Source organism: Neolamprologus multifasciatus, chromosome 7 (genome assembly GCF_963576455.1).
Source record: "Neolamprologus multifasciatus chromosome 7, fNeoMul1.2, whole genome shotgun sequence".
Taxonomy (NCBI): Eukaryota; Metazoa; Chordata; class Actinopteri; order Cichliformes; family Cichlidae; genus Neolamprologus; species Neolamprologus multifasciatus.
The window spans coordinates 50,911,658-51,051,179 of record NC_140445.1 but is presented as its reverse complement, the minus strand read 5'-3'; the positions used below and the strand labels follow the sequence as shown (position 1 = coordinate 51,051,179).

At 42.4% G+C, this 139,522-nt stretch overlaps 9 protein-coding genes and 1 non-coding gene across 28 annotated transcripts; 2 read left to right on the top strand and 8 right to left on the bottom strand.

The window, feature by feature from the left end:
- Positions 1-157: 157 nt before the first annotated feature.
- On the bottom strand, positions 158-24,303 carry LOC146515290 (filamin-C-like). 2 transcript variants are annotated; one of them, XM_085165215.1, is made up of 47 exons: positions 23,522-24,303; positions 21,004-21,252; positions 19,390-19,487; positions 18,062-18,212; positions 17,508-17,626; positions 15,837-15,914; positions 15,565-15,727; positions 15,273-15,473; positions 14,992-15,108; positions 14,216-14,353; positions 13,924-14,050; positions 13,686-13,822; positions 13,385-13,578; positions 13,182-13,295; positions 12,939-13,082; positions 12,639-12,762; positions 12,201-12,361; positions 12,017-12,107; positions 11,734-11,903; positions 11,492-11,609; positions 11,143-11,405; positions 10,449-11,046; positions 10,103-10,276; positions 9,187-9,349; positions 8,701-9,029; positions 8,484-8,607; positions 8,159-8,315; positions 7,890-8,079; positions 7,770-7,793; positions 7,416-7,657; positions 7,214-7,313; positions 6,980-7,120; positions 6,727-6,855; positions 6,461-6,634; positions 6,176-6,340; positions 5,831-6,034; positions 5,599-5,751; positions 5,353-5,475; positions 4,984-5,232; positions 4,604-4,873; positions 4,362-4,499; positions 4,065-4,180; positions 3,121-3,253; positions 2,822-2,998; positions 2,495-2,713; positions 1,780-2,001; positions 158-843 (listed from the first exon to the last, which is right to left on the bottom strand). In XM_085165215.1, the coding sequence occupies exons 1-47, from the start codon at positions 23,895-23,897 to the stop codon at positions 656-658; spliced, it is 8,235 nt and encodes a 2,744-aa protein (XP_085021341.1). In that variant the 5' UTR covers positions 23,898-24,303; the 3' UTR covers positions 158-655. The 2 variants fall into 2 exon arrangements, with proteins under 2 accessions (XP_085021341.1, XP_085021342.1); XM_085165216.1 differs by lacking the exon at positions 14,992-15,108.
- A 2,316-nt stretch (positions 24,304-26,619) lies between these two features.
- On the bottom strand, positions 26,620-47,651 carry LOC146515289 (uncharacterized). 11 transcript variants are annotated; one of them, XM_085165232.1, is made up of 10 exons: positions 46,863-47,019; positions 46,565-46,712; positions 39,753-40,070; positions 35,533-35,607; positions 34,670-34,972; positions 33,549-33,666; positions 32,814-33,090; positions 32,599-32,730; positions 30,805-30,917; positions 26,620-28,788 (listed from the first exon to the last, which is right to left on the bottom strand). In XM_085165232.1, exons 2-10 carry the CDS (start codon positions 46,614-46,616, stop codon positions 28,776-28,778), a joined length of 1,401 nt encoding a protein of 466 aa, XP_085021358.1. In that variant the 5' UTR covers positions 46,617-46,712; positions 46,863-47,019; the 3' UTR covers positions 26,620-28,775. The 11 variants fall into 11 exon arrangements, 10 of the variants coding, with proteins under 10 accessions (XP_085021358.1, XP_085021359.1, XP_085021356.1 ...); XR_014874908.1 differs by having other exon boundaries at positions 28,737-28,788; positions 30,805-30,868; positions 46,863-47,014; XM_085165233.1 differs by lacking the exon at positions 30,805-30,917 and having other exon boundaries at positions 46,863-47,017.
- Positions 47,652-54,910: 7,259 nt separating this feature from the next.
- Positions 54,911-68,007, bottom strand: LOC146515288 (transmembrane and coiled-coil domain protein 3-like). Its single transcript, XM_085165240.1, has 4 exons — positions 67,740-68,007; positions 57,491-58,464; positions 57,171-57,306; positions 54,911-56,905 (listed from the first exon to the last, which is right to left on the bottom strand). Exons 1-4 carry the CDS (start codon positions 67,818-67,820, stop codon positions 56,600-56,602), a joined length of 1,497 nt encoding a protein of 498 aa, XP_085021366.1. The 5' UTR covers positions 67,821-68,007; the 3' UTR covers positions 54,911-56,599.
- Positions 68,008-71,484: 3,477 nt separating this feature from the next.
- On the bottom strand, positions 71,485-78,618 carry nr2c1 (nuclear receptor subfamily 2, group C, member 1). Of its 4 annotated transcripts, none has more exons than XM_085165226.1 (14): positions 78,494-78,618; positions 76,096-76,230; positions 75,705-75,938; positions 75,483-75,561; positions 75,179-75,358; positions 74,947-75,097; positions 74,541-74,637; positions 74,130-74,317; positions 73,652-73,805; positions 73,419-73,540; positions 73,147-73,289; positions 72,649-72,786; positions 72,453-72,558; positions 71,485-72,381 (listed from the first exon to the last, which is right to left on the bottom strand). In XM_085165226.1, exons 2-14 carry the CDS (start codon positions 76,165-76,167, stop codon positions 72,210-72,212), a joined length of 1,836 nt encoding a protein of 611 aa, XP_085021352.1. In that variant the 5' UTR covers positions 76,168-76,230; positions 78,494-78,618; the 3' UTR covers positions 71,485-72,209. The 4 variants fall into 4 exon arrangements, with proteins under 4 accessions (XP_085021352.1, XP_085021353.1, XP_085021351.1 ...); XM_085165227.1 differs by having other exon boundaries at positions 77,498-78,612; XM_085165225.1 differs by having other exon boundaries at positions 78,301-78,612.
- A 2,237-nt stretch (positions 78,619-80,855) lies between these two features.
- On the bottom strand, positions 80,856-97,654 carry LOC146515286 (FYVE, RhoGEF and PH domain-containing protein 6-like). 2 transcript variants are annotated; one of them, XM_085165218.1, is made up of 20 exons: positions 97,434-97,654; positions 94,941-96,792; positions 91,813-91,948; positions 91,498-91,565; positions 89,098-89,128; positions 87,367-87,518; positions 86,750-86,906; positions 86,553-86,640; positions 85,973-86,023; positions 85,786-85,844; positions 85,623-85,694; positions 84,834-84,902; positions 84,449-84,532; positions 84,268-84,347; positions 84,004-84,106; positions 83,736-83,882; positions 83,452-83,640; positions 82,014-82,142; positions 81,782-81,921; positions 80,856-81,678 (listed from the first exon to the last, which is right to left on the bottom strand). In XM_085165218.1, exons 1-20 carry the CDS (start codon positions 97,444-97,446, stop codon positions 81,642-81,644), a joined length of 3,657 nt encoding a protein of 1,218 aa, XP_085021344.1. In that variant the 5' UTR covers positions 97,447-97,654; the 3' UTR covers positions 80,856-81,641. The 2 variants fall into 2 exon arrangements, with proteins under 2 accessions (XP_085021344.1, XP_085021343.1); XM_085165217.1 differs by having other exon boundaries at positions 80,857-81,678; positions 91,813-91,951; positions 97,434-97,653.
- A 318-nt stretch (positions 97,655-97,972) lies between these two features.
- Positions 97,973-106,348, bottom strand: LOC146515285 (uncharacterized protein C3orf20-like). Of its 3 annotated transcripts, none has more exons than XM_085165220.1 (16): positions 105,789-106,348; positions 105,614-105,708; positions 105,067-105,494; positions 104,690-104,746; positions 104,507-104,606; positions 103,483-103,689; positions 103,198-103,347; positions 102,934-103,048; positions 102,026-102,151; positions 101,495-101,666; positions 100,994-101,213; positions 100,194-100,274; positions 99,748-100,105; positions 99,506-99,622; positions 98,785-98,927; positions 97,973-98,626 (listed from the first exon to the last, which is right to left on the bottom strand). In XM_085165220.1, exons 1-16 carry the CDS (start codon positions 105,843-105,845, stop codon positions 98,524-98,526), a joined length of 2,529 nt encoding a protein of 842 aa, XP_085021346.1. In that variant the 5' UTR covers positions 105,846-106,348; the 3' UTR covers positions 97,973-98,523. The 3 variants fall into 3 exon arrangements, with proteins under 3 accessions (XP_085021346.1, XP_085021347.1, XP_085021348.1); XM_085165221.1 differs by having other exon boundaries at positions 104,708-104,746; positions 105,789-106,345; XM_085165222.1 differs by having other exon boundaries at positions 101,495-101,636; positions 105,789-105,925.
- Positions 106,349-106,514: 166 nt separating this feature from the next.
- Positions 106,515-112,688, top strand: LOC146515284 (methionine aminopeptidase 2-like). 2 transcript variants are annotated; one of them, XM_085165242.1, is made up of 11 exons: positions 106,515-106,669; positions 107,363-107,505; positions 107,720-107,782; positions 108,343-108,445; positions 108,761-108,922; positions 109,108-109,289; positions 109,533-109,627; positions 110,222-110,318; positions 110,422-110,525; positions 111,534-111,649; positions 111,766-112,688. In XM_085165242.1, the coding sequence occupies exons 1-11, from the start codon at positions 106,536-106,538 to the stop codon at positions 112,016-112,018; spliced, it is 1,452 nt and encodes a 483-aa protein (XP_085021368.1). In that variant the 5' UTR covers positions 106,515-106,535; the 3' UTR covers positions 112,019-112,688. The 2 variants fall into 2 exon arrangements, with proteins under 2 accessions (XP_085021368.1, XP_085021367.1); XM_085165241.1 differs by having other exon boundaries at positions 106,536-106,680; positions 107,392-107,505.
- LOC146515283 (netrin-4-like) lies at positions 112,228-121,306 on the bottom strand. Its single transcript, XM_085165224.1, has 10 exons — positions 120,891-121,306; positions 120,216-120,763; positions 118,288-118,560; positions 117,390-117,516; positions 116,993-117,181; positions 116,151-116,358; positions 115,918-116,030; positions 115,702-115,770; positions 114,860-115,033; positions 112,228-114,446 (listed from the first exon to the last, which is right to left on the bottom strand). Exons 1-10 carry the CDS (start codon positions 121,000-121,002, stop codon positions 114,304-114,306), a joined length of 1,956 nt encoding a protein of 651 aa, XP_085021350.1. The 5' UTR covers positions 121,003-121,306; the 3' UTR covers positions 112,228-114,303.
- Positions 121,307-127,460: 6,154 nt separating this feature from the next.
- trnay-gua (transfer RNA tyrosine (anticodon GUA)) lies at positions 127,461-127,547 on the top strand. Its single transcript is given in 2 exon segments — positions 127,461-127,497; positions 127,512-127,547. It is a non-coding gene; the product is annotated as a tRNA-Tyr (tRNA).
- Positions 127,548-128,831: 1,284 nt separating this feature from the next.
- Positions 128,832-135,852, bottom strand: hal (histidine ammonia-lyase). The gene is made up of 20 exons (XM_085165223.1): positions 135,534-135,852; positions 135,299-135,359; positions 135,060-135,087; positions 134,904-134,978; positions 134,740-134,812; positions 134,559-134,625; positions 134,411-134,448; positions 134,188-134,313; positions 133,922-134,061; positions 133,701-133,748; positions 133,211-133,358; positions 132,768-132,863; positions 132,435-132,493; positions 132,139-132,219; positions 131,919-131,984; positions 131,672-131,837; positions 131,300-131,434; positions 129,517-129,625; positions 129,329-129,398; positions 128,832-129,249 (listed from the first exon to the last, which is right to left on the bottom strand). The coding sequence occupies exons 1-20, from the start codon at positions 135,778-135,780 to the stop codon at positions 129,118-129,120; spliced, it is 1,965 nt and encodes a 654-aa protein (XP_085021349.1). The 5' UTR covers positions 135,781-135,852; the 3' UTR covers positions 128,832-129,117.
- Between the last annotated feature and the right edge of the window lie 3,670 nt (positions 135,853-139,522).

Genomic DNA, 139,522 nt, shown 5'->3' with positions numbered 1-139,522 from the left:
AAAAGGAAAATCCTGACAGCTGCTCAGACAGAGGAACCAGCAGTGGTCAGAAAATAGCTGCATGATGAAACTATGGAAATGTGAAACGTAAGAGATGCCTCTTGCAGAGCCCGCGAAGCATCTGCCAGCACAGCGTGAAATCAAATAAACCAAATCATTTTCATCTGGAAAGTTAGCAATTAAATCTTTATTAGGTCTGCAAAGACTTACCAAAAAAAAAAAGGTTAATATAACAAAAAAAAAGTCAATTTTGTCATTCTTAAGTCATACAAAACCATACTGTATCACACTCTTAACACTGTTACTCTAGCATCTGTTTAACATTCGTGTACTTGTGCCATTTGGGGGTCGCTCAAGGACTTCTGAACCACAGTGCTGCCCCCACACCCGTCTGAATGTGGATGCATACCTGTGAGTGTACACACACACATCATCTGAAGTTTAAACAATAATTTGGCACAACAGCTTCTCTGCCATCAGTAATTCTGTAAGCAAATGTCCTTGCAGGTTTTCTTGCATGTTTAGTAGATTGTGATCCTTGCTGAAGAGCAAACAGCGGTGCCGGAAATGAAGTACTGAATGATGCATGCACATGAGGAGGAAAGCGTGGAGGGTCAGAAGGGATGGAGTCTTTTTGTCACTGTTGCTGTTGTTTTTACGGTACAGCCACTTTGTACGGGCTTCCTGGCACGTTATCGTCGCCCCATTTAACAATGACAGTGTAACTGCCCTTGTCCTTCACGGTATAGGTGACGTTATAGAGCTTGTTGCCCATGTGCTTGACGTAGACCTCCTCACAGGGAGCATGGGGTCCGTGCACGCCCACCATCAGCATGTTGGTACCTGGATGGAGCGGCAAGAGGGAGATTTAATGATAGTGGTCTACAAAAGCTGGTGGTTGTGCAAGTTTAAATATTCTTTTATTCAGCCAATGAAAAGAAAATGTATGATGTCAGAGAGGTTTCCTAAAATGGCAAAGTAACAGAGAAATATTCCTCGTTCCTGCAGTTCATCATGACCTCTGTGATGACATTGTCTTGTGTTTTTTATACATTTCTTTGGTTCTGCAGCTCTTTTCAGGAAAGTAGACTTTATGTTTCTTGCGTAGCATTAAATATTCAAATATTACACTAAGTTTGCAGCTGTCTGCCGAAAGAAAATGAGCAATTTAGCATTTACCAGGCATTTATGATGATGATGTTAACAAATTATTTGGTTGAGCCCGAAATAAGTGAGGGAGGTAGTGTAAAAAAATATAGAGAGCTTTGATTGTATCAAAATTTTAGGCTTTTATGATGATTTATTAATCTATTAATCCCTGACTCTCTTCCACAGTTTGTCTTTTGTCTTTTCTTCCTCCCTTCACTAACAACCGGTCACAGCATATGGCCGCACCTCCCTGAGCCTGGTTCTGCCGAAGGTTTCTTCCTGTTAAAAGGCAGTTTTTCCATCCCACTGTCACCAAGTGCTTGCTCATAAGCGGGTGACCTGATTGTTGGGTTTTCACCTTAAAATATAAAACACCTTGAGGCAACTGTTTTGGGGAATTGAAACTAAATTTGGACTTTTATATTGTGAAAATGTAAATCCAGATCCCACTCATTCACTGCATAAAAAACCTGAGATTACTGAGGTCATAGCAGCTTAAAACTACCTGTTAACATACGGTTACAGTGTGAATCATTTAATAAACCTCGCTTTGGTGTCTGTATATACCAGTGCTCAAATCCTGCTTTTTTCTGTATTCACGCAAAATATGTTTGATCCCTATCGCCTCACCTGCTGTGCTGCAGTCGACAGTAAAATTGTTTTTCTGCCCAACCAAAGCCTTGGACAGCCCTGTTCCACGACAAACCACCTTGCTAGCATCTGACGTCATTTTGGATGAGGTGGTAGAAGAGGAGGAGCTGTAAGCACCACCCACTTTGGATGTTTTGGTAACCGTTTCGACCAAGACGGAGGAGGTCTCGTGGAGGCTGTGTCCCCCAGAAAGCCTCGGGCCTGCGGGAGAGAGAAAAAGAGACAGAGACAGAAAAAGAGAAAGAGAAAAAAAAAGTTATCTCCAGTCATCATGGCTTAATCCAGACATTACATAACACACTGGGTATTGACAAAGATATGAGGGAGGAAAAGCTGCTGTTTATAGGGAGAGTTTTTCCTCAACGGAAACATTCAAGGAAGCCCAAATTGGAAAAGATTTTATACCACTTTCAAATAAAGTGAACTTTCAGGGACTCTTGGGAGTTGTTTTCAAACTTGAAAGCATTTTTATGTAACACTAATAAAAAAAAATGGGAATGTTTTTGTTTTTTTTCGTCAGCCAGTGACAGGAATATATTGCTGCAGTGCAAGAGAAAAACAGCTTTTATCTAAGATGAACACGGAGAAGCACACACGTGGAAGACGTGACATTTTCATTACTTCTGCACTTTTCAGAGATGCACTTATCTCTCAATCGAAGACCTATCATGTAGATATATACTGTCAAGCACACCTGTGATTTTGGCTTTGAAAGGGCTTCCCACTATGTGCTGTGGCCCGCCGTATTTGATGGTGATGAGATAGTTGCCGGGTGCCATGGGTGTATAGGTGATCTTATAGCCTTCAGGACACTCCCGACAGTCCATCTTGACCTTGGACGGCCCGTCGATGTTGACCGACAGAGTGCCAGAGCCTGCGTTACAGGTTTTGACCACAAACTCTGAGGGTACACCTGTGAGAAGAAAGATGCTGATGTTTGAAGGGCTTCCCCCTTGTTGCAATTGTGCAAGAATATTAAAAATAGCAGGAGCACATGATGGTGAATGGCAGTGAAATGCACCTGTGGTTCCCCCTTGCAGTCCAGGGCCATGTGCAGTCACCATGCCAGGGTCTCCAATAAGCCCTGGATCTCCCACTCGAACTTTGAATGGGCTCCCAGGAATGTGGCATCCATTGAACTTGACATCTATGGAGTGAACTCCGTTCTCTCGTGGAATGAAGCGGATTGCACTCTTGTCTAAAAACACAATAGGAGACATTTCTGCTCTTATGCTCACAGATGACGCGTTGAAATTAAAAAACCTGAGTTATCTCTGTTGTGCAGCCTACTTAATGCTAAAAGCTTAGGGTGGTGCATACCGCTGTCAAGCTCGGTGACATAGCATTCCTCAGAAGAGCCAGAGGGGGTGTGGACCTTGGCATCAACCACACCTCGGGCGCTGTTGCGCTGCACCATGAAAGATGCCTCTTGGTTCACCTTCAAGTCTTTCTCCTGCAAAAGACAGGTAATAATAGGATCAAAAAATGTGTGTGTGTGTGTGTGCGTGAGGCCCACACATTTAGGGACACAATGTGTGTGACTCATCATGCCTGAACGAGAATAGATAGAGCATTTGCGTGTGAGAGGCAGAAAAGGTCAAAGATTACAGCGAGGCGTTTAGTGTTTTTTGCCCCACAGATGGACAAGAGGTCCTAGCAGACAGAGATAGCGTGACATTTTAAATGCTGCCGTTGCACTTTACCTGCCTTTTTCATTTTCTAGTGCGAGAAAAAGTGCTCTGAAGTGGCATTTCAGTTAACTAAAAATACATGGTTTTAGCATCGTTGGCAGCTGTTACGGAGACTATGAAAGCAAATAAAACAACATCTGTCTGCCACTGACACCAATATCGTGAGCTGTCAGAGGTATCTTTATCTTCAGCTCACAATTTGCTTTCTTGCTTTCGCTCAGATGGAAACACAATCACAGCAAAGCAACTGAGTGCTCACATAGCACAGCTTGTGATGCCCCACATTACAGAGGGACAGTTAATCCAGCCCTTCATCACTGGCCAGCATCACAGTATTATATTCATGGGTACTGCTCCAGCGCTGGCATTCAATTACACTTCAAGGGCAAAGTGCTTTTAGAAAGATCTGCAACCAATCGCACATTATGTCACATGCCATCTGCTATTCTACCTTGATATTCTGTGATTGCGTATCTATTTTGTCTGTGATAGCTGCTGAGACAAATAATTAATGTGACTATTGACAGCTGTGTATGTGTGTGTGGAAGTGTGCATATGTGTGCGAGAGCTAACCTGAAGGCTTGTGACAGTGAGCCTGCGGGCCTCGTCTGACAGTGTAGCAATCGGAACGATGAAGGGGCTGTCAGGGATGTGCTCGTTGTTGAACTTGATTGACACCTCGTAGTCACCTGGGGAGGAAGACAGGTTATTTACTTCCACCATCAAATGAAGTGGAGGAGGCTCACAGGAATTACTGAAAAGCTTAGCAGCTCAGAAACAAACACACACACACACACACACACACACACGAGTCGCACTGCTAAAACATGCGTGAGGAAAATCCACGGCTGTGTGTGATAGAAGTTCTACCTGGTTCTTTCACTATATAGGAGACACCGCAGGAACCATCTTTTCTGTCCTCAAATGAGATTTCAGCCTTGCTGGGCCCCTCCACAGCAATGGACAGGCCACCAGCACCTGCCTCTCTGGTCCAGATACTAAATTCAGCTAAAGATGATAAAGTAAAGGAGAATGGTAATCTTAAGGAAGAAGAATGTCAAAACACAATCATTCCCATTAACAGCGTGGCTGTTTACAAACAGGAAACTCACAAGGCGCTCCAGCAACGCCTCTCTCCAGCCCGGGACCGCCTGCGCGGACCTTGTGTGCTCCACCCTCTCCCATGGGACCCACGGTGAACTGGAAGGGGCTACCGGGGACGTGCTGGCCTCTGTACTTGACGTTGACTGTGTGGGGTCCGATTTCCTGAGGGATGAAGCGCACACTGTAGGTGCTGCTGCCTCCATCCACGATGTCAGCGTCCACTGTTTTCCCACTGGGGCTGGTCACCTGAGCTGTCATGGCCTGGGAACCACTCTCAACTGGTATGGCAGCAAAACGTCAGATCAGAAACAATCCAGGATACATAATAGGCATACAGTACATCGGTGATTTAGCAGGCAGCTAAAGCTGGATTCAGAGTTAGACTCACCCTCAGGTCTGGCAGTGATGCCAGCGAAGCTGCTGAGACTCTCTCTGCCTAGAAAGTCTCCAAAAACATCTCTGAATGGGCTTCCTCTTCCTCCCACCTGAGTGCTCTCCTCCACTCGTACTTCCCTCTTGGTCTCTCCACCGCGGATTTTGCTGATCTCTGTGCGTTCGGTGCGGGTGTAAGTGTGGCTGCTGCGAGTGAATGTCCTCGTTAGCCTCTCCTGAGCTGAAACCATCTGGAACCAGTTTCCTAGAGCAAGGAAGAAGCAGTGAGAGTATAAATGTAAGAATACCGTAGCTTCATTTATTTAAAATCGCTCCCCGTTGTTCCTCTGCTCTCTAACCATTTCTAACTGGCTTCTGTGCTCACCTGGGATCTTAAGGTTAAGACCACATGTGCTTCCCACTGACGCAATGGATGAGGCCTGTCTCTTCCTAGTGATACTCTCCTTGATCCTTCCCTCTCCGGTCACCTTCACTGTGAAAGGACTTCCTGGAAAGAACACACACACACACATATGCAGATTTAATTCATTTTAATATGGCGTTTTTAAAAAAAATTATTATTCTTAAAGCAAAATATCCTCTTTTTTCCCCCAAAGTAAAAGATTCTAACCTGGGATGTGCTTTTCTGTAAACTTGATGTTAACAGTGTAACTTCCGGGCTCTGTTGGGCAGTAGGTCACCCTGCAAGTCCCATCCTCCACATCTTCACAGTTGATGTCCACTTTGCTCGGACCCTCAATTGACAGTGCCAGACCTCCGTAACCTAAGCAACAGATTTGACTGTTTATTTGCTTCTTTTTTGTAAAACTGTCTGTGTGTCATGTACCACTTAAAAAGCATACCTGCATTCCTAGTATCCACAAAGAATTCAGCCATTTCAAAAGTGTGCGCCTCCACCAGGCCTTTACCGAAAGCCTTCACCCTGCTGGCCTCACCAATCTCTGACTGGCCGACCATGATTTTGAAAGGACTGTTGGCCACATGCATGCCATTCTTCCTAACGCTCACTTCATGCTCACCAACCTCCTTAGGAGTGAAAGAGATGCCTGTGGGCATAAAAAGAAGGGTTAGAGGAAAGAAATTCAATGCGACCAACCTGGGGGAAAAAAAGCCTAAATCCGTCAGGTGAATCTTATCAATCTTCTACTCTTCTTAGTCTTTGTGTAACAGGAAAATTAATATCCCACCGAGGTGTCTGTTGGGCAGTCTCTTAAGTAGGCACGGCTCTTCGTTGCCAGATGGGGCTCTGATACTGGCAGTCAGAGAGCTCAGATCAGTTTCTGCGATCTTTAGGGACACATCGGCCGCTGTGCCGACATTCAGCTGGGATGTTCTGGTTATGGAGTCATCCCCTTAATTAAGAAAAGAGATGATTTAGTGATAGATCTGATCCTGCAGAAGTGATCGTTTAAAGATTCAATATATATATCTATGTGTGTATAGTGTATACATATTATAATGTACTTCCTTACCAGTGATCTTGGCAGTAAAGGGACTGCCAGGAATGTGCTTGTTGTCAAATTTGACAATGATATTGTAGTCTCCGGGTGCTGTGGGCAGGTAGGACACAGTGCAGGTGCCGTCTTTGTTGTCCTTGCAGGTGATCTCAGCCTTGGAGGGCCCCTCCACTGCTAGCGACAGACCACCTGAAAGGGACACAAAAAAAACCTTCCACTATGTATTTTCTCTTTTCAGTTGTCTCATAAATATCACTAAAAAAACGCCTATGTTCTGCTACCTTCTCCTGCATTCTTCGTGACCACTGTGAAAGTGGCAGCCTTGTTGACCATGCCATAACTCAGACCTGGGCCATAAGCAGTCACCACTCCACTGTTCACTGCATCCACAAAGAACTGCAGAGGGCTTCCTAAAGAGGGCACAATCATCAGCAACCAATGATTAATACTGCGTTTTATATTTTTAAATCTGGAGCAAAATTGATCAATAGCACTAAATTCCGGTCCATCCATCCAACATGGTGTGCTGCTGACCTGGTATGTGGTTTCCATCATATTTGATGTCCATTTCATGCAGGCCTTTCTCCGTGGGCTGGTACTTAATAGTGATTGTGCCATCCTTATTGTCAGTGATGTGTGGGCGAGCAGTCTTGCCAGAAGGCATCCGCACTTCACCTGCAGAGGTAAGACGGTTAAATGTCAGTGACCTAAAAAATAAGATATTTTGTGGGCATGTGTGTGCAGACTTTTTGTGTGTGTTTGTCACACCTGTGATTTCGCCTTGCTGTGGTGTGAAGGGGACGAGAAAGTTAACGGGACGGAAGAGAGGATCCACAGTATCCCGGGGAACGACTGGCTCATTTGTGGCCTGTCAAGGAGCAAGAAAAAATAAACTGTTGGTTTCATTCGACTGAATGTCAGTTTAAAAGCACACAGAACTGTGGCAGCTAGCGAATAATCCTTTCCTCACCATCACATGGAAGGGGCTTTTAGGGATGTTTTGTCCCCCAAAGCGGATGGTAATGACATATTTCCCAGGTTCAGGTGCTGTATAGTAAATGTCAAAGGTGCCATCGTGGTTTTCCACCACATCCATGTCCACCTCCATCCCCTGTGGGGTCAGAACCTTGCAGGTCACCTTGCCTTTCCCAGCAGCCTTGGCATCCACTGTTATAACTGTATCCTCAGAGGTCTGCAGCTTTTGCAGACTTGCTGTTAAGGACAGAGAGGAAAGAAGGATAAGAGGTAAAATGTGCTGCATTGATTCCTGTAAAGTCTTCCAGCAGTGCAGTGCAGATATAAAAGCAAAGCTTTGGATACTCACACACGCCGTGTCCTCCAATAGAAACTGCGGAAATAAAAAAAGAGCATGATGGTTAAAAAAACATGAACATTAAATCAAAATTGCTGATAATATTGTTATTTATCATAAGTATTTTCTTACCTGTGACGCGACATTTGCTGGCATCTCCTGTGGGCAGAGACTGGATGCGGTATGGGGAGTAAGGAATCTCATCTCCTCCATATTTAATGGTGATAGTGTAGGGGCCAGTAGAGTCAGGCACATAGGAGACAGTGTATGTGCCATCCCTGTTGTCCTGGATGGTTGCATTCTTTGGCTTTCCCTCTGGGTCCTGTGACCAGACATTTCATGTTATTTTACATAGTGTCTTATTGTTTAGAAAATACTGTGTAAAAGGAAGGAAAACCTACCAGAATCTGCACAGTGAGCAGTCCCTCTCCAGCGTCACGAGCATCAATGGTGAACTCAACAGGCAAGCTAGCGGGCACACCTTTGGTATCGAGACCAGGACCACTGGCACGTACTTTACTGGCATCGTGCCCAGGCTGAGACATTACCTTGAATGGACTGTTGGAGAGGCCAGTAGCAAATATAATTACATATTCAGTGTGACAAAAAGGCAGAAATGGGACACAAAAAATGTGTTTAGTGCTTCTAAATCCAGACACAAAGAGCAGAGATTTAAACAAGACATCAAAACAAATTTCCTGGATTACTCTTATACTCATACTCTACCTGTGTGGGACTTCCTGGTCGGCATATTTGACTGCTACAGTGTATGGGCCATCCTGGGCTGGAGTGTAGTGAACTGTGTGGGTTCCATCACCGTTATTCTTCACACCAACAGGCTCCACGGTCCCTAGAAATAAAGACATGCCACATAATTACTGCTATTTGTCACTCACTTGGTGCATTAATGACAGTTTTTCTTATTAATAGAGCCCATTCACACCTGTTGGGCCATAGAGTTTGACATCCAGTGGGGCCTGTCCAGCCTTGGTGCAATCCACAGTGAAAGTCTGAGGAACATGGGCTCTCACTCCAGCGCCCAGACCTGGACCTGAGCACTTTACTTTGCTGGGATCCACGGGATCCTTAACTGGCACACGGAACGGACTGCCGGGGATCGGGTGACCTCCGTAGTTAATATTCACATCGTAGTCTCCAGGAGTGAAGGGCACATACTCCACACTGCAGCTGCCATCTTTGTTGTCCTTGCAGGATATTTTTGCCTCTGAGGCTCCTTCGATGGTCAGACCCAAGCCTCCTGTACCAGCACCCCTGTGACAGAAGCCGACAATTTAAAAAATGTTCACACTGGGGTTCTAATATACTCTCTTTCTCTGTTTTATCTACAAAATACAGAAAAAGAAAAACATTTTAAAGAATATGCAAATATTCTTTATATTCTTTTGTCTTATATGTGGTTCAGAAGTACCTGGTCTCCACGGTGAAACAGTTTGGTTTGTTGGTTATTCCTCCCTCCAGACCCGGTCCAAAGGCACGGACCCGGGTTGGATCACATCCCTCCACCACAGACACTCTGAAGGGACTCTTAGGCACCGGCGCGTCATCATACTGCACTTCAATCAGATGCATCCCTACACACAAACGAATACATCACTTACAGGTCTGACGCCAAACCTCTGTGCCTGCTTGTTTTTAACGCTGTTACTGCTTCTCGTTTTAAATTATGGGCCAGACAAATTCCCTTTTAGGGAGGTAAACATCTGTTTATTTATAAAAGACACTATCAAAAGCGCAGACGCTCGGGTGAATGTACAAGGCGTTACATCTGTTCCCTATTCATTATTCTGTTACAACATTTTTCTGACAGAGCCCTCTCAGTAGGCCTATACACCAGATTCCCAGCCACACTGCTGTGATATTAGAGCATGTCTGGTGGTAGAGAAGTGCTCTGTGATATCTTTGCTTTGTGCTATAGGTCTCTATTAATATCCCCTGTCATTCCCCTGCTGTACTGCTGTGTGCAGGCAGCCTTCAGCACACATACATACCTGGTTAAGAGCTTCTGAGCGCACTATTTATAAAACAGAGCCTGTCTGACTCTCTGCTTCCCTGCTCTCTGCCCCTCACATCATTGCACCACTGCATCATTCTGTATTTATACCCAGCTCTCTCTCTCACTCCGCTCTTTCTTTTCCATCTCTTTAGCTTTATTCCCAAATGGCGCCCAATGCAAGCACCTGTTAGCGATTTTTTTCTGTCTGTATGAACTCTTTCACATGCCCTGTCCATGTAAAATCCTCCATTTATCTGCATCGGGTCAAATCTGGACATTTTTCACCACAGTTCTTAGTTTATGTATGATCTAACATAATGACTGCTCCTACCGTCCTCGAACGCCGTATATTCCACTCTGTAGGTGCCGTCTCCCTTGTCAGTAATGTAGGTGTCTGTATTGGTGCCAGAGGGGTTGATAATGTGAACCTTCACGTGATTTCCTCCAACCTTGTTGAGGGCGCGCGCATCCACAATGAAGTGGGTTGTGACTTCTCTGAGAACACCTAGAGAAGAAAATGGGCCTTCAGGTGCTGAGATATTAGATATCTTTACTAATACTTATTTCTGAGCAGTTGGCATATATGTTAAGGCGGTAACGACCAATAAAACAAATCTAACCTTTACGTCTATAATGTAATGCAGTGATTTATTTTGAGGTGATTTTGTCATGCGTACCTCTGGGCTCCACTCCAGGCCCGTAGACGTGAACACCCGTGGTGTCAACAGAGGGCTCGACCTGCAGGACCTTTGGAAAGTGGGGAATCACGTGGCCGCCGTACTTGATCGTGATGGTGTGTGTGCCATGGAAGGATGGGATGTATGTGACAGAAAAGGTGCCATCAGCCGTTTTCTGGATGTGCACTTCCGCCTTAACCCCAGTCTCTGACACAATCTCAATAGTGAGCTCGCCGTCGCCTGCTCTGGTACAGTCCACAGTAAAGGTCGCTGGTTCACCTGCCTTGGCCCTCTCTAGACCAGGCCCACTAGCCGTCACCTTGCTGGGGTCAAAGGCTGGGCGGACTGCAGCTTTGAAGGGAGAGCCTGGAATGTGCTGCTCTGCAAACAGGATGTTGATGGCGTATTCGCCGGGCTCAGTGGGCAGGTAGGCGACTGAGCATGTGCCGTCACCGTTGTCTTGGCACTCAATTTTTGCCTCGCAGGGACCTTCCACCGTCAGGCCGAGCCCACCTGCACCAGCTCCCTTTGTATCAATAGTGAATGGAGCTGGTTTACCCACAACCCCTCCCTTCAGACCTGGGCCGAAGGCTCGCACCTGTGATGCAACAGTCAAGTTAGTTTGCGGGAGATGGTAGAGAAACATGTCTTCATACATAGTGCAGAAATCTATACAATTTTCATGATCTTTTACCTTTGATGGATCAGCAGGCATTACTGCTTCAACCCCAAAAGGGCTTCCCATCACAGGGTTCCCATCATAACTGACATCAACCTTGTACTGCCCCTCTTCTGGGGGAATATACTTCACACTGTGAACGCCTTTGGCTTTGTCTGATTCCAGCTTGCACGGGATTGGTCGGCCAGAGGGCGAGGTCATCTTCACACCTACGTTGCCCTGCCCACCAGCGTCCTTTGTGTTAACTGTGAACTCTTGATCCTTTCCAACCTCCACTTCTGCACGAAAGAGCACAATAAATTTATATAAAACATGTAATTATACAGTTAACTGGACTATAGATGTGTGATGGTTTATAACTTACTGGTATCTAATCCCTCCACTTTCACTTTTCCGATATCCATAGCTGGCGCCACTGTGATGTGGAAAGGGCTCTTGGGAATGGGATCTCCTCCGTGAGTCACGGATATTGTCATGTTGCCCTAAAAAATTAATTAATTAATTAAAAAAACACCAGAAGAAGAATGAGTATTTAATAATGCATGGCACTATTGTGAATAATTCCTTTTCTAATCTAACTGGACATCGAACAGAGGTCCGCTGTACCTGTTGAAGAGCCGTGTACTTGACAGTGTAGGAGTAATCGTGGTTATCGATGATCTCAAAGTCACGAACTGCCTCTCCTGGGCCTGACGCAGCAAAATGCACCTCAGGCTTGGCCTTGCCAGCTCCCTTTGTGTAGATATTGAAGTGGGTTGGAGTGCCCACCTCCACACCTGAAACGCACATGCGTCTTGTCAAATTGTTCTATTACTTTGTATCAAAGCAATGTAACGGAAGTGGTTGCGAATGTAAATACCTATACGGTATAGATGTCAAGAAAGCTCACCTGTCTTGTTGAGGCCAGGCCCTTCTGCTCTCACCTTTCCAGCATCGTGGGAAGGATCCACTTTCACTTTGAACGGACTTACTGGAATTTCCTGAGGAATACAATTACCAAGTAATGAAAATGAAAACTACTGATAATTTTACAGCCCGGCCCCCTCAGCTCAGATAAAAAACTGTATTCTTACCTGATCTGCAAACAGCACCATGATGGTATATCGGCCTGGACCGGGTGGAGTGTACTTGACAGTGAAGGTGTCATTGTCATTCTTGATGATGTCAAAGTCGATGTCAGCCTCGGCAGGCCCAACCACCCCCGGGGCGCATTTTATTCCAATGCTGATGTCCCCTAACGGTGCATAACAATGAGCGCAGTTCACAAAGGTTATTTAAAAGTTGAGCGTGTGAATATATTGAAGCAGTCACTCAACTCCTCTGGCTTTATTTATAAAATACTGTCATCCATTTCAAATAAATTTAGCTTCACAGATTCAATTATTCTTCTCTTTCTGTGCTCTACATTTTTTTTTTTTACATTTGCATGGTGCAGCACTAGTTTCTTTAGGGTCGACTAAACTTAGGAGTGTTTTTGTAACCACCCACATCATCTCCTTGTTCAGGCTCACCTTGCCCAGCCTCACTGCAGTCCACAGTGAAGTATGTTGGCTCGTTAGCCTTGAGCCCCGTCTTCTCTACTCCGGGCCCATAGACCTTGACTCTGTCTGGATGAGAACCCTCTCCAACCAGCACCTAATGAATTCACAGTGTACTTGAAGCAGATGCAATTGATTGAAGTACAACCACTGCAGTCCTCTTATTTTGTCTATATCTGGTGAAGTATCATCCTATTAAATAGACTTAATTTCGAGAGCGGTATAAAGTCATGTGTGTGTGTGTGTGTGTGTGTACATCTCCATGTCTCTTACCCTGAAGGGGCTGCTGGGCACATTGACCTCGCCCCAGGTGATGATGATGGTGTGTTTAATGGGCTTGACAGGAGTGTATACACAGTGAAATGTGCCATCTCCCCTATCAGTGATCTTGATGTCTATGGTGGAGCCTTCAGCATCCTTAGTGGATACAAAGTCTTGTCAGGTCTGGCGTGTACACCCCACATGAATATAAATGACCCACTCCTATCAATGCAAAACAAGGATTTCAGGCCATACCTGTGCATAGATCTTGAGTTGACCCTTCCCAGCCATGCGGGCGTCAACAGTGAATTCGGCCGGTTTGTTCACAATGACCCCAGTCGGCTTCAGGCCTGGACCATAAGCTTTCACCTTGAAATACATTATTTGGGATGCAGTTGAAGATCTCGGCGATGTGATTTGTACTTTCTCAGTTTATAAGTGATATCAGCTAGAATTACCTTTTCAGGGAAAACATCATTGGCTGCGGGCAGAATGTGAGCCATGAAGGGGCTGTCCTTGATGTCTTCATCGTCACAAATGACATGGACAGCATAGTCACCGGGCTCGGTGGGCCAGTAGCGTACGTCACAGGAGCCATCGCCCTTATCATCACACTCAATTTTAGCTTGTGATGGGCCTTCAATCGAGAAGCCTGAGAAAAATGAAGCATTCACCACGTATAAAGCTCAGCTTTAAAAGCACTGAAGAATGGTATTACTTTTCTTTCATAAGAGCTTGCATAACCTGCACACATCTTACCCAGAGTTCCAACTTCAGTGCCAATGGCCTCTACCACAAAGTCAGCAGATTTTCCCACCATGCCAGTCTTCAGACCAGGACCCCAGGCCCTCACCTTCTGAAAACCTGCCTCCGCACCCACCTGAACTTCGAAAGGGCTGCGGCACACAAGAAGAAAAACAAGTATATACAATATTACCTGGCACAAATGTGACCGTGCATTATTAATGAATTGCTGAAGGCAACAATAGGACCCTACCTGCGTGGGATGGGCTGGCCTCCCCAGGTGATGGTGATTGTGTATTTACCAGGTTTAAGGGGGTAATATTCACACTCATACACACCGTTCCCCACATCTCGCACTTTCACTTGCTCCTCTGCTCCAGCTGAAAAGGAATAATATCAGCTCAGACGCATTTTATGCATTTCGTTTTGTTGTTTAGTGCCGTATCATACGCGTATGTGAATGCAGACAAAGGACCCAAACAAAGGAAATCATTCTAAAAATGCACGAGGAGGAGTGATGCAGAGAACAGAGCAGTCTGACTCACTTGGCCCTTTGACTGAGACGCTCAGTGCACCGCTGCCGGCTCCCTTGGTGAAAACTTTGAAGTCTGCAACCTCCTTTACTCTCACACCTGTAGGCTGAAGCCCTCTGCCAGTAGCTCTGCAAGCATTTGGGTTTATGGCTGAAAGGAATAACAACAAGTGTGAGACAAAATTTTCAGCAGCAAAAAAAAGCTCAGAGTAGCCAAGAGCTGACTGCAGCAATGTTAGTAGCAAATTCCAATTGAAGTGGGATTCCACAAATGTTGACAGACTGAACCTGTAAATGAGAATGACGCTTTCTGCAGCACAAATGTCAGTGCAGTGCTGCACAAAATATTGACACATTACGGGGCATCAAGGAAGCATCCGGCAACATTTCAGTCAGTCACTCTGAAATGTTGAGGGCAGGCTTTTAATGGAATATTGGCTGAGGCAAATGCAGCCATGATGAAAACAAACATGTCGACAGCAAAAGCACAGAGAGAGGAGCAAAGACAGGCAGGAAGTGGCTGAAATTCTAACTGGGAAAAACTGCAAACTATGTGTACAACACTGCATTTCCTCTCTCTCTCTTTCTCTTTCTCTCTGAACATGACTAAACCACCAAGCTTCAGGACACGGGACGATAGAGCAGGCGACCAAGCATGGCATAAAGCCACGGCACCAAAAGCTCAGAGGAAAGCACAGAGGGGCATCTGCAGGGCCTGGCGCACAGGATTGCACTGTGTCGATCTGGCTAGGCAAGAGGCACAAGCTCCTCCAATGAGACAATACTAACTTGGACGGCCAGATTTTGGGGGAGGAGCCCCCGTCGCACCCTTCGCTCCAGGAGGGGTGCGCACTGACTGAGGAGTTATCGGCAGTGGCGCTCCCTTGGGAGGAGCAACAGTTGGAGCTAGAAATGACAGATAGGAAGGATTATGGACTTTACAGGGTGGCTGTTTCCAGGATAAATAAAGTTGACTGCAGACTGTGATGGATTGATCACCACGACACTTACGGCACGGTAAGAAATCAGATTTGTGTGACACTAATTTACAACACAGACAGATGGCTCACCCTCTGCGATGTTGACAGTAAAAGGGCTCTTGGGGATCTCCTGGCCTGCGAAGAGCACATGAATCTTGTGAGGGCCCTCCAGAACAGGACGATAGGTGCAACGGAAAACACTGTCCCCTTTGTTTTCCAGGATGAGCTCCACCGTGTCCTTTTTGCCTTGAGGATCGACGATGACCACACTGACATCGCCATTACCAGCACCTACGTTTGCCAGAAAACCAATGATTATTGGAGGACTGTTGTTTTCTATATGATTTCAGTAAGCAGTGGATGGTTTTTTTTTCATGCTTACCAGCTGTGTAGATGTCAAAGTATGTGGGTTTGTTTGCCACATTGCCTGTGGGCTCCAGACCTGGTCCCCTGGCCTGGACTTTGCTCGGGTCCCCTAAAGCTTTTGCCACATTCACTGTGTACGGGCTCTTGTCAATGTCCTGGCCTGCAAACAACACTTTCACCTAACATTGAAGGAAAAAACAAGACAAATTTAATACAGAGTCCGTTTTATCCTGTCGTGACCGTATGTATAGTTAAAACACATAATAAATATTGCCAGTGGGCTCTCACCTTGTGAACTCCCTCAACTTTAGGAACATAGGTGACAGTGTAGGTTCTGTTTTTGTCATTGTTGGGTTTTACTTTTGCCTGAAGAACAAAAAAGTCAAAGTGAGAGACATTTAGTCAAAGATGAGCAAATCTTTGTGTGTTGTTGCAATGGTCACAATGTAATATTCATAAACTGTATATAAAAGCTGGCCATATCTTCAATTTCTAAAAAGTGACACCAATGTGTCTGCCTTCAACCAGCGCTCTTTCTGATTGCTAGAGGTGGGAATACCCACACAACCCACGGTACTCAGCATATTGCAGTTATTAATATTTTGCAATGGATGATTAGGATGATTAAGCATACCAACACTCTAAAACGCCATAACACAGAGTCAGTCCGCTATCAGTCTGTGATTGAATGGGGTCAAGTTGGCAATTACATGTTTCTGATAATAGAGTAATTAACTGTAGTAAACTGTTAAAGCTAAGTGTGTCCAGTGTTTGTTGTGTGCATATGAGCTGATTTAATGTAAGTTTACTCAGCTTGCATCATCTCTTGATGGAGGTGTATGAGATGAGCTGTCTTGCTCACTGTACTTCCAGAGAACTTAAATGTATTTAATAAAATATCGAGTTTTTTATCGACACAAAGTTGCCAGACAAAATATTTTTTCCCTGTCCCTACGACGTACTGTTCTGTCTGCAATGAGTCCATATTCAATTCAGTTCAGTTTTATATACACCACAACAGTTCCCTTAAGGTGCTTTATATTGTAAGGTGAAAACCTCAACATTCAGACAACCCTCTATGAGCAAGCCCTTAGCGACACTGGCTGGAGTGAGGGAAGGGAGACGGGGCAAGGACAGGACAGGATATGGGTGATGTCACTGTGGCTACACCCATCTTTTATATACCGTCTATAGTCAGATTAGGCATCTACAGAGTTAGAAAATCTTGCCTTTCCAGAACTGAGAGGCATGACAGGCTTTGCACTTCTCCTTGATTAATCACGCTTACTGCCTGCTGCTAATGCTTGTTAGTGATTTCCACGTACATGTGTATAATACTGGCTGTCGTGTGTTATTCCATTTGACAGTTTCACCTAACTACACCAGGAACATCGTTCCTAATTTGCTTTGCCATGTTGACAGTTGTATACAGACAAGCAGTAGAAAAAAAACTCACAGAAGTGACAGAACGTCAACGGAAAACTAAAAATATTTCCCATCTATGTTTTTCTGCTGGGATGCAGCTTTTGTTTTGGTCCATTATGATGAGACGCAGCAGTAGTCATACACAACACCCAGTTTTTTGGTTTCAAACCAATGCCCCAGTGTCACCTGGATTAGGTCATTGCTGGGCTGACAAAGTGAGGTCTAAATTTAGCATTAGGGTTAATAATTCAATAATTTGACTGATAATGGCACTAAAGAAAATGTAAACCTACAGTTTGGTACCCTGTACCTTTTTCCTGAGGGCATCATCTCATACTCGTTATGAAGGATGTGATTTTTGTCCTTAGTAATTTTCAGACCCTGCTTTATCACTGACTCTTCAAATAGCTCCTGGAGGGATGATGAAGGGGGCATGCCAACTATCTTTCCAGCCCTTTAATCAAATTTTGAATTTGGGCCTCTGAGCTTGACGAAAGATTGCCAAACAACCCTTGGGTATCATGTATGACTCGCCTCCTCTTTGTGTCCCTCTGGATCCTCCACGTAGACCAGGACTTCACCACTGCCAGCTTCCAGAGTTTCCACAGTGAACACAGCTGGTTGCAGTACCTTGTTTCCATGAGGCTCAATGCCTGTGATATAAATATAGAAACACAAGGCATGTTTTTTCTTTCTCATCAGAGCAAACAAATAGGCCCCTCTAGATTACAATTATCCAATTAATATACAGCATTGAGCTTACATTGCTGTGCAAGGCAGGCAAATGCAGTGAGAGTACAGAAAATAAATTGTTTAATGCAATCGGATAAAATATGGGTTTCTTTCACAAAAGCTTGGGGCAATGAAACATTTACAGACAACCAAATGCAACAAAGTGATGCACCACCAAAAAAGCATTAAAAGGTTTCCCTGAGGGAACACACTTGTATTACTGCTAAATTATCTATACAGTAACAGTACCTAGCATCACTGTTTTCAAGACTGAGAAGGTGAACATTCATTATTCATGTCATAGTACTTGTACGAACTGTTGTGAGCTGTTCATTCATTCATGTTGGGATGCCCACCTGGTCCATAGGCTTTGGCCTTGTTTGGAAAAAGTTGTCTGGGCTTGAGAGGAGCTCCAGGCTTCAGTTTTGCCTTGGGGAACTGAGACAGGTAGGTCATCACCGAGTGCTCGTCCACATTTGGGTCGACAATTTCCTCGGGGGCAATCACCTGAAGCATAGAAATCGGCCAGCGTTAAAGCGGTTAGTCACACAAACTTGCTGACCTTTTCTGTGGGAAAAATTTGGTGTTCATTAAAAAACTGTTTTCAATTACAGAAGACACGGTTTCGCTTTTAAGCAAAGACCATGATGACAGCTGTGACCATAAAAAGACAGCACGGCTTTATTTATGTCTTAATTAACCATACTGTCTTTTTTGCAACAAGGGTTTTGGGTTACTCTTTCTACAAATTTGCCTTATTAAGTATAGTGCAGTGGGATTTAATGAGGATTAAAACTTATTTATTCCCTCCGCCCCTGCTCCTCTCCACCCCTTTAGCACTTGTTTGCCTGTCTATCACACACTGGCACAAAGCCCTGCGCCACACTGGTTATATTTAACCTCAGGACAGCAGGGTTAAGGATTGTTGCCCTCAATAAGCCAGCAAGGGGGGGATTTATTCTGAGCCAGACCTCTCCCACATCTCCTTAACAACACCACAATGGAATCCAGCCCCCAGCCCTGCAACGCCATGACATACAGCCCCTGGCTATCTCACCAATGCTAAGCCTCATGGAGAGTAACTAACCCTGTGCCTTAGACAAACAAGTAAACAACGCGCACGGTGCACATTTCAATACGGAGACTGGGTCTTACAGACGGGACTGAAAATATCGCACACTTCACATTGTTATTCTGATGAACGCAGGCATATTTACACCTCAGTTTCAGAGGCTGGCTCGGAAGGTGTTAAGAAATCTCACACCTCCACAAATTCACAAAATGAAACTCCTACACACTCACTTACTAAGAGCTACAATAAACTAAATGGAAATATTAGACCTGAGCTGGGTAATAAATATTTCATGGCATCCTCCAGCATAATCTCCCTGGAAAAAACTTTGGTCTCTTTATAGTTCTGTTGTTTTTTTCTCCCCACTTCAGTGTTGCCTTCCATGTGTATGAGATCTGTTTGCATTTGCAAATTAGGCTTTGGTTTAATCTGCCAGTAGTTGGTTTGTTCTCTCTGAACCTATGTCCCATGAGTATAGCTAGGTTGCCAATCAGAAAACTGAAGAAACACTCTTGCTTTTCATGTTGCATTGTTTCATGAGATCAGCCCCACCCAGCTGAGCTGCAGTACACTCAAAGGCAGTTTGTTACTGGCGTCTATCATGCATCTTACCTGTGGCACACCCAGCCAGTCATCAGCCTGTTGCATGGCTTCTCTGGCATTCTGCACAGGCTTGTTTGGGTCCCAGTCCGCCCAATCCGGACACAAACCTGACAGGACGCAAAAAGGCAATTTAGCTCTGGAATGACTGACGTAGGCGGTGTTAAACTGCACATGGTATAATAGGGCCATTTGGGTTGTCACTACTATCTCTCCAACACCTCTAACTACAACAGCGACTGACCTTACCCGCACTTCTGCTCTACAATCTCTCAGGACTGTTCAAAAGAAACAGCTTCGACAGACGCAGTGGCATTTTCACTGTGGCCGAAGCTAGCCTGCTCTGTGCCGCTAATGCCTAAATTGGATTAGTGTTGGCAATGGAGTGGCCACTCACTCAAAAGGCCCACGCAGGCACACCACAGAATACCATTATCCAATTAGTATGGACAAAGAACTATTGTATTAACAAGGTTGAGTTTACATGTGTCTAAAAGCAAGGTTTTTTTCAGCACAACGCAAAATAAACCTTTATAAAAATGTCACTTGAGAGATGTCAGGGAGTTCCTGCCACCATGCTACAGTTGATGCTTTTAAGCCATCCCATAAAGGCCATTTTAACACCAAAGGAGAAAAGAGCATCTATGCTTTAGTTGTATGAAAACTGGACAGTAACAGAAACTGTAGCGAACTGCATGTCAAACAGGATATCCTTTTGTTCAAGGTCAAGGTCAAAGTGACTAATGAACCAGCTCCTTGTACTTTGGGACGTGAAGTGGAAGCAGAGCCTCTGTGTTTTGGTTTTTCAGGACAGAGCTAGTTTCATCAGCTACCCTGCTGTATTTCGCTGACAGGACCTTGTATGGTCAGTGTTGCAGCACAGTGTTTGAAAGATGCGTCTCCCCAGATCAATGGCTCATGTAAACACAGTTAAACATGGTGTTGTACACTCCTCTTGCTACTCCTCCACCTTTCGCTCTGTAAAGCACAGCTAGGAGAGGGTTCTCTAGTATTCATTGCTGGACACAGAAGCCTTAACTGGCAGAGATTCACACTGTGGCCTTGTGGTCTTTGGATCTGTGGCTTAGGCACCTCCCTGTGACAGATTATTCTGCATTTTGATGCAGAGCCAAGCATCCCCCTTGACAGAAGAGGAGGAATGATGCCCAAATTTGGGGGTGTTGTGTAGCAGCAAAGCTATAAACACTAAAGCTGGGCCTGGGCCTCAGGGCCTGATACAGTGAGGTTGAAGGCTTCAGCGACTGTGGGACAGCTGGCGGGGACATCCTCCGGTCATCAGCAACCTCTCTGCAACCCCATGACACTACCTGTTCTCCAGAGACAGATTACGCTGGCTGACGTCTGAATCGGAATCGAGATGCGTGTTTGTGTGTGTGTGTGTGAGTGTGAGACAGAGAAAGAGTAAGAGAAACGAGGCCCCGATTTCTAAATGAGGAGACGAATTCTCCTGAGGAAGTGATAGCGTTTCAAATGGGCACATGCCAGACCTCAAATTCCACTAAGAAAAACTGCCACGCAACAAGCCTGTCAACAGACGCTGTGCATATTCTGACTCAGCGACGACCTGACCTGTAGAGTCAGTCGATGCCACTACAAGCTTCTTACCAGGGGCACAGTTGTCAACCAGAGCTCCCAGGGCTTTGCCATCCCGCCAGTCACGGTTGAAATTGTTGATTGGCAGCTGAGGCACCTTGTTCTGTATCCAGCCCAACAAGCGCTGCTTCGGGGTCAGCTTTTTGGCCTCCTCGTCGTCCTCGTCATCCCACATGGGCATGGAGATGGAGTAGTGGAGGATGAGAGTCCAGATAAGACCCAGGATCAGCTTTAGATTCCCATCCACAATGGCTTTGCTATCTGTAGTTGGACAACAGTGACAGCGGAGTTCATGAGGATTTAGAACTTGCCAAAAAAAAATCAACACAATGAACTTTCAATCTCTGTTTTCATGCTTATGGGCCATCCTGATAGGATACTAGATAGATTTTAGGATAGTAAGATGTAAGCATAAGTGTAATCTATCAAATAGTGCTCCCCTGGCATTCTGCAGAGTTGACCAGGCTGTTCTGGGTAAAAATATAAACAATGATGATTGACTGCTGAGAAGACAAGAATCTAATGCTCTTCACTGTCCCCCACCACTCACCCCACCCCCCCAAGTCCCTTTCTCTCAGACAGCTGTCTGGCTGAGAACCCCTGACAATCTGTCATCACAATGGTAGTCTGAAGATAGTGACAGCTGAGGATATGTGGAAACGGATCCCTCTCTGCATAAATACCACTTGGATTTCAATTACCTCCTGAACTTGTTGCGCGAGAGTGCGATAAATCAAATAGATGGAGATTAGATTCATTGACAGTTAGCGTGCGGCTCATTTCCTGAAGTTCATGACGGAAAAGTTTGTCAAATAGCTCCCGATAACATCCACTCTAATTTTCGAACTTCAGCCATTTAAGCCAAATAACCTCCGAAGAGAGGCAGGACTTTAATGTGTAATCGACTAATCTCATTTGATACACCCCACTTAATTCACCGAGGCTTTAATAACGAGGCGCCTTTGATGCCAGTTGTTTATCACAAGAGCGTTTTATTGAGACTCTTTTAACTTCTCATAGATCTGCACCCCCCTCCTCACCCCCTGTCAGAAGGCAGTGTTTGATGTGTCGCTGTCTGACTGACAGAAGCAGGTGGCACAATGTGGCACAGTGTGGTTTTGATCCCGCTGTGTCCGGCACCAGCGTGGTCAAAGAGACAGCCATCAAATGGCATCTAGTTACACATGGTGACACATGAGCATCTAAGCCCGAGGTGATTTGTTTTTTTATGTTATTTTATATTTTTCTTTGTGTCTCTGGGTCACTGTAATGAGGCTGAGACATCATCTCGAGACGGCTGCAGTAACCCCATAGCGCTGCATGAAGGGAGATGGTGCTAGGAAGCAAAATGCCAGGGCTTTTATTATCACGCCCTGTTTCTGTCAAAGCGGTCTGACCTAAAGTGTGTCTGTACAGCTGCGACAACTGTGCCAGACACACACCACCATATTAACTCCTAGACACAATATCCAGGACATGTACTCTGCTAGACTTTGAGGTAATGCCTGTGATTGTGGCCTGTTCTTCCCTGTGATGAACAGAACTCAATGAGATTTGAGAGATGAGTGTTTTCCCCCAGTGTCATCACACACACCCGCAGTGCTCTTTCATTTGGACACGCTGTGGCCTTAACAGTCCAACGGCCAAAGCTCCAGATATGTCAGGAATTTCACTCAAGTGTGTGGCAAGGATCATTAGACACCAGAGCACAGAAATGTAATAAATACTCTCATTTATAAAACGCAGGGTTGTCTACAGTCACTATGGTGAAGCCATATGTCATCTTACTTTTCATTTAGATCTAAAATCTCCTCCCTGTTTGTTAAATATCTTTAAGAGGTGGCTTTCTGTTCACTCTGCTGGAGAAAAGTCTTCCTATTATGACCCTGTCGACGTGACAAAAACATCCACAAATCCACAACAATTTATTGTACCTTCAGCTCTCTGCACCACTGTCTGATCCTCAAATCCCACCACAGTTAATCCTCACCTCACATACGTTGCCAATGGCTCTGGATAGAAATTGGCTATCAGTAGAGAGCTTCGGTGAGTTCTTTGTGACCCCTGACCTGACGGAGACAACTGCCTGTGTGTCCGTGTGTGTAGCTGCTGTCCGCATGTATAAAGTGTGTCATTCTCATTAGCGCAGTCCTACTGAATTTCCAGCCCGTAATTTACCACACTGCTGCAGTGCGAGTAAGCAAAAGCAACAGTGTGGAGGCGCTGGGTTTTGGCCCTGGCACAAGTTAATGACCTCAGTGGCACCTCCACAATAATTTTCCAGTGAGCTGGTGACCTCTCTCAGCACTGCCTTCAAGGGGCCTGCAAAAGCCATGTTATTGCTGACTGACACCTGGCCTGATAACATACCAAAAGAGAGTGTGCTTGCCATGGTCCTCTGTATGTTTTAGGATCTAGGCTACATAAATTTCTCTTTTTCATAACTTGTTCCTAAGTAATAGTGGCCTGTTAAGGTTTTAGGATAACAGTGAACTTTCCAAACAGCTAATAGAGCCCGAGGCTGGCTTACCTATTGAGACCAGTTTGATATGCTCTCTGTCCAGGAACTCTAGTGCCACAGAAACATTTTCCAGTTTCATCTGACGGAAGTTGGGTCTGTTGTGATGCTTTCTGTACATTTTCTTCTGGCTCAAAACTTCCAAGAGCGAAATGAGCTTCAGCCCATCACTAAAATCCTTCTGCAAGTCGGTGACGGTCTTGTTAACGCACTTGAGGTGCTCGTTGCACCACCTGGTGAAGGTGTTCTGCTGGATCTTCTTCCACGGCGCGTCCTCGGCCAAGTCCTTCTCCGTGGCGGGCATCTCGTCGTCCTCCTCTTCCCCGAAATCAGTGGCCTGGTAGTACTGCGGGGGCAGCTGGTCGTCGCCGTAGTTGGTGCTCATCATGATGGCTTTTTCCGCGTCCACTTTTATACCTCGGTGACACTTGCGTGTTGAATTGTGAGCAAAAAAAGAAAAAAACTTTAGCGGCTCGGTGGCAAGCGCGCTCTCGCGGAGGAAAGTTCAAACTCGGATGAGTTACAAAGAAAAAAAAGCAGCTTAGAGATTTTTCGGATGTACTTGCGAAGAAGCCTCTGGTGTCAGTGATGGATTAAATGATCCGAATCACAACGTGCAAGACAGCTGGTCGTCTGTTTTGTTTTTTAATTGGCACCCTCCTGATAAGTCGTCCCTTTTCATATGGCCCACGGGGGGAAAGAATGTCGCTTTTTCAAGTTTCGTGGCAGGTGAGCTGGAACAGCACCGTTAAGAGTTCCCTCTGTTTTAACTTGAAAGTCGGGTGAGGAGAGAGATGGGTTTATAAAGGACCCCCCGGGCCACGTCACCCAGCGTCTGTGATCATAGTCTATTTGCTAATCCATGCGGATAACGGGAGTCGGTTTACGGGGAAGATGGGCCAGTGATTGGTCAGACATTAGGCAGCGCAACAGTTGTGGCATGCTGCTTATTTTTAGGCGCTCCTATTTGGGCGGTTGGGGGGGCTGGAGCTTGCCGATTGTTGTGAATGTGTTATGCAGCTCGGGGTCCAAGTGGCTGAACCACTGAACTAAGAAAAGAAAATGAAACGTGCCCTGAGTGTCTCAATGGCTCTTTTTTTTTTCTAACGATACAGAAAAGTAGGACTTTACATCCTGAAAGTCCCTCATTGTGGCCTGGGATAAAACATCTTAAAGGATGAGGTCACAGAGGTGAAGATGAAGCCGCTGCATTACGTGGGGTTGACTGCTATCTGCCACCGCTGAGTGAAATACATCTTTGTGCAGGCAAGCAAAGCTCGGAAAAGCTCGTGAGATGATGGTTTTGAGTTAAAATCTCTCTCAGCTTTCAAAATTCAAATTTTAAAAGCCAACCTCTTTGTGGGTCAAGGTTATCCAGGCTACATGAGTAGAGTTTCATCTCCAGCTCTGATCAGTGACAGCACATATCAGCACCTGATGGACAGTGTGTTTGTGAGAGAGAGAGTGGGAGTGTGTGTGTGTGGACAGCATCAGCTCACTGAAAAATTGATTATCTGTATTCTAAATGAGTAGGTCAGAATAAACACCAGGCTTGCAGTGGCTTCAAGGATTGTGGTGGTGCTGTGACTCAGCACTGACATGGCAGTGACACCAGATGCCAGCACCAGCCTTGATGAAGTAGTGGGAGGTAAGTATAACTGTGACACATGCAGATGGCATTTACAAGATACTCAGTATGGACACAGCAAGGGGTGCCCATGGTGATCTCCCACCTGCTAGTAAGATACCTTTTAACACTGTTGTTCCAGTCAACAACGACGTGTTCCAGCGCTTCATATAAATGACATATGTTGTGAAGTTACTGTAAATTTGACATTTTCCTGCAGCTGAAAGAGTCAGAGCCTGTCAGGACCTCTCAGGGCCGACCACAAAGCACACCAAAGTGAGTTTGTTTCTTTCTGAACAGAGGCTTTCTCTCCTTTATGATGGAAGCAAGGTGTCCCTGAGACACTGGAGTGTTACTTTACTCTGCTAAATCTATGGTAGACCATAGCCCTGCAGGAGAAATGCACATTCTTTTAAGCTTCATCCAGAATATTGTCCAGAAAAGTTGTGTCAGTGGGTTTAACACAGGCACAGTGAACTGATGCTTCAACTATAATCTTTTTTTAAAATATATTCGCACAAATTACAAAATCACTGAATATTTACACAGAATCAAATCATAATATAATATTTTTTAAAATAAAATTAAATAATGAAACAGTCTGTACAGGATTTACAGAAAAAACAGAGCACTATAACAGATTTTAATCACTAAAAACATTGCAAATATTCAAATTCTACAATGGTATTTTTTAATTTGTTGATATAAAGTGTCTTATTTTTGTTCAACTCCAGCTCCCATCTTTATAAGGAACTATAAAGAAGGGTGAATAACTAAACTCAAGCAAGAACCGTAACACGGAGCAAGATCTGTTGACCTGGACTCTGTTGAGTTGGCATTATATCTCCACCAGATTGCCCATGGCTGCTATCACAGTCAGCGGTCTACCCTTTTTAATTAGCTTTTCCCTGTTAGTCTGTCAGGTGAATATATTAAATATTTAATAAGGGATTTGGGGTGAATTTGCAGGACAGATAGGCCTGAGGCCAAAGGCCAGCTGATTAGATTTTGCTGGATCTGACACTTCTTTAGCCCTAACTCTGAGCCAGAGCAAAATAGAAACCTGGTTCACAATTCAAAGTGAAATATTTTGAAACTTGGAAAAGTAATTTTATGTGAACCAAAAGTGAAAGACACCCGTGCAGTGAAGGGTTTTACCGGCACTAGTTTTCTATAGAGCTGCACGTGTAGGCTACTTTTAGATAATTGGATGCACTCAAACTCAGTAAACCATGAGCTGTGGCAGTGGAGTCATGAGTGTAACCTCTGTGCCATCTGTAAGGAAGCCATGTCTGTCAGCTTATGTCACGCCGTTGGAAGGAAGTTTATTAATATCCATACAACCCATGTAATGTGACGCCACCAGACTGCTCTTACTCAGGCTGGACTTATGTTTTCATGAATGGGATTCCGTACCTTTAAACCTTGTGACTGATGCCGGGTGAGGCCACCACCCAGGAAAAAATAAAGCTCTCAGACATCATGTGGGTCGGGTATATTTATTTTCTCAAGTCGTGTACAGTGCAAAATAGACCTCCGGGTAACAAAATAGCCACAACTGTATTGAAAACAACAATGCTATCCAAATGTAAAGCAGTAAGCCGAGAAACACTGCAGTTACAGAAGCTCGTGAAACTATGATAAAAGTCAGTATTCATGAAGGAAACTCAGAGTGACACATGAATCAAGTCAGACAGTAAGGAATTGCAAGTAATGGCAATTCCATTTCTATTGTACGATTGATCCAACAGACACTGACAACATTTGCAGTCCAGCGGCACATTTTCTGTTTTCTTAGCCTATGTGCATATGCAGAAATAAAAATTGTCAGGCATTGCTAATGAAGGTTGAGGCTTCAGAAAGCACTTCCAATACGTTTCTGAAACTTAACAGGTTTTAAGAAACAGGAGTTGCACTTTCTGGCACCTACGGTCAACTGCAATCTAAACGCATGCAACGGCTACACCACCTCTAGACACGGAGGTACTGAAAATGGTAAGCGATGCTATCAATCCTCCTGAATGACATCACCATAAATAATGAACATTAAAATGACATATATTTCGGCTATCAAATATACGATGCTCTTTCAAAATAGAGTAGACTTTCTACAAAGCTAGTACAAATGGATTTAAGAAATATCTCTCCCATAGTACTATATGTCACATCTATATACATGAAATACAAAGAATCCACATAAACAACATAAATTATATATTTGTGCTCCTATGTTTTTCTAGCATGCCGTTTTCAGTTCTAAAAGATTTTTCACCAAGAAAATAACATATATCACAAATGTAAACAGAGTCCTGCCATAGATACATAAGTTTTTCCTAACTGATGCTTAGCCTAACTCTTTCTGACACTTTCTTATTTACATATTTTGGACCCATAACTGCATCTGTAATGCCTTCGGAAATAGCTGTGCTCGCACATTTCACTGCATCAGTGTTATAATCTGTCAATATCTGGATATCAACTGGTAGTAATCAGACCTGCAGGGGTTTTTCCCCCCATAAAGCATGTAGTAGGTAAAGCTGAAGGTCGACATTTTCACACCGTGTACCTTGAACAATCTGCAGTCGCCTAAAAAAATCACTAACAAAACACTCAAAAGCCAGTTTAAAGCCTTACAGAGGAAAAAGAACATGAATTCCTTCACAATGACATTAGCATTAGCTTAAAGTATACAAAACAATGACTACATAGACCCTCCCCACCAGGATTTGCTCCTAACGCTGCTTCATTATGTTGGTGCATAACAAGAAATCATATTGTTGGGGTATTTCAAAGTGAAGTGGCTCTGCATTAACCTCCTGGTGTGTTGGTTCATTGATAAATTAAGGGGAATGTGAAGAGGGGCTGACCACAATCAGCCTTCTCGTGCTTGCAGACTTTGTAATGAAGGCTGTCTAATATCTAATTTAAGCAAAGTAACACAATAATAGATATGATAGACTTGTTAACTTTCGTTCATGCATATATTGCATTGTTTTTTTGGTGGGTGGGTGGGGGGGTCAGTAACTGATTGTTAACAATTCTTTCTGCTATGTACACTTTTGGGGGTTTCAGCGCATTACTCCAAATCAAACGCTTGTCCTTATGATCAGAGACACCTATTAACAACAGTTTAAATAGCAAATAAATAAATAATGGTTAAATAAACTAAAACCAATTTAGTACATACTACTGAAAAACATAATTTGTCACATTGTTAAAAGAGAAAAAAAAGATCATATTCACTGACACAGAAGAGGAATGACACAGCACTAGCATACATTTAAAGGACAGTCCTTGTGCGCACTGTCTGCAGGTCAGCTCATTGTCATTGTCGTCTTCAGCCTTGAGTGATGCCGGGCGCATCTTTCTCAGCCTGTGCGTGCTTGTAGTACCGTCTCGTTAGAGATGAAGGTTTCCCCGTAGGTGTTTCTACTACAAAGTTGTCACTTCTATCACATTTAGATCATTCCGGGTGACTCGATATAGACATGGCAGGAGACGTGAGGGCTGGTCTGAAGCAGACGTCCGTCCCGTGCGGTTGTTACCCATCCAGTCAGAATCGGACGAGAGCTCTCAATAAGCTAGTCATCACTAGAAGCACAGCTGTGGCTGCAGTGATAGTCACAATGGAGCTCCAACCTACCTCACTCCCCTGAGGGAAGACACGAAAAGAAGAGTGTCAGGAGTCAGCAGAGGTTAACTGTCACCAATAGATACAGACTAGATGTCTTATAGAAAGAATAGTTCCACGTTTTGGGAAATGGACACAATTGCTTCTCTCAGAGATTGAGATGAGAAGATTGTTACTGATTTAATGTCAGTGCAAACAAATCAGGGGGTAATTGGGTAGGGAAACACCAACTCGCACCTCCAGAGCTCACTATTTACAAACCACATTTTAAAATAAATACTAATTTAAGCTAAATATCATTTGGCTGTAGTTTCACATTTGACACAAATAAATGGTAACAATCTTCTCATTTAAATCTTGGCAAGAAAGTGGTCAATCATATTTCCCAATAAAATGGTGAGCTTTTTCTTTACATTATTCATTCGGTGAAGCTCAAAGATTTCTTGTTTTTCAGTTTTGCCAAACTGCCCACCCGTCCCATGTTGACCTTTCATAAATGGTGCACAGACGGCAGTGGTTCATATTATCTGTTTTTCAGTGTGTTTCAGATTTTAAAGGCCGTATTTCTTCAGTTTATATTCTCCCATAACAACTAAACACAAAGATTCCTGACAAATAAAGGATTAGTTCACCAAAATAATAGAAAAACATATCTACCTCTGACTGTATGTACTAAAAGCCCTAGGCTATCAACACTTTACATCTACAGGAGCTGCTCGGCCATGGAAACCCATCCCATGAAGCTCCTGGTGCAGTTTATGTGCTGACATTAATGCCAGAGGAGGTTTGGAGCTCTGCAGTTATTGAGTCAGCAGAGTGTTGTTGACCCTGCTCTGTAACTTTACATATCTAACAGTAGACGCTCTTTAGATTGGCCCATTCTTTCACAAATGTTTGTAAAGCCAGACTGCATTGCTCGATTTGCTTTGCAATGGGACTGAAAACACCTGATTCCCAACATAACGAGGTGTGGACATGCTTGTATTCTTTGAATTTCATCTTTGATACTTCCAAAGATCATTCGTCAGCTGCGTGGTTTATTAGCCATGCACTATCATTCCGTGGACTGTTGTTATATTACACAATTTATGAATAAAGGAGAGTAGTTTTAAGTAGTTTTTCGAGCCCTGCCATCTTTAGTACAGTGGCTAAGACAGACAGCGCCATTTCACCTAATCACTTTTTATGTAGTACTCCTTGCAAGTTAGTTTTAATTTCAAGATCCAAAATATCCAAATATATATATTTACATATGACCATTTAACATTTGTACATGTTTATTTTTATCACCTCATTTTCATTATGTCTTTTTCCTCCTCCACCATTGCACTTTCTCCTCCCTTATTTCCCCATATTGCTCTTCCTCTTCCTTCTCTCAGCTGAAGTCAGGACTCTAACACATAAAATCCTGCTTATTTATTATTGACCCAATTTTGTATTGTCAGCAAATTAGACATGCAACCCTCCCATCTCCAGACAGCTCACAGCGAGCCAGCTAAACACTGGATTTCAAAGCTGACCTTGAAAAAAATTTCATGAAACTATAATGAGTAAGATATCATATGAAAGGGCATGGAGAGAGCTGTACAACATGTTTCATTTTTTCAATACAACATCACAATGACGGCTTAAAGTTTTGCAAATGACACGCCGCATGAATATATCTTAAAATCTAAAGTTTTTACAGCTTAAAAGCCAAAGATTTCAGCCAGTTCTGCTCCAATCATCTGGGTAAAGATGATAAAATGCACAATTTTAATATGTAAAGCTTCCTTGTCTGAGGTCAAACATCAGAGTTGTTGTTATAAAAGCAGGCTGATGTCAGCATGTTGTAATAAGACATCATAAAACCTTAAAGTTTTAGTGTAGCCCTTGCATTCTGGGGGAGGGGGGATTACGCTCTCTGAGTGCTCTTGTTTTTCTTTTGTTTAGCATATTATTGAAATTTAGTGTAATTTAGGTGAACTAATCCATAGTATATTTTGCAAGAACCATAAGTAGCATTACGCTTCAGACAGATATAAGCTCCTCCCATACCTTGCTCTCTGGGACGCCAGCTCCGACAACCAGCACCAGACCACAGCCACAATTACAATCATTCCTATGAAGGGGATGGAGAGAACAGCGTGCTCAGACGGATGGATGAATCTCTGAGGAGGGAACAGAAACAAACACAAGGACCATGGCAATGAAGGGGATGAATGAATGATGGAGCGAGGTAGCCAAATAATAAAACAAACAGATAAGGATGTGTGACAACGGCACAAATGGACCACCACTACACTACACAAATCACTCAATTCTAAGTGTGAAATGGCCTGTGGCTGTGATATACGGGGGGAAGGACTGTGATGGAGTGATTTAATATTTCCTATTAAACAAACAATGCATAACTTTACGGTGACATAAACATCAACTCGGTGTGAGTATGCGTGAGCAGTCCCGTGTGGCATTTCCTGGCTGCGTGTGATATCATGCTAGCAAAAAAAAAAAGAAAAAGAAGGAAAGGCACGCAGGATGGACTTAGCATATGAAGGTGTATTAGTCTCTCTATCCTCATTTTGAAGTTAATTTGTTCGTAAGTCGTAAGAAATTTGTCGTCAAACAGGCTGAGAGGTCATGGACATTCAGAGAACAAGGACAGCATCAGAGACAGGCACGGGTAGACAGTTTGACACGATGTGGAGACATCTCATCATGGCTGTTGCAGACAAAACACAGTTCTGTTTTCACTGGATGATTTCAACCATCGCAAAAATATGATCCAAATTTTTGGATCATATTTTGTTTCGATTTTTCATTGAGCTTTTATGCGCTCTTTTTAAAACTTGATGATACTCGACTTTCAGAGTAGCGACTGTCTTTGCATAGCAATGCAGGTGAAAGCACAGACTGTTCTACCGTCAGTGCATTCTAATTCCTTGGGAGCTTTGCAATGGAAATCACAACCTATGCTTTCATTCAGTGGCACCTGGAAGGCTGAGAGGTCATGAAAAATACATTGAACTGAGAAGTTATAACTCATAGTTCAATGTACAAACCATGCTGGATGCTTTCAAGTACTTATTATGTAAGAATAGTCGCGCTTTAAATGAATATGGCATGAATTGTGTTCAGTTTCATTCCATTTCATTTAGATTTTTCATATGTAACTTTATTAGAAGGAAGAGAAACCAGTCTGGTATTAAATAAAAAGTCTAAACAAGAAAAAAAAAGTAGTTTAATTACATTTACTGTGTTAAAAAGATCTCAAGTCTGCTTATATGCTTCAGTGGTATAAAGTGCATTAGCTCCAAGGCGCCTGAATGCGTTTTTATTAGAGATTTTGTGTTTTTGTCAAACAACAGTATTTAAGCATTGCTCTAACTGAGCCGTCGGGACACAGACACAGTGGGGGGAACGTTCCCCAGCCCAAAGAACACAGTAAATACTGATATGGGCTGACAGGCCAGGTCAGCTCATATCAACACATGTATCGCTGCAGTATGGGACACATAAAAAAGTGGGCTCAACAGACACAGGATACAGTGAGGAGCAATGTGAGGTTCATTATGTGTTAGTAGATAGTGTGACTGCAAACAACAACAACAACAAAAACAACTTTACATTTTCTTCATTGTGTAACTGGAATATTGCTTTTAGAATAAATTCATATCATTTAAAAACAAAATATAGGAACAAGTTCAGAAAGCGATGATAAATATCTACTAAATATATTATCAGTAATCACAGAAAGCTGTACAGCTTTTCAATCAGTTGCTCTGCTGATGCCGGCGCTATATTTTTATTATAGTTTGTCCCGTGATGGGCTTGAGCTCTGTGGTTCCTCACCTGCGTCCCCCCCGACAGCTTCTCCAGCTCTGCCTTGCAGCGCTGCAGCTCCTCCTCCAGCTCCGCCCTCTCCCTCTGACTGCTGTCATACAGTACCTGCAACTCCTGCAGCTCCATCTTCAGACCCTCACACTGGAGGACACAGAGGCCAAAAGAATCAGAAGAATAATGTGTACCAAATCTGTGCCACTTTCTAGCAAAGCAAGGCACTGTACCTCTCTCTGAACTTGTGAGGCCTTCTCCTCAGCCTGTTTCAGCTGGTCTCTCAGCGAGAAGATCTCCCCGATCCCTCCGGTCCAGCTCGTCGGCGTCATCGGCTTCCCGTCGAATGAGATGTTCTTCTGGATGGAGGCGTCCACCAGACGACAGTTCTCAGACTGGGCCATGGTCATGTAGCTCTCTGTCATGACCTCATCTGAGCCGGTCTCCATCTCCTTTCCCTCTGTGCCCTCCCCCGCGTCTTCCTCTTTCAGCGACAGGTAGACGCTAGAGCTGCGAGATCAAAAAGCGGCTCCAAATTAACCGGCTTCTACCAGTTTTTTATTTCTTATTGTAAAAACGGGAGGATGGGAGGATGTGTTAACCCCTAGAAGAAATGTTGATATCAAATGGTGACACTGTTTTGTCAACCTGCTTTTCAGCTACACATACATTTAAACCTGAAGTTAAAATATTTACACCCTATAGCACAGTAACAACTATTCTTTTCAATTTCCCAGTAAATGGCCAGACAACATTGGCAAATGCTCATCACATAGAACAACCTTACAATTCAAAGGCATTCTTAATTCTTAATTGCTTATGTGTAATCCCTCATATCATGCTACAACTTTACTGAAGTGCTTAAACAGGTGGTCGGTGCTGTGATGGGAGCTAGTGATACCAGAGGGTATCCCCTCCAGCTGATCCAGTGAGCACAGCTGACGAGCGAGCAGTCGTTGACCTCTCACCATGTCCTCTGTCTTTGCAGCAGCTGCAGCCTCTCGGAGAGCCGTCTGTTGTCCTCCTTCAGGGTCTGACACTCCTCCCTCAGCATACGGCACTCCTCCTTTAGCAGGTCGACGTCACCTGTCGGAGCAAGAAGGGCACAGATGAGGATGTTTAAAACGACATTGTATACTCCTACACCTCTTTATAGTACAGACAGTGTAAAACGTAAATTTTAGTCATCCGCTCTCTTGTCAGAGCACGAGAAGCTTTGGAACAATCTCATATCTGTCTGCCGAAGATGAAGCGACAGCCAGCAGCTGGTTAGCTTAGCCTGGATTGGCAGCAGGATGACACATCCATGCCAGCTCTGTCTCAGTGGTATCAAAATCCGACTGGCAGTTCCTTTAAGGCTTACAAATGATTTAGTATGTGCAAGAACTGAAGCAGAAAAGCCATTTCCACCAATAATGTTTGTGCATTTTGGGTGATGTTCCCTCCACCCTCGGTCCCACCCAGCTCCAGACCCCAGCGGTGACATCATGTGTGGGAAGTGTGGGTCCCTCCCTGTCGTGACCTCATGTCCCTGGTATTCTGAATATACACACATGTCACTCCCTTTTCAACTCCCAGCAATCCTATTTTGTAGCATTTACTGAACCCGCCAATGACAGATGTTCTTGACTGCAGTTTACTAACATGCTGTGAGGGAACGAGACCATCCTCGTGCAAAGACTGATCACAGGCTTTTTGTGCTAAACTTAAAAGCTTGAAGAAAGAAGAAAACTTTATTTTTAAGCTTGTGAAGATGTTTTCACCTCTAATCCAAGAGGCTTCAGTACTTCTTAAAACAAAACGTGAAGAGTCCCAGGTATTTAACCCCCCTGGGGGTTGTTCCTGTGAGAGGTGGTCATTGACCTACTCCTTCTCATGTCCTACGTCACATGAGTTAAGATGGGGAAAAAAGGCGGATTTAATACCTAGTAGGGTTAAATTCACAAACTTAAAGATGACCAGTCGCCTTTTTTTCTCAAGTTTGTAAGACTACAATGACTTGGGTAACTAAGAACCTAATAAGACACACGTGATGCAACGTCACTTCTTCTCTGACTGCATCTGTCCCCCCCCCTTCCTCATCCCTCACCCTCTCTCCTCTCGGCCTCCCTGCGCTGGCTCTTCATGCTGATTTCGGCCCTGAGCGTGGTTATCTCCAGCTCGTACTCCTGGGTTTCTTCACTTAGGCGCTGGAGCTCGGCCCGCCGGCGACACAGCTCTTCCTGCAGTGAGGCGATGTCATTCTCCCTCTCCGCCGCTGCCTCCTCCGCGGCCTGCTGGAGCAGGAGCACCTCCTCCTGAGCCGTGCGCAGCTCCTCCTGGGCCTCGGCCAGCTCGCTCTCCTTCTCCTCCTCCAGGCTGTGCATCTCCTCCTGCACAGAGCGCAGCTGGGCTGTGGCAAGCGGGGGAAGAGGAAGAGGAGGAGGAGGAGAACGTTAGGTTTTCTTTATGGCAGATGTGTGGGTGAGACTGCAGTGTCAGTATGGGTGTATATGTATGATCTCACCTGAGGCTTTGCAGTAGTGGGCCTGTGTGTGTTTGTGTGTGTAGGTGGTTGGTGTGCACTTGCATACGCCTGTGTGCGTGTCTGTGCGGGTGCTGTTTGAAAGAGGAGCTGATGTAACTGATGGTAACTGGCATGCTTTTTCTTCAGGGTCAGGTTGGGATTATTAGTTTAGTCATTTCAGGAATGGAGAGTTCTCTCCACCTCGCAACTTTAAAAAAAAACTTTTTTTTCCCTTCTGATTTTCTTTGTCTGTCTTTGAGAACAAAACTTCTGCATAAGTGGTAGCATGAAACAGAAGTCAAGCTAATAAATTAGCAGCTTAAAGATCAAAATCTGCAGAGACCTTAAGCACTGAGGGATGTAAAACTTTTGATTTTTTTAATCCAAGGGGGAAAAAATGACACAAAATGTTATTTTAGAGATCTTTAGGCATATTGTGTTGATACCTTGCAGATTCTGGATCTGCCGTGTGAATGCCTCAGCCTGATGGGCACTTGCCAGACGCTCATCCTCCAACAGACCTGGAGAGGAGAGACAGGGAGTCAGGAGTGGGTTGTGAGATAAGAGGGAAAAAGTGCAGCAGGCCAAAAGAGGAAAGATGACAACTTGATAAGCTGTTCAACCTTGAGGCATGACTGGATGACACAAGCAGCTTTGTATGTCTGCTTCTGTTAAAAGCAATGAACTGTACGTGAGCAGACCATCAATATTACTTAGCAGGATTTTTCTTTCTGGTATGCAAGTTCCTAATGATCCTTTTCATTGGAAAATTCTCTTCTAAACTTAAAAGATAGCAGTAGAAAAATAACACAGAGTGTTTTGGCTGCCAGTTTCACAGCTTTTGGTTTGCTGCTATTTTTGAATTTCTGTTTATTTTTGGTCCCTATCAGTATGTCCCATGCCAAATGTTTTCTGCCACATCCTTCAGGCAGATTCACTGATGGCTTTTATATAGCAGCAAGAGGAGCTAGAAGGATAGCGAGAGCGTATTATTAAATCAAATCATATGTCCATTCAATTCAGTTTTATTTACATGGCACCAAACCACAACAATTGGCTCAAGGTGCTTTAAATTCTAAGGTCAAGGCCCTAAAATAATAGAGATAAAACTCAAAAAATCAGACGACCCCCTATGAGCAAGCACTTGGTGACAGTGGGGATGAAAAACTCCCTTTTAACAGGAAGAAACCTCCCTTATGTTAATTGGGTTAATTACCCATGGGGTAATGTAAGCTGAATGGTGAGATGTCTCTATGTGTTAGGCCTGCGACAGACTGGCGATCTGTCCAGGGTGTACCCGGCCTCTCGCCCTATGGTAGCTGGGATAGGCTCCATCCAATCCGCAATAAAGATAATGGAAGATAATGGATCGATGGCTAAATTATAAACACTTAGAGTGACTTAAGATACTTGTAAAAAAAAAACATGCACACACACACAAAGTACTTTCACAAGTACAATTTAATTGTAAAAAATGTTTTTTTTTAAATCAGTGTTTGGTGCGCCTTTCCATTTGTACAACTTCTTCTACACATTCTTGGAAACAAGTGGGTTGCTCCAAGTGTTTTGGAAAAGTTGCCACATTCCCTAATTGCTTGTGTCTCTTTGTGTAATCCCAGGGTGACTCCATGTTGCTAAGATCAGGGTCTCTGTGGGGGGTGGACCATCTGCTGGAGGACGCCTTAGCCTTCTCGTGGCTTGTGTACTTAATGGCAGTGAGTTATCTACAGATCAAATGGCAGATCAAATGCCTCCTTCGTTGTGTTGTGTCCTGCGTAAGAATCTAAACATGTAAAGTGCCTGTTATGCCCACTGACTTCAGGCTGCTGCTTGGAAGAGTGTTTCAGGTCTATCTGTGGCACCCCTCCAGGCGCCTGATCACCAACACCTGCGGTCTGTAATATGAAGCAAGATCAACAGACCCGGGGTATATTTTCATACCCCAACGTTTGGGTTCCTGCTATGCAGTCACGCACAAGGTGGCTATCAACCCTGAGTTTTCCAATCTATTCACATAAAAAGGCGTTGGCAGAAGGTGACCAGTCTGCTGGCAGCACGCAGGAATATTTTACAAAATAAGAGCAAACTATAAAATTAGAAAACTCATCATACACGCCAAATGCACAGTTGCTGCAGCCAAAGCAGAGGTGTGTGAGTGTGTGTGATAGGAAAAGTGCTGTACTAGCATGTGTATGCGCTTTAAGTGATTTGGTGGTCAGCAAGACTGGAAAAGCGTGAGACGGCCTGAATAAAATCTATTTAAAGCTGGGAGAAAAGTTGGAAAAAATGTGCACAGGAAGATCTGACTAAAAATACATCTGAATTCACGCGCTGCCTAAATGTGAGTAGCTGCTTCTTTTCTGTATAAGCCAGTTTTAACCTTACTATTTAAGCAGCAACCCGGTTGCATTAAATGGTGTGAGAGTAAATATAAACACATAATTCAACCTGGTAAGTAGGCTTGCTTGCAAATTTTATATAAGGTCAACGAGTACAAGTTTGAAAATAGGATAGGTAGGTATAGCGTAAGTTGCCTGGCAATATACTTCATTATGAATGATCCTTGTAATACGGAAAACTCAGTTAAACCCTGAAATTCTTTACTGACTCTTATTCCTGCTTGATAGTGCTGGTCTCTGAACTCCATGTGATTATCACTGGGGCTGGATAACTGTCATTTGTCACTGGAGATTTTGAGACATTGTCTGTCTGTTTTTTGGTCACCTGCTGCTTCACTGTTTAGCTTTCCTTATGTCCTGTTCAGTGACTGAAAGAAGTCTTTGATTCAATATAGCTTTAGTTTTGTGTTTAAACAGGGAGCTTAGCATTGTGACATTTTGTTCGGTTAAACTATCATACCAAATGAAAAAGACTGTGATAAGCTTGAAATGAGGAGCAAACCAGTCACTGGCTAGAGCTAAGATAAGGGCTGGCCTCTTCTTAGAGTGTTGGGGTCACTTAGGTCTCATCTATCTGCACTGGGCCTCTCTCAGCGGAGGGTGACTCCTTACAAAAGACAGATAACCACTGACTACACAGGAAGCCCTCCATAACAGGCCATTGTGCCATTTCACCAAACTCACCAGTCGATCCTTAGAATGTTCTTACCAAGCTCATGAAATTCATAAACAATCTACTTGCTGAACATCAGCTGTTCAGTATCACCTCACAGTGCCACTTCCATGGATGTAGAATCTCACTTTTTTATTTTCATAATGTTTAAGCTACAGTTAGTAGAGTCTTATCAATATTATTTATAACTTTTTCCATTTTAAATTTGGTTTTTAACGCCCTCAGATTAATCCATTCATCAAGCTACATCATTACTGGTGTGGGGGTAGAAACCCGAAACCGAGACAACCGCATCTGCATGCATCAGCTGTCAACGCACCGAACAGCTGACTGTTCCCAGAGGGTCTTGACCAATACTGAATTCTGGTTGAGGTCTAGGACACTCCGTCTAGAAACTTCCCGCAGTGTGAGCGCAGTTGTCTGAGGAATGGTTCCCCCCGCTGCCAGACAAACTGCTGAGCTCACCATGCTATGTCTCTAAGAATGACACACTGTTAAATGCACACACTCAGAAACGCACACACACACTGAGCTCAGTGTAACCTCATACCCAAGGCCTTAGTCACTGCTAGTGTCTCTGAACATTATGCTCATCATTTCTAAGGTATGAGCTTATGCTCTTTTTAATGACTATGAGCAACAGACTGTCAGTAACCACATATAAACTGTTTGCCTTCTATATATGTATCTAACAAAATTTCACAAGGATGCCTCAGGTACAAAGTTAAGAGAGGGTTTTTTCTACTGATCAGTGTAGAAATAGGGGAAAAAATAGTGCAAACATTTATGTAAAAGTACTCTGAAGAAAATTCAGGCTGAGATTGTAACAGGAATTTTATAATCATGTGTCTTACAGCACAAATGGAGTTTTTTTCAAAGCGAGGGAAAGGCCAAAAACAAGGTTAGTAAAAAATGTTAGGTAGCGTTTTTAGCTCACAGAAAATTTAACCGCAATTAAATGAAAAGGTTTTTTTCTTTTTCAACTTTGCTTGGTCTTAGCTATTTCCATTATTTTTCTTTTCCACTCACTGAATATGCATGTGTTGGAAATGTAACGAATGAAAGCCCAGGGTTATTGCTTTTGCAAATGCGATTTGGGAGCGGCACTGGCAAACAATTTGCAGATTTGAAAAATGATGGTTAATTGCAAAATGTAGATTCATTTCTAAGCCAAGCGCTTGGTGTAGCATTGCTTTTTGCAAAGCTGTCCCAGAATCAAAAGAAGGAAAAATTATATTATGAAGAGAAATCGGTGAAAGAGGCCCAGCTATTTGTGTTTTATTACCTACGTGTGTTCAAATGTGACGTGCTTTTTATTCAGCTTTTGTTACCAATTCCACTTGTGACTGAACATGACAGATAAAAATGTTAGAACAGGGACTATCATGGCAGTCAGCATATTCTATAAATGCCAGAAAAAAATGTTACAGAATTAATGCATGTTGATGGATGATTAGTGCATTTGCATTGATTTTTATGGGAGATGATTTAATGTTAATGGTAATAAATTAATAATTAAAGGTATTAAATATTGAACATACATATTACAGTTAAGGGATACAGTTCTAGAGGTATTCAAGGGTAGAGTTCTCACCTTGCAGCTCGTGGAAGCTCTCCTGATGTTTGTTGGAGGTCTCTCTGGCCTCCTCCAGCTCCAGCAGCAGCTGCAGCACCTGTGCCCTGAGCTCCTCCAGCTCCTGCTCCTCAGTCAGCGACTCTTGCTCCTTCTTCCTCTTCTCCTCCCCTTCACCTTCCTCCTCTTTCAGTTTCTTTTCTTCCCCCTCTTCCTCCTGAGATCTCTCCTGGTCCATCTCCTCTTTCTCGTTGTTCTCCTCCAGGACTCCTCGCTCCTTGGCGGTTATCTCGTTGTCCATGTTGGGGCTGCTCTCGGCTTTCAGATCACAGGGGTCATCTGGTAGAGAGATGGCAGACATTACGAGAAGGAAAAGGGATGGAGAGCCTTATAGGTGACAAACCCATCTGTCATCGCCTAAAAACTCAGTCACGCTTGGCTGCAGAGCAAATGGTCTCTTCTCCCCCGAATCAACAGCACCATCTTGTGATTAAAGTGGCACCGACTTCTTTGTACATCACATCCTGTTCACTCTGATTTAAGCGTAGCTGTTCAATCACACAATATAACTGAAAATCCTCTTTTGTGATTAACTCTAAGACACAATCCTTTTTCTTTAGTGATTCCACCGATTAAAGGAAGAAAATCACACGTGCCTTAAAATGTCAGAATTTTGTAATAAGCAGATGTTAATGTAGCAGCATTCACACGCAACATATTTCTCTTTATTCACCGCATTTCAAGCTTTGTGTGTTTATGGCACACGCATCCTTGTATCCGCACTGTGGATTTAAATGTTTGGCCAGCAGGTGGAGCAGGTTAGCTGACACAATGCGGAAACAGAAGTGGGGAGGTGAAGCAATCGCTATGACTCACCACTCAGCAATGCACCTCAAAGTCCACAACAACAGAGCTACCACTCATAGTAAGAGAGATGTGACACACAGCTCTTTCACATGATCTTGTGTCACATTTTTGCCTTCTTAAAAGATTTCGCTCAGTAATAAGCTCAGGCCCAATCAGAAGCTCTAAAACCAAAAATGAGACATTATATATGAGGCAGACCAATAAGAGTGAACTTGATTTTGCATTACAGCTCTTTGTCTCGCTGCAGCTACTGAGTCAAAGTCAGAGCAGTTCAGAAGAGAAAGCATTCCTGGCAGTTTTGCTTGCATTACACACACACAAACACACACTGACCTAATATCCTTTCACTCTCACTTCTCAACAGCATGCCCTCCTGGGTCAAGTCCTTCTCAAAAATAAATCAATATGTAGTACTGCGCATTCATGTCTGAGTGGTCTCCAAGTGGCCAAAAATTGCTGTTTGTACTCAGAAAGCAATGTGAGGATGGGAGAGGGGGAATGGTGTTCACTGAGGGACAGAAGATGGAGAGACGTGATGAGAAAAAAGAAGAAGGCTGCAGCAGGGGACGGAATAAAGCATTAACTAAAGATCTACCCTAATTAAGAGCGATGCTCACCGGTGTAATCTCGGCTCTGGGGATGCTTCCGGTTCTTGTGCTAATTATTTTTTCTTTCTTTTTCTCTGCTCGTTAGATGTAACCGTGTACATCACAGCATATTTTATCATGCATCTGTGACAGCCTTATTCCTTCCTGTCTCATAATGATGTTAATTTAAACAATGCGGCCCTTGAGAGGCGTGCGAGAGGTTTCATGAGCGCAGGGCTATTTTGTCATTAAACTCTGATGCTGGTGTAACGAGTTAGTCATAAAGAAAGAGAGAGATGGAGCTCTGTGGCGGGGAGTTTTAGCCGGAGCTGCTTGAATAGCCAGGGGCAGCTAAAGGCCATCAAGAGACAAAAGGCTTCCCACTGAATATCACTCACATCCAAATCTCTTACAGGATATGTTGAGCTCATGGTGGGTAACTGCAAAAGGCTTTGGATCAAGTGTTTTCTTTTGTAAATGTCTATTCTGTCTATTCACTTTAAAAAACACTTTTTAGGTATATTTAGGAGAAAGAGTCTGGCTTTGCATGATGCATCATGTGCAAACCCTTACCACCACCTTTCACCTTTCTACTCATCGTATCACTCTTAAAAGAAGCTTAATCTTCTCACCTTGTGGGTGAATATTGAGCACATTGTGCAGCCAAATCAGCTGCAGTGACACCTGTGCTCACTCCACTGTGCTTGATTTTTTCTTTTAGTCACGCTGGGATTGCATTAGACATGGACGCCGCGCGCATACAAGAGCAGGCGACGGACAGCGGTGTCATCTCAGGAGCAGTGCAACAGCTCCGGGGGGAGGACGCCTTTTATCTATGCACAACACATTCTTTCATAATCACACTGCAGCACAGCACTCTGAGTATGTTGGTATACACACTGTGCCACTTTAGAAGTGAGGCAACAGGCAGAGCCAAGTAGTCTTTGTCAGCATCTCAGAAAGGCTGCCTGAGATTTAATTCAAACATTTAATGTGTCAACACGAGCCTTTTTGTTTTGCTTCTGATTTGGCGTTCTGCGATGGAGTGTGGAGCATAATGAAAATTGCACTTTGCGAAATTGAAGAGCAGAGCGGGGATTTTTAGCCAGCAGAGGGGTGGGTGAGGGACCGGCTCGCAGAGAACAGCGCTTCCATCGAGCAGCGAAATCTGAAGCTCAGCCTCGCAGACTAATTAAGTAGACAGGAATTTACTGGGAAAAACAGCATTTATGCGCTCACTTTTTTTTTTTTACAGTCTTTATCTTTAATGATACCGCTTCATGCAATCAGGTGTAATATAATAGGGAATGTGGAGCAAAGTGCTTTCGAGAGAATAGTCTCTCCCTATTGCTGCTAGTTAAATGAATTGACTGCTAGTTAGGTAGTTAGGAACATCTGGACTCAAATCAGCCAATAAAAGAAACGACTGCTCGCTGAAAGGCGGCGTTGGAGGAGGCTGTCTACGGGTGTCGTGTCCTGGGTGTGTTGTGACTGAGCAAACAGGTGTATGCCGCGGTGTCAGTGGTTCATTTGTGCATATGCCCCAAGAGTTTGCATTTGCATATGAATACACGACAAGAGTGACCACTTCTCTTTGGTTTTGCATGTGTGTAAATACATAGAATATGAGCACGCATACATGTGTAGTGAGATCCCCACTTCTGATGAGTCTATATACACAACATACTGTATTTATGATCGTGTGTGTGTGTGTGTGTGTGTGTGTGTGTGTGTGTGTGTGTGTGTGTGTGTGTGTGACAAATGTACGTGTAGGAGGCCATGCATAATGCACAACACCCCCTCCTACCCCAGCTTTGAAATCAGCCCTGCTCTGATGTTGTAGCTTTTTCCCTGCACTGGCACACTTCCTCAGCAACACATAATACAGAGGAGGGAGGGGGAGCTGAAATAACAAGGAGCCACTGTAGGAGCATATGTGAAAGGGAGACAGGGGAGAAAAAACAATTAGAGACACACAAGGAAGGAGAAAGATTTACGACGTTAACCCCACGCATCTCCACATCCACCATGCACCCTTGGTCAGCACACCAACAACCCAGAGCTTCAACATATAGAGAATCACCATGGTGATAAAGCTGTATTTTGGTCCACTGCTTTGCCTTCCATAGAAACCTTTCCTTTACCCGCCCAGAGAAGAGTCTGTGCAACTGTATCAGGTGCACTGTCACGAAGCGCACACGGTGAGGTCACCATCATATGAGATGCACTGCTTTCAAGCTGTGTGGAGACTCACCGGCTCCAGATGAGCAGCAAGCGACAAAGGTGGAGGTCTCGTAAGGTTAAAGTGAGTTTATCTCTTTCCCTCGCTCTCTCTCTGTACTGCACTTCAGAGGCTGAAAAGTCCAGGAAGAGTGAGGAACAACAGCAGCAGGAGAAGAAAAGAAAGTTGAAGCGACTTAATCAGCCGTTCTGTTATTTAAATGGAAAATTCGTATTTGCGCTTTCAAAGGGGAATAAGGGAAAGTGGGTCAATGGAATAGAAAAGCATCGCAGGATGTGCTATAATTTAGCCTCATTAGATGAGCACGCACAAAATCTGTGTCAGTGTGTGCACACTGTAGGTGATTTATTCAGGGAATGTGTGTTTTTTTTGGGGGGGGGTTTCAATACGAATCTGTGGTGGTGCAGTGTGTGCGTAAGCTTGTTGCATAGCTATTCCATTAAGGGATATGAAGAGCATCAGAAGAAGAACGCATGAAAACAAGTCATGCAGTTATAACCCATTTTATCACAAATTAACCCCCCCCCCCAAACCACCACCCCCAGCAAAGCAATCACTATGGAAAGGTTTTTTTTATCACTTAGGTCTTATTTAAAAAAAATAAGGGATACCACAGCTCACTGTGTAGCTGCCAAAATTCAAAAAAGATAAATCCAGAGCGCGAGGAAGGGTGCGCTAATGATAGGCTGACAATGCCAAGCATTTCTGCGAGGGAAACAAAAAGTTAAAGCCATGGGGGCGGGAGGGGGGCTGAAGGAAGGAGCTGCGGGAGTTCGTGAACCTTCTCCATTCACTTGAAAGTTTTAAGAATTTTTCCATTATACAGCCGAGTAAGAATAAAGAACACATGGCACACTCGGTTTAGGCAGGGACCTGCAGAGTGCCTTAAGAGCCCTTTTTCCCCACTATTTTTTTTTAATGAAGCACTTAAGTCTGGTGGGAGAGACCAAAAAAGTGGATGGGGGGAACATGTAACAGTGAGAAACAGGGATCAGGGATGCTTGAGGGCAGAAAAGCATGCGAGATTTGTTTTCGTTTGTTGTTCTTGGCTTTTTGGTTCTTTGGTTTTCTCAAAGGTCTAAGCAGCTCCCACATCTACAAAGTTTGTCCAAGGCAGCAACTTTGCTGTTTATTAGTTCCGGAGAGCTGAGAGAAATTCTGTTTGTGTACCTTTGGGGAGTATCACTGCTGATGTGAATTTTTGCAGCGTGAGGGCACAACACTGGAGAGAAGATGAGGGAATGGAGGGAAAGAACAGGAGAGAAATGCTGCGTGGGCTGACGCGCTGGCAGGTGCAAAAGGTTTGTGTGTCTGTGCGTGTGTGTGTGTGTGTGTGTGTGTGTGTGTGTGTGTGTGTGTGTGTGTGTGTGTGTGTGTTGGAGGGCGTGTGGGCGCTGAAGAGAGCAAAGGATTCCATCTGAAAGAGGGGGACGAGATACTGAGTGGGAAAAGTTGAGAGAAGGATGGAGAGAGAAGTGTTCGGCAGCTCGTGCAAGTGGGAGGGAGGAACAATATGGTGGCCAGTGGCGGCATCGTATGCAGACACCTTGTAAATGTCAGATGTGCCTGTGATGATCTTGCTCGGCGGCAGCATGTGTTTGCACAGGAGCATCTGCAATCTCTGTTGGTAGATGTGGCAAGGCAGCGTAGAATTAATCCTCAGCAAAAGTGCAAAAACCAGAAAAATGCTGCTGATTTTTAATAAAATTGCTTTTTTGAAGAACCCAGACTTATGCTGAGAGTTAGGGCTGACCTCAGCCAGGGCACAATAAATGCACTTAAATCCCTTTAGATCCCCCAAAGGTACATAATTCAAAACTATATCAGTTATCAACTCAGCTCAATCCACTTTCTAGTTCTTTTTATGCTCCAGAAGTCAGCCCTGACACCACCATAAGCTCAATGTTGGCCATCACGAGCACTGAATTCCCAGCTTTAAAAACATGCCTCGGGTTGCGATGAAAGGAAAAAAATAAAAGAGTCCCTGGAGTTAAGAGGCTAGATAACAGGAACAAGCTTGTTAGGTAAGGAAGGATTTCTCCTGAGACAGCATCTGCGTTACGGCGATCAGGATTCAGCACAACAAATGTAATAAACAAAACTGCTCACAAATGCAAGTGGTTCGATAAGTCTACGGGCATCTATGGCGAGCATATTAAAAGAAATGAGCCACCCAGTCCTTGCTCCTGAAAGTTCACTTTTAGGACATTAACAGAGGAAAAGGAAACATGACTCTGAGCAAACTGCTGACCTGTGTATGTGTCTGTTTCTCCGTGCCCCACCACACCAATAAACATCCTCCTTCCAGCGTCCACACACACACACACACAGGGCCACTCTATCTGCAAAACACATACTTCTTCCCCATTGTGAATCATGGAAAGAAAGAGAGAAATACCACACATTTTCTCTGCATAGTTGAACAGTACTAATTCTATCTGAGGCGAAAACATAAGATAAAGATGCATTGTGTTTGCTGTCATGCAGCAACTTTCAGTGGAATGAAGTTACCAAGCAAGCCTAAGTGAAGCTGCTCATCTGCTCCAAGCCACTATGTGCACTAAAACGACGTCTCATTCCTCCGCAGATGATAATCTGTGTAAAACATGAGAGCGATTCAATCTTTAACAAAAATAACACCCAGCTCTGCATGACTCCAAATTCCATCAGTTCTCCATCGGGATAACATATGCAACAAATTCAACAGTGCTAAACGCTAGGCCTAAATTATTTCCTGCCTTTGGCTGCCAGCAAATCGTTACCTGGCAGCGTGTCGCCTCCATCAAACGTCCACAGATGCCGTATCTTACCGTGCTGTCCACTCACTCACTCACTCACTCAGTCTGTCAGCTCGACTGCAGCTCTTTAGAAACACGCTCCCACAGTAAACACATCGACACCAGACCACCCTTCTCCCGTTCCACATCCTGCCCACTTTACATCATTCACTTTTAGAGAGCATGCTCTTTCTTTGAAAAAAGAAAAAGAAAAGAGAGAGAGATAAACATTAACCATCTACCTTTTCCTCGGCTGATCGCTGTCTATATAATCTGTAGTGCAAAACACAGCCACACGGCTGTATCCAGCTACGCGGAGTCGCAGATGAACACACACTGACAACACAGCAGCACACAGACCTGTGGAGTCCAAAGCCTCCTCTATGAGTGGAGGTAAACGCAGTCCATCCATAGCCCCCCTGTCGCTGCCGCGAAGAGGGAAAGACGGAGGAAGAGTGGGCGAGAGAGGGTCAGAGGGTCCGCACGCCCACCTCAGCTGCCGCTGCTGCTGCGCGGAGAGGAGAGGAGGGAGACAAACACACGGAAAGTACTGATCGCGTGTCAAGTACTCGTACAGCACGCGCGCGCGCAGGCTTCGAATCTCACAAACTTGGCACACGCAAACACACGCGCGCATGCACACACAAACCGCCCGTACCTCGGGAGAGTTTGGGAAAGATCCGGGGAGCTGAAGGCTGGGCTCTGGAGCGTGGGAGAGATGCCGAGAGGGAAGAAGAGGGGAGGAGCGGAGCGAAGGGAAAGATGCTGTTTTCCAGATGGCAAGCTCCGTCTCCCTGCCCTCTCTCTCTCTCTGTCTTTCACATGCTCTCTCTCCCTTCAGGCTCTGTTTACTATGTTTGCACTCCTTTTTTTTCTGCACCATCCTTCTCACCAATGCCTCCACTTGTGCCCCTTTTGCATTTTCTGACTTTTTACATTTGTTTACGGATTCACGATCATCGAGGCTGGGACGCAGATCTACGCACAAACGCGGACAACAATGATCACCAAGGCCCCTTTTTTCAAAAATCTTTTCACAGGTCCAAATGTGTGTGGTGATGCTCTAGACTAGCTTGCTAAATGTTAGCTTTAGTTGGAATCTTGGTGATTCATTTTTAGAAGCCCTAATAACAGGTAGTGTGAAAGGCATCACTGGCAATGCATTAAAAGTAGTTCAGACAATCACGGAACCAAGATATATGCAAATCCTACTTATAATAAAACACTGACTGCTTCCCTTTTTTTGTACACACATTTACACTCACACACACTCTCTCTGTCTCTCTCAATTACTTGAGCATATTTTGGCCGTGGCCCCAAAGCCAAATGAATTTACCTATAATGAGATCCAGAATCCAGACTGGCTGTTGCAGTGGAGGCTGACAGCTAGCGTCGCAGATTACTGATCATTTCCCCTCCATTGTTCATTTCTTCCCTCCCCTTGCTGACTCTCTTTCTCTCGCTAGCTGCTAATGAACAGTGTCACTTATGCTATAAATATATACATCATCTCAACCATAACACCACTCGCTCAATTTTCATCACAACTTTCACACACACAGCTTTTTTTGTCTCTCCGTCTGTCTTTCAGCCCCCCACCACCACCCATACACACAGTTTCTCTCTCTCACACACACACACACACACACACTTTCTCACACTCAGTTTCAGCTGCCATCACATCTGGCAACTTCTGTGCAGTAAGGAGCCAGAGATTTGAGGTGTGGCGTGAAAGCCTGAAAATATGTCAGCAGACAGAGAGAGAGACAAAAAGAAGAGGAAAGGAATGGGGGGCCAGACTTAACCGTTCGCTGGCCCAGGAGGGGGATATTTCTAACACTGCACTGTCAGGAACCAGGAAGTGCTTTGCAGACAGAAGATGCACACACAACGTTTGACACATGCACTCTCATGTGCAATCTGGCAGCATCTGAAAGAGGAAATGTGTTTAAAAAAGGCACAAAAAACTGTAGCGGAACGGAAATAGAAGGAAGCAGAAAACCTGTGTCTGAGTGGCAGCATGTTCCTGTTGTTTGTATCTGTAATGAACAGCAAGTGATTTCTGAGAGGTCGACAACACAAAACAAGGGATAGGAAGAAAAAAACAAAAACTGGAAAAGACCGATGTCTCCTTGTAAGCACTTCCTTTACTTCCTTGTGCAGCTTTTCTCAGGCAGCCTTAATCCTCAGACAAGGAGCCTGAGCAGGGAGACATCTTTCAGCTCCTAAGTCATCCCACAGTCTCCTCACCACACACAATAACACCCCCCACACAGACACACACACATACACAGGAAGGGAGAGCTGTGGAAAGCGCAGGCTGACAACACATGACAGGGTGTTGATAATGAGCTGACAATGTCTGGCTTCAATCCACGAGTGTCACTCTAGTGTGGCAGAAGCAGCCGGGCTGCAAAGTAGAAGTGCCAAAGAGGAAATGCAGATACTGTCAAACCTTGGTCAAAATATTTTTAGTAGAAAGTTGAACCAGATCGATGTCATGTACCTGCCTCTCCACAGGCCCCACAGACTCAGCCATGAAGCTGCAGTGAGGATAGCGCTGACTGCTGCACTGTTAGAGGCTTAAAAATCACTCAGAAATGTTGTTTTGTGGGAAATCGCGAGCATTTTATTGCAGAAAATGTCTCTACGAGTGCCTGTTGATCAAGATCTGGTCGTCCTGCAGTGAAACTGTTAGAGATGAGTTGTTTGTTCTGCTGCAGAGAGCAGTCCCACAGAGTGTGAGGTCACATGAAGGGAATTTGTCCAATCTGCTCAGACTGTGGTCTTTGTCTTGTCCAGATTCAACAAGTTACTGTGCCCACAGCCACAATGCAGACGTCAGGAATGCGAGCCTATATTTGGCATGAAGCAAATGAACAGATACGCACAAACATAGAAGCCCCTTATTTCTTACTATTCCTCATATCTGGCATCACATTAAGCATCTTGCATTAGCGTAGCAACTGAATACGAGCATTGACAAAGGATTTACATAAAAAGGTGCATAACAACATGAAGAATTCATGCGATGAATGAGAGTATATGTCTCACTACCAACTCATTTGATTTGCTGCAAAATTTCCATAAACATACGTACACAGCTGTGGTCCCCAGAGAAAAAAATCCTACTGTTTTCACCGATTAACATTTGTGATTTGTAATGACGTGTGTCTGTAACCTTTGTACCCCCCTCCACATAACCGTGAGGCTGTAGCATAAAAGAGGTCCTTAACTGGTGGACATTTCTTAATAGATTACGCACTAAGTACTGCCCTGTTTAACAGTCACTAATTTTATTTGTCAGCTGGGTGCTGCAAAATACAGAGAGGTGATTAGTGGTGAAGCTAGAAAATAAAGACAAACCACACGTTATTGAAAATCTGCTAATGCTTCCATTGGATACTTCTGTACCTTTAAAACCAGCTTTAGAGGTGGCCTGGTGAATAACATTAAACTCTGGGCAGATCTGGGGCATGTAGATGTTTTTCACCAGCGCTGTAAGCTGAAACACTGTATACCGCAATGCACCGAGCACTAGAGGACTACACTGTAAAATTTAATGAGCTGGCTTTACTTTAAAAAAGGAAAATGCAAAATTGATGACTCAAAGAAAAAGTAACCTCAACTTAAGAGAAGTAAGTTATACTTACTTAACAGGGTACCAAGGATAGTATAGAGCCACAATTTGAAGTTAAAACTGTATTTTAAAAAGTCTATAGAGTTGTATTTTTACTTTAGTGAATATTTTGGCAATAAATTCAGAAAATGTCACCATATATGGCCATTATATTTATTAGTCAAGAGTACTCGTGCACAATATTTACATTAAGTGTTATAAGATGTGGATCCAATTCCGTGTTACACTCATAAGCCTCATACGCTACACAGTCATAGGATTGCTGATTTTATTAGTATGCATAAGAGCCTTTCACTCTATCCAGTGCATCACTCCAGAAATCTCAGACATGGTGGTCCGTTGCCAGCGAAGCCTTTACACCGTTCTTGCCCACACAAACACTTGGCACCACATCACACATCTGGTGAAATAATCATCACAGTGTCAACAATAACAGTCTGATGAGTCTAGACTTGCAGAAGTATTAAAAACAAATCAAGCACACATTATAAAATGAATTACGTATGCACAAATACTCTTCAGCATTTGGGCAAGAAGTGCAAATAAAAAATTTCAGTTAAAATTCACTCATTTATTTAAAGTAAAGACATTGTTTGGAGTTACAGGGTGGGAGTCAAAATGGGTCCAAAGCACATTTTTAACAGCAGTTAAATCACAAACCAAAATAAACCGAACACAGACGCAGCTGCGCCGAGAAGAGCTATCACAAGTGTCATGCCGACCTTAAAAGGAACTTTGCAAGCATTGATGGCAAATTAAACACACTATCAAAAAAACATTCTTGTTGTTTTCACAGATCTAGCAACTACCCAACAGCTTGTTAAATTTCTCAAAAATGATCATAATGACCAACTGCTGGTCCTGCGGCACTGGTCAACCAGCAGAAACCTCACTACAGCCATTGAGCTGGCATAATTTGCTTGCGGATACACCAGAGGGATCAACAGGACGTATAATTACTCTGCAGTGACAGTGTATCATTGTCATTGTCTGCAGGCCGTGTAATGGAACCTCAGAGCCATAAAAGACAGTGATTCACCCCCACAATCGACTTTACACCACTGGGCTGCCAGCCTTTAACTCCGAGCATCACTGTGGCGCTCTATGGTTGCTTAGCAACTAAAGGAAATTGGAGGTGCCTTTGAATTAGGGCATTTTAAGAGGAGATTTATATGAAGACCTTGATGATAAATGCCTCCATAAATCTGGAACTTTCTATTTCTATGAATTAATCGCTGGAGGTTCTAATTCTGGTTTTAGACACTGCAGCGTCACGGGGGCTGCAGATCTCACGCTGGCTCTATTATGAGACTGTGGCTCGTTTCCAGATGCAGGCTACATTTTCATGTTATAGTGCAAAAGCAGAGGAAGGGAACATGGCCTGTTTCCATGACACAATAAACAGGAAATAGGAAGGGCCCAGTGCTGCCAGAGCAGTCTACGTAAATCACCGAAGAAGTTAGCAGAGAGGTCAGAACTTTCCCATAATTTCAGTCAATGCACGAACGACACCAGAGGATTTCTGAAGAGTAGCGCCTCCACCCTTGGCTTCAAATGGCGGTCCGATGGGCCTGTAGTGTTGCATTTGGGGATTTTTGTTTTCAGCATTATATTTTCATATTGAATATTCTATATTGAATATTTTCAATGAAATGAGCTGGAGCATGGGATTTCTAGCTCTAGCCACCTGATAGTGGTTTACATATGCTCCCAACTTTAGGTGTAGTTTGGAAATGAGTGCAATCAAGAAAGTATGTTCCATCCTAAATCCCTGACAGACCAATCACCATATACATACATTTGATGGGTGCTCTTTTTATGTGTAAAACAGGCTATACTAAGGACCCTTAAAATCATGTTTTTCTTTTGAATTGAACCAGATTTACACAATCACTTAAGCCTTCAGCTCTCTTCACTCAAATTAATTGAGGCCTACGTCGGCAGTGCTCCAGCCTATGTTTTTATTTATGGGATTATTTGGAAGTGAATGGACTCTACGCACTCAACCCACATTTTTATAAAACGCACGTAAACAAAAAGATAGCGGTACTTATAGGTAATTCTATCTACACACTTCCCACTCTGTTTTCCCGCAAGTGAAAAAAAGTGTCCCTCTCACTCCTCCTCCTCACTAGAGGAGAAAGCAGGAGTGAAGCTGCGGCAGTCCTTTTTGGCGGCCTCCTCCAGGTCCTGTCCCCTGCAGTCACCATGCCAACCTATGTGAGGAGGAGGCTTAGCTGCGGGCCCAAAGAGACTTGATGAGGTCCTGTGATAATTAGCACCTCATTATGGAGCCCAGTGAATAGGCCAGCGGGCTCCAGGAGCCACAAGGGACAGAACAATGGAAAAAAAACACACACACACACAAGACAGAGGCTCACATCAAAGGGAAGCACCCACTTTTTAGACCACGTAATAAAGAGGAGAAGGAAGATTGGGGAGGAAAATATTGCTCTCCATTCATACCTAAAAATATAGCTCATAATCCCAGTTTTTAAGCTTCCGCGTGTGTGTGCTTGTGTGTTAGGATCTCTGCGTCACTCCAATCTGAATTTTCCCCCCTCTGGAGGCCTTAGTTGCTCCTCAAATGGATGAAACACAGTCAGTCCTCCCACTCTCTCTCTCTCTCACACACACACACACACACACACAGACAGAGAGAGACTTATGCATAAGCAAGTCACCATTTCAGTGTTGAACTTCAGTGAGAACCAGAGCCAGAGGGACCCCGGTTAAGCAACGTGTCCATCATCAGCATTCCTGTTCCTGTGTCTCACCATGTGTCTGTACCTCTGCTTGGCAGGCAGGCGCTAATCACACAGACATTACCATGCACATGCTGAGCCAGGTGAACCGTATTGCACTGCATCTGAGTTTAACCACGCACTGGGGTTCATTTCGGGTGTATTGTGTCAAACACTGAACATCCTTTAAATACTAATACATTGCTACTGTTTCACAAAGTTAAACTTAAAAAACAAACAAACAGTAGTCTTGGCATATTGCAAAAGCAAAGCCTGTAAAGTAAGCACTAAATCTGTTCTTCCCTCTTAACTATGCAATGTTTCCTGTACCTCTGACTGCCACACAAACCCCCAAAAGCAGAATATTTTCACACCTATGATTAACAGTTGTCAAGCTGTTCTTTTCATCAGGCGCTTTTCCCGTTTCATTCAAACACACCTTTCGTGATTGTGCCCAGCAAGCTTAATGTTAACTTCATCAGTCCACTCCACTTCTTTTTCTAAAAGAGTCTGGCTTAATCAGCTGTTGCTTTGCAGACGTCAGATTGTTGACGAGGTCGCAGGGATTGTTGATGATTCGTCCATATTTAGAATGTGTTTGTCCTATAAAGTTGCAATGTTTAACAAAGCACCACTCAACACTTCCTGGAGACTTTTTTCAGTGATATGTGGGGTCACGGTGGGTCCTTTCAAATGCCTTTTTCCTCCTTCCTTGTCCATGACATCTCAGGAAGAGGACATTGCGAGCTGCATTTTATTTGCTTAGCCTAATTTTCAGCTGCCCGGTGAGTTGTCATGGTAAGTAAGTGTTATCACAAGGTTTTAATTTACACTTTACCATTAGGTCCGGAAATGTTTGGACAGTGAGAAAATTGCGATTTTGTCTCTCTGTTCCAGCACAGTAGAATTTAAACAAATCAGTCAAGTGCACTTTCATCTTTAATTTGAGGTGCTGAAAAAAAGAACGTGTCATTGACTACTGAAGAAATCATTTGTATTTTTATTAAACAGGTTAAATTAAAAAAAATCAAAAAGGTCCCAAGGAGAGCAGGAACATTAGGAGTAGCCTAATTAACAGTTTTGTCTGGGAAAAAAACAGAAAATGCATTGGTTGGTTTGACAGGATTAAAAGCCCCGGTCTGCTGAACAATGGTGGATAATCACAGATTTCTTTCTGTAGTAAAGAAAATCTCTCTCAGACCATCCAGCCAAGCAAAGAGCACTTACACTTTCACAAAAAAATAAGTGTCACATTAGACTTTACCAAAAAAAAACAAACCAAACTTTGATGATCATTCATTGTGATGATGTGGCAGGAGACAAAATCATCTGGATGACTTCCACAGAGCGTCATGTTCATTCAAAGTTAAGTGAATAAACAAAATCTGGTTGGAAATAATATTTCAGAGGTATTGTAGCTTTACAGTGATGTGATTTTCTATCGGGCCTGATTGATATCGCTGTAATGTGCTCATTCATTAAACTGAAGGCATCTATGATCATCAGCCCCATGGGTGCTAAAATCCACACGGATGGGAGTCACACCGCTCATTTATGGAGAAGCATCTCACTGTACTCAAATGGCCTCCACAGTCAGCAGATCCCAATCCAATAGACCATCATTGGGATGTGGTGGAACAGGAGATTTGGATGCAGGAATAACTGCATCAGTTGTGTGATGCTGTGATTACAATATAAACCACAATCTCTGAGGAATGTTTCCAAAGAATTAACCCAAAAGAAGGGACAACCTGGTGCTAGCCCAGTGTACCTAATAAAGTGTCCGGTGATTGTATAGGGTAAACTCTAAGTTTCAGAACAGGGCACTACTTCTCCACACTGGTTTCAATATTACTGTTTCAATGAATCTTTGTAGTTTATATATTTGTTTGAAGTGATGGGTTCTTTCTTTCTTTTTCTTTTTGACTGAATCTATCATTTAGATTAAAGAAAAAAGAATAAACGTGTATAGTACTGCCATGCAGACTGTATAATGCTCTGCCCCGTTCTTGCCTACGTTCATGTCAAAAGTGCAGCACTACCACCCCCTAGTGGTGATGAAGGAGATAGTGTTTAGTAGAAGAGCCATGGAAATACTTGGACTGCTTGAATTAGGTTTATTTATCCCATAAGAAAATAAGATAATAAGAAATAAAAATCAGTATTATTAACAAGGACTGCACTGATACTTTTCGGCTGATATAAATATCTTACTCAGATGGCGTTTTACCGAACTTTGCTGTTTTATAACAGCAGTCCACATTTACAGAATGACACCAAATACAACAAAAAGATCACAGCCACTCAACACCAATAAACAACTTAATTTAAAAAGGTTTAATTTAACAGAAATGGTTAGACGAAGGCACATGATGCATAAAAATACAACTGATTGATCAGATAGTGCACCAGAGATGAAAACAGCATGTAAACCAGATTTTAGTTCTGCTTGTAAAACTTCCTTTATACATGTCAAAACGGGAACAAACAAACAAACAAAACAAAAAAATCATAGTCATTAAAACAGAAAGATGACGACAAATATAAACACAAAGCTGATTATTGTGGCAGACAGACATTAAAAGTGGTCCACGGCTTCATGTGGAATTCTTGTAGGCAACGTTTACAAGACAAAATGAAATAACACAACTGTAAGTCCAAGAGAAAAAAAAATATAGGCTTGTAGTTTTTCACTGAGAGCTTTTCGCCTGCATCCTCTCTGCTGCGAGTAGTGAAGGCTTTTTTTATTGTTTTTTTTTTGCTCTTTTAAGAAGGGAATTGCATTTTTCCTCAGAAAAAGGCATTGTATCACAGTATACCCCATCATCTCTCTGTCACATTATTAGTAAAAGTCCAACATGAAAGTGGAAGTAGAGGAAACAAAAAGCCTAAGACATTATATACAGTGAACCAAGTGAGCGACTGTGCTATGTGTCTATGCTAGAGAGCTGGTGTGTGCTGCTATTACACTACTAGCATGCGCTAATGCAGATGGATTGATTTTTTTTTGGCCCTTGAGAGAAGAGACAGCTGGTCTTGTCAGAGCTCAGCAGTGACTTCCGTGGTTATGGATCTCTCATGCTAACATTAGTGTTGTTTTCCTTCCTTCCAGCTCCCTGTCACTGATGTAAAAACGCCCACTCCTAAAAGAATAATTGTTAAAAACAAACTGTGCTCTTGGAAATCAAATATATTGCACTTTAGAACAAGGCCAGACAACGTTTTAAAAAAAGTAAGAAGAAAGAGAATGCATAAAAATAGGATGTCCAGTGTCGCTAATTTTTGTCTGCAGATTCTCCAGTGAAACAATTACTTTCACAATTATAAAAATATGGTCATTCATTCTCATGCAACCTGTTAATGTACCTTAAAACTAAGCCTGAGGACACTGAGGAACAGCTTTGCAAAGTCTACCTAGCAGCAGAAAAACCTCTTAAAACCATATAACAGTTTATGCTTTTTGTAAACGAAATGTCTGCTAGCACATATTTAGCAATCAGAATATCAAATAAATGCAAATATCCCTAAATATAAGAAGCGTTCCTCTTCAGTGGAATTAGAAATTCATAGGCGTGGACAACAAGACACGACAACCGAGGTCTTGTTTGAGTTTTTGAGTGTAGTTTGATTTATGTTAAAGTCAAGCTGAAGACAAACGAGAAAAAATAATTGCACATCTTTATCTTATTTATGGATTATTTACCTAAAACAGTAACTCAATAATGAAAACATCACTTTTCCTCCCCCCTCTTGACTCAGGTAACTAGCAGAGTTTGCTGTTATGTAAATATAATTTGAATGTTATATGAAATAGTTAGTAACACACATTCAAGTTCTAGAGGAGAAAAAAATCAAGAGTTTTATTTCAGTCTGACTAAAAAAAGAGAGATCTGTGTAATTGCATGGCGACTACGTCTTCTGACGATTGTACAACCAATCCTCTCAGACCGTCCTCTCCTGACAACTTACAGCATCTGTGTTAATGATATTTTCAGTGTGTTTTCTTTCCTACTAAGCAGGCATCAATAACCTGTCTAAGGCATACTGTAAACGGTCCCAGTTCTTCCAAAATACAGTCAAAAAACAAATCCCCAGGCATGTAGCTACCACATGATACCGGCTCCTCATCAGTGGAGCGGCAAACTTGGCAGCAGTAGAGACGCACACCAGGATGACGGTGATGATGGCCACCATGACGTTGATGCTCTTCCCCAGCAGGACTCGGGCGTCGTGGCTCTCGAGTTGGACCGTCTGCTGCTGCTGCTGCTGCTGGAGCTCCAGCTTGGACACGCGAGTCTGACACGACTCCAGGGCTTCCTGAGAAAGATGGGGAGAGGGTTTTTTATGGGTCAGACCATCTCTCAACTTGCTAAAGGGCATTTCGCTGACCTTTAAACACTCAATTACCCAAATTCCTCTAAAAGAATTCTTCTGCATCAGCAGAGAGAGGCCGCTTGGACAGATGACAATGGCCATGTGCTGAGATATTACACACCTACAGGCATGGTGTATTTTTGTGATCCATCTTACGTGCTGCTTATGTGTGAAGCATCGCAACATAAGTAGATTCACCACTATTTACCTGTATGTCCCTGGCCCTTTCGTGAGCCTGGTAGGCCACCCTCTCCTCAATGCTGGCCAGCTCCTGCTTCAGATTTGCCATCTCATTCTGATGAAGTTCTGTCAGGTCGTTCAGCTGGTCTTCCAAACGCTCATACCTGCCAGTCAACACAAGGGGATGGTTAATATTCATATCACTGCGGATTTTAAAGTGGTTAATGACACATGGTATTAAGCTTATTGTTTATTTTAGATTAACATTTTATATTGGTATGTCTGTTCTTATTAGGCCGGGCGGTGTGTTATTTAACAATAATGAAATGCCAAGTTCTGTAATCGTACCTGTATCTCTCATCCTGCAGTGATTGGCTGATAATGCCATACTCTCTCTCGAACTGTGCCTTTAACTCCTCTATATCCTCCTCCAGCTGATTCTGGGCATCTTTAATCTCCCTCACTTCCTCCAGGGTCAGGGCAAGTCTGCCCTGGTTGTCTTCCCCTGTTTGGTCCCCCTTAGCTTGGCTCTGACACGGCCCTGCAGACGCTCCTGGCCCTGCTGGGTTTCCATTATTGTCTGAAACAGAAGCACTGCCTGAGGAGCACTCATCATCACTGGGATACTTGGGTTTGCCCACTATAGAGGTGCTGTTACTCAGTCCCTTCACTTCAGTGTCAGTGGACAGTGGAGAAGAAGAGTCCAGAGTGGTTTTGAGGTGGGCAATGTTATCAGCGCTGCCAAACTTGTTCCTGATGAGGTTGGCGAACTCTCTGGGCTTGCTGAAGAAGAAAGGAGGAGACAGCGAAACACCTGGTCCAATGGTTTTAATCTTGTCCATGGTCGGGTGTCGGCCACTGCTTGTCATGTCCCTCAGCTGTCTGGGTGACTCCCGGGGTATGGTGCTGTGTTTAACAGAGGAAGAGCGAGCGGGAGGGCTTTGATAGTTTTCACTGTCTTTCATCTTTCGATGGTACTGTTCCAGCTTCTTTTGCATCTGGGCAATGTTCTGAGCTGACTTCTGGTTCTTTTTCTCAAACACCTGCTTGATGCGCCCCACCTGCTGCTTGTCCGCACTGTCCATGAGCTTCAGATACTCAGCTAAATTCTCATCTCGTGTCGTTTGCTCGATCTTTATCTGTTCTGTGACTTTCAGTATCTTTTGCTGGAGGCTGTCCAAGCACGAGCGACTACGCTGGACCTCAAAGCCGAGAGCAGGATAGGGACTTCCATCACTGAGCTCCAGATCCAAATTATTCTCTGAAGAACCCCGGCGCATTGACAGCGGGAGGCCTATAAAACTGCTCTCTCTACTCCGGTCCTACAAAAGAAGAAAATCAAAAATTAAGCTTAAACAAAGTCCTATAAAAATATATGAAATTTTGTACAGTCAAGTATCAGTCAATACCACAGCGCTGCTATTAAAAACAATCTACTGGTCATCTCACAGTAGAATAAAGGATTTTTCCTTTCTCGGTTAAGAGACACTGGACTTGTACTCATTTTGCACCACCTCCAAAATATATACACACATACATGCTTGTCACTAAAAGTAACCATCCAAAATTGAAGAAAGAAAAGTAAAACGCACATCGTACCACACACACAAGGCACATAATCTACGGACACTCATCGCACAAATCCACTGTTTTCAGTTGCAGTAGGTATCCTATAACTGTTTCATGCTTTTAAATGTAGATGACAGCATTTTACTTTAATTTACAAGAGATATATTTTTCAGTGTAAATAATGTATTAAACTGGTGCATTTACAGGAAAGACCTTTTACTACCTTTTACTCTGCTTAATAAAAAAAAACCCACAGCATTCTGGGAAAGTAAATATTTTATCAAGACTTCCAACTAAAAAAGTCTGAATTCAAAAAGTAAGGTTTTTATTTTACCCTTTTTTAAGATCAGGGCCTGTTTTCTAGTTTTGGCCCCAATTTTAAATTTGATCATATTATTTTATTCGACAATAAAATTACATGTACACTTCCTGGGTACGAGTCTTTAATACAGAGGGTCTTTATCATTATCACAGAGACACAGCTATGCTAAACAACCTAAAAGTAGGTCAGCATTTTTAACTAAGCATTACAATCTACAGCTGCAGCTGTAAAGTAAAAGCACATGTGACCAACTGCTCATACTATGAATCCGATAATGTTTTCAGCCGCTCATTTGCTTCAAATTACTAGCTTAAATAATTGGGGTAAACATCATTATTTTCTTAGATACATACAAGAAAATACAATATTTCCACATAGTAATCTCTGGCTCGAGCACTATTCAGCATTTCACACTGTGAGGCCATCTGGGTGTGTCTATAATGCTCTTATTTGGAAAATCTGTCACATTTTAAGAGCCAGAATTTAATCCTGTTTGTTTATAATATAGAAAACAAAAACAGTTGACAAAATTCATACAACTACTCTTAGTATGTGTGAAAGAAGTGGAGCATGTACATCTAATGTAGGTCAGTGATAATGTCACACAAAGGCGCAAGGCAGCAGAAAATCCCTATTCCAGACAATGTACCCTAGTTTTACAGTTAATAACCGTTTTTTGTGATTAAAGCTGAACGTTATGCTCAATTTTTGTACTCTGTTGTAGGTTTGAGGAAGTAAGCATAATATATACAGCCTGAGTAAGCAAGACTGCATTTAGTAGGGAACTAGAAGACATCCCGTTATGAGGAAACTGTAGGAAAGCAGAGAAGCAAAAATTTAATCATGCTTCTGAGCTGCACTTTAAAGAGCAGAAGTGTCGCTTAAAGTGTAAAAAAAAAACTGCAGCCCATCGGTGGCTCAACAAACCATTTCGTCTTGCAAGCTGATCACAGTGCAACACCCCTGTAGTGAAAGAGGGTGTAAGCTATTAAAGCCTTACACTAAGTGTTGTACAGTAAGCACTATAGGCGGCACAAAACTGCACTAATCCGTAACAAATGTAACACCGCTAGTTAGTAAATAAACAGCTAACTCAAGCAGGCTCAATCTTGCTTAGCATTTCAGCATCGCCACGTAATGGTCACTTATTGCAAGCTAAGTATCTTGACATCAGCAAATGCACCCACAGTTAACCACATAATGAAACTTCTCAACACATGACTCCCACGTGAACCTCGAGAGAAGGTTTACAGGATGATGTATGAGTACATTCCTGGTGCGCACACTGAAAAACACTGCTCAGACTAAAACAAAAACACAGTCAGCGGGACCATCTCTCAGAATTCAGCTTAATTCAAGGTATCCAATTACACAGGTGAACAGGATTTACCTACTGTTGGCTCTATGATGTCACACCAAACTAGCCACACTTGTTTAACAATGTGATGGCAAGAATCTAATGACATGATTATTACTGCAACACACTGTGTTTGTACCACAGTGAATAAGCACAAACTGCTTCACGTATATTTGTAGCCATGCTTGTGGTCACGTTGATGCAGACTGTAATCAGTCTGCAGCCACTGAATGACATGCTGCATGATTTAGCACACATAACTATGACTCCAAGAATATATATCTACTGGTGTTGTAATGCCATCATCAGGCAACAAGGCAATTTTCCCCAATATTAACCTAACTATCAACACAACTAATAGCATATTCAGTGCCTTGTTCTTAAAGGGAACTTCTGGCAGCAGCTTTAGAAGTCCAAAAATAAAAATTATTTCCACTCCAGGAAAAAGACTTTTAATCAACTATCAGTTAATTAATCAAGCATTGATAATATGCAATCAAACATGCAAAGTGAGGTTACCCTGTTGTTTTATTCATTGCTATTCATTCAAGGTATCCTATTACACAAGTAAATTCAGTTTACTTCCTGTAAACGGAGTATGAGGTCAGGTAAAGGAGGTAAATTCCATTTACCTGCTGCTGGCACTATGACTTCACGCTCAACTAGTCAAACTTGTTTGATAGCCTGATAAGTTAGGGAAGAACTGATTATTACTAGAAGAAGCTGGTGGTTACGTTGGTGCAGACTGCAATCCTCAGCAGCCACTGGATGAACTGTGACATAATTTACGCATATCTGTGATCCCAGGAATATGTATCGTGACTTTGTAATGCCATCATCGGGTCAAAAAGTCAACAATGCCACTAATGGCATGGTTCGTGACATGTTCCTCAAACGCGTTCTGTTCGGTCTCTGCTTTCAAAGTCCAAAAAGTTACTTCCACCCCAGAAACAAGTGTACTTTAATCAACAATCAGCGAACTAATCATGCTTTAATAATACACAAACAAAAACTTAAAGCTAAAGTTAAACTGTTGTTTTATTTATTATAATATAAGATTCAAGCTAGCCTTGTTAGTATCAGACCATTTCACCCATCCTGGATGCTCCCCTTGAACTGAGCCCTCTAAGAAGGACACCACTGGGATAACATGATCAGCTCAAAAAACAAAAAAGAAACATGGTGGCAAACTGTGATGGCTGAGCTGACAGATCCATTACTCCCTCTAGGAATGAAGAGGGCAAACTAACTCCACAGCATCCATCTATTAGAGAATCACTGATTTAGTGCAAATCAGAAAATGTTGGAATGCTAACAGGCTCAGCTAAGATTGTGAAAACAGTAAAAATTACACTTGTTAAACATCAGCTGTTAGCATGTCATTATGAGCCTCTTGCAAAGGCAAAATCAGCATTAAGCTGCCATCATGGATTTAAACTAATCTAATTTATACACACACACACACACACACACACATATATAAATATATATATTTGTCTGTAATTACACAGTATATTCTTCATTATGTGTAGTGTGTAACTGTGTAACTGGCTTGCTTGCTTATTTCTACAAGCAAGCCAGGGTTTTTTTCAGCCTCTGTCCTCATCCTACTCTCACACTCTCTCTGGCATCTGTCCTTATTGAACACAGAAGTCTTTCTCTGCAGAGAAAAAAGCTTACTTTGTCATGTTCTACCTCTGCCCTGTCCAGGACTGAGCCACTGCATATGGAATCACTGGCCTGACGTAAAGCCAGACGAGCCCTGCATCCAGTTGTGGTCTTGCCCCATCGGCTGTGAAGGCTCTAATTCTCCACCAAACAATTGGTTTCAGATATAAACTGACCTTTTAGTTAAACCTGATTTCCATACAGAACAATGAGAAACTTAATGATGCCTCGCTTAAGAGAAAGTGTAAAGTAAGCTGCTGTATTGCTCGCTCAAATTACCAAATCTTTTCAGTGTTCATATGACAGTCACAAAGAACTGCCTGTTCCACCAGACAGCTTAGACTGCATGCTATTTCTGCAGTGCTTGAACAAAGCTAGCTCCTCAGGCACTCTCCCACCACTAGCATTTACTTTGGAAATGTTCAATATTGTCCTCTGCACCATTAGGGGCTAAACACTGAGCACAGGGGTCTTACTCTGTTGCTTCAATGTGCTGAGATAACATAAATATGGAACAAGTGCAAAATAGATCAGATGGAAACCTGGCAACCACTGGTGAATCACTGCTGAGGCCTGCAGTAAGATTTATGTAAAGGGTATTGATAAAACTTCCACACTTGCACTGCACCTGAATTTCAAGCTTAAAAATGATAAAACAAGGATATAAAGGATATATATTTGTGATATAAACACAAGTGTCTTTTAACTGGATGAGGCCATAATCGTGAGAGCGACCTAAATAACATGACCCAGACATTTTTTACATTCTGGAAACCATCTGCAAGTATGACAGCTGGCAATTTCCTCACACGAGATTGATGAAATTGTATAATTTCAATTTAATAAGCACATCTGCACCACCACTGCTGCTGCTACTTAAGATTTCGAACCACTCTGAATAACCGCAGGAGCAATCTGAAGGTCTCTGCGGATGAGTGGTCCTGCTAAATGAAGTAGGCTCACGCTGATGAAAATGTCCTCCCCAAATCTGCTGAGGAGCTGCCCTACTTTTCACTCACTTTCTCCAAAAACATTTGCACAGCCAGAGACCGGTGAGATCCCGGTTACATTTTTGATCCCCTCTAATCGTGCCTTTAAAATATGTTTTATCACTACAAATGAGGTGTGTTCTCACCCTAAATAAAGTCTTCAAGATGCTGTCTTTTGAATTAGCAAGCCAGGCAATACGCCCACTGGTGTTTTGACTCACAAATAGATTTTAGCGTGTCAGTAGAGCAGAAGAAGAAGAAAACAGAGAGCAGAAGACAAGGCAGAGAGAGAGAACTGAAACTGAGGTTGCCCCCAAACAGAGCTCAGCAGCACACATCATCCCAATCATCATCATCATCTCCAACACCAGGATCAGCAGGAGTCCTCCGTGCCCTCAGGGTGCCTCCTTCACAACTCAACCCTGCATGAGCCCCCTGTTCCCCCTCCCACGCTGTCCTACATAGCACACAGAGTCTGTCCAGCACTATGACCCATTTAATAAGCCCTGACCTCGCTTGACAGCATAACATAAAGATCCATCTGCATTAGCCTCAATCTTAACCCAACAAGTGTGTGTTGTTAGGCCTGAGAAAACCCAATCAAAACTTAGCTACAGTTCGAGGGCAAAGTCGCTGCAGATGCTGCTTATCTTGCACTGAAGTGTACTCTCTCTTGGATCAATGATCTAGTTAGTGATTCAATTTTTCATGCAAAGGCAGGCCTCGCACTCATCTGCCCACTGCACCACAAAACAGACTGAGCAGCAATTCAGCATTTAAGTTCTGAGGAAGAGCAAGGGTGAGAGCTCACAAATAATTTCGAACTGGGTGGATATGCAGGGGATGTTTACTAAATTCTGAGTAGTATGAATAAAATAAATATTGGTTTAGATTGATTGAACGTGCAGCTGATTTATTTTCATCTTGCTGAACCCACTGCCCCTTTCAGTTTGAGTGAACATTATTATAACCACAGACATTTTCTTATGCAAACAGGAACACATTGTCCCCAATACCAGGAAGTAATGTTTGCTAGTACTCACAATCCCTTTTGCAATCTAGAGAAACCATCAGTTCACAGGGCCCGGTCATGCAAGTGCACAAGCACATTCAAATACAAGCACAGGTGTTTGCACCAGTTTGAAGTAACTGGATCCAAATGACAAAACATTTGGTGTTTGGTGTGCTGTCACTGGCTCTTGGCACACCCAAGTAAACACGCACAAACAAGGCAACGGAGCTGGCACACTTGAAGAGATGGAACAAAACCGTCCCTTCAGCCGAGAACAGAATCACAGAGGGGAAGAAGCCCTCGATGCTTATTGGTATTCCCTCCAGCTGATCCTCATGGATACAGACGCTCTCCCACTCAGGGCTCACACAGGGAAACAGGAAGAAAACCAGCGATATGGAGCGTGAGAGGGACAAGGAGCACATCTTTCATTTTAAAGAAACCTGACCCCGTGTCTCCCCCCTCCGCCCTCTTCTCTCATCTGCATCCCACAGCTGCGTATGTGGTCAAACTTTGATTGCTTTCTTTACTGAGGGGCCAAACTGTGCACCTTATTGGACTAAAAGGAATGGGGAAACTTGCAACAGAGTCTAAAGTCTTAAATTCCCTGAATGAATTATCCCCAGGGGGTCAGGGGAATTAATTGCTTAAGACATATTCACTATTATCTTAGAAGACAAGCTGCTCCAGGACTAAATCAATAGTCCATTAACACTTACTAGTGCCTGCTTGCCTCCAGTGACTGAGAGAGTATTGAGCGGGATTCAATTAAGATAAATACGCAGCTATATTCAAGTGACCAGAACCGTTGATGTAACGAGGCTGGCGAGGACTCGAACACTTCAAAAGATACTTTCGGCTGCTCCCTTATTCGCGAGGTGTCACGGCAGGTAGCTCTGCATGTTTGGTTTGGCAGATTTATTTTTTTATAACACTGGTGCTCTTCCTGAAACAACACTAAAAGGATTCGTGTCTCCTCCCGGCATCGAACAGGAGATCTTTCATTAAAGCACTACATCACGGAGCCACTGAGGACTGAAGCACTTCTTTAGCCTTAAAAAAAACACACAGGACCTACTTTAAAAACTTTTATTTAAGGACTCTGGCATACAATGCACAACATGTAAATATTATGCCGACGTGAAGGTCAATGTGCACCTTTTGCACGATAGCACGAATGCAAGAATAGCATTACAGGTAAAGGGCACAGTTCACATATGGAGAGCTGGGTCACGGAGAAATGCCACAATCTCAGCAGAGCCACCACTCAGTAAGGGTTAAAGCTAGTCTCTGGAAGCCAGCCACGAAAAGCCAAGTTGCATCATTTTTGGCCTCTAACCCACTATATCTGCTGCACAATGGCTTTTTGAGAAACAAAACTGGAATGCCATTTACGGGCAACAAAATGAGGAAAAGCAAAACTACACAGCACAGCATTAATAAACCAGCTAACAGTCAGATGAGCTGATCCACTTTACTGTGTTAGCGATTATAACAAAACTGGTCTGACTGCTTATATAAGAACCCGGCTATAAAGTTATTCCGCATGATTCTTTCAAGCTGTACTCCAGGGGAGAAGTGATCGATTTCAATTACTTATACTCTTAATTCAGTTTAAATTCAGTCTATTAACAGGAACCTAAAAAAAAGGGGGGGAAAAACCCGTAATAGCACTTTTTAGTGACTGGGTGTCAGATGTAAAGGTTCATACTGAAAATGAGAAACAGTATGCTGCTTCATGCCACTTTACTGAAGCAGCAAGAGAATCACACGTTTTTATGTGTTAAAGTTTCTGGCTTTTAACAGATAACAGATCTGCCCCAGCCATTAGGGGACTTCTGACTCCTCGTGTGGTTTTCCCCCTAACCACCCAGTTTTAGTTAGCTACTTTTGTCAAGTTTCTTTCAGCTAAAAGACTTGTCATGGGACTTGAGTTAAGTGCCATTCTGACACTGTGTACTCTTAAGATTTTGAGGATATAAGCATATAAATAAAAACTTGCTTTTTTCCTTACTTTCATGAAATTGTGATATGAGTCATCAGGAGATTTTGTGATATAATCCTCCTTACACTTCATCTACATCTGAAATCCTAACTTATGTGGTCGCTGACCACAAAGAAAACTCAACTGCGCTATCAAAAGAATATATTATGGTATAGTTTCCTTTAAATATCTGCTGTTTTCTGCTGAGTAGGTGGCTCTGAGCAAGCAAATATTTGATACAGTGTTTGCGTGATTAAGGTTTGTATTTGAACAACACCATAGCTGTTTTTACAAAGACCGATTCAGCAAAAATATTCCCTGGTGGAAAAAGTCAGTAAGCAAGCCGTTCGCCTGAGAAACTTGTATTGTCCCCTGTAGAGGAACCGACTTCTTGTAGGTGCTTTGCATAGTTTCTTATCAGTCTCTGACACCAGCTTCCTGGGAAAATTAGCAGTGAGTGCGTATATTACATGTTAAATATTCGGTACTTACTTTAGATTTTTTCTTTAAAGTGAACATCTTTCCAAGAAAGAATTGATGATCTTTCAAATTTACGAGCAATCATCATGACAGACTTGCAAAGGGAACAACAGGCACTGATTCGAATTGATTTGAAAGTCGAATAAATGCGGGGAGCGTATTTACCTTTTCTGTGTGACTGACCTGCTTTTTATTTGCTTAAATTGGGAGAAATCACTAGAAAATATTGATTTTATGTATCACTTGATTGAGTATATCTCTTTGATTGTTTAAAAGACAATAAGCTGTTTACGTGTCCAAATATGTTTGTTTTTTGTTTTTAAGTTAACCCTTTCCGTGGGTTCTACTTACTACTTTTTCATAGCTGTGCATGTCAGTAAGGTGGGGATAGATGAGAGTTTATGTTTTTTTACCCTTTAAAAACTAGGTTATGAACTGAGTCACTGAGCACAAACACAGAAGCACCTGTAAGACGCAGCGCAGTACAGTAGCTTATGATAAACACACTACCTAAGCTATTAAGTTTGCGCTCAGACTATTAGTTCTGCTGATAGCAAAACTGATAATCCAGCCAATATTCTTGGAAACAATGGGGGAAAATGACCAGCTCATAATTTACTTTCCAACAATACGTTTCATAAACTTGTTCGCAACTTAAAGCTGGTCCTCATACCAGCTGGCCTTACTGAACATTTACCCAATATTGGCCTAGGCTGACTCACATATCGGGCAGACTCCACACCTGTGAGCAACACAGCAGGATCACAAACCATAACCTCGAAAATGAACAAATGCATGGAATATTTATTAAGGAGTCACGTGTTTGTTTGGTTTAATATGTTTGCATGTTTCCACTAAACTTACCACCCTTGTGTTTAGAAACCATATTTAGGATCGGTGGGCGTGTGTCTCTAAGAATCAATAAAACTTTTCAGATTATTATTAAACCATAGGATCAACCGCTTTCGGTAGCCCGGAGTTCACAGCCTTGGAGTCCCTTCACATCCTCATGAAGACATGCCCTTTTCTACAGTATCTGTATGAGAGCGGCTCACTGAAAGCTCTTTGTTCGGGGAAACACGCAGCTTTAAAAGCGGCGCAGCTGTCGGTTTCACATGACGTGGAGCTCGAGAGGCAACAATGCATCGCTGGTACAGTACGGGTGCTGCAGTTCATCACACAACAATGCTGCAAAAACAGTCATTCACACACTCACCATCCGGCTGCTGCTGGTGCTGCTGCTGAGGTATTTCTCGACTTCGGACAAACTTCGCACGGACACGTTTGCGCTGGGCATAATAACCTCCAGTTAGTGGCCAGTTAGGAGCTGGTGGGTCGTCACTTCGGTGTCAGGACTAGTTTACAACTGTCGCCTAAACTCGTATCCATGTTTAGCCCCCCTTTTTTGCTCTCTCTCTCACTCCCTCACTCACCCGTGCACTGGCTGCTCCCTTCAACAAAACTGCGCGTGAACCTAAACCCCGCCCACTCGTCTCTCTGAAGGGTGGCTCAGCTGAAAGAGGAGGGGTTAACTCTTTAAACACACGTACCTGCCAGCTGAAGATAACACAGCCTTGAAACTCTTTTTCTCTCTTACTCTCTATTACCACAACAATTTAAGGTACTGTAGTTAGAAATATGCGCATTAAATACGGTTTTAGATATACTATAAATGGAGGTATCTCGTTTTGGAAAGCAAAAGTAGATAATAACTTATGAATATTTAAACCACTTAGCCTACATTTGTTATTAAAGGGGGGAAAAAAGCATTATAAGCAGGCAATCTAGTTATCATCGATTGAACTCTTGAGAGCATTTGCTAGAGTAAAAGCTGAAGGACTGTGGTTTAAAATTACTGTTGCAAATATCAGTTTAAAAGCTCATTTGTTGCTCTTGAAGTATCAAAGTGCACATCCTGAATTGGGTTCTACTTACCCTACAGAGCATTACCTAAGTCACTCAGTCAGCTGAATAATGCATACATTTTCTGAAGGGCTGAGTTTTTAAATTTAGTAAAGTGTGAAAGGGAAGGTTTACAAGATGTGTGGTTTGGAGGTGGCAGCACTGACTGAAAGATAGAAGGACGAGTTGGTGACTGTGGTTTGGAGACAAAGTTAAGGAGGCACACTTGGCTGACTTGGTTCAGCCAAGTGTGTATTGGACAATATTGGACAAAGGATGTCCAATATAGTGTATGGAGGGAGAAAGGACAACAGAGGAGGGTGAAGAAGTCACTTGGATGAGTGATGAAAATGTTCCTACGACCAAAAATGAACAGAGCTTTGTGGGATTTCCTTAGCTGGATGATTGAGCATGGATCAACACACATCAAATAATCTCATGGATGTCATGAAGGAGGACATGTAGAGAAGGGTGCGGATGATCTGCTGTAGGGGCCACTGAAGGGAGCAGTTGAATAAAGAAGTAGTACTGAAACTGGGTTACTAGTACCCAGCTGTTAATGTGGTGTTGTTGTGGTGTGAAAAAGAAAAAAAGTGGGTTTTTTTCCCTCTGAGCTATGAAGTTTTGAAAATTTAAGTATCACAAAGTGCATGAGGATTCACTCAGATATTACTTACTGTGTCGTTTTAAAAATACACCGATGAACATGTAAATGTTTTATTATTCAAAACCAATCTATATAAACTAGTAATTACTTGTGGGGAACAAACCCTTTGTTTCTTACTGTAGGGTTAATTCCATTTAACAATGCGGTCATTTTTAAAACTGTGCAAAAATAAATACAAGAAATGAAAGTGCAGAAGTGCAAAAAAAATGTGAGGTCCGTCATTACGTAATAATATTTCAGCTTAAGTGGTGAAAAACACGGTGGCAGTCAAAATGGGGAAGAAAACTAAGCAGTACACGCTGCTAAGTGAAAAATGTTTTCAAATAGGGTGATGATTGCATGTATCTATAACCACACGATCAGCAGGCCTAACAGGAAGGAAAGAGGTTTGGCCTGATGATACTCACAGCAAGTTTGATCATCTTAGATAAACCGACAGCATAACTGACATATCGTGCTGATGTTTCCCTCCAAGAAGTATTTCAATTTGATGTAAAAGAATCTGGCTTACATATAACCGGTTCTGTCACCTTGTTTTTCAACACTACCCCCCACCCACCTCCTCCTCCTCACCCCTCCCAGCTGCACAGACACCCCAGAGGCCATGAGAACAACCCAACTGGTTCTTTCATTCAGATTCAGCTCAGAATGAGCTAATCCACCATAAACACTCAGGCTCGTGTTGCATCACAAATCCCCGAACCTTAACAGTTACCGTGTTGTTTCCCATTTCTTAACTGGTTTGCATCACACATTGATATGCAGCAGCTTATGCAGTTCAAAGGTGGTGAATAAAGCGATGTACTAGTTTGGCAGGACTATGGAGAACCACACAAAGAAGCTTCTGGGATACACTGGACAATGGACTTCCGAAAACAGCAGCAGACAACATCATTCATTTGTTCATCAAGTTTTAATGCTGCTATCTGTGCTTTTAATTAGCTGGACACACCCATGGTGTAACTACCACAAAGCCTGCAGACACTGTCCTCCGTTCAGTTACGTATATGCGCTGAGCTCTGATTAAACATTGATGAGCTTATAACACAAGCTGTAAGCACAGCGCCCTGCAACATCTTCCACCGTCATGTCATTTGACACAAAACACAACAATAAGTCGGTTGGGCAGGATGCAGATTTTGTATTACTAATTCAGAAGGGACATGTAAACAATCTGGTGTGTTTATAGAAGCGGTTCAGGTTCCAAGAATTAGCATTTAGACTGAGTGAAACCAAAGTCCTGCTAGAAACAGGTCTTGCAACTCAGGAGACATCTTGAAATTCTTATTTTGAAGCATTACTTAAATGTACTTATATAGGGAAAGGTTTTCTGACAAAATACATTTATTCCCTCCTGGAAGTTTTACTTTTACCACCATCATTGTTTACAACAGGCTGAACTGCAGGACCAACACATGGAGCTGTATACAGAAAGGGGAGTAGTAAGTTTGATTTCCCAGCTAAGATGATATCTCTCAGTGTGTGCCACAAAATGATGGAGATTTTCTATCAGTAAGCTGTGGCAAGCACTGTGTACTCTGCTGGGGACAGCATCAGAGCTGGTGACACTGAACAGACTGAATAAACTGATTAGGAAGGCTGGCTCTGGGATTGGCTGCAAACTGGATGCTTTTAGCGTTGTGGTGGAGAGGAAGCCACTGAAAATGTAAATGTGACAAATATCACCTGATCACCCCTCTGCACTTATGAGTACATAGCTAGGGTTAGCATTATTTCTCTGTGAAGTTCTGAATAGATCTCAGTTAAATGGCCTTTTGGAAGTGGGCTTTTCTGCTTTGCATGAGACAGTGGGTTTACAAACCCCTTGGGGTCAACCACTTTGAGTCAGTTTCGTTCTGAGAATGATTTAGTTCATGAGAAAGGTGTTAAAAATGGTGTTTGAGCTTTGTCTCTGCATGCTCAAGAACATTTGCCTCATTTACTTCTAGAAAGCTACTTTCAGATGCTGCCTTATTCATACGGGGTCACCATAGCAGGAAACCCTGCATGATTGATTTTGTGCACTGGATGCAACCCCAAAGGGATTTATGTCTCCTCCTGCAAATGAATCTGGGAACTTTTGCTTGTTAGGTAAATATGTAAACAACTACACTATTAAAATTCTTATTGAAGTATGAATGTTCATCCATCTGCAGATTATCACAAATCACAAGCTGTTGTCTTTTTCCAGTGAGGCTGTATTTTTAAAGCACTTTTGCAGTCATGACTGAAATATTTTCACCTAAAACTGAATGATAATGAAAACAAAACCTGTTTATGTGCAAAGCTTTCTTAACATGACTGGTAATGGTGCAAAACACGTGTTATATTTGTGTGCGCTATATAAAAATATCATTCATTCAAAATCAGTGCCGTCAACTCCTGCTGACAATCATGTTTGAAAGATGTTTTTATTTTCAAATGATATGACCATCATTTTCTATTCGTGTGAATTTGTCCAAAAAAGATGAAACCCACGAACTACCAAGTGCTGCCCGTTAGCCTTGGTCAATTCTATATACAAAGCTATATACACAAATACTTCAGATCCAGATGACGTCAGTTTTTTGAAAAGCGACGTTGCCGATCCTTTGGACTGGCAAACAAATGAAAAATAAAAGTTTTAACTTTAATTGATCTCACAATTCAGTTCACATTATGACAACTTGTTTTTTCTTAATTACGTAATAATTACCACTATAAAAAAAAAGCTGTGTATTAAAACAAACCATACTGATGTCGTCAAAAGTACAAACAAGATTTGCCAAAAAACAAAACAAACAAACAAAAAAAACACAAGGCCTGGAGTCTTTTAAGGATAAAATATTATGTACAATAAAAAGCACGCACCAAGCCTACCATCCAAGTTTCAAAGGGTTTGTTCCTGAACAGGCAGATACAGATAGGCTTCCTTGCAATTGGGAGTTGATTTTATTTGTCCTAATTGTGAGCTGCGCTCTACTGACAGGTTCCTAAGGGGTCAGATGAAGGACAAAGTTAAGATGTGAAAAAAAAATTCACAAGTTAAACTGGGTCATTGTGTTATGACCTTTCAGTGACGTGAGTAGGCGGCCACTGAAGCTTCAGTCTCGTGTCGCTATAATAAATAGCTGCGCGTCAGACAGCAGAGACGGCCTGGCTATTATAATCAGTGGACTCCATTTTGAGGATGTAAGGGATGATGCTGTCAATCTGCACGTTGCCAATGAGCCCAGCGAAAAACAGCTCCTCGGTGACAGCTGCACTTATCAGCCTGAGGGCAGGGAGACGCAGCAACAGCTTGGATAACCTGGGATTGATGAGAAACAGACATCAAATTCAACATGTAACACACACACACACACACACACACACACACACCTGTAAGAGTCTTCTGGATATGTTCTGGTTACATAGTCCTGCAGCTCCATGTAGGCTTTTTCCTGGAATCTCTCTATCTGTGGGATATTATCTATGCCCGGATGATCTGGTACAAAAAATAATGTATATGCACAGTCAGACTTGAGTACACCAAGGAATCTGCTTTAGTGCAAATCGGGGGGGATTGTCTACGCACCAGGGCTGAAGAGTACAATAGCTTTGAGGTAGGCATATTCATACGAGTCGGGGGAAAGCTTGGACACGCTGTTACAGAACTCCTGCATCCTCCAAATGTGCTCCATCACTATTTTCACTCTCTCTGGGGACAGCTTCTCTGTGAGACCAAGAAAAAAATAAATAAAGGGCACGATGTAACAGACATGCCACAAAAGTGAATAAGACAAGATAGGGGTAGTAATTGATAAGCATTTGCTTCCTCGTCCTCCTTTTTGAACGGGAAACTGTCAACCTTTTGTTTTTTCTTTGTGAATAGGATGACTTTTAATGATTTTGTGTTTATTTGTTTTTTTTATGCATTAGCACTTGTTGCTTCCATTTTCCAAATAAAGATTTGTTTGATTCATTGAACATCTTGTGTTATTGTCCCCTGAGTCTGTCTAGCTTAACTTTCCTCTTTCTCAAACTGCACACAAGTATTAAACCTCTCAGGAAGACAGCAGCAGAGCTCTTCTACCTTCCTGTAAGCTGGTCTGGAGATGGTTGATAATAGCACTTAAGATGGTGCCGACATTCATTACATTTGAACACTGTGCCAGACCCAGGGCAAAAAGTTCATTCCAGCAGGCTTTCATCAGGTTAATGTCATTGTCTTGCCCGCTGTAAAACAAAATGCACATGGTTAATGTACTACAAAGGACAGTGCGTGCACATGTAACGGCGCACTTCAAAGACACGTGATTTAACAGACATTAGCCACAAAGAATACTCTTGCAACAACAGGCTTACCCGAGGGTTTGAAAGGCAGGTATGGAGCGTGCCCAGTGCATAGAGAGAAAAAGTAGCCGTGAAGCCGATTCACAGATGTAGTTGACATTGAGGTACTCTGGCACAGGCAAAGGCATCATAAGCTGCAGGAATGGGGAAAGAAAACAAAAATATGCTAACAATGCAGCTCTGTTTAACACAATCAGGTGTTTTTTATCAAAGGGGAGAGTCACAATCAGTGGCTATCCTTTTACCTTGAAAGGGATATGGCTGTCAGAAAGTAGAGGTCCTTCCAGCTCCACCACAGGGCCCGACTGGTCCCCTGATATCAGCTGCATTGTAGCCTCCAAGGACTCTCCTGCTGAGCCATCACCAGGGTGCAGGACTTTGGCCAGGGTGTCAAAAGCTCTAATGATACACAACATATACACTTATTATATTTTAAAAAATGCTTGCACTGAAAGATAAGTTGTATATCACAGGAGATTCATCACAAAGCAATACAGCACCACTGTCACAGATGCAAAATGCTATACTTTTGATCAGCAGAGTGCCAGTCTAATTAAAGCCTTAAGATCGAATTAGAAACCACATGGCCCTGCAGGAAATTCAATTACAGCTTTATGACAAACAGAAAATAGAAACCAGAGAGTTTCGTGAGTTTCATTCTGGTGCTTCTTTAGGCCTCGGTATCAGCATCAAAGCATCTTGATTTCTTACGACAGCTCTCACCTCGAGATATCACTTGCAGTTTGTTCATCTCCCTGGATATCGGTCATTGAGCTGTCACCGTTGCTAAGTGTTTCAGCTCCCATCAGATCATTTCCGCTGTCACTCTCTTCTCTGCTCTTGTTGAGGTGGGCAAGGGATGTTACTACATTTGCCAGTGTTCCAAGGTCACCCTGGCATGGGTCCTCCTGCTGAGGAGGGGACAGTTGTTATCGAACATTCTGATCACTGAACTGCTCCCAGAAACAACAGGGACAAAACTGGTTCACAGTAAACTTATTAGGACACGTCTTCATCAGTGAACGTGCAATGAGTTTTGTTTGTTTGTTTAATCCTAAGCACTCTAAAGTTCTCTGCTTGTATATAAGGTAGAAAACATATAAGCATAATACAGTTTTACTGCATCCGTGTTACCTTTTCAGGTGAAGCTGGAATCAAGATGGTGTTTTCCAGCTTGGAGAAGGGTTGCTGGATGTTGAGCAACATGCTTGACTCAAGCAAACTTGTAGATCTGAAGTTAAGAGATTTGACATCACATATTGCATTATACTTTACAAGGCCGTGTAGCAAAATAATCATTTCCAGGCAGAAATATTAATCGAGCTTCTAATTGTATATAACGTTACATAAAAGACTCCCAATGTAAGTTCAATATAACTAAGCAAAGGCACTGGAAATGTAGAAAAATAACATGTACAGCACATTTTATTTATTATGTTTTCTTACACTGTGGACAGTTAAGGGGAAGCAGAATTCAACAAAACTAATAATAACAACAACAACTGTCTTATCAGTATATTAGAGTTTAAGTAAGATTTACCGAGCAGTTTCCTTGTCGGATGCAAAAGTAGGTGTAGCAGCCAGAGGGCTACACAAGTTCTTGCGGATGTAGATCTTTTCAGTGGAGGCTGCACAGTTGACGGATTTTTCTCTCGCAGTGACTTCAACAGGCTTCCTCTCACACTGAACAGCTAAGAGACCAAAGTCATAGTCACGTCAGTCTTTAATCATGCAGATTCTTAATAACTTAATATAGTATTACAGTTTCTTACAGTCCTGCTTCATGCCCAGAGCTATACAGCGCTGCAGTCGACAGTACTGGCAGCGATTTCGGTGTAGCTTGTTAATAGCACATTCTCCGGAGCCCCTGCATGTGTACACCAGATTCTTCCTTATGCTGCGTTTGAAGAAGCCTTTACAGCCTTCACAGCTAACGGCTCCATAATGACGTCCTGAAAGATGAAAGGGAAATGTAATCAGGTGTGCTTATGTGTCATTTCAATAGCAACATTATAAAAAAAATATATCTCTTTCTCTCTATACACACATATATATATATATATACCTAATGCATACCTGAGGCCTTATCCCCACAGACAACGCAGTACTCCACAACAGGCTTCACAATAGACTGGTCTGAGCTTTCAGTCACAAACTGCCAAACAACCCCAGAAATTGAATAATTTAATACAGCAAACACTGCAAGCAGGCTGACTAAACATATTCATGCCCCAGTCATTAGACTTTTCAGCTTGTTTATCAAAACTGGAAGGAGTCAATAACATCTTCAGGCAATACCTGAATCTGCTGCCCAGTGAGTTCAGGGGAGGCGAACAGCAGCTGGTTAACCCCAGAACCATCTGGAGTAGTGAGGATGACCTTGTTGGGTGAGCCTTCCTGCTTGGCCAGAATTACTTTCCCCCCAGAAGAATAATCAGCATTTGCTAGGATAAACTGCTGCTTTCCAGGGGAAGATGGCTCAAGTGCTGTGACGATCTGGATCTTCTGTCCAGTCTGCTGATCAGTTACAATCTGTTAAAAAATATATATATATATATCAAAACATGAGCAGGTGTTTACTGCATGTGCTGAAATGATAAGTGGAAATGACACATTTTACAAGCAAATTGCGCATCTTTATTTATTCACACAAATTCAGTCTCTGGGGGAGAATGGGCCATATCGTCACCTGGATTCTGTGTCCTAACGCCATGTTGTTGTCTGCAGACACAAGCTGAATCCTTTGAGCCTGTCCATCCATTCTGATATTGCACACACCTTCCTCCACCACCGTTCACATCAGTGCCCCATGAAACAGGCACACCTGTACAATTAAACATCTGTATTACTCTGTTGGGATCAGAGAATATCCTTTAAAAACAAAACAATTACTTCACAATGTTCTTACAGTAAACAATTACCTGAATCACTTATCAGCACTTCTGATTTATCATCCTTTCCCCCACGATAAAAATATTTTTTTTCTAATGCTGAGGCTTTTTCTAAAAATATGCATGACTGGTTGTTTTGCACAAAAATTCAACAGAAAAGCAAAGTCAGCAGTAAATTGCCAAATAGTTCTTAAAACAAACTGCCAGTCATTTCATTTTTCAACACACTGATTGACTGGCTAAATAAAGTCAGTCTCAGCTGATATACAGAAATGCTTTCCTATCTAAAAATAAACATTAAAGTCAACCTCAATAATATTCTATAGGTTGAGATCTAGCAAATACAGTTTTAAGACCATTTTTAGCAGATACCAGGGATTTCCCAGGAATATAGAACTGTGATATAAATATTTAAAAAAAAATGTAACACATTTTTCAAAGTAGTTTTCTTTACTCAATTGTAAAATGTGTTTTTGTTCATCAAATGGCATCAAATAACAAGAAAAGGCACAGACTTGTCTTAAGTAAGCAGAAATTTGCAGACCAAAGAGGGTTTGGCCTTCTATTACAGTGAAATCACGAGAACTTGATGAAAGTATTTTTTCAACAATTTTTTTTTCGATAATTGGGGTTTGATTTTAATATGGCCAAAAAAATACATAGTCCTCTGTTAATTAAGGCCACATTGCCCTTTGACTTAACTATATGCAGTTCAGTCGACACCACCACAGGTCAGTTTGAGTCAGGAAAATCCCTCAGTTCACAGTTCACACTTGTTGAAATGCAGTTTAGCTTCTAAGTGTTTTACAATGAACAGTGCAAATAATGCAGGAAGAGGTCACCCTACCCTGGAGTTACATTTCCTCTGTTATCATTGAGCCAACAACAACAACAATAACAATTATAATATTAACAATAATAATATTAATGATAATCTCATATTTCTGGACAATAGCCGTAGTCTATAAATAGGAAGAACAAACACAATCAAAGTTAACCTGATTAATTAACTGATAACATGTTAATAGAAATAGTAATGTAAAATAGCAGAAGACTCATCTTTTAATCGCAAAAATACTTCTTAGGTTCTACCAAAGATCTAATTAGTGTTTTTTAATAATCTGAGGTCTGCAAAGGGAGCTGGGACAACGTGATATATTTCAACTAAGAGCAAATAAGTCTGGCAGAACTTATACTTACATAACCAATAATTATTCATACTCCAGTTTTCTCCAGTAGCTGTCCTTTTAGTTACAGCCCGACATCTGTTTATATTTTTAAATTATGCCAAAAGCTAATAAGTCATGCATTGCTTGAAATAACTCTTACTAAACCAATATAAAAATATAGGTATTTAATCTGTTATGTTCAGTGTCAGTAACTACACGTTAATTTGTGGCCTGTGCTAACCAATCAAGCCGGTGCTAGCTCGAAAATGCACTATTGGTGGCCTTGCGATAAAAGACCGCTTAATGTCGCGGTAAAGTAACAATAAATGAGTGACAAAGACACTGTATGAAAACATACATGCTCCTGACAGCCAACTATTTAAAATCGATACGGAAGATAAAGGTATTTCTTTTCCTGTGGGTGAAAGGTCAACATTGAAGGGTTAAAGCATGCTAGGGTTCAAGGCCCATGATGCCGAATCGTACAGTGAACAGTTGCGCTCCGTTTTTCACAACTGACCAAAAATCGCAATAATTCTGGCACCGGACTTCCACGCGATCGGCATTTGAGAACAGCTCACGATTTAACACTTTTAAATTGCTGCTGTTATACTCACACTTACGGAAAGGATGCTGTTGCTTGCTTTACGCAGTGTGGTTTGCGACGCTAGCACAGCAGCTAACATTAGATAGCCGTAGCACGGTTAGCTAAAGCGGCTAACATAGCTAGATAGCATATATGTTGACGATATTACTGACGTTATGCGTTAACCTATGATGTTAGCTCTATAACTGTCTGTAGAGTCTCACAAACATAGCAGCATCTTTACATACTTGCCGATCTTATGTCTTATGCTCCCAGCTCCACACGACAGTGCTAGCGAGCTAAATTAGCTTTTTGCTAGTTGGTAGCTAATGGCAGCTTCCCTACTGTAGACCTACTGAACACTCCCTCCCTTCCTGTGTTACTGGCCGCTCACGGATCCTTCTTTAACCTCTCCTGTCCGCATAACTAATAAAGTCTTACCTTTCGACGAGCTGTTGGGTCAGATATTTTGCTGCCTTAAATAAATTAATATTTTTAAGTGTTTGCTGCAGGTAGTGGGAGGGTCAGAGTTCGTGACCTTTTTTTTATCAATAAATAAGACTCGCACATGCGCATTTGGGCAACATCGATTCATATCGTGTACACTAAAACCTACAGCAATTGTCATGTTTAGACGTCACATTCCTGGTAAACCGTTCATAATGTAGTTTTCCTTTCATTATACTCTCTCATGACAAAAATCTTTCATTTGATAAATTTTTTTCTCAATGACAATATACTTTAAATTGTTAATTTTTTTTTTTTTTTTTGGTTATTTTTGTCACATAGTTTTAGGTTTAAGTTTAATTCTGAAATTATTTTTAAAACAGCTTCTGTCACACCAGCTATTATTGCATTGCCTACAATGTCCTAGACCATTTTCTCACAATCCCTGCACTTGAATGATTTAGCAAGAGTACACACAACTGGGCTTAAATTTGTGACATATTACATTAGTGAGGATTAGAGATTGCACAACATTTTTCTTATCTGTTGGGTTACGATGTCTTCACAGCAAACTGATAAATTTACATCGAAGATTACGATAAATTCAGCAAACTGTTATGAAGACATTGTACGCCTTTTGAAATTTCATAATCAAATGTTGAAAATATTGCACCTTTATACTAAAAAGGGACACCGTGACAGAAAACGAACCGCCCTCTTTTAAGTGCAAATAAATTCATTTTACATAACCAGCTTTTTGATACATAAAGTGCAGATAAAAAGAGCACTTTGTGATCTTTTTATCTAGAAAGATGCTATATAAATAAAATATTAAATTGTCTCATTACATGTCTTTTCCAGTATATTCTTGACTGGTTACTGGTTCTATATTATTATAATTGAGAGTGAATAAAGTGACATAAATAAATAATATTTAGTTCCATATAACAGTAGCATAAAAATAAGTGATGCCATTTGCTCTGCTGTCATTACTTGAAGAATTATAATTGTAAAGATAAATGAATAATCCTAAAACTATGCTTTGGTAACTTATGCTATGTAATGGATGGTCTTACAATGCTGTGCATGTCATGAGCTGCCCCTATTTTGCTAGCAAAGTAGGAAATAGGTGCAATAACTTATTGACACATGTAAACATAATTACAAATAGAGTCTATAAGGCAGAAACAGAGTGTGTACAATTTTAATGACACTAAAAGTCAGTATGACTTTCAGTATCATGTGTTTCTCCAACACAGCCTGAACTCCCGTAGTTAAACTTTCTTGTAATTTCTTAAAGAAATTTTCAGGAACGGTTCTCGAGGATTCTTGAATGACATTATTTTAAAAAAAGGATGAACCCACACTGCTTCAATAGTGTTGATCTCTGGGCTCTGACACTATTGTGTGCTTTGATGTTTCATGTCACATCAAAATCTGCCAGTGCTTCTTTGTATTCATTCCATCAGTTTAGATAAAATCCCCCACACCACTGACTGAATTCCAAATCCAAACCATGTTTACAGGTGACTGTAGACACTCACTGTTGTATCTCTTTCCAGGCCTCTTCTGGACACATTAACAAAATCTGGGGTCATCACCTCATAAGACTGATTTTAAGTCTAGTTCTTGTGTACTTTGGCATATCTCATCCTTTTCTTGTTTCTATCCCTTAAGAATGGCGTTTTGCCTGCCACCCTTCCACTGAGACCATTTCTGATGCGGCTTTAATGAAAAGTAGATGAATCAGTTGAAGGACCACATGCATCTCTCAGGTGCTGTGTCAGGTCTTTGCTTGATTTTTTCCTATTTCTTAAGGACATAACTTTCAGATACTGTCCATCTGATGTTGAAGCGCCTTGGGGCGACTGTTGTTGTGATTTGGCGCTATATAAATAAAATTGAATTGAATTGAATGTTGCTAGTAGCTCTTTGAGAATCGCTTTGTTGGTGCAAAACTACTATTTTTATGCCTGCCAAACGGTGTTAAATTACATCTTTTTGCAACAGGCTGCTAGTAACACAGCGTGTAAAGATAAAATTTAGGTACAAGGACTGGACTGAAAATGAATGAAAAAGCAGACATGTCCAAAGAAGACACTTTTAAAGACCTTCTGAAAGCCTGAAGAGCTATGGCTCAAGAACAATTCTGGTAATGAAATGAGGGGTGACTGAAGATATCTGCAAAAGATTGTATAAACCTTTAAGATCCATCATGAGGACTTATATAATATAATTCACTAAACTGTACAGTCAATTTGCGGCATTTACACCCAAATCACTTTTACTTTAAAGTATAGCGTTAACGTTGGAAAAGAATAACTTCAGCAAACATACATACAACAACAATAAACACATGAAAATAAAAATTTATTACAATGACAGAATTTGAGCAGTAAAAATTTATTTCTTGTCAATCTAATTACAATCACTTCTATTTACATAGATATATATTTAGGGTATAATCATATGAAGCCATTTGATTGACTTAAGTGCAGAACCCATTATGGGACAGTTTGAACAGTGAATTCTCCACCAATACATCACTGAGACTTTAGATTGCAGACTCCAGTCTAAGAATATAAAGTAAACATTTCTTACCCAAGCAGGAAGTGAACATTGCTTTAACATTGCTCTGAACGTGCTCTATGGTAACTTATGAAGTGTGAAAAAAAGCATTCCCAAACCACAAGAAATACCCACATAATTTATTTAGGAATCTGCTGGATAGACGTGTGTTCACATGTTATGACAGCAGCCGTGTCCATAGTAACTAATGGATAATTCTCTTTTTCACCAAATTTGTGCTATGGCAATCCAAGCACGACATTAGACAATTGCATTAAAACCATAACCCAAAATTAAAGTCTAAAAATGGATTTCTGACATTGAAGCCTAAACTTTTTAAATGCATGTGGAAAAGATTCATGTGACTGTGCAAAAATAAAAATGGGTAAATCCCATCTCCACAAGAGAGCTCTAAAAACAATGTAAAAAGTAGTTACAGTAATTACAATAAAATCAATAAAAACAAAACGCACAAAACTGGGGACTCCAGATGCTGTTTACAGATTTCTGGGAGCACTGAGGTAAAACATTTTCAGCCGAGGCAAGCACAGCCAGCAGCTTCACACAACAGATATTAAAGCACAGCAGCCTCTTTAAAAGACGTGATCCATCTGTTAAAAAAAGAAAAAAGAAATATTAATATTATTTCAATATGTTAATATTATTAATATTGTCACTATATGCAATAATAAATAGCATATCTCTCTACAGTACTTTTGGGTAGTCTCTGGGCTGTCAGCTTTAAAAATGTAGTAAACTTTGTTTTTGTGGTAGAGTTTGAACTGCGACGTCTGTGAGGAATCAGCTTTTACAACAAATCCCAGCAGGGGCAGACTCTCCAAAGCTGCCACGTCCTGCATGAAGAAATGAAAAACAAACGTTGCATTAATTCTCTTTGTTCCAACTGCCACATTGTGCTTTTATTAATACAAGTAGAAGACTTTACCTCACTTGCTGCGTATTTGTACAGGACCTTGTCTTTAATGACGAACCATAACCTCTTCCCATGCTTTTTAGCCACCTTGGATGCCTGCAGGTACCCACTCATAGAGGAGTCGTCTGTGTTGGCCGTCACCTTTACAAAGTAAAAGCAATCTGATGAGTTTTCTGAACATTATATGAACCCAAGTTGGGACACTGTAAAATGTAAATATAAACAGAATGCAAATCTTCTAAATCCAAATTTTTATAACAAGAATTGAAAACATTAAATCTTTAGAAATTTTACTGTTTAATTAAAAATATTAACTCATTTTAAATTTGATGGCAGCAAAACTTCTCAAAAAGTTGGAACAGGGGGAAATAAAGGCTGGAAAGGACTTTCTACAACTAATTAACCTGGATACATAAAGTCTTCAAAAGATTCAGAGATTCTGGAGAAATATATCATGCAAAGAAGAAGCCATATGTGAACATGATCTAGAATCACTGCTATCTTCTCTGGACCAAAACTCATTTAAAATGGACTATGGTAGGGGTGTCCAACTCCAGGCCTCGAGTGCTGGTGTCCTGCAGGTTTTAGGTGCGTCTTTGATCCAACACAGCTGATTCAAATGGCTAAATGACCTCCTCAGCATGTCTTGAAGTTCTCCAGAGGCCTGGTAATGAACTAATCATTTGATTCAGGTGTGCTGACCCAGGGTGAGATCTAAAACCTGCAGGACACCAGCCCTTGTGGCCTTGAGTTGGGCACCCCTGCAATAAGGGGTCTTCTGGTCCTCTGGTGGTGTCCACGGAACAGTTTTCCGCTTTCCCTTATTCCGGAGGTAGGCAACTCCAGGCCTCGAGTGCTGGTGTCCTGCAGGTTTTATGAACTTGTTGAGGAGGTAATTTTAAATCAGCCGAGTTGGATCATGAACACATCTAAAACCTGCAGGACACCAGCCCTCAAGGTCTGGAGTTGGACACCCCTGCCTTATCAGCATTCAGTACAAAAGCCTGGATCTCTGATGGTACGGGGGTTGCACAAGAGCTTATGGAATTTGCAACTTGCATATCTGAAAAGCCATTATTAGTGCTGAGAGGTATTAAAAGCAATATATGGTCCCATGCAGATGACATCTGTTTCAGTGAAGACCTTGTATACTTCAGCAAGAAAATGCTAAACTGCATACATCAACAGTCCGGATCTTTAACCTACTGAAAACATTTCAAGCACCATAAAACAATAAATACGTTAAAGAAGACCCAGGACTGTTCAGCAGTTAGAATCCTATATCAGACAAAAATGGGACAACATTCCTCTCTTGAAAGTCCAGCAGTCCAAAATTTTAAACATCTGGGAATTTTTTTTTCTATTGTTCGATTGTGAATAATAAATAAACTACTTCAGTAATGAGGTTGCAATGGAAAGTGTATACAGATGAGGGCGACATATGAACTACCTCTTTGAGGGTTGCGGGTATCAACTTCTGCTTTTTGTGGAAAGTAAACGCAGTTCTTTTTCCAAGTTGATGGGTCTGTTCGCCTTTCTGCTCCAAAAGAACTTGGAAACACTGGTCACACACTCGAGTAAACTTGTTCTTTTTATATTCGAGAGGGAATTCATTGGAGGAGCAAGATTGGCACACAACCTGTGGAAGAATAAAGCACAAGTTTTACTTTTTTTTTGCCCTTCCATCTCTCCCTCATTCTGGACAGTAAGCATGTTGTACAACTGATGCCCCACCTTTCCGCACGCACGGCAATGATGTCTCCTCCACGTTTGAGTGAACTTGGAGGTGCAGACCATACACATGGAGGCCCGCTTGTCAGGGATCCATATAGGGGCTTTGGATCCCAAAGGAGCACCATCGCCAACATCAGTGCCATCCAGCTGAATATGAGTGGTACAAAAAAAATGAAGGCACACAGGAGTTTCAGTGGCTGCTCATACAATGTTAAATATTGCTTACATATTGCAACAGCTGGAGATGTACTTTTTTAAGTGATCTTACCACATCTTGAGGCTTGCCAGGGGTAAAGCTGCTCGTCTTCTTGGTGTGTTCACTGATCGCTGTGGAAATCGCTTCAAGCCATTCGTCCTGCTCCTTGGCCGAGCTACAGAAAGAGAAAACAGAGCGTATGTGAAAAAACAATATAGATTCAAGCAAAAAAAAAGAAGAAAAAAAAAAAGAACATACACTAATGAAATAAAATGTAATAACAACAACAAAACACCATCTTAAATTACAAAGGCCTCTTTCATTTCTGATCATTACCTCGCGGAGAGAATGAAAGAGCGCTCCACGCTCACGATGTTCAGCTCGTTCTGATAGGCCTCTTGACTCGGTTTGCTAACCTGTAATTATTTTCACTGTGAGCCGTGATGCCAGGATAAAAATGATCTCGCGATGTGAGAAAATGTGAAATTTGACAAACAGAATAAGAACGAGTTCTCACCTTCATTCCTCTGAGGGGCAGCGTGTTTTTGAACATGTACTGGCCTGACTGAACGGGTTTGGTGCACAGCAACATGTCGTTAAACTAAATGGAAAATGACATGAAATATTTTCATTCTGTCATGACCATCGAGTCTCAAATACACCAGTAATAAGATTAATGAGATCATAAAAATGTGGGAAAAATATCAAACAAATGTGGAAAGACATCTGAGCACCATGGAAGCTAAATCTATTAATCAATCCAAGTTCCTTATATCAGCTCAACAGAATGTATGACCACATGTTTTACCAAAAAGGGAACCATGAGTGGAGGACAATGACAGAAACACTGCTGTTCGATTGTGATTTGGTTATGAAAGCATAAAAGGAAATATCGACTATACCAGGAAGAACATTCTGGGCTGCATGACTTTCCTGGACAGCTTCATCAAGATCCCCTCTTTAAGGTATATCTGGAAAAAAAAAAAAAAAAAAAAAAAAAAAAAAGGGGGGGGGGGGGGGGGGGGGGGGGGGAAGAAATCACAAAAGTGTAAATTAGCAAAAATTAGCCTTTTCTTTATTCAGAACTTCTTCTTGCAACTTGTGAAGAAAAGTACTTTGCAGAGCTTGAAGTTCATTATTTTCTCCAATTGATGGCCTAGAGAAGGTCAATATTAGCAGCCCGCCTTAATAATCACGTGGCAGCATGGTGGCTCAGTGGTTAGCAAGAACATCCTGGACTCAGGCACACTCCTGTGTGCTGTTTTCATGGTGTTCCAGTGCTTGTGTGGGAGCTTCAGTTTCGCCCATCAATAAATAACATGCTACGTTAACGCTGCCTACCCAGGAAGCCCAGGAAACTCTTGCAAAACATATTGTTGATCTCAACTAAGGAAACATTGCGTCCCCACTTTCTCACCAAGTGGAACAACTCAGTTAAATATGCCCAAGCATAGTCAAATAAACCAGACTCTGGTGGTTACACCTGCTTGAGTACAGTATGTATCGCCTAACGGGAAACCAGTTTAGCTGCTTCAGTTTTTCCCAGGGTCCTTCATGCTGGAAAAGCGTGATGGCTCACTGGGACATTAGAATCAGAGAGATATCATCCGTGTTAGCACAACCTTTGCTTTTCCTACATTGACATTGCCTGTGTGTACGTACTAATTCCTACAAAAGCTTTATGACCTCACCCGGCCAGGCTGGACAATCTCATGGTTGCCAATCAGAAGGCACTGGACACGGATCAAACTCTGGAAGATATCCTGAGAAAAAAAATGAGTGGAATGTGTAAGTAACGTGTATTAGGGATTTACCATGTGATTGCTTATCATGAAATTTCTACTTTGCTCTCACCCCTTGTTTCATGAAGTCATTTGCATGACTGGCCACCTCTTTCACTATAGCAAGGGCAGCTGAATGGACACAAATTTGTAATTGTCACACACGACATGAAATATTTCCATTCCACTAACACCACCAAGAATATTTACGGATCTGCAGATTTAAAAAAATTAATAAAAAATAAAGGTTATGTCGTTACCTTCTGTGTCTTTGTAGTCGTCTGCATCTTCAGGCAGGTTTTTTAGATAATCTAAAACAAAATAAAAAAAACATTTAAGTTTTGCTATCAACAGTGTAACCACAACAAGTGATCAATAAGTACGCAAATGGGTGTTGCTAAGTCTCTATATCCAATTCCTGGAATGATTTAGAACTTAAATCCTGGATGAAAAGGTCTTCAGGTGTTTACGTAACGCAGCTATACAAGAGTGACGTGGGAAACATTCATCATATGTTGGCACTGACCGATTAACCAGACTCGTGAATCCACAAGCTCACTCTTGTTGAAGCTTATGTTATGTCACCAAATCTGATTTGGACTGCACTTCAAAAGCCTTATTATACAAGGAGTCAAGAAGGAGCACAAAAGATTTTCGTAATAAGCACCAGAGGGCAGCATGATGCCTGAGATGAGACATCAAAGGCTGCGCCAACGTGTACAGTTTACAAGTCCAAAACTACAACAGTGAGCTGAGTTTGTACTTAAGTTAAACTCACTTTTAAGTATTAAATAAGAAACATAAGGATCTATTTCAATGACTCTTTATTTACAGGTTTACCTGTGAGTAGCAGCTGATACTGAGGAATCCTCTGTACAGGTTTTAACAGGTAATGCTTCAGAGCCAAGCTGGCGCAGCGTGGACTAGCCTTAACAAAAAAAAGAGAACAAAACCAAATCAACATTTAATGTTTTTTGTTTTGTTTTTGAAAAAGGGAGCAAAGACATTTACACACAGAACAGGTTGAGCACCATTACCTCAAATTCCCGTACTACTGCGCCAAATGCTGGATTCTTCTTAGTCTGCTCATCCAGAAGAGCCACATTCCTGTCAAACTCACGAATGTATGTCGAGTACATCTTCAGATAGGGCCCCTGTTTCAGGAAAATGTCTGCTACCTGGGGATTCTCGTTCCTGTAAACAAAACCGAGCGAAAAGAAAAGCACTGGTCAGTTCCTTGATCCATCTAGGTGATTAGGTGGGGGGGGGGCATACTTTGGTCCATACTTTTGTTTTATAGTATCAATTTTTTCTCCTATAGAGTAAATGAATAATCAAAAACATGTGAAAATATATATTCTTACCCAGAGCTTGAATACTTCCTTGTGGATCATGAACAGAAAAAATTCACCAATGTTCTGAGTTTCCTCTTTACCCGACTAACCACACTTTCAACAGGCACTAACAGCACCACATAGGTATCGTGACTTGATTTAAGACCGTGGGCATTAGTATGGAGTTAAAACATAAAAACATCCCTCTACCTCTGAAGACTATCAGTTATTACTGCATGGTTTAGCTCCCAATCGGCAACAAGAGCACATGTAAAGCTCTCAGTAAAAAAAAAAAACAAAACTAAAAAACTTTGTTATACCATTTAGCTATTCTTTGTCTCAGTTCAGAGAGGAGGTTTTGGTTGAGTTCGTAGAGCTGTGGGAGGGAGTACAGTATCTGGTTTAGAAGACGGTCCTCAATCACAGGCTTCCCACTCTGGCGAGAGGCTTTAGACACTGCATCATGGAAGTCCTGTTGATAGACCGATAAAAAGTCAGATGGACACAGCTTAAGTGCATTCTTAAAAGACAATTAAATTCTGTTTTATTTGCATAGTGCTAAATCACAACAGCTGCCTAAAGGCACTTTATGTTGCAAAGTAAAGACCCTACAATAACACAGAGAAAACCCCCAAAATAAATGACCCCATATGAGGAAGCACTTGGTGGCAGTGGGAAGGAAAAACTCCCTTTTAACTGGAAAACTCTGGCAGAACCAGGCTCAGGGAGAGGCGGCCATCCCCTGTGACCGGTTAGGGGTTAAGGGGGCAAGACAGGACAAAAGACACACTGTCATTCTTATAAAATAAATCAGGACCAAAGAAATAATAAATAAAGAGCAGCAAACACTGAGGGTACCATTTATGGTTCACTTTCTGGTGGTTTATAGAGACACATGGCAAATAAAACTGCCAACAGACCATGTACCCAGCAGAGAGCTCCTGTGGTTAACGTGCGATTTCCTCCTGTTTTTAAAAAAAAAAAAATACAAAAACAGCTGACAGTGTAGGAGGCGGCTCACATGGTGGAGGATGTAGCAGGAAAAAAATTAAAAACATATACGTTTCACGAGATAAGAAAAAAAACTACGCTGCAGACAGTCAGCAGTAACAAACGTGTGACGTTAGCCTTGTTGGTTTTGAGCAAAAGGCCAGTTTGGTTATCTTGTTTCCATTATAACACATGGGTTAGACAAACAAAACAGCTAAATTAAAGTAGCTTTTATTGTCTGCATTTAGATCCCGAGAACGAGAGCGTCTAAGAATATGCATTACCAGATAAATCAGATAGAATACACATGCTGTGGTGAGTGCTGATGTCTGTTTGAGTATCGGACAGAGCTGGGTAAAACAGAAAGCCATTTCAACATTGCTTTGAACTTCATCTGATCTGTTCTTCACAACTGTGCAATCCACAGAGACTCGAGCGCTTCCCGTGTATGCTATACAGTCATAGACGGGAGTCGTCGCTTATCACTCAAGGCTACTACGTCTTACGTACCAGCCCTGATCAAATTTCCTCACACTTGACACTACAATTCCTGAATTTATCACATCTCCTCTTCCTGAGCAGATATGATGAACTTTCAAGAAAAAGCAACTCAACAAACAAACAGAAACAGATGTGGAGATTCTCGTAGCGATAGGGAGTGCTTTACTTCGCCGATCTAAGAGTGGGTTGGCAAAGAGTTGGTTAGACTGGTTGGACGACACATAAAAAATATTGTTCTTCCCTTCTTGTCGCATAGCAAACATTGCAGGGGAAGTACAGCATAGGAATCAGATAATTTTTTTGCCAGCGTGAACCGTTTGAGGTTAAAACAACGCGACTGTATCATTCAGAGCAAGTGTAGTGTTACAATAAGAACCTTTTATTGCCAGAAGGACGGAGAAAAGTCTATTCTGCCCTTCTATGAGGATCAAATCAAACACATATGGAGAATGTGGGCTCCGACACTAGACCAGCGCTGGCTCAAATATATACCCACAGCTCTTTTCATGGCAAACACAGTGGTTGCTTTTGTTTAAAAGGTGACATGTGGAAGTACTCACAACATGAAGCAGCTTCAGGACGTCAACAAACCTGGACAAACAAAATACAGTTATAATGGTTACACAATCGCTGCCTCCATAGAACAATACATCCTCATGTTTTGTGAGGTTTTGACATATCTGTGTGTCTACCCATTACAATGAAGGTGAATGGAAATTGTTTTTTCCCAGTCTGGCGCTTACACACAGATCCTGCAAGATTCTACCATCTGTTGGGTGCAAGTGGAGCAGTGTGTCAAACATATGGCCCAGGGGCCAGAATCAGCCTGACAAAGATTCCAATCAGGCCCGGTGGACGGCTTTGCAAAATGTGAAGGAGTTCATAGATTTTGATCATTTAACTGTACTTTCACGTTTTACGGCTTTCCCTATGAAGAAAGACCTCCCCCACTGCCATTCATACTACACCAAAGTAGTTTTTTTATGTATGTAGCACATTTAATGACAATAGCAACGCTGACCAAAGTGCTGTACAGAAAAACAAAATAACTAGTACCAAGTAACTTTTATTATTAGCACCAAGCACCAATTACCTCTCATACTGTATTAAAAGCCAGTGAATACAAATGTATTTTTAGATGAGATTTAAATTGATTGACAGTAGGAGCCTGTCTGATGTGTTGGGGTAGATTATTCCACAGTTTAGGTGCTACGACCCCAAATGCTCGATCGCCTCTGTGAACCAGCCTAGACCTTGGTATGGATAAAAGCAAAAGATCATTTGTTCTAAGACATCTAGAGGGCGCATAAGGCTGCAAGAGGTCAGACAAATACCCAGGAGCCTGTCCATTCAGGGCTTTATAATCAACAATAACATTTTAAAATCAGTTCTGAAGTGAAAAGAGAGCCAGTGGAAAGAGGCAAGCACCGGGAAATACGTTCACATCTTTTAGTTCGCATCAGAAGGCGAGCTGCAGCATTTGGGACCAACTGCAGTCTTGCAAGGCAGGTCCGACTAATTCCAACATATAATATACAGTGGGGCAAAAAAGTCATGTTGGAAGACCCAGCCTCGTTTCATCTTCAAAGTTCTCACTGATGGAAGGAGGTTTTGGCTCAAAATCTCACGATACTTGGCCCCATTCATTCTGTCCTTAACACGGATCAGTCGTCCTGTCCCCTTGGCAGAAAAACAGCCCCATAGCATGATGTTTCCACCCCCATGCTTCACAGTAGGTATGGTGTTCTTGGGATGCAACTCAGTATTCTTCTTCCTCCAAACACGACGAGTTGAGTTTATACCAAAAAGTTCTACTTTGGTTTCATCTGACCACATGACATTCTCCCAATCCTCTGCTGTATCATCCATGTGCTCTCTGGCAAACTTCAGACGGGCCTGGACATGCACTGGCTTCAGCAGCGGAACACGTCTGGCACTGCGGGATTTGATTCCCTGCCGTTGTAGTGTGTTACTGATGGTGACCTTTGTTACTTTGGTCCCAGCTCTCTGCAGGTCATTCACCAGGTCCCCCCGTGTGGTTCTGGGATCTTTGCTCACCGTTCTCATGATCATTTTGACCCCACGGGATGAGATCTTGCGTGGAGCCCCAGATCGAGGGAGATTATCAGTGGTCTTGTATGTCTTCCATTTTCTGATGATTGCTCCCACAGTTGATTTTTTCACACCAAGCTGCTTGCCTATTGTAGATTCACTCTTCCCAGTCTGGTGCAGGTCTACAATTCTTTTCCTGGTGTCCTTCGAAAGCTCTTTGGTCTTGGCCATGGCGGAGTTTGGAGTCTGACTGGTTGAGGCTGTGGACAGGTGTCTTTTATACAGATGATGAGGTCAAACAGGTGCCATTCATACAGGTAACGAGTGGGGGACAGAAAAGCTTCTTACAGAAGACGTTACAGGTCTGTGAGAGCCAGGGATTTTCCTTGTTTGAGGTGACCAAATACTTATTTTCCACCCTGATTTACGAATAAATTCTTTACAAATCCTACCATGTGAATTCATGGATTTTTTTTTTCACATTCTGTCTCTCGCAGTTGAAGTGTACCTCTGGTGCAAATTACTGACCTCTGTCATCATTTTAAGTGGGGGAACTTGCACAATCGGTGGCTGACTAAATACTTTTTTGCCCCACTGTAGTTAAACAATACAAGACACACACCAGATGGTCTGGATGATGAGCTACTAGAACTTTTTCTTTGAAAAACTGAGATGTACTGTTGAAATTGCACTTCTTAACAATTAAATGTTTAGTTAAATGGCTTTTTCTCCAGTCTTTTTCCCCCAGTGTGTAAGTTAATCTTGCAAACACCAAGAGAAACTTTTAATCTACAAAAACCCACAAAAACCTGAGAGACAGACATCCCAAAATCTGGGCAAAATTATCCTAGACTATGTGCACACGTGGAGTTCAAGAAATGTAAACGAGGGAAAAAAAGGACACTCACACACTCTCAGAGGTCATAATTTCTTGTGCAATGTTGAATATCTTGTTTTTCTTCTTTTCACTCGCCGTCTGATGAAGACAATCAATAAAAACAGTACAGTTTGAATAAAACAGTACAGTAAATGTAGCACACGTACAAGATGCAATAATAACATATTAATCTATTAGAAACAGCATAAGGATGATGCTATAAATGTTTGGGTTTTTTTCTTGTTAAAGGAAGGCGTGTTCTCCCCTGCAGGACTAAGTTGCCTGCATCCTTGAAATTCCTGCAATGAGCAAATCCTGTCAGGATCTAACAGCATCTGCTCCTCACCGTTTTCTCCTCTGGCTGCTCAGGGTCACCTTTACTTGAGTCAGAGCTGCTGTCATTCTCGCCTTCGTCTTCTGAAGTGGTCTGGATAAAGTCATCATCAAACGGCACCTCAAGAACAACGTCTTTTTCAAAGGAGCTTCTGTAAAAAAAAAAAAAAAAAGGTCAGAAACACGTGTTAGTCAAAGAGCAAAACAGGGACCGACAAACACAAACAGGGCAGGTAGTCTTGACACAGAACGACCTGAAGGCATTTATTCTGCATTTGAAAGGCACTGACACACCTTTAAAATACACATGGCACACGAGCGAGAGGAAGGGAATTTCAGAAGAATGAGGAAGATTTCTGATATAAAAAAAAACCTCAGCATTTAATCCCAAGAATTTCTTATACGGAGCATTTATTATTTAAAGTCATAGAAATGCACACAGGAAAGGAAGGACTTGACACCTTTAAATGTTAAATCTAATTATCAATACAATCACAAGCCTACTCCTGCTGCATCTTTTTACATCTGCTCACAGAACTCAGAAATAAGGCATCGTCATCGTCAGCAGTTTTAACCGGACTTCACATGAACAGCTAACAGGAAATTGTGCCAAAGATGCGCCGCATGTCTAAAATGCCACAATTCCCCGAGGATTCTCAGAAGGCACCTCCCTGAACAAAACTTACAAAGAAAGAAACCAGACAAAGCTAAGGGTCTGTGCCCCCTTTACAACAGCTGTAGTACTTCGCAGTGAGCGGTATCTGCTATGAGCCAACGTGTTTCTAACATGTGAGTGTTGGAACCAAAGCGCTGCGACATGCTAAGCTGTTGGAGGCAGCGTGTACAGTTACACAAACTGTAATCCTGTTATCCAGCTGACTTCTGCAAAACTGCTCATTCAAAACCAGACATGTGAAATTCTTTGCCTACTAACAGGATTACTACAAAGATTACTTCAGGGAATATACACACAGGAAAAAATAATAATAAATTAAAAACTGGAGCCAATGAAGACGCAAACTCAGAAACATTTAAAAAAAAAACAGAAAAGAAAAAAAAAGGGTCAGTTCAACAAAGGTGCAAAAACGTATCTATTTAGCACTGATCTGCTTCTTATGATGAATGTATGTAGATCTGCAGAAACGGCGCAATATCTAACAGTGCAAACACAAATCTGTACATAAACGGATTTAATGCACAAATCTGTGACATTTTCTCAGCTGAATTTGTTCATAATCTGCAAACAAAGTTAGAACATGTTCAGGAACAAATAATAAAGGCCTGGAGGTCTTAGAAAGCACATCTTAAAACTTGACTACAACCACCACTAATAATGTTGATGATCAAAAATATTTCACCCATCCGTTTTCCACTGATTCAATTTAGGATTGAAGGTGGAGGGGAGACGGCAACTGTTTGGACAAGTCGCTAAAATATTGCAAGAAAGCCATTTACAGTCACATTCACATCTATGGCCAGTTTAGAATCACCAAATAGCCTAAGATCACGTCTTTGGACTCTGGCAGGAAGGTGGAGTACCTGGAGAGAAAATGCAAACTCCACACAGAAAGAGCGGCCAGCCCGTGGATCAAACCCAGGAGCTTCTTGTTATGAGATGACAGTGCTGTGCCACGGTAACACTTTCATTAGCCATTATTTACAGTTTTCCAAAATGACAGAAACAAAATAAAACACTAGTGGAATTAAATTAATGACAGAGGACAAAAATTACATTAAATGTTAAGAAAATGGGAGCAAGAGTAGACAGTGACTCAACATATAGTAGTTTAACAAACCAATACAAAGACCAAACAAAACTCGTCCTTCACACATGACACATTTGGAACAAATGTTCCAGTTACTATGATTATTTAAGTATATCTTATCCTGGTCAGGTACTTCTTATCAATGAATGATAAGATGATGGTTGGCAATATCGTGCGTATGCTGGAGGATGTTTTTCGTTTGGTTTTTCCAGTAAGTGTAGTGCCTTTTTTTAAAATTTTATCTTGGGCTGATAGATCGCACGCTCCTTCCTTCATTTTGTTCTGGTCTGTTCATGCAAAGTCTTTTCTATTTTTATTGTTTGACTGATTTTTAAACCATAGTTACTATCTCCAGGAAAATACTAATCATCAGCTCTATTATCTGAAGACCCAGAAACAGTTTTGAAAGGTGTTGCTGTTTTTGTGGCTTCCTCCTCTGACACTACTGTTTCCATTTCTTCACCCCTTATTTATTTAGTACTAACTTAATGCATCACCATCATCACTTTCTTCATTACATCTTACTGCTGATCATGGCATGCAGATTGCAGATTATTCTAAGTCACTACAGAACAAAACTGGCCAGTGGACACACTTCATGAATCTGACGGGAATTTTGTGAGAAGCATAAGCACGTCGCCACCCACACATTTGTGAACAAAGCCCAGAAACTCCTTTTGTTCCCCTAATGCACACATCACTAATGGTTTTATAAACATATATACTTTTTAGAATTAGGTAGTTATAGTTGGGTTTTTGGTTTGAAAACAAGCAAATCTAACTACTCAGTAAAAGGACTAGATGTTGTAGTCCCTGATAATGGACTGATAATGGATAATCATTGTAAAATGAAAAATAAAGTCTTATATTGAGTTCTGATGAAAGGTTTCCTCTTTAAGCAGCAGATTTTTAATTCTATCACCTACACTCTATTGAACTGAGCCTTTAAGAAGAGAAACAAGTGTAGTTTTAGCATCTTCCTAACACCAGATAACCACAGAGCTGCAAACACAAAGACACTAAGCGCTTCTTAAACCACAGAAATGAGGATTGCATTGATCTAGTATGTATTCTTCCCTTCTAGGCTAAAGATTGTCTCTGCCTGTAATAATAACAACATGTTTATACTTTAGATTTGTGTAGTTTAAGTCAGTGTGTCAAGGCTATGCAAGCACACCATACCTGTCAAACTACCCTGACAGGAATTAGAAAAACAAACAATGTGAAGGCCCTCTGCGCTCTTCCTTTTCGCCCTCTGTCATCAGAAACATATTTTGCAGATGAGTGGTTGTTTAAAAGAAATTTCAGGACACAATGAAGAACATGCTGTTAAAAATAAATCAGGTTTAGAGGTAGTCGAGTACATCAGGTCTACCTGTCACAGAGTGCTGGTGTCTGTTGGTGGTCCTTCTCCAGGGACATATATGGATCCTGCTCCTCATAAATGCCCTCATTATCATACACCGAGCTCTCCGAGGAGTCAGGGTGTAAGTATAAGCCCTGTGGGTCAGTGTAAACTGAGATCTGCCATGGTTTCGGCTGTGAGTAGGGGTCCTGAGGATATGGCCCTGAATTTTCCACATTGGCGTAGTCTAATATCTCCTCATACACAGGGCTGTCGTCAAATGGGAAAACTTCTTCATTTTCTCCGTCCACATTTTGCTCGAACTCGGTAAATGGAGCGGAGAATTTACGTTCGGGATAGTTCTGCCATAGGTCTTCGTCGTTGTCAACACTTAGTTCATTATCATGGGAAGTGTAGTCTGGGAACTGGTCTTCTTTTTCAGTCTGCCTGGGTAACCTACTCTTTGATAATTTCATGGGCTGTTTCCGGAAAGAAATTGTCTTCTGTACTTTTTTAGAGCGAATGATGTCAGCGCCGGAGAAGGACTTGGCTTTGCTCACACTGGAGCGAGAATGCCTATTAACTTCAGCTGCTGGATGGTTACTGCTTGATTTGTCAGTGGAAGGCAGAGGCAGCTCCTTCTTTTTCCCGTGTCCTTCAAACTCCCTTGGTGCTCTCTCCTCAGAGGATCCCTTATTCTGATTCAGCAGCTTCTTTCTCTGGGGCTTCTTTGGAGGTACTTTACCCATCCCAGTTTTCTCCGCTGTGGCAACAGGCTGGCTGAGGGCTGGCTGGCTATGCAAAATGCCACAAGCTTCCTCCTCATCACCCTTTGCTTTCCTCTGAATCTTTTTATTATCCTTTTTAGCGGAGAAATCCATCTCATAAGTGCCACGGTCCCAATCGAGATGTTCCCCTTTCACGTCCTTTGGAATTGCCTGAGGAGCCGAGCTCAGTACTTTTTCGAGCTCAGACAGAAAAGGTTTTTTCTTGGGGGGAGCAGCTGGAGGGGGACAAGTTTTCACTGACGGAAAAGCTGGCAGTTTCTTTTCACTTTCAGGTGCACTGACAGACAGTGATGATGTGCCCTTCCTGTCTGGTGACACCGCCACATTTTTGGTGTTTATTTCTCTGCCATCTTGGCTTACAGACTCTTCCTTCCCCTTCTCCACCTTTTCCTTATGGTCCTGAACAGCTTGCCTGGGTTTCTGTGGTACAGAGATAGGACTGGGCTTCCTAGGGGGAGCTGGGATTAGTTTGGGTCGTGGCACACTGAGAGCATCTTCCTCTGGTACTTGTCCAGGTACACCGTCAAGAATTCCATCATTTGCCTCATCACCCTGCGTTCTGTGAGGAGAAGTCGGCCGAAAAGCCACCTTAGGACGGGAAATATTAGTATTTACAGTGACATTTTGGTAAATAGCATGTTCGTCTTGAACAGACTGATAGTGAGTATGGGTGGGAGAGGCATTCGTTGTTCTGAAGTATTCATTGTTTATTTTCTCTCTGCTATGATTGCGGGTGCATTGAGAATTGACGCACGTGCAGTTGTCACTGCTGCACAGACAAATAGGAACAACGTAATCCCAGTCAGGCCTTTTGCTCTTGTGCTGCAGTCCATTTTGGGAAGCAAGACGACCTACAGTCTGGGGGGTATCCGACGCAGATGTCTGACGCGGGCTCGTCCAGACAGGTTGCCTCTCTTCCACGGGAGCATTGAATTTAGAGGGGCAGGGTTTGGGGGCTAGTGCCGGTTTCACCTTCATCTGCGTGCCAGGAGATGGTTGCGAGAGGCCACCTTTTCTGGGGATAAAAGGAGATTGCCGTGGACTTTCGTAGTAAGGCAGCTTTGGTTTAGGGGCCACAGGTGGCTTATGCATGCCTGGGAATAGAGAAATGAAATATATGAAGTTGGGACTTGAGGTAAAGTTATTTCCTCTGACTCTCAGGGAAAACCACATCTAAATGACTGTAATGTAAACCCCACGAAAGTTACAACACTTACTGTGTTTTCTTTCACTGCTGATCCTAACCTCGGTATACATCATAAACAACCTCTCCAAGGGTTCAAATATCACATGATTTATGTTTGCCCCTCTATGTAGCAGCACATTACTCCAACTAATAGCTCGCGTCAACACGCAAAAGTGGGGGATTAGCAGGTGGGAGATGAAGAGTGGGAGAAGCAGTAAAATGCAACCCTGTTGACAAGCAGGTTTTCAAGGCGTTGTTTTCAAATATTTCCTTGTTCAACAAGACAAAGTTTGAACTGCTGACTGCGAACAAAATCAATACAAAACTCGCGATAATCAAATGTAACTTCATTTAGAGCTATGCTGTTTAAATGAATACCAAGCAGGCTAAACCTAAACAGGTGAGATTTATACTGTGTAGGAATAGAAAACATGCTGAACTACAGTATAGAAGCACATCTTCTCTGAGCATTTACTATTTCCCGATTAGCCATTATAAGCTCACCGTGTTCACGTATAAACCAGAAAAGTCATCGAACGGGGAACTTACCTGAGTTCATCATCGCTCCACTCACTTCGCTTCTGTTTTTCTTTCTTTATTGTTTTCCGGTCCTTATATTAAAAATAAATAAATAAATCAGTGGAGACAAAAGTCCTTCATATCCGGATAAAGTTTCGATTCATAATGTGTCAAATAATTGACACTTTCTTTGATTTTAACCCGAGCGGCACACGTGATTCCGCCGCAAACAAGTTCTTCTCTCAGCGCACCGGCTGTTGATGTGCTGCGATATGTAGCCAGCCAATAGCCGCGAGCTTCCTTTTTGTTTCCGAGGACGATCCACTAGAGGCCCCCCAGGAGCCACAGACGGCCAGAGTCAATCTTTGCATCCAAATCTTCCACAAATTGGCATTATTATGACACTGTAAAATCTCTTCTCCACACGGAAACAATAAACACTGACTTGTAGTAAGATTTAATGCTGGCTCATGACTGCTCAGAAATGTTGCGAGGTGCCATGCACGCATATTTTTCCTCCTACATCATCTTTTCTATTATTAATGGTATGACTAAGAAGCCAAAACTATGCCAGGAAGCCAGCAGCTCCTTTGTAACACATATTTTACGCAGAGGAAGAAATACTTGAAAAATATATATATATTTCCCATCAGTTCCTTCCTTGTGTCAGCAGGTTGATTCTGCATTTAGTTTTTTTGTTTTTACAGGAAGTCACAAAGAAAGTCAGATGACTGACAGCTTGACTTGGTGAATAATATGAAGGATTGAATATAAATAATGGATTAGTTGTTGCTTTTTGCCATGTTTATTTGGCCAAGTCGAAACTCACTGAATCCAGGAACTTGTGGCAGATCTCTTGCCCCTGATCCATGTTTTATTTCATGGAGGAATATCGAGTGTGTGACAAGACAAGGGAATACTGGAGGGCGTTTTGGTCTGTTGCTGGAATGATGCAGTGTGATTCCCGTCCCTGCAGAGGAGTTACATATCTCAAAGAAGTGAAAGTGAAGACTTAATTGATAAGATAAATAAGGACTCAAGCGTCATGTTATGTTTCAGTTTCATTTTTTTATTCCACAGAGAAATCCGTCCAAATTTCACGTAAATGTTGATGACAATTTTACATTGCCTTCGCCGTTTCCCTTTTCTGTGAAGGACTCGGTGTGATGTCGTCGCCTCGGGTTAGTGCTGTGTCTGCAGCCGCAGGAGAGTTCACAGAATCACTGTGTGCAAAGATTGGAAGAACACCAGTAAAGTGTTCAGCTTTAGAAAGCCAACTTCTGTTATTTGTGGTTCTGTGGTGATGTGTTCCAGTATGCAATAACCGGTTTGATTCATTGGCTTACAGGACATCAAATCAGAGGGGATTGTGGAGTAATACCTGAACTTGTAGTCTGACGGGAGAATCAGACCTAATCTGTAGTCTCTTCTGCTTCTGGAGATTTGCTTTTCAAGGACCCTGGCTGAGAAGCTGTGATCGCTGCATATGTAGCCCATGAACAGTAGCTTCCCTCTGATATACATCTATCACATGAGCATATAAAAAGTACTTTACACATCTGAAAGTGGAAGAAAACGCCTCTGCAGTCCCCCACCGCAGTTATTTTTACCCTCCCCACATGTAAAAATGTTTTCTGCAGAGAAGTGGTTTACAAAAACATTTCACAACAAAGGTCATACATCATGAGGTTATTTTTAAGTTTTAGATTTCAACACAGATTGGCGTTGATGCGACACCACATCCTGTTATTTGTATGTATGTGCTTTCAGAGTTTCTGAGTAGGGCCTGCTGACCTACATTATTTAAGTGGTGACAGTGTGTCATGTGACTATAACTCAGACCTTTATGTTTGATTTACAGAGTGAAGGACGTTAGCAAACGTCACTGAAGCAGTTGTCATTAGAGCTCCCTTTTGTATTTCTTACTTTTAATACTTTTAATACTTTTACACGAATGTTTGGACATCAGCATAGCATGATGTCCAAACATCAGCACATAAGCAGTGGAGGGGTGCTTGTTGCTGCCACCCAGTGGGGACCATGAAGGCGTGCACTTTGCATAGCATGCAGCTTTTGGACAAGTCTGCAGTAGGTTTACTGACCAGGACCGTGCCGGGAGCAGCTCTGTGTCGCTGGCGCAGCAGGATGTTCTTGGATTCGTAGCAGGGATTCTCCATTTCTATTTCATACCTCACCACACGAAAAGAGTCCATCTGACACTGGATTTTAAGAAAAAAAAATCAACCTGTTACTGAATCCGACTGGCTCTAAGCAACACTGTTTTTATCCTTGAAAATGTGCCTCAGTATCACTAACATAACTCTTATTTTGCCTAGATTCACACCTGAGTGCAAGGCGATGTTCTGTGTTTGTTCTTCCTCCTGTAAAGATACTCCAGCGAGTCCTGGCCGGGCGTTGCGTGCGTGTCGACAGGCTGACGTGGACAAGTCACACACACAACAAGGATCTGTTGACTCTGTGGCGGCTGGCCCATAATGAGAGCATCATACTCAAGGTCTGTCACTACCGGCATTAGTTTAGTGCTGCAGCAGCAGCTCCTCCGCTGCCCTTCCCCCAGCAGTGCCGCTCTGAGTAGATCCGGGCACACTGTGAGGGGGACAGAGGGGGGGAACGGTGCCACAGCAGGAAGGTGGGTGACGGCGGACATCTGCAATTCGGGATTATTTGGAAGAAAAACTGACCTGCGAGACAGGGAATCTGATGTTTTATAAGGCTAGTAAAACATGTAGCAATTGACTTTTTTCATCAAACTAGAGCGTCTGGTCTTACTCTGGTTTGATGCTCCCGTAAATCCGAAGAGGTCCTAGCTGCGTGAATCCACGTTCCTTCTTTAAAGGCTTTTTAGGTGTCCTGACAACAAACAGGTCAAAAAAGTTAAACTGTGCTTTAGTGTGCCTTTCAACAATGCAGCAAAGATCTAGTGCAGGTGTAGCACAAGTGAAGCACTGAAACTGCTCCGCAATGTATTTCTGTTACTGCAGCTCAAGAATAACTAAAGCAGGTGCCGTTATAACTCGCTGGTTGAGCAGGTAATCCATACACTGTAAAACAGCGGAGTCATTTTTGTCCCCGCTGGCCTCTCGGCTAAGTCCATCATGAAAAATACATATTTTAAAATCTCAATGAGACTTTTACCTGGATAAATAAATAATATATATAAATTCTCTTTAGTGTGTTTACTTGGTTAAGTTATCCAGAGTAGAAACATCCAGATACCGCTGTATGTCACATCATTTTCACACATCCACTGGAGCACTGAGCCCTTCTAAATGTCGCCCAGCGGAGCTGTATGTCAGGAGGAAAATGTCCAACTCATTAAATGTTTTTCAAACTGCTACATCATCAGGGTGAAGACTGTGTAATGTTTAATTTCATCTCTGTGAGAGTAGCGAAGGTGAATTTACAGTGAATTTACAGAGCACCATCGAGTGCCATGTGTCCTGTTTCTAGCAGTTTTGGAAATCGACTGAAGAGCAAAATCTCCTGAAAATGTCAGAAAATGTCCTAACCTGATCCTCCTAACATAACATTGTTCGTAGTTTGTGTGTGGAAATGGCTTTAGCGTGCACCTAGGCAGCACAACGGGAAAGTCCGGCGCTCTTTCGGCTGATGGCGACAGGTGTCCGTGAAGCTCCCGAAACTCATCTCTGCTATCCTCCGGCTGGACAGGGTTAGCATTTACTCGTTCAGGTAGCTTCACAGAGGGCAGAGCAGCTGACTGTGCCTCTTTTCTCGGCCTGGTCCTCGGTGGGGCATCTGGCATCAGCTTTGAGCCAGGACACTTGATACCTGAAGGAGAGGAAGAGGTCGCTCAGAAATGCACACAGATACAGAGTTGCACAGATGACCGTGAACAAGATCCTCATGGAACTATTCAATAATGTCGAGTTTGCAGGATGAAGTGATCCTGTAACTTTTTGCTTCATTGAACTATTCCAAGCAGCTCCGACCAGGTCAGGTTTTCTTGATGTTACAACCAGCTGTTGCAGTTTTAACACATGTGGGAAGAACAGGGTGAATGTCAGAGAAGCTAGAGAGGCTATGTTTGGAAGCTGTGAGCGTGTAAGTACCGACAGCCACACGATAACAGTCCAACCAATCTTCCACGGTTTTGTGTACTCTTTGCTGAAGCCTCATCAGTGTCCCGCTAGGATGACCTCCTCTTTTCCAGTGTGCTGACGACTCCTCCTGCCTCTTCCCTTCTCTCACCATCTGGAGAGCATCCCGAGAGCACACCGACTTCTGCCACACAACATTATGTGCGCATGGTAGATTATGTTATGTAAAGCATTTAGCTAGCTGCTCTATACACAGTAACCGCCGGCTATTTGTGCACAAACGCACTGGTGGCTATTAAAGCTAACTGTTCCTCTTTATCTAATCAGCTGTTTGATTCACTCAGTGTCACTTTTCCACTCAGACACAATCATCTGATCATTAAAAGTGTCTTACGTGTGTCAGTGGGGGATACAGGAGGTCTTGAGCAGCATCAGAGATAAACGTTTCCTGAATCTTCAAATAAGGCTGCTAATGCAGAACTGATATTACAGAGAAATATTTTAGCTTCCTCAATATCAAGGTGAAAAACAATGTAATCTTACTGTTTCCTTTGGCTGATTAAGGTGAGGCAGAGCAGAAAGCGGAAGCTGGGCAGTTTCATTTTCACACCTGAAGGTGAGCACTGCGGACGTACCGCTGAACAGACTCACAGACACGTGATCAGAAATCTGCAGGAGACAAGCAAACACTTTTATCGGTTATTAGAAAATGAAAACCCTAAAGAACAGCAAAGTGGCATAAAGAGTTAGCAAGTTCTCCTGTCTGCGTCGCCTGAAACGATCCAATCTGAAGCAAAAACAAACCCCGCAGACAATAAAATATGAATCTCTGCGTCCTGTCAGAGACAATTAGTGTTGCTGGGATTTATGCTTCAGTAGGAAATCTACACCGTAGCTACATGGTAACCGCAAACCCCACTGAAACCCTACAAAGTGAGCTGATGTGCATGAGAGTCGATTATATATCCTGAACCCTAATGTATAACATTGACAACAAAACTCCCCCATCATATTTTTATGATTTTTTTTCCAAGTCTCTTGTGGTTATAGTACCATTACATATGATTTAGCATATGTAATTCCAAAGGCAAAAACCACAGGGACCAAAAATCATTTAGTAGTTTGCTAAAAAATTCATATTTATTTTCAACTTAGTAATTTTTTAAAGGTTTTTCAGCTGTAAAAACATTCTTGCATGAACAAAATGAAGAGTGCTGCATAAAGTGATTTTATTATTTCATTGAAATTCAATTTAAAAAAATCAATCAGCTGCCTCCCCAGAAATATAAGTACACACTGTGGCAGTGCAGTCCTTAACTATTGTGATTAGCTTATTCGGTACTGCCAGTTCCTCCTGTGTGTCTCTGGCTACTTTTGCTCTGAATTTTTCAGTTTATTGATGAGAGAATAGCAACAACAACATCGAGAGGAGATTAATTCGTAGACCCCACCTGTATTGCAATCTTTTCCCTGTGATATGTCTTCCAACTCCACTCCTTCCTTTTGTTTCCGTAAATATCGCACACGAATCCACCGTTCTGGTCCCACAGTGCTGTGACTGCCGAGCTGCATTAACAGTTACAAAAGATTTAAAACAAACAGGCAAAGCATGTGCAACAGAATTTTGTTATACGTGTATTTTTACATGTTACTTCATATTTTTCAGTAAGAAAAAAATATATGAAAAGAATGGAAGTCACCTGGCATGCACTCACCTGAGAGGATGCGTGACGGCCCCGCGCCCAAATGCTGTAATAGTCGCGAGGATGGTGGGAAACTTGCTGTCAGTGAACACATTGGTATAGAAGCCTCCGCAGGGCAGGCCTGAGTGACTCTGGCACACTGCCATGCAACCAGATGGGTAACTGAGGGGCCACAATTACAGGTCATAAGGTCAGCAGCAGTGACACATTTTCCATATGCCCAAATCTGCCTTTAATTCTGGACACTCATTAAAATTGAAATCTTTATGAATAAACATGATGAGAAAAAGATGATACTATATGAATGAGGAGCCATCGTTGATCCTGTAGTGCAGTTTTTGCCGGGCAGGATCCTGCTGTTTCACTTCTGGTATCTGTGGCATCCCGTTGACTAAAGAGGAAGGGTGGTCCTTTCTTCTCCTGCGTGTCACGTTAGCCTTCGTATCCCCATAGTGACGGAGGATAAGCTGTTCGTTTGGATCCAGCTCAGTTGTTGGCAGTTTTCTACGTTAAAAAAAATACGGTTAAGTGTAAAAGTTTTTGGACAAATGTGACTTTTCGTGTGAGTGTTCTTGACTGGGTTAGATGTTGTGAAGGTTTTTTTTGAACCATGGAAATAAGCCGTCATCTTTTGGTGTTGTTAAAATTTGTTGATTTTGCTACTCCAAAAGTTTTTGTTCTGTCTCTGATAGGTTTGTTTTTTCCCCCATCTTCTGATGGCCTTCGTTTTCACTGACTTTTCTTTGGACCTCATATTGAATATTTAAATTAAAAACTACCAAATGCAATTGCATCATTTGAAATCAACTCCAGATCTTTTATCTGCCCAATTAGTCATGAGATATAGAGGGAATCGACCTCATTTGACCATCAAACTACTGCCAGTCAATTGTCTAATTACCTTTCAGCGTCTGACAATGGTAGACTGTATAAAAATGTCCATTGTTTCCAAACAGTTTATGTGAAACCTTTGTCAAACCCTTTGAAATAAAACTAAAAGTCAGCACTTCAACCACATATTGACTGTTTGATTTCAGATCCCCTGTGTTGTGTACAGAGGCAAAATTACAAATAAGTGTGTCACTGTCTAAAAGCCTATGGACCTTAATGTATATTAAACAATGCATGTGAAAGTACTGGATTATATTGCTTTAACCAGATAAGGATTTCAGTAACTGATGACCAAATGTAAAATATTTATCAATAGCCTGAAATTCAATCAAAATGGATTCATCATCTGCATTTCATCAGCTGACCAACATGATCTGATCATTTGGAAATGCAAATGCTATTAATGCAGAAACAGACGCTGACAACTCACTCTGGATTTTTTGCTCCCTGCAGTCTCTCCACCACCCACTGATACAAACTGATCCTGTTAGGCACATCACTGGAGGCCTGATTAGGCTGAGCGATCAAACCTGCACACAAAACACACGACACGGCGGAGGCAACAGAGGCAGTGACAGAGTCATCTACGCAGTGCTGCAGCTGCATGTCATACCTGCATGTTTACACTTACTGGATGAGATGGAGGGAGTGGCTGCTGTGGAGCTGCGAGCTGTTTAAGAGCAAGAATGTGAAATTTAGTCTTAGAAGGATTATAATACAATTTCCAAACAATTTCACGTAAATTAACTCCAAACTCAGAGTGTGCAATGCTCAGAGAAACTGCAAAAAGAAAACAAACAAAACAAACAAACAAACAAAAACAAAAAACAAGAGCTACATCTCAGTTTCTACATGCCTCACAAAAGAAGAAGACTGAACAAGTATGGGCTGTTGGAAAGGTCCAATGGGGGGTGGGGGGATTAGATGGATACCTTCCTGGTATGTTATCTTCCCTTGTCACAGAAATGTGCCTGAAATTATTTCTTTTACCTCTACTGCATCTTTGCTCGCACACATGTGGGTTTAGTTTGACTCGCGACTTTCTCCCTGTGAAACCAGCACTTCCTGCGCACGGGTTCTCCTCTGCCGTTTCCTCCCGGCCGCTGGCTGACACTTGGCGGGGAGGTTGCTGCAGCTTCGGGGAGCCCACAGACTTCGGTAGCTTGTCAGTCAGTTTGGGATTTGAACGCAGCGCCCCTGCAGTCAGATCGTGCCAGGAGCAGTTCAGAATATTTACAACCCCGTGAGGAAGACGCCTCTCATCAGCCCACCTATGCTGCCAAAGCAGGCGAGCCAATTCATTTAATAACTGAGGCGCTGCTTGCTTGTATGCCTCGATCGAACCGTTCAGGGTTAAAGCAGACGATGTGCCAGGTTTATCGCCTTCTTCCTTCCTTCCCCCGTTCTCCTCTAGATTACTATGAGAAAATAAGACAGTTTATTTACAGTAAACCACGTTTCCTTCTCCTCCTTCTTTTTCGGATGCTCTCACAGAAGATCATCTCTGTCAGAATGTGCAAGCCTCTAATTAGCCTACCTTCGTATCCTGCCCTCGAATTGTGCTCCTTCATTTAACACACTCAAATGTAAAATGTTTCCTCGCTCTCCTTTAACTCGATTTCGTCCTGCTGGCTGCAGAGAGGCAAGTGGACGGTAAAAGTTGTGCTCTTTCTTTTAAACTACACAGTCAGCAAAACGCATCCTCACCTCACCTGATCAAAGAAATAAAAGGGCCCCCGTCTGCCTTCTGTTCCACCAGAAGAACTCATTTCCCGTTACAAAGGGAGAAATCCCCCCACACTGTATCTCTTTGCAGCAAAGCAAAAGTAACCTAGCTGAGAAAAAGTGCAAACATTTCACTCCAGCAAATACCCCCCCTCTCCGTTCATGTTCTCGCCTTGTTGCTTGGATACGCACTTCTCGCGTTACGCACGTTAATGATCGACTCTGGGCATCAAATTGAATCTGTGACAGTGCAAACAACAGTACGTTACTCTCAATAACAGATAAGGTGTCGAGCGTTTGGCAATGTGGACGCACAAAGAGAAAGAAAGGGCGCGCAGGTTGATACTGAGGAGCTGCAGCAGTCAGGTGTGCGCTGGGCTGCCAGGTAACCTGAAACTCAGCCGCTGGACGGTCGGAGAAAGTGATGAGTCCAGCACAGTGCAGCTTTTAAAGGCCACACACCGGGACAGGACTGTCACATACATCTGAGCATCACAGGAACTGTGAGTCCAAACAATGTAACTCTAAAAATCTGATGACGATTGAAACTTTTTTTTTTTTTTTTTGCTGCTTGGCGCACAGGAGGATCGTCTTCTTCTGTTCTGGTTAAGTTGTTGCATAGAGATCGTCTAATAGCTCGTTATTGGCTGAAGCTCCCTCCAGCACACTTTTCTGCTTTGACCACTGGAGGCTCCCAGCAGCTTATGCGTCACTTCGTCTCTTAGCCGCTGATCATGGCGGAGCTACAGTTCCAGGCTGAAGTGGAGCCTCAACTTCTTAATGGGGATGACTTGAATGAGGAAAGAGAAGAAGCGGACGCCTCGGAATCGGTAAAGAAAAAAAGAAGAAAGAAGAAGAGGAGCAGGACCACAGCGCCGGGTAAGGAGCACATTTTGCGGTTAGAGAATCCTTTCAAAGAAAATAGCGCAAAAAAAAAAAAAAAATGTTCCCCTTACTGCTCGGTGTTGTGCAGAGCATTAAGTGTACTGGGCAGGAGACTTTTTCAACCTGTCAGAGGGTATTCCTGTCCAGATGTCCCAACTCTCAGCGGCTGCTGCTGGAGCTGAGGGCGCTCATCTGGAAACGGGACAGACTCCGAAAATGAAACGTAACGTCAAAAATGGATTGGAAGCTGTCACTTGAAGATATGAGGGGAATAAATGTAACTTGCCCAGATTAAATATGTTTGATCCTATAATTCTCCACATAATCTGCGTGAAATTATGTAATAGACCCACAGTTTTAGTGCAATAAGATGACATGTTGCCAGTTGCAGCATTACTGCTTCATCATGTGGGAAGCAGTAAAATCCCAAAAGGTTAAGTTGCTGAAGCTGCCCTAAGTCAAGCGTGGTCCTCACAGCTCTGTCTATGAAGGGCTAAATGTCATAATGCTGCAAGCTGCATATGCCCTTGAGGATACTGACTTCTCAAGGCAAGAAATTATTCACACATCCTGCCAAGTTCAGATCATGGTAGATGCACTTTCTTGAATGGACTCCGAACCACAGATAATTTACTCCCTCTGTGTATGTGTATGCACGTGCATGTTCACCTGCACATGCATGCACGGCACTGTGTGACTTTGCAGCAGGGACAAGCGAGGCTGAGGGGGATGGAGACGCCGGAGGTGTTGGTGATGTGACAAAACAGTTGGAACAGCAAACGCTGGAGGACAAAGAAAGGGCCGAGGATGGAGAAGAAGGTATCTTCTTATTACAGCCGCCCACTATCAGCATCATTGTCTGCAGCGGTCATGCTGCTGGACTTCAAGTCCCACAAAGTGCACTGTGAAATTCAGCTGATCATATCTGCAATGTGATATTTGATTTTCAGTAGCACTCCGGGAATTGTGCCCAAACGCCTGTCGATATTTCTCACTTTGCAAACTGTATTGAAACTAATGATGCTTTCAACAGATGGGGACGAGGGAGAGAACTCAGCTGGAAAAAAGAAGAGGAAGAAGAAGAAGAAGAAAGGATGTAAGCTATTTTTTTTCCCGTAGCGCACCAAAATGCACCAAGAATTTCAATTCTTTACTCAGCAAGAGGATTTTTCTTATTGTTTGTTCATTTAAAAAGCAAACACATACACACACTTAAGATATTAAGCAGATATGTAGTATATGTTGATAGCACTGAAAGATCGTTCAGTAAAAGCTTTGCGGTTGTGTTTGAGCATCGGCGTGTATTCGAAAACAGACGTCACCGCGTTGAAAACGCTTTGGAACACCAGATGATTGCAAACAGAGCACAACAGCAGTTTGTCTTTTTTTAAATCCATGTCATTAGTCGTCAGTATTGCACAATGCACGAGTGATCCTGCACGTGTCGGACAAAACTGCATGTTGTTCAGACAGGACGATATGAATGACTTCCCCAGCACTGTAATTCTCATGCTGTACCAGAATGCCAGGCATTGTTCTCTTAAAGTCAAAATATCAATGTCATGAGCACAAGGGCTCATAACTTGTTAACGTGTTTTATTTCCCCTCTCCTGCTGCTTTTTCCTCTGCTCCGCCTTTTCTCTATCTGGGCCACAGTGAAGGGACAGACTGACCCTCCCTCAGTCCCTATTTGTGAGCTGTATCCCAACGGAGACTTTCCAAAGGGAGAGGAGTGTGAATATCCCCCATCAAAAGACGGGTGTGTGTGACCTCTACGTTGTTCCTTCCGTCTTCCGTTATGTGGCATTCCTACATTTAACTTAGGTCCCACTTTCCGCCAATCCATACAGGCTATAATATACTAATTGATCGTGTTTCGTTCCAGTAAAAATGTAAATCCATTCTCTTTTTTTTTAGTATATTTTGCTGCAGTTAAAAATATCAACACTGTTTTCACCTGTGCAGTGTTTTTTTTTTTCAGGGAGCATGTGTCATAGCTTCATTACAAACATTTGTATAATGAGAAAATAATGAGTGCCTCCTCTCCGTGGTGCTCCCCTGCACCCACCCCCAGGCGCAGCGCAGCGTGGCGGACCACCAGCGAGGAGAAGCGGGCCCTGGACAGGGCTAACGAGGAAATGTGGAATGATTTCAGGCAAGCGGCCGAGGCACACCGGCAGGTCCGTGCGTATGTCATGAGCTGGATCAAACCAGGGATGACCATGATAGAGATCTGGTGAGAAACACGCTGATTTGTCTTTGAGAGTTATTGATATGGTCTGAGAAGATGAGAATGTGATTAAGACCTTGAAAGAAAGGGAGGATCTGCTCTCATCTGTTCCTCATTTTCTCCTCTGAATGTTTTACCTGGCTTCTCTCTAACATCTGCTGCCTCTTTGTGTTTCTTTCTGCTTCTGTCAGTGAGAAGCTGGAAGACTGCTCCAGGCGGCTTATCAAAGAAGATGGGCTAAAGGCGGGCCTGGCTTTCCCCACAGGCTGCTCCATCAACCACTGCGCAGCCCACTACACCCCAAACGCCGGAGACCCGACTGTGCTGCGCTACGACGACGTCTGCAAAATTGACTTTGGAACGCACATCAACGGTGAGAGCTCGCTAATAACTTTTTAAGTGCTTTTTCAAGTTACGGTCTCCCATTCCCCATTTGGCACGGTGGAATGATGATTGCCTTATGATTTTGGCCGCCTGGAATAAACTGTTCTCATAAGTTAATTAACGTCCTCTTTTTCTGGATGAATACATGCTGAATATTTCTGCAAAAAAAAGTGTAAAAAAATGAAAATAATTAGCCGCTGCCGGCCCCAACCAAACTGTTTGGTATTTTCAGGTCGAATAATAGACTGTGCCTTCACCGTCACTTTCAATCCAAAGTACGACCGACTGCTGGAGGCTGTGAGAGACGCAACCAACACTGGCATCAGGGTAATGGGGCCCGTCCTCCCATGCACCGTGCTTACGCAAAGACTTGTGAAAAGAAACGAGAATCATCAAACCAGATCACAGTTTAGGTTATAATTCATATGGGGTGACGATAACTCTGAAATAACGGCACAAATCATAACGTACAGTGGCGTGTAATAATTCAGGGTGACATAAAAAGTGCACGCTGTTGAATTCCTGCCAACTGCAGGGGACACACAGTTAATATCTGATGTAATCTTATAGTGAGAAAGCATAAAAGCAATCAAGTGTAAAATAGAAATGCATGGATATACAGCAACTGAACAGCGCATAACGCAAAAAAACGATAGTTTATATTTTTTATTAAACATGTGGCTGGAAAAAGATGATATCTCACTTAAATGTGACTACTTTGGTACCTGATGTTACCTGATGATGCTCAAACTGGATATATTAAGGCTGTCAGTATACGATTCACTTATTCAGAGTTAGTTCCCCCTCAAAAATCAGAAAAAAAAAAGAAGTGGGATATGATTCTTACTCTCCAGACCTTCAGTGTGCGATGGATGGCGTGTTATTTACTGACGTGTGTGTGCAAACTCTCATCTGTCCCAGTTCGCCGGAATTGATGTGCGCCTGTGCGATGTTGGCGAGACCATTCAGGAGGTGATGGAGTCTTACGAAGTGGAGATAGATGGGAAAACATATCAAGGTAAAAAAAAAAAATGATGCCATGCTTCATCCTTTTTAATCATGAACGAGGCTTAGAGCTGCTTCCTGTTTATGAAACCCTCTGTGTGCCGCTCTCTTGACAGTGAAGCCGGTAAGGAATCTCAACGGCCACTCTATTGGACAATACAGGATACACTCAGGGAAGACGGTCCCTATCGTAAAAGGTGGAGAAGCCACAAGGATGGAGGTTTGTACACCATTTACCACAGATTACACGTGGATTAGACTGTGGGGCCCAAATTAAAAAAACGCAAACCTCTTTTTTTTTTTTTTACTAAAGCGTTTGAAATTAAACCTTTTCCACCTGACTGACCTTGCGTGAATGCAAATGGACCCTTTTTAATTCTTAAGTGCAACTGGATGAACATGTGGCTGGTTAGGGTTACGACGGGGTCTGGAGAAATGTTCCAATTCGCCGCTTTAACAGCTTCTCGGTCACCCTCCTAAGCACCTTAATTACACTTTTTAATGGAATTAGCGGCCCCATCGAGTAGCAACACGTGTTAGAACACCAGCCACTCGTTTCAATCGTGGGCATCAAGAGTTCATTAACGGGGCCAAGGAGAAAGACGGCTTCGCATTATGCAGGGAACTAAAGTGAGCCTGTGCCTGGCTGCACAGCTGTGGTGCATGGCTGGGTTTTTTTTTCTTGGACAGAAGTGGGCATTTTAATTGGCAAGTTGCTGCGTCAAGCCTTTCACCTGATGGTTCCAGGAGAGTTGAGGAGGGGTTGATGCTGATGTGGCAGCTTTGTGCATTGTATTTTTAGCTAAAGTGTGTTGGTGTAAAAGGGCAATTACCCTCTTTGTGATCAGAGAGTGGCAGCTGGGTGTGCCGCAGGGACTGCTAGCACTTTGACTGATTATCGGTGCAGCGAGAAAGGGCGTCTCAGTGCTATCAGCTCGTACCACGGGGGACTCCGACAGCAGTCACGTGCTGATAGAGACGCAAAGTGCCAGTGAGATCCGACCAATCAACAGCTGAAAAGAGCACTACCGCCCTTTAATAGACTCCACACGAATATGTCATCGGCTGACAACTTGAGGTTTTTGTTAAATTTGCTCTCAGCCTCCCCTCCTCCCTCTAAAGTGCTTTTGTCCTATGAGTGCTCAATGACACCTGCCCTGCTGTAACAGTCTTTCATTTCTGCACTTTAAAGTCCTCGTCTCTTTTTGCTTTTTTTGCTGCTTCTCAGGAAGGTGAAGCTTATGCCATCGAGACATTTGGCAGCACTGGAAGAGGCGCTGTCCACGATGACATGGAGTGCTCGCATTACATGAAAAACTTCAACGTGGGACACGTGCCAATAAGGTTTCTGTTTTCACCTCATCGCCTCGTGCTTTATGTTTTTATATGGTGGCTTTCTTCAATCTCCAGTTTGTCACGTTTCTCTCACCTCTATTTCCGTGCTGCCACCAACACCGCAGACTTCCGAGGGCTAAACATCTGCTGAACGTGATCAATGAGAATTTTGGCACTCTGGCATTCTGCCGCCGCTGGCTGGACCGCCTGGGAGAGAGCAAGTACCTCATGGCGTTGAAGAATCTGTGCGACCTTGGCATCATAGACCCGTACCCACCTCTCTGCGACATCAAGGGCAGCTACACCGCCCAGTATGAGCACACCATCCTACTCAGGCCCACATGCAAAGAGGTGGTGAGCCGGGGCGACGACTACTAAGCATGCGCCAAAATCCACAACGAACCAGGAGACGACAGACTTCTTCAGACTGACAGCAAATATGCAATATTTCTCTGACCTAAATTTCCAGTGCTTGAATACCTTTAGATAATTGTTTTAGCAAAAAAAAAAAAGACTCTCATGAAGTTAGCTTAGATAGTTTTGTTTCATTTTTTTCTCTCTCTCCAAAGGATCAAGCCAATAGTAAAAAGGGCATATCTTTAACTGATTCAGCGTTGTCGTTTTAGCTTTTTTTTTTTTTGATGTGCTGCTTTTAGGTAATATGCAAAAGAGATTTATGCAAAAGAATTGTGCAAAAAAAAAAGGAGGTTTAGGTGCCTGAACATGCTGTGCTTTATTGCCTTGTTAAGCTCATGTGAGGAAAACGGAACTGCTATCAAATATTTATACTTCTACATTTCTTTGCTTTATTTTAATTTGAGGCAGTTTTATAAGAAATAAATTGTTATAAATCTTGCATCCAATGCTGCATTCAAGTTCATGGAGTTCTCTGGCAGCTCTAGAGACATCACCAATACACAGCAGTTTTACAGTTTATTAGGAAGACTACTCCAAAACCTAATGCAGGCTGTGCTGCAGTGCTGAAACCTGAGGAAAAACCTCCGTCTTAAGAAAGAATTTGACCAAAAGTAAACATTACAACAGTGAATGTTTATTGTTTCCACTTATATTGCTCCCTCTTTTCTTAGCTAGTAAGCAAAAATGTCAAATGATGTCAAACTTTAACCACGTACATGTGTATTTCTCTCTTTTAACCAACGGAGGGCGGTATTCAAACATGGGTTAAATATCAGTCAGCCAGCTCTGCTGGTGAAGATGATGCAGTAAGGCACATCAGGCTGTTTATTCATAGCCTGGTGCTTCTGCATAATGTGACCGAGGAATGAAACCGATTTTTCCCAGAAGCATTAAGAATGAGCACACTGATGTTTAGTTTATGCAGTTTAGATGAAACAGAACGGACAGGACACAGAAACAGCGTTGCAAGCATCACGATGACAACAGAGCACATTCATTCACCCTAAAAAAAAAAAAAAAAAAAAAAAATCACCACCTTGTCCTCTAAAAGAAAATTTCCAGCCCATTTCTCTTATTTTGGCAAAGTCTTTCAGACAAGGGCATGGGTGGTGATACTATGGCTGAGGAATGCATCATGTCCCCTCATACAGTTTGTCCTTTCTCCTTGGAGTCAGCAGACCAGGCCTATTCTTAACCGGGGGCTGGCTCTAAAGTGGCTTGTGGACTCTGGATCTGATACACTGTGATGTCCATTAATACCCAGGCTTTTAATACATATTTATTTTGAGGCAGCAGGAGTCACAGGCCAAAAAGAGAAGCATATGTTCAGAGAGCATTTGCAACACCCAAACACGCACCGCCTCCTGCAGGGCTGACTTAAGAGAGGTCTTGTCAAGCGAATCCCCCTCATGTGGAAGCAGGTCTTCCAAAGAAGGTAAAATCCTTTCGTAGCGAGCCGGCTATAAGAGCAAACAAATCCCAATGTTTTAGCCTGTTGTATGCAGAGAGGGTTTTGTTCTCATCAGTCAGCAGGGGGGCGAGTGGCCCAGAGTAAAGTGGAGCTGCTCAGATTTAAGCCGTCTGATTCCTTTAATGTTTTTTCATCCTCTCCCTTCATCCCAGAGTTACTTGTTCTGACCTGCACAGTCCCAGACTCACCACCAAGGACATCTAGCATATGTACTCTTCCACACACGCTGCCTGATGTTTACTCATTCATGATTTATCGGCAATATCTGTGTGACGACAAGGATCATTCAGTCTGTGCCTTTGCGAAATTTCAAAGTAAACAGTCTTCCATAAAGTGGATACAGCAGGACGCGACAGTTTTTTGGCTCGTGAGCTCCGACAGCGAGGAAATCGAGCCAGGAAATGAAGTATAATTGAGTATTTTATATGTACTTCTTGCTGCTTTATAAATAATCTTGAAAGTTTTATGAGCTGAGGCACAGCATAACAGGAATACAATTCAGACAGCTTTGTGTGGATGAAGGTTTTTACCGTCTGCTTTGTTCTCTTTGATCCTACAGTGACTGTAGTCTGGAAGGTATCTGCTCTCACATGCTTATTTTTATCACAGGTTCACAACCTCAGTCCTATAGCTTTCCCCCCCTTTTGTTCTGAGACCATGGACCATGGGAAAAAAAATAAAAGAAATAGGCAGCGGTTTCACTTTCATGTCCAAGTGAGGCCTAATTCAGACAGTCCTGCTGCCAGCTCCGTCCACTGCACTTCTCGGCAGTTCCCTACCAGTGGCCGCAGTGTTTTCTGAGGATGTGGAGGAGTTTGCGTCCGAGGCTTGCCTTCCAAGGTTTAACAAAGCTCTTGGTGTTAACAATAAGTCGGCCTTTCCTCCAGTCTTCATGACCAGCCACCACATACTCAGATCCTATAGTGGAGAAGGGGGAAAAAAAGCAATGATGTATTTCAGATCTGCTGAGAATGCCACTACAGCAGGGTAAAGAAGAAAGAGAAAAAAAATGACTATGGAAATGTACATCATTTAGCTATAACAAGTTAAATACTGCGCTTCCCTGGCTAGCTTAGCAGAAGCGATTATTGTGGAGTGTTAGACGTGAAATAGTCTCATAACAGAGAAGTGTGTCTAATCTTTTAGTTGTAAATGTCCAATTTAAATGAGTAATGCTAGGATGTTGGCACTCACTCAAAGCCTCTGTGAGAGGCGACAGGGATCTTTCACTCTGCACAAAGCCGGCACTCTTGTGCACTCAAGAGTCGACTAATAATACACTTCTGCATCGTGAGCAATAAAGTTTCTCATTGGAGCCGGCTGCAGCTGACCTGGGTTGAGGATGGGGCATGTACAGCCGTGGGTGGTCCAGGACTCTGGGTAAAGGGTAACACTTCCCCTCTGGATCTTCACCTGAGGGTTCTGATACAACACCTTCTTGACCTTGACCTTCACCTCTGCGTGAGAGCCTTTGTCGTGGGCTGACATCACCTTTGCCACCAGTACTGCCGAGGCAAGAAAACAGCGATTTAGACCAAAAGAAGTAAACAAATAATAACCATGTGAGAAACATTCTGATCGTTTAGAATATAAGTGTTGACTAATAGTAGTTCTAATAAGGCTCTAATTAGAATTTTCTAATGTGTTTTTGGTTCTGAAGGAACATTTCCTCACATTTATGAAAATATGTTCTTTTTAAGGCATGTAATTTAAGATATGGGGTGGTACCTGTGGTCAGTCAGATGTGACATAATCATGAAATGTTTAACCTGCTAGCTCCGTAGACAAAGTCCACACGATGTCCAATTTTACTGATTTGCATGGTGTCTTGCGTCAAAGGTGAAGGTAATTATCTAGTGAATTCCCCCCTGAGCCATTGGGTGTCTTATGTCCTGCCTTCTGCACATTCTTTCCAGGTAGCAGCCTCACCTAACCCAAACTGATCACTTCAAGTCAGGAGAGCGCGTCTGAAGCGGACTTTGTCCTGTTGTGTGCTCCCTGTGAGACAGGACCTGATTATTTTGACACTGTCCACAGGTGATGTGCAAAAGTGATTTAAAATATGAGACCCTAACCCTATCCTGGCCTCAAGACATCAAGCATTTCATTATAAATCATTCGGATTGTTAAGATTGACTCTCATGGTTTACAATAAATGTAAAAAAAATTTTACCATAGTCAAACTCTGCAGCACAGAAGAGTTTAGGGTTGCCAAGTGTTACCTCTATGCATTCACATTTCTCTGGAAAATGAAAGTCAAACAGATAACAAGATTAATACACATAATTTCACCGTGAAGTATAGATTGTTAGATGAAAGCAGCCTTATTTGCATCTATGTGGGCCGATGAGCACGCAGAGTGTTTGGCGTGATGTGACCTGTGACTCACCGGAGTGGTGCAGTGCAGAGAAAAGCTCCTCTACCCTAAAGAGTGCCGTCTCACTATATTTGCTGCTGTGTCCCATGTGGCCACTGGCTGTATAGAAGACCTCCACATCTGAGCTGTGCCGCAGAGGTAAAACCAGTCAGAGCCAGTTAATAACCCAGTATGCTCTCAAACTCCCCAGCATAAATCACCTGATTTATTTCCATTAATACATAGGGTTGAGTCTTGGCTCTTACCCAGAAATGCAGTCACCAGTGTAGGGGTCACAGTCCCCCGTGCAGTCACACGGACGGCAGCCGTATTCATTAAGTCCCCAGTATCCCGTCATGCAGCTGTCACAGTAGGAGCCTCCGACACCGAGCTTACAAGTGCACTCCCCGGTGTTAGGGTTGCAGAGAGTGCTGCCACCTGAGTGGACTGAGCCGACAGGGTGGCAAGAACAGGCTATGCAGGAGAGAGTGACAGAACAAGAGAACTGTGTGTTAACATCTCTGTAGCAAACACTTCTGAATTTGCACAAGGCAAATGTATTTTATCATTCCACTCGTTACAAGCGACAAGTCGGAAGTATGTTATGTAGTCAGTGTGCTTTGAGCAGATGCAGCAAAAACAAACAGTGAAAGACTCCCTCGGCTTGCTGTCTGAAGGCTCGTTGACATGACAGATTGAATTTTTTTTTCATTTCTAGTTTGTGTAAGAAAGAATGTTGCAGAATGCTTGGAAGGATGGAAGGGCAACAAAGGGGAAAAACATGGAGAAATTCCTCCTCTGTTTGCAATTACAGCCACACTCTGAAACCTCGAATGCAACTTAAGCAAGAATTACAAAGACTCCTGTTAAGGAGCGGGCTGGAAGTCTGCTTAGTGTCTCATCAGTGACTTAGGAAGGTGCTGGAGCAAAATCCCCTTATCAAGGAGATCAATGTGCTTTAATCCAGAGGGTAAAAAAAGAAAAATCAAAACCCTCCGAATAGCAAATTCTGCAACTCTTAGTTGGACTTTTCAGCTGGCGTTGCTCCAAATAGAGTTTAAAGTTTTGGTTTAAGGCCAAAAAACAAAGACACACTGTGGGGTCTTACCTTTGCAGGAGTCAGGTGCCATTTTTGGTCGGCTGGGATCTCTGTAAAAGCCCTTCTTACAGCTCTGGCAGTGACGGCCCTCCGTGTTGTGGCGGCAGTCGTCGCACACCCCGCCACGCCGTCGCCCCGTTGCGAGCCACAGCCCTCGACTGAAGTGACAGCTCCTGCCGTGGCTGTTACACTTGCACTCTTTGTTCAGACGAGCATGGGAAAAGAAAAGAAACATTCAAGTGTCACGCTTTAATCAGCTCAACTTTGAACCCCAGTGACACTCTTTAAGCAGTGCATCAGCATCTAAAAGGTGTGCGTGTGATTTATGACGCTAAATTAATTTTCCCGATAAGCCAACGAGCCGCGTGTCCGACGCTGCACCTCACTCTCTCGCCCCATCACTCACTCTGACACTCGTGCGCCGTCCCCGTGATGCCGTTGGCGGCCTGCCAGGGTTGATCGTTGTAGAGAGGTGCGCAGCGCTCGCAGTGGTCGCCGGCCGTGTTATGTCTGCAGGCACACTTGCCGTGGACCTGCCGGACAGACGCACCAGACAGAGAAAATTTAACAGTTATTGAGCGTTTTATTGTATCTGCATGCACTAAAGGAACATCGCTTAGAGATCAGTTATGACTTTATGTGTCATGTGACCAATTTGAAATTGTTAATTTAGCTGTTTATAGTTAATTATACACAATAATAGCCATTTTAAATAAATGTGTATTTTGGACTCATTGTTGATCCATTTTCTAAAATTGATGCTGCACATAAACAACCATGCACATTGTAATAAGCACCTAATGTACTTATAACCAACCTCCTTCTTAAGTATTGCAACATAGTGGCATCTAAATGCACGCTGACAGTGTTTACACACTGTGCAACATGTCTACACCTCTTAGGCTGTGTTGGAAATAAACTATTGTTTCTATTCTCCACTTACAGTTAAGAGAATAACATGACTGAGACTATGGGCTGTTAAAGTATTAGGCCGAATACCATAATTAAGGTTTCCACCCCCTTAAATCCCTGTAATGGTAGGTAAAGCTGTGGCTTAATATTCAGTCTTCACTGCAGCCCTCCACTTCAGCAGCACATACCAGCACACAGCTGGGTAACGAGGGAGTGGTGGGAACAAAACCCCAAACCCAAACCACATCACAAACCTCGAGACAAACTGGGGGCATCGGCAGATTTCAACGTGACACAACATTTGAGTACATTCTCACAACGGGGCATTTTTGTTAGTGGGTTGTCATGTACCTGCAAACCGTTTCACAAACTCAAGCTCAATGAGTGCTCACCATGTTGCTGATGTTCTGTGTGCCGGAAAGGTGGGCACTGGCCGGTTCGCAGTGGTCGGCGTGTCCATTGCAAAGGCAGCTGCCTTTGACTATAAAATCATAGATGGCGTAATGATCCGTGGGGAGGGCAGAGGCACCAGGATGCTTGGCCTGGCAGGGGCACGGCTGATTCTGCAGCAGACGGACTCTCAGGTTGGTGACCATGAGCTGGTCCTGAGCAGCCGGGCCATAGGGATCCACTGAGTGCCAGGGCGACAAGGCTCGGTAGATCACCTGGAGGACGAAGGGCAGCACATGTGAAAACCTCCAAAAACCTCTCTAACAAGTATTAAAAAAAACAATCTTAGATGCACTGACGGATCACGACAAAACATAAATTACGTTTCTAAAAGCAGGCACCAGCCTGGATTTCCTCACACGCTTGTGCTACAGCTGCTGTTACAGCAATACACGAGTAGCTTAAATGTGAACGTCAGTGTATGGTCCTTCTTCTCCCTCGTTACATTTTGTTAAATGTTGATTGTTTAGACAAATAATCTCAGCCCGCCTCTGAATTCTAAGAACAGGGATGAAAACTGTGAGTTACACAGAGGAGAAGGAAGTTATCACAGACTCAAAACATTCACTTTTAATATCTATGGACCAAGTCTGTGTATAAAATACACTATATACTGCAATATCCTCTCCAAATGGCCTTCCCTGCATGCACATTAGCCCATATAGATTATTTTTAAACATGTTGAGCCAACTGGAAGTGAATTATATATTTTTCTGGAAGCATACTTGAATTTTGTCACTTCACAATGTCACTTTTCCTTCAAAACCCACACAGTCACCTGCTGTTTAAACCATCTGTTTGCAAGGGGCACGCTTGCAGAAACCATTTGAGGGAGTGGAACTAAAGGACAGCAAACAAACTGAGGGTTCGTACCGAGGCCCAGCATGAGACAATGAGAACTCTAGAGAACCTGAAGAATAGAAATATGAAGCTGAAAATGAGGGAGTGATTACTTTGCTGAGGTTTGTACAAATCATGAGCATGAGAGAGACTTGTTGCTGTGTCAGAATGGTTGTGCAACACTGTGGCACCACGCACTTGGTAAATATACAGAATCTGATGTGCAATCTGAAAAGGCTGATTTATAAGGAGCACGTTTTACTTCATCTCTTTACCGAAAACAAACAACAACAAAAAACAAGGTTGACTCTAAATATTAATTTCAACAATTAACATTTCAGGGCTTCTTTGGGTGTTAGCAGAAGAAGGGACGCTAATTATAAAGGATGAGAAGCAGAGCTCACATACTGGCAACACACACACACACTTCAGGCAAATGCACTGCAATTATGAGATCAGCCGTATATTCATTGTGTTATCCAACCAGAACCTCCCAACGTGTTCTTAGGCAAATTTAGAGCAAAACAAATCTTTACTCTGTCCAGCGAGAGTCGATCTGTGAATGAACCATAGCTGGTCGTAAGGCAGCATATGGCTTGTGTGTGTAAAAAAAAAAAGTGTCAAAATGAACTCTGATATTGTAGCTGTGCATATCACAGCAGCTTGAGGCCTTGAAGGCACGGCCCATGAGAGGGAGATTAGTTTACAAAGCTTGGTCAACTGTTTTGGTTGGTAGTTTGTGTGATAGCAGCTAATAAACTGCCAATAAATAAACCACAAAGGTGAAGCAGTTGCTGTGAAGTGCTGGGATGTCTGGCAGCACTGATGTGATCACTGTCATATCTCAGAAATGACACTCCAGAGCTGCCCTCCAGATCTCTGTCTGAGCTACAGTACATCACTCTTCTCCCCTTTTCAAGGCTTATTTCAAAATGATTCGACTTCAGATGACTTGTTTGATTAGATATGTAAATCCGAAAAGTTCCATAATTCCATAAGCACATCACTCAGATTTCAGGACAACACTCACCTCTCCTCTGCTACAAGGATAAGCTCCTGAATACTTGGAGGTGCAAGTTGCACCACCCTCGCCAACTGGTGACCCCTCCACCAGGCCAAACGTCTCGTCGCAGTTTCTGGCAAAATATCTGAGGGTCTTCCATGTGCCTCCACGGTCCTGGGAGCGCTCCAGCACCATGGCAGCAGGGCGTGGGGAGCGGAACACCAGGATCAAATGGGTAAAGAGGAACTCCGTCTCCAGATCCAGCTGGAGCGTCTCCTCCTTTACCCCCTCCGCAGATTGCCACCAGGTGTCAGGGTGGCGGAAAGAGGAGTCGCTCATGGCAGATGGAGGGTGCTCCTGGCTGGGGATGGCAGAGTTACACCGGCTGCACGTTGCCGCCGAGCAAGACCCCCTGCTGCTGCGGGGGGCGGAGGTCTGTCTGTAGAAGCAGAAGGGCTCCGAGGAGTTGAAGCCGCACACCGACCGAGTGCTCAGCACTCTACCCAGGGCCAAGTTGCCCATGCGGGGGTTGCAGGCTCGTCCAGAGCAGCGGTGATCCCTGACTTTAGACGTTACTGGGGAGAGAAAGTGTGTGTTTACTTTTGGGATATTAGTAATTGGAGATCCAGCTAGCATTTTCCTCCAGTTAAACGACTTTCTTAAATGACACTGAAAAGAAACACCAAGCAGGTTCATACTCACCGGCTAACAGAGGAGAGGATGCGCTCACCGGGAAAATGAGCAGCAGAGTCCACAGCCTCATACTGACTGCGCTGTAAGTCTGCATAAGGTAAAATAAGGCAAGAAGGCGCATTCAAGTGCTTCATCTAAGGATGCCCATTTGCTAATAACGTTCTCTTTCCCTGTTATAAAACTGCTACAACAGACATTTAGAAATGCTGAGTGTAATTCCGTCTTTTGTCGTGTTTAAAACCTCTGCAGGCTTAGCTTGGACTAGTTCATCTCAATCCTCGGCACGCATTATTCTTCAATTATTTCCACTCCACCCTCAGGATTCAACTTTGCTGTGGAGAGTTTTCATTGACATTTGGGAATATGAAGAGATTAGCACCGCCCTCTTCTGGTCTTTTCCAGACCACTCCCACTCCCACTAAAATCTGAAAACAGCAAAAGTATTCCGGGAAGACCTTATGACGTAAACGCTTTAAAGATGATAGTTTTGGAAAAAATGATAAAGTGAGGTGATTATACTGAAATATACAGGCTTCTATTTTTACTTTTAATAATCATCCAACACAGTTCTAATAATCTTTCCTTTTTTTTTATTTGTGTGCTCTTTTTGTTTTCACTTTTAATTTTATAATATGAAATTGGTTGTAATGATCCTCAGTGCAAACGCATTAGCTTATCCTATAAAGAGAATACACAGCAAGTAAAATGAGATAGAGGGCACCAAGGCTGTAGCTAAAGGGAAGGGTATGAGGTGGCACTATAAACTGTAAATCAAAGAAGGGAGTAGCCATCATGACATCACTGACTGGTCAGTGTAGTCCAGTGTTGGGATATTTAGATAGTTATAGTTATGCTTCTTTTTAGAGTTTGGAAGGTGACAATATAAATCTGAAAAGACACTTTGAAGTGGCCGACTGTGATTCTGCTGTAGAAACATGTACAGGTGGAAACTGAGGTTTCAGTGCTGCAAGTCTGATTGTTCGTCACTTCCTTTGTTACCCATTGACGATCAGGGTCTGGCTGCTGGGCTGGTATTGGCAGACACTCAATTTAATGTCAGTCTGGGTTCTTTGCTAGCTTTGCGTTAACATGTCGTGTCTGTAACACAATTGTTTCTGCAGTTTGCACTTTATCGCTAGACTTTTGTCCTTTCATGCAATACAAAGAAAAGTAATTTTCGCATCTGCTTTCCTCAAAACTTGTAGCCGGAAACCATTTTTTGGTTCTTTTTATTTCTAATAAACAAATAAAGAATCATCTGCTCAACACAACATCCATGAATGTGCCTTCCTCCCTAAAGCAGGATTTAGAATTCCATTCAAAATCCACACAGGTGTTACATTCCTGCTACATATCAGCACTTATTTCTAACTGCAGCTCATTAACCACACTTTATCTGTCTGAAGTTGTCAGACAGGCAGCAGCCCCAGACCTGAGGGGGTCACGCAACCCTTGACCCAAATAATTATCCGGTTGCATGCCTTTTTTTCTTTAGCTTTTGTTGTTACTTGACCCCGAGAGTCAAAAGAGTAATTTCAAAGAAGAAGGGGAAAAAAATGTGACAAGCAGGCAGCAGATTTATCGTGCTCATTTGATACTTTGGAAAAGGTTTAAAGTGCAGATAGATAAAAGAAAATAAGAGTAAAAATGCCAGCGACAGTGATAAATGATGAAAGGAGGAACATGCTGTCAGGACTAATGTTTTCTCACAGTAAAATAAAATAAAATAAATGCCTATCGTATGACTCATCCTCTTACACGTGTGCTTGTATATGTTAAAGGAGAGCAAGTGGAGCGGTTATGAGCAATCTCAGTCTCTTCCCTAAGGCATCCCGGCCCCGATGGATCAGGACATTCCTGGAATACTGTGACTCTCGTCACAGTGACAGCGTCTTTAAAGGGGACAGGGTTCATGTCTGTGTGTTTTTAGATTTACCACAGCTTATTTTAGGTTTCTCCACATGATCCACTGGAGCACAGGGTGATGCACCTTGAGCCGTTCTCTTTGCGCATTGCTTGCATGTTTTTCGATCTTAAAATCCCAGGAGTCACCATGAAAAATGCTGCAGGAAGGATGTCTAATCTTGGCCAGTCTGCGCTGTATTCCCCTGGCAGGATGAAAGCGAGGCACGTTGCAAGAGAATTCCTCTGCTCGCTTTAACTCCAGCTGTTTGTTGTTTTTCTTTGTTACACAACTTCCACTCGGCCATACTTGGTACTTTGACATTGTTGGAAAATCACCCTATTGAGCTTTTTAGATCAAAAAAGCAAATACCATCTTCAAAATGTGATATGGTTAGCGGTCAGAGAAAAATGTTGAGCAAAAGCTGCCCAAAGCACACGATTGATTACGTAGCTTGTTGGTGTGGCAGACTGCTTTTCATGCGGTCATGTATAGGAGTCCTTTTCCACCCAAAGGTTGCTCCCACAACCTTCTGAGATGCCAGGAAGTCCACTGAAGAAATAGCTGTGCACAAAAACTTCTGTAAAAAAACACAACTTGAACTTTTGTAACATATAACATGTTACTAAAGGAGCTTTAGAGCGTCTGGCAGTCTTTATGCTGGCTGCTTCATAGCTACAAGTCAGTGACAGTTTTTCTTAACCAGGAATTATATTTGATTTCTCACATATATACATAAATGACCAATGTTTAAGTGTATGTCAAAGGCAAAAACGACTGTCTGATTTGTTGTTTGCTGCAGATAAATGCAGTTATAGATGTAAAAGGCCAGTCTGGGGAAGTTCAGTAACACATGAAATAATGCTTCCCATGTTAAATTACCTCCCTGCCTGCTGCAGTCTGGCGCTGGACCTCCAACAGCCTGCGCTGCTGTGATCCTGTCATCTATGGCCCAATAAGAAGACAGACACAGGGCTGCTGGCCAGCTTTATTTCCAGACTGTAAAAGGATATGGTTCCCTCCCCTCCCGTGCTTCCGTGTCACCTAGTACCTTCAGCCCACTGAACCATCTCAACCTTTGCAAGTAATCTGTCTACTCTCCTGTAAAAGCCAGACAAAAAGCCAGACATGCTCCAGGCAAGCAGAGAAGGTGCCCTGCCTGCAGGGTAAGCATTAAACAGATGGCTCTGAACACCCACTGTCACTGCTTTTCCTGCCGTTGCATTTTTATGACGTTTATCACTACTATCTGTCTGCTCGATCCTAGCCATAACATCGCTCCCACCCACATTTCATCAGGCAGTGTAATCTGCAGTGCCAGCTCTAAAATGCAACTCTTCTTGTGATGTAACTCATTTGGAATTTAATGCTGTTAGTAATTCATATCATATAGTAACAATAGCAACAGCCCAACACATATTATTTTCTGCTCAAACACTTCTAGGAATTTATATTGTGTACTAATGAGCTTATGACACATTAGGAAAGAATTAGCAGATAGCTGAGTGCAAGCTCAATGTCAAGACAAGAGTGGACACAGAAAGAGGGAAGCTGTGGAACTTTCACCTTCATGTAAGCCGAGGAGCCGGACGTGTCCCATTTTTTATTTTAATTGTTGTGAGAGGGGAAGAGTCCCACAGAGAGATAAAGTGTACTGATGTCATGTCATCCGCTCCATGACATGAACAGTGGTAAGAATAAAAACGGAAAAAAGAAACTACAGTAGGAGGGAAGCTGTAAAACGCTTTAACTTTGCAGAAATAGCAGGTGTGAGTTCCTCGTTTTGTCTTGTTGAAACGAGATAGCCGAGGAAGGAAACGTTAGAGAGAAAAGACTTTGCAGATGATGTGATTAGTTGGGTATATAAGCGGGATGTTCGGGTGAACGGACCTGTCACAGTCTCATGATTCAATATTTTAAAGGTTTTCAAAGGGAACAATAACAGTGGGAAGCAAGCAAGTATAAAGCGCAGCTTCATTTTAACTTTCACTCAAATTGTTTGTTGCCATCACGTGTATGTATACTGATTCTGCTGATAAGCAGTGCTTGCATGCTTTAGCATAAAACTAATTGTGTATTTACATTTCATTGATTTTTTTTAGGTCTCAAATTGTTTATGCGAGACAGAAAAAGTTGTTCAGGTTTTTTTTTTTGCTAAAATATCTGTTTTCACTTTTCTTTTTATAATATGAATATGACACTGGTTGCAGTGATCTTCAGTACAAACATTTATACCCTACATTAACTTATTGCGAACTAATATCAAAGAGAGTGCATAGTAAGTGAAGTAAGAGAAAGGGCACCATGGCTGTGGCTAAAGGTAGGGGCATGGGGAGCACCAAAAACTGTAAAACTATAAAACTATAAAAGATGGATGTAGCCATTGTGAAATCACTCATTTGACAGTGAACAATGTTGGGCTAGTTAGTCAAAAAAAGGAATGCATTACACATTCCTTTATTACTCCCCGGAGGAAGTAAACTGTTAAACTACTCATCACTTAACTTTTCTGTTATTCTGTAACATCCTGAAATGCATCATCATCAGTTAGCAATATAAACTAAGGCTAAAGTTCCACATAATGACACAAATCCCTATTGTAACAAGCAAAATACCTACGATGCTTCTTTTAGAGTTTGAATGCAAAGCTGAAAACCAGGTCAAAGAGACTTTGAAGCGGTCGCAGAAGGCTACATCCATCTTTTCTTCCCTCCCAAAACTGTGTCATATTAAGAGTGGAAATTAAGAGTGGAAATTATGGGTGGGACACAGGGGAGCAGATCCCAGTATTGTCTTTGCCAGTGTGCTATTACAAAATATAGCAACATAATATTCAATAATATGATCATTTACATTGAATGCTTTTGTGCTAATTACAGATGCAAAGCAATACCCTTTCAGTCCATGTACAATCAAAGGCATTTTTCCATTATATATAGTCTATGTGAAGGACTGAGGTCACACTGCTTTCAAAAAGCCATATGTGATGATTTATGAATTATGTTGTGTCAGACAGCAAACTAATGACCTTAGCCAGGTGTCCATCACTGTTATTTCAGGCTAAAACCTTAGAAACAGCTGACAATTTGTATATAATTGCACCACTAATATCTTCTTGTTTATTTACTACTTTTAAACAAAGTTCACTGATAAGAAATGTGCAGGTTAAAAAAGTTGTTTTCTCATGTTCCTGATGAAGACCCACCCTTTAAACCTGCCGTAGGGTTTTGGGTGGATATCTGTCGCTCCCAGTTGAGACCAGTTGAGACTGGATGATAATCTGGGAAAAGGCTGGGGAAGATCTGGGGATTGGAGCCTGTGTTATGAGAAGAATGTCTGCTGCCTCACAAGCGTGACCCTGTGGTACATACAGTACAGACATGTAATGTAACGCATTGCCTCACTGTCAGACAGGTCAGGACAAGAATGAATACATCAGAGAGCAGCCCGACAACAAGCCCTGTTTATAATTAAAATCCTTTTTTTTAAAAATAAAATAAAATATGGGTTGTGTTTGTCAGATGGAAAATTTAGGACGTTTAGAAAAATAACACTCACATAGATATCCCACTGTGGGATGTACTGGTTGTGTTAAAAATGTTAGTATTTCCTGGTCCTAAAACTGAGATATAGATTTATGAATATTTATGAATAGAATCATAGAAACCAGTCACGTTTTGACTGTATGCAACAATTTCTTTTTTCATTTTTTTACAAGAAAGAAATTGTTTGTTAACATATAACATGTTAAGTTCAAGGAGATTTTTTTTTTTATTTCCTTACATGGTGAAATATTACCACCTAGTGGTTGATGTTGGATATCCTCAACTTAATTTGTTTTTTCATAACAAAGCAGAAAACTATGCTTAAGTCTCAGAATTAAAATAAAATAAAAATTAATTTATGTTTAATTTTCAAGTTTTGTGCTTAAAAAGATAAGCAGTTTGGATTTTTACCATATATAATTTTTTTTTTACTATATATCAATACGTTTCTTTCTTTCCTTAAAAAAAAAACAAAACAAACTTTATTAATCATAAAAATGACTCCCAATCAAATGAAAGATTTTCAAATCTTTCTAGCTTTTCCGCAAAGGATATTGCAGAAAAGCTAAAGCATACCTGCCTGCTGAGACCACCAAGAGACAAGAGATGCTCCTCAGCAGTGCTAATGGCCATTAGCACTATATGTGCAATATATGTAACTACTGTCCACTGTATTTACCTTGAGCTCTCACCTGCGGAAGATTACATGCAGGTTCGTTTCGTTTCCCAATCTTTAGCTAAATGTTTGTCACTTTTGTTACAAATAGAGAGCGCCGTTTAGCAAAAATATCTAAAAAAAATAGTCTTTATTCGGTGTTTTTGTTGTTTCGGTCGTCACAGTTCTGCTGTAATGGAGGAGCTGTTGACTTGATACTATTTTAAGTTATTTCGCCTAAAACATTAGCTACAGCTGGACAGTTCAGTTTTTTGCGAGAGACTTTGAATGGAAGCAGTGTGCTAGCTAGCTAGCTATTTATCTAAAAGCAGTCGTTGTGTGTTCGCGTTTTCATCAATGATTGTACCTCAGCTGTGAGAATGAAATTTCATATATTTTGAAATTTGTGATATAATGTGCCAGGAATAACGGTGTATTTTATTAAATACTGTGGAGTGGGGAAGGTGGGTACCGTCCCTTCGATAGCTCAGTTGGTAGAGCGGAGGACTGTAGAGGCGAAAGCTGAAATCCTTAGGTCGCTGGTTCGAATCCGGCTCGAAGGAGACATGTTTTTTTTTTTTTTTTTTTACTTCTCAGTAAATGTTTTGACATGCAGCCAGTCGTTTTTGTACTGTTTAATTTAAACGTGTGCTCATTCATCTTTCATTGACAGAGGAATGTTCAGCAAGATTACTGTGAAACTCCTAAGCCAAATTTAATGAAACTTGGTGGAGAGGTGGCGCACTGGAAAAGCAATAAAGCATTAATGCTTTAAAACTGCAAGGTGAGATTGCTGAGAGTGCCTTTGTAATCGTTCATGCAATTAATGTTAGTATGCTATTATTCTGTAAGCTTCTTTCAGTTCTTGTCCTGCTAATCTGTCTCACCCCTGTGATAAGGCATACTCCACCTCTTACTGAAATGTGCCCCAGCTCTGCCTCACTCTGGCTGGTAAAGTAAGCATATATGTTAAACTAAATCTATAATTGTAGAGCTATAACATTTTTTCTGACGTTGAACCGCGTCTGTGCATGTCAGATTTCTGCTCCTGTGCTGCTATCTTGTCCTGAGCTGTTTGTGCAACCTTTGAGTTTGTTGACTGCAGACCTTCTGCTTTATTTTCCACAGGCTCTTCCTTTTGGCACCTCAAGGTGGTGGAGCAGCTGTCCAGCCGGGTAAGTGCTGTTTAACTGGGTAAGGAAGCTTCTGCCAACCTAACTTTCCTGAAGTTCAACACACACAAAGACAGGACAAATGTAGCGCCACCTCCAAACTAATTAGCATGTTATTCTCAGGGTATTCTGATGAGAGGCTGGAAATCACTGGTATCATTTACTAATTTTGTGTTACTTCACTGAAAACTGTCAGGTTTGATTGAATTTTGAGATATATTTCTACAAATTTGCCTCTCTGTCCCTGATAATAGTATAAGGAACATTATTCACACAACATGACCTAAATGGATGAGAATAGGAACGTTAAAAACTTTAATTATGTTAAGCTGGAAATGTATTAATGACAATTAAATAGGATTTAAAATACATCAGCAAAATCACAGGTTGTGCTAAGATAATTATGACTTGAAAATTGTACAAGAAGAAATCATGTGACAATAAAGAGTCAATTAGGCACGTTTAAAAAGGGACAAAAAAGTTTAGATATAAACAAGTGGAATGTACATCAGGGTAAGGTGCAGTATACACAAGTTAAACCCAATAATTGCTTGAATAATATTCTGTATGTAGAATAGCCAGTTCATACGCTCGTGAGAGAAGTCAGAGTATACATTTAGTCTTCAAGGGACATAAGAATACAGCATCCTGAAATCACATCTCCTGAGGTTTGGGTGACTTTCTAACAATTCTTTAATGGGAATAGAAAATTCACAAATCCAACAAACTCAGATGCAAGAAAGAAAGAGCCTGCACACTGCTCTTGTCAGTGAAGTGTCACAGTGAAGCGTAAGGATCCGTTTCTCCCATTCTGCTCCAGTTGGTCTCAGATAATGGCCACACACTTTTGACTAATTGTGGTGTTGACCAAGATCAGTGTGTAGGATCTTTGTTTTTTTGTGACTGAAGTAATTGCCCAAAAACCCCCCCAAAAAACCCGAAACTTGTGTGGTGTGTGCTTTCATTCGTGGCGAACACGCTTCCTGGGGGAGGCCGGTGAGTCCAGGGAAAAGGCAGTGGGAGAGACGGGGCGGGACTCGGGGATGTACTCTGTCTGGTACTTCTCAATGTAAGGTTTGGCCACATTCCACACCTGGGTTGAAAATATAAGCACATTTAACGACATACCACGTGTAGCTCGCACGTGCACTGAACAACTTTTTAAAACTTGCCTTTTGATCAAGTAGCAGGCGGTGAACCGCTTCAATATCAGGCGACATGAATCTGTCTTTAATCCACGGTCTGTTTAACGGCAGGAGAGTAAAAGGAGAAAGTGGAACAACGGGTAAATATTAACTGTTAGGTATATAGTTTCGACAGGCTCAAAATTTTGTACCTTGGCCGCATCTGTTTGACTTACTTGACCACGCTGCGAACAAGTTCATAGACCTTCTCCAGTGGAGTGGTGGTACGGAGTGGGCGGAGGAACTCGATGCCCTGACATGCGGCCAGCAGCTCTATAGCGAGGACTGGTAACAGGAAGTATCAATTCAGTTTGGCCAAATCCCAAAAATATATCTCTCATTTTAGTGATAAATATTGAAAACATTAAATAGCATAGATCACAGCCAATTGAAAGCCATCTATGGGTTTTTACTGCTGTTTGAGCCTTTAGTTTATTCCATGACTTACAAGAACTGTGGATCTTTTTCCTCAATATTTTTTCAAAAGACGGAGAAAAGAATTTTAAGCACAGAGATAAATGATATTTGATGATAGTTTAATCATTTATCTGTTTTTTAAAACCTGTTGGTTTAAGGTTAACCTCTGTATCCGCCCAGTAACCTGCGGTTTTGTCTTGTCGGTGTACACTGGCATGGTTTTCAGCAGCGACCTTTGCACTTTTTGCAACAGAAGCAGCGGAAACTGACCGGTTAGTCTCTTTGACTCAGGGACGCTTGTTGTTTTCAAAGAGTAAAAACAGGTGGTCATTTGTAAATCTGATAGTGGTAATGCAGCAGAACTATGGAACAGATTAATCATTTTACTCACTTATTTGTTATCTGTATAGAGTTTCATTAGAATTTTAGGACACCCCACCATAAATCTATTGATTATTATACATAATCACAGAATCACGTTGTTAGGAACACCTGCTCAGTTGCTCATTAGCACAAATGTCTAATCACCCAGTCACATGTTAGCAACTCAGTGCATTTAGGCATGAGACATGATCAAGACTGCCAGCTGAAGTTCAAACTGAGCATCTGAATGTGGAAGAAAGATGATTTAAGTGAACGTGGCATGGTTGTTGGCACCAGATGGACTGTCCCAAGTATTTCAGAAACCGCTAATCTACTGGGGATTTTCCCAAATAATCATCTCTAGGGTTTAGAAAGAATTTTCCAAAAAATATCCAGTGAGTGGCAGTTCTCTGGGTGAAAATGCCTTCTTAATGCCAAAGATCAGAGTAGAGTGACCAGACTGCTTTGAGCTGATACGAAGGAAACTATAACTCAAATACTGTTGCTACTCATTAGAATCACAACAAATCACACTTTAAAGCAGATGGCCTACATCAACAGAAGACCACTCAGGTGCCATCTATGTCAGCTAAGAACAGGAAACTAAGGGTACAGTTTTCACAAGCTCACCAAAAATTGGACCACATAAAACTGGAAAAATGTTGCCTGGTCTGATGAGTCTTGATTTCTACTGCAAAAGTTAGATCCTTATGACTGGTAGGGTCAGATTTTGGCATAAACAACATGAAACCGTGGATCCATCCTCCCTTTTATCAACAGCTCAGGGTTGTGGTGATGGAGTGGTGCAGGGAACGTTTTCTGGTGCACTTTGAACCATTTCATACCAACTGAGCATTGTTTAAACACCAAATCTTACATATTGTCCATCTTTTAAATGCTTCTTACATCAGAAGATGGACACAAAGCTCAGATCATCTCAAAGTGGCTTCTTAGACATGACAGTGAATTTGCTTCACAGTCACCAGATTTAAATCCAACAGAGCACATTTGCGATGTGATGGAGCAGGAGATTTACGTGATGGATGTGGAGACAAATTGGCAGCACCTGTCATGATAGTATGAGGAATGTTTCCAGCTCCTTGATGAATCTGTGGCACAAAGAATTAAGCCAACCCAGTACTTGTGAGGTGTACATAATTTAACAATGCTATACCTTACCTTGCTCCACATGCTCTATTACCCTCAGGGCCTTCCTAGCAGCCCATCCTCCCATAGACACGTGGTCCTCCGTGGCAGCACTAGTGGACAAAGAGTCCACAGACGATGGGTGACACAAAACTTTGTTTTCTGAAACTGAACAGCGTGAAAGAGTTGAGATTAATGTCAGTGCTCCTGCTCAAATATTGGGTAAGAAGAAAAGAAAAAAAAAACCTACAATTTTGTAACATTAGATCTTTTATTAAAAAAATGCACTCTGAAGTGTAATATTCAATATCAAAGCCTGTTTAGTAAATAATGTTATCATAATCTCATTGAAGTTGGAATAATTTAGTAGGAGATTACATGTTATTTCATGTTTTTCACACGAACCTAAGGCGGCTGCAGTGCAGTGGGCAATCATGAAGCCTGAGTTGAGTCCACCCTCGTTGACGAGGAAGGCAGGCAGCTCACTCAGAGAGGGGTTACACAACCTCTCGATCCTCCTTTCGCTGATTGAAGCCAGCTCGTGGACTGCAATGGCTAAAAAATCCAGAGCCTATGAGAAAGAAAACAGTTGTTTAAGAAAGAAGAATCAAATCTAAAGCGAACCGAAACAAACTATCTTATTACTACATACCTTAGCTGGGTATTCCCCATGGAAATTCCCACCTGAAATGGTCTCACCTCTTTCTGCAAATACCATCTGGTGAGACCGTTAAGACAAAATTAACTGATTTCCAGTAAAATCCTGTGTGCAGTTTGTGGCAGATCCAACTTCAGTTATCAGACTTGAGACCAAACTGGCTAAATTTCATAGATCAGTCTTTTCCTCTAGTTTGAAAGACAGAAAAGGATACAGGGTTGTCAGTGGCACTGTTGATTTCTGTGTTGATGATATTCTGGACAAATGCAATTGTGTCATTGGCAATTCCATGAACCTGTGAGCAGAGAGAGGATACAACACTCAGAAAGAGATGTACGATGCTCAAACATAGTTTTGCTCCAGCTCCATATCTGCTTTCTATGTGGTAGACCCACTATCTAGCACGTGAGAATTCAGAGTTTTCCCTTTCCCATCCAGAAGTTGCAGAAGCTTTAAAACGCTGTGGGAGAAACCTGTGATATGGGGATATATAAATAAACTTGGGGTTACCTGAGGACAGCACCGCATGGTGTAGGCATCCTGGACTCTGTCACAGAACCTGTGGCTCTCTGTAAAAACACACCAGAACAATATGACACTCATTAAACACAGCATATTTAAGGCTGCATAATATTAGAAGGCTATACTCCATTAATGCCTGTCGGCAAATGCACCCCCAGCAACTCATCTCATCTTGAGTTGGTGCAACTCTGAAACCACTGCCTTGATCAAGGCCAGTGGTAAGAGCATTTCTAATATGCAAACAAGTTTTCGGGAGGAGGAAGGCACACAAACGTAAAATGATCAGAACTTTACATGAATATTGTTTGATGTTCATCAAACCTGCAATCTGGGAGGGGTGGTGATCAGAGTCCAACAGTGAGCGGAAGCGTTGAGCCACCTCTATTTGCCCCGGATGTGGCCGCAGTGCATGGATGTCTGTGGGAGGAGACCAGAAATTGAATAAGGATGGATGACATCATTGACTGTAGAAAACATGGACGACGCGACCCCGCCTCCTACCATTGTGCAAAAATGAAGCCAAAATACCCCGCTTGTGGAGGTACCCCAGTCCCATCCGCTAACATGGAGGAGGCCGGGTTTATGACCTATACTGCAGCCAGACACCAGGGGGCGATAGAGACGTTTTGGCTTCATTTTTGGGGAGCTGTCGCATCGTCCATGTTTTCTACAGTCAATGGATGACATGTAGTGCAGTTATACAATTGGAGGTAAATAATTTCATCTAGTTTCTGGTTTTCTTTGGGTTTATAGCTTCTGCGCACCACTGTCAAAGGCCTTGGTGGTTCCCTTTAGCACCTCCAGGGTGAGAGCAGCAATAATATCTGCCTGCTGGGCAATCGCCTGGGCTCGCTCCACGGCCTCTGCCCCTAGAGAGGTAATCATCTGTGTCCCATTGATCAGAGCCAGACCCTGTTAGGGAATCCCAGAGAATGAGATGGGTGTACAACCCCAATTGCAAAAGAAGAAAAAATTTGAGTAGGTGTGTAAAATGTAAATATAAAGATCAGCTTAAGATATTTTTTAAGGATTTTTTTTACAGTGTCATTATTTTTACAAGTTAACCCTCATATTACTTTTTCTTTTGCTAAAATTATTTTAATTCCATATATTTGGCCTAATATGTATTTTATTGTATATTTATGATGCAAATGCAGTTTACGCTTCAAAATCTGTTATCAGTGAACTCTGGGTCAAATCACAACAGTGCAGACAAATCAAATAGATGAGCTTTTCTTTTTTTTTGAACATTACCTCTTTAGGTTTTAGTGATATTGGCTTTAGTCCATGTGCCTCCAGGACCTGGTCAGGAATGAAAGATGAAAAACATGTAAAAAGTCCAGGGTCACCAGAAAGCAAACAATGTTTCCATTTGCACCCTGAAACCTTTCATTCTTGTAAACAAGAGACACGTTTTCCTACGATAGTAGTTGCCCTCTTGTTTTACAACTCCAGAAAAGTCACTCTGAGCTTACGTATTTGGCATCAGCCCACCCGCTCGTGGGAGACCACATTTTTCCTTCTCCCATGAGTCCGAGGGCCAGGTGAGAGAGGGGTGCCAGGTCACCACTAGCACCTACTGTTCCCTTTTCAGGGACAAAGGAGAGGCAGGAGGCTGAGGGGACAAAGTTATAGAGACAAAGGTAAGTCCTATGACAGCTATTCTACCCCTGTCCTTAAATAAAGTTATCAACAGTTTACTGAAGCTGATATCTCACCAGCTAACTGGTTTGTAGCTTACCGTTAAAGGCCTGGATCATGGCCTGGAGGGTTTCAAGAGAAACACCACTGTGCCCTTTGGCCAAAACATTGATCCTCAAAGCGAGCAACATGCGGGTCCTCTCTGGGCTTAACGGGTTCCCCACACCTATACGTCACAGTATAACTCTGATTAAGATGATTGACATACAGAGGGCCTGAAAACATTAAAATCAACATATCTGCGTTACAAAGAGTGTCATCACCTGCTGAGTGTGAGCGCACCAAGTTTTCCTGGAGCTCCCTGTGGAACGAAAAGTGCATGGCATCAGTCAACAAACAAAAAGGGCTCTGTGTGATTACAAAGACCAGAAATAGATCATAAAATGTATTTAAGGACAACTTAAAAACTACTTGAGTTTGCTGACAGGAATGACAGTTCGGGCAAATTTGCCAAAACCCGTTGTGATCCCATAGACAACTGCAGGGAGAACAAACATAGGGAACTGAACACACAAAGTCTCCTATTTTTCCAGATACTGTAATTTAGCCAGTTTAAATTAAGCTCATTTGCACTGAATCACTGTATTTTAACCTTTGTTTTCTTTGACAATGGTGTCCAAAAGCTCTCTGGATTGCACAACCTTTCTTTCTGCCTCAGGAGTCAGCTAAAAAACAGTGATAAAGGGAGACATTGGATCAAGTAAAAGATTACAACGGAGCAGTTACGGACAACAAAAGAGGTTTGTTGATCATTACCTTTATCTTGTAGAGTCCTCTGCCTAAGTTGATGAGATCTGTTGACGTCAGACTGTTGCCATCCAAAGAAATATACTGGACAGAGAGTTTCACATTTCACTGAGTTAGTTAATATGATATGAATATGTTTTCAATTTTATCGGAAAATACACTTACTTCTTCAGGCTCTTTGTATGCTGCCGTGCTAGTTGACAAACTTAATTAAGGATAACATTTGGCAAAATGTAGTGTAACTCAGATTAATTATAATTTCCCACAAGGACAATTTTAACCCGAAATTAAAACAGTATGTGAAGGAAAAAATGGCATTAAAAAAAGACTGAATCGTTTTTAGTGCACACTACAGCACCTACTACAGCTGCTATGGCACAAATATCCAACAAGTGTAAGGATACAGATGAGAAACTCCCGGCTCACACGGAATAAAGTCAGGAGACATGGTATCTCCTTCAATAGCTGAAATGCACAGGAAAATAAATCACAATGTGTGCATTCCCCCCTTGGTTCACACAGTAGTTATACACAATTACGCATCACTGAAGCAGAGTTAAAGGTAAACCATCGTCACCGTCCTTTAAATGTGTTGCACACATTTTTAATATATGCATTCTTCGTGTAGAAAGTTATTACCAAGCTCGACAAAGTCATTATCCTCCAGTACATCTTCGATGGTGTCATCCGCGTCCAGTAGACCTAAACCCTGGCACCTGCGCACAACAAAACGTGTGTCTTTCACAGCCGTGATGCCGCCGTTGTCCGGTTTGTTCTTTATGTAACGTTTAAGCGCTTCCTGTCCGAGCCACTGGATGGTTTTGGAAGTGTCCCGGCAGGGCACTGCCAGCCACTCATCTCGGATGTGTACAGTAAAACGAGGCATCGCGCATCAGCGGGACTTGGCTGCAGTGAGTCCTGCGCGCCGCTCTCTGAAGTACCACTCTGGGCCGTTTACAGTTCGGCCACCAATAACACGCAGCTGGGGGAGCCACGCCTCCCCAGCATCACACCTCTAGAGATCATTGACCCACACGGACCGGTCTCAGTCTCACCAGTGCTTCCAATCCAATCGATGGGTTCACGTGATGTTTGAAAGTGCTCAAGTGTCTATAGAGGCTAAACACAGTGAATTAGATTACAGGTCACCAGAGGAGTATGGGGCACCGTTTGTAAAGTGAAACATGCTGAAATTAACGGCAACATTTTTCCACATTAAGCTCAAAACCTTACAAAAACATGTTTGTTCGAAAACACAATTTTAAATGTTAAATCTAAATGTTAAATGTTAAATCTAAATTTTAAATTTAAATCTAAATGTTAAATCTAAATATTATATTTAAATCTAAATGTTAAATCTAAATATATTTTAATCTAAATGTTAAATTTAAATGTTAAATCTAAATGTTACAGGAAAGTAAATATTTAGCTAACATGCAAATTTATTGTATGGCTCAACGGAAATACCAAAATAAAAGCTTTACGAAAACCTCCGGGGCAAAATTGTCTAAGGAGCTTGGAAAGAAAAGCGTCTGGACTTCTTTGAGTTGCTTGAAGACGTTTCACCTCTCATCTGAGAAGCTTCTTCAGTTCTAAGGGTCAAATGGTGGAGAGTCCCAGATTTAAACCCAGTGGGAGTTTCCCCCCAAAGAGGGACAAAGGACTCCCTGATGATCCTCTACCTAATCACATGAGCCAAGGTGTGAAAGCGGGTGTGGGTCACAATCAGCCAGGGTTTCGGGTGAGCTCATTGTGAAACCTGGCCCCACCCTATCATGTGATTTCCTGAAGTCAGATGGCCCAGGATGTGAGTGGGCGTTTGGGAAGGGATCTCAAAACTGGATTATAGATGGCAGACAGCTGGTGTCGTAAACCACCGCCTCTGTTCAAAGATGGTCGCTCACAGTGGACATAGATGGCTTCCTTCACTCCTCTTTCAAAACATTTGTCCTCTCTGTCCAAAATGTGAACGTTGGCATCCTCGAAAGAGTGTCCTTTGTCCTTTAGATGCAGATGAATCCCTGAGCAAAGACCACAACATCACTATATTACCAGCTGATAAGGGAAGGTGCACTGTGGTCCTAAACACAACGGGTTACCACACAAAGATCACTACTCTCCTCAGTGACAACAATACCTACGAAGCCTTAAAGCGAGACCCCACAAGCAGCTACAAAAAGAAAGTTATAGCTCAAGACCTTGAAAAGGACAAAATCATTGACCGCCTTACATATCACCGCCTTTACCCAGGGGATGCCATACCCTGCATTTACGGACTTCCTAAGATCCACAAGGAAGGTGTCCCACTCAGACCCATTGTCAGTAGCATAAACTCTCTGGAACACACTTACAACATCTTGAAACACCTTGCTACTGTCCTAGCACCTCTTGTGGGGAACACCCCACATCACATCAAGAACTCCACCGACTTCACCGACAAGGTTCAGAAACGTACCCTGGACCCAGATGAAACCATGGTGTCCTTTGATGTAGTCTCCCTCTTCACTTGCATACCCACCACGGAGGCAGTGGAGACTGTCAGAAAACGACTACAAGAAGACAGCTCCTTGGAAGACAGGACCAACTTCACACCCGATCAGATTTGCACACTGTTAGACCTCTGCCTTACCACAACATACTTCAAATACAACAAGGGTTTCTACAGACAAAAACATGGCTGTGCCATGAGCTCCCCCGTGTCACCTATTGTAGCCAACCTTTACATGGAGGAAGTGGAAAGGAAGGCTCTTGGCTCTTTTAAAGGGAGAGTACCCAGCCACTGGTACAGATATGTAGATGACACCTGGGTCAAAATCTTTTTTAATAACTTTACTTTGCTTATTGGCCGTGGGGGACTTTTGGACACTCAATTTTTCTAAGATGAGAACATTTAACAGTGTCCCCATTTTGCGAGACATGGTTCCCAGATCTACATGCGTCACTGCTGCCACACATCCTGTACAATTTCCAATGTATTTGGAACAGGACATTAATTTATCATTTGAACTACAGAAAGATTTACCTCACCTTCAAAACCTTCTTGCTTTGTACAATTACAAAATTAGTTATGAAAAATCCTGCTTTGTTTCAACATTTCACAAGTCAAAATCAATAAGTACAAAGCAGAGACTTCTGATCGTCTTACTACTGCTCTTATCTGGTAATGTACAACCTAACCCAGGCCCTGAGCTGCAATGTAGTCAGACACCATCTGAATTTAAATCCTCACCTGGGCTGAAGATAGTTCATCTTAATGTGCGCAGTTTGTTACCCAAGATGGATATGATCAAGATCTGGGTTCAATCAACAGATGCAGATATTGTCCTCATTTCTGAAACTTGGTTCTCTAAATATATATCTGAAGAACATGTTAGCATGGCTGGCTACAATATCTATCGTACCGATAGGCTTAAGAAAGGTGGTGGTGTTGCTGCTTATGTTAAGTCAAAATTTGATGCTACAATAGTTCTATCAGAATCAATTTGCAATCAATTGGAATTTTTGGCTCTGAATGTGAATGTTGCAAAGGGTCTTTGCATAACAGTTGCTTGTTGCTATCAACCACCTTCTGCCTCCACAGAAGCTCTGCGTTCTTTAAACCTTTTGCTGTCCAGACTAAATTATGGTGAGCTTGTTCTAGCTGGTGACTTTAACTGGGATTGGCTCAAAACTGTTTCAGATGATTTTAAATCTTTTTGTGATTCTATCAGTCTTACCCAGCTGGTCAATTTACCCACTCGGCCGAATCTCAAAAGCCCCGAAAAGTCTACCTTGATTGACTTGATTTTGACAAATGTTCCTCATAAATTTTCATCTTTGGGTGTCTTTTGTAACAACTTAAGTGACCACTGTGTTGTTGCTGCTATTAGAAATACTAAAGTGGCCAAGTCACAACATCGTATTATTTTTAAAAGAACTCTTAAACATTTTAATGAACGAGCATTTTATCATGATTTGTCAAACTATGACTGGAAGAAAATAGGATTGATCCCTGATGTAGAATTAGCGTGGGCATTATTTAGGGATGGGTTTATGCAAATTGTGAATAATCATGCTCCATTAAGAAGATATAGGATAAAAGGTCATGAAAACCCCTGGTTCTCCCCAGAGCTGGCAGATATCATTCATGAGCGCAACCTGGCTTGGGCCAAAGCGAGGAAAACCGGCTACCCCAGTGATTGGCTTTTTTTCAGACAACTAAGAAACAAATGTACTTCCTCTATTAAGAAAGCTAAAACAGAATATTATCACCACTGAGAACCTAAATAATCCACAGAAGTTCTGAAAAATCATTAAGTCTCTTTCAGTGAGTAAAAGCTCCCACGCTCTACCCACCTATGTTTTTAAGGATTCTGTTCCTGTTTATGATAGGAAGGAGATTATGAATTGCTTTAACAAGCACTTTATATCTTCTGGCTCTTTGTTTGATTCTCTGAACCCAGTCTCTGTAAAATCTGGCACAAACCTTCCGGTGTACACTGGTCAATTCAATTCAATTCAATTTTATTTATATAGCGCCAAATCACAACAAAAGTCGCCTCAAGCCATTTAACTTTGTTCCTTTCTCTGTGCAGGAGGTCTGTAAAGCTGTTAAACTGTTAGATCCTAGAAAATCTCCAGGGCCAGAC

What these genes read in the sequence shown, in the direction of transcription:
- LOC146515290 (XM_085165215.1), bottom strand. Translation starts at nt 23,897, where the DNA reads ATGATGAGCACCAACTACGGCGACGACCAGCTGCCCCCGCAGTACTAC. An exon ending in CACTGAAGTTGGAACTCTGG is followed by an intron (nt 13,579 to 13,685) that starts GTAAGATGTGTG and finishes CATTTTTCTCAG; the next exon opens with GCTTCTCGATTGAAGGCCCA. An exon ending in TTTCAAAGCCAAAATCACAG is followed by an intron (nt 2,002 to 2,494) that starts GTGTGCTTGACA and finishes TCTCTCCCGCAG; the next exon opens with GCCCGAGGCTTTCTGGGGGA.
- LOC146515289 (XM_085165234.1), bottom strand. Translation starts at nt 46,841, where the DNA reads ATGCGCGCGTGTGTTTGCGTGTGCCAAGTTTGTGAGATTCGAAGCCTG. An exon ending in CTGCAAAGACAGAGGACATG is followed by an intron (nt 33,091 to 33,548) that starts GTGAGAGGTCAA and finishes TTGATCTCGCAG; the next exon opens with CTCTAGCGTCTACCTGTCGC. An exon ending in AGCTGTCGGGGGGGACGCAG is followed by an intron (nt 30,918 to 32,598) that starts GTGAGGAACCAC and finishes TTCCCTCCTCAG; the next exon opens with AGATTCATCCATCCGTCTGA.
- LOC146515288 (XM_085165240.1), bottom strand. Translation starts at nt 67,820, where the DNA reads ATGCCCAGCGCAAACGTGTCCGTGCGAAGTTTGTCCGAAGTCGAGAAA. An exon ending in CTGCAGGATGAGAGATACAG is followed by an intron (nt 57,307 to 57,490) that starts GTACGATTACAG and finishes GTTGACTGGCAG; the next exon opens with GTATGAGCGTTTGGAAGACC. An exon ending in AAAGGGCCAGGGACATACAG is followed by an intron (nt 56,906 to 57,170) that starts GTAAATAGTGGT and finishes CATCTTTCTCAG; the next exon opens with GAAGCCCTGGAGTCGTGTCA.
- nr2c1 (XM_085165226.1), bottom strand. Translation starts at nt 76,167, where the DNA reads ATGGATGGACAGGCTCAAAGGATTCAGCTTGTGTCTGCAGACAACAAC. An exon ending in CGTTAGGACACAGAATCCAG is followed by an intron (nt 75,939 to 76,095) that starts GTGACGATATGG and finishes ATTTTTTAACAG; the next exon opens with ATTGTAACTGATCAGCAGAC. An exon ending in CCAGACCAGCTTACAGGAAG is followed by an intron (nt 72,787 to 73,146) that starts GTAGAAGAGCTC and finishes TTGGTCTCACAG; the next exon opens with AGAAGCTGTCCCCAGAGAGA.
- LOC146515286 (XM_085165217.1), bottom strand. An exon ending in AGCAGCCAGAGGAGAAAACG is followed by an intron (nt 91,566 to 91,812) that starts GTGAGGAGCAGA and finishes TGTCTTCATCAG; the next exon opens with ACGGCGAGTGAAAAGAAGAA. An exon ending in TGCCCCTCAGAGGAATGAAG is followed by an intron (nt 84,348 to 84,448) that starts GTGAGAACTCGT and finishes AAATAATTACAG; the next exon opens with GTTAGCAAACCGAGTCAAGA.
- LOC146515285 (XM_085165220.1), bottom strand. Translation starts at nt 105,845, where the DNA reads ATGAGTTCTTCTGGTGGAACAGAAGGCAGACGGGGGCCCTTTTATTTC. An exon ending in GATGGCTCCTCATTCATATA is followed by an intron (nt 103,348 to 103,482) that starts GTATCATCTTTT and finishes GTGGCCCCTCAG; the next exon opens with TTACCCATCTGGTTGCATGG. An exon ending in TTTCCCGTTGTGCTGCCTAG is followed by an intron (nt 100,275 to 100,993) that starts GTGCACGCTAAA and finishes GTTTGTTGTCAG; the next exon opens with GACACCTAAAAAGCCTTTAA.
- LOC146515284 (XM_085165242.1), top strand. Translation starts at nt 106,536, where the DNA reads ATGGCGGAGCTACAGTTCCAGGCTGAAGTGGAGCCTCAACTTCTTAAT. An exon ending in CTTTGGAACGCACATCAACG is followed by an intron (nt 109,290 to 109,532) that starts GTGAGAGCTCGC and finishes TGGTATTTTCAG; the next exon opens with GTCGAATAATAGACTGTGCC. An exon ending in GAGAAGCCACAAGGATGGAG is followed by an intron (nt 110,526 to 111,533) that starts GTTTGTACACCA and finishes GCTGCTTCTCAG; the next exon opens with GAAGGTGAAGCTTATGCCAT.
- LOC146515283 (XM_085165224.1), bottom strand. Translation starts at nt 121,002, where the DNA reads ATGCGCCTTCTTGCCTTATTTTACCTTATGCAGACTTACAGCGCAGTC. An exon ending in ACTGGTGACTGCATTTCTGG is followed by an intron (nt 116,031 to 116,150) that starts GTAAGAGCCAAG and finishes TCTGCGGCACAG; the next exon opens with CTCAGATGTGGAGGTCTTCT. An exon ending in ATGCCCCATCCTCAACCCAG is followed by an intron (nt 114,447 to 114,859) that starts GTCAGCTGCAGC and finishes TCTCCACTATAG; the next exon opens with GATCTGAGTATGTGGTGGCT.
- hal (XM_085165223.1), bottom strand. Translation starts at nt 135,780, where the DNA reads ATGCCTCGTTTTACTGTACACATCCGAGATGAGTGGCTGGCAGTGCCC. An exon ending in GGTGCGCTCACACTCAGCAG is followed by an intron (nt 134,314 to 134,410) that starts GTGATGACACTC and finishes TGTGACGTATAG; the next exon opens with GTGTGGGGAACCCGTTAAGC. An exon ending in CTTGTTCGCAGCGTGGTCAA is followed by an intron (nt 129,399 to 129,516) that starts GTAAGTCAAACA and finishes GCCGTTAAACAG; the next exon opens with ACCGTGGATTAAAGACAGAT.